At 33.3% G+C, this 144,179-nt stretch overlaps 3 protein-coding genes across 3 annotated transcripts; 1 reads left to right on the forward strand and 2 right to left on the reverse strand.

The window, feature by feature from the left end:
• Positions 1-27,538: 27,538 nt before the first annotated feature.
• On the reverse strand, positions 27,539-29,561 carry LOC149559754 (1-aminocyclopropane-1-carboxylate oxidase-like). Its single transcript, XM_089824269.1, has 3 exons — positions 29,393-29,561; positions 28,646-28,893; positions 27,539-28,406 (listed from the first exon to the last, which is right to left on the reverse strand). The coding sequence occupies exons 1-3, from the start codon at positions 29,492-29,494 to the stop codon at positions 27,782-27,784; spliced, it is 975 nt and encodes a 324-aa protein (XP_089680395.1). The 5' UTR covers positions 29,495-29,561; the 3' UTR covers positions 27,539-27,781.
• Positions 29,562-47,271: 17,710 nt separating this feature from the next.
• LOC149559755 (1-aminocyclopropane-1-carboxylate oxidase 1-like) lies at positions 47,272-48,838 on the reverse strand. The gene is made up of 4 exons (XM_089827479.1): positions 48,794-48,838; positions 48,238-48,285; positions 47,626-47,778; positions 47,272-47,583 (listed from the first exon to the last, which is right to left on the reverse strand). Exons 1-4 carry the CDS (start codon positions 48,836-48,838, stop codon positions 47,272-47,274), a joined length of 558 nt encoding a protein of 185 aa, XP_089683605.1.
• Positions 48,839-56,773: 7,935 nt separating this feature from the next.
• On the forward strand, positions 56,774-58,565 carry LOC149559756 (1-aminocyclopropane-1-carboxylate oxidase-like). Its single transcript, XM_089824270.1, has 3 exons — positions 56,774-56,973; positions 57,295-57,542; positions 57,787-58,565. Exons 1-3 carry the CDS (start codon positions 56,872-56,874, stop codon positions 58,403-58,405), a joined length of 969 nt encoding a protein of 322 aa, XP_089680396.1. The 5' UTR covers positions 56,774-56,871; the 3' UTR covers positions 58,406-58,565.
• The last annotated feature ends 85,614 nt before the right edge of the window (positions 58,566-144,179 follow it).

Consider the following 144,179-nt stretch of genomic DNA (forward strand, 5'->3'; position numbering starts at 1 on the left):
TCTAGCTAGTCTCTTGTGTGAAATATGAAGAGTCACATAGTTTGGAGTACAATGAGAATATGTTCTCAAGTATTGGTTTCACCTTTTCTATCTTCTTGGCTAGCTCTACTTGTGACAGTGCTATCTCACTAGATATCTTCTCATTAACCTTCATTTGAAATTTCTTTTTAGACCATTCTAATAATTTAACATTAGTATCAAGGTCTTCCTTTTGTACCTAGTTCACTATGTTGGACTGTTGCTCCATAATAGGCTTTGTTTCATTAGGTACTAGAAAGCTAAATGCATCAAGGAAGATGTCTTTGGATTCTATAAATGCTTTCTTTTACCTATACTCATTTCTAAGTATCTCTTGCTTCTTTTTCCTTTCTAGTGCCTCTTGCACTTCATTTATCTATGCTAGATTCATTATCTTGTAGTCATAACTTGGTATGACTATTTCTTCATCAATTTCATGGTCTCCATTGTAAAGTACTCTTGCTACCTTGGTGTAGCTCAAGCCTAGTGCTAAAGTTTGTAGTGGTATTGCATCAGTGTTCGATTGCTTAGTAGGAGTTCATGAGGTAGAAAAATTTACCAATGTCTGTATTGCCTCTTTCTCTCTTTCCATGGGGGTTTTCCCCTTTTCCTTATTCTCTTCTCTTCTAGCTTGATCAATTACAATGATTTGAGGAGGTGCACCTTGACTTTAGGCTATAGGATCCTGTTGTCTTGTCTACTCCTTATCTTGCTCCTTGACAGTTACTATAACTATGATATCAACCTTAGCAGTTGTGTCTTGTATTACTTTCTCTTTTGGTTGATCGCTTTTAGCTATAGGAGGTTGTGAAGGTGGTTCTTGTGTGTTCACCTTCTCCTTGGTGATTTTAGCTACAACCTTTTGTAACTCTTCTACACTCACCAAAATAGGATTTGTGCACAACTATGATTGCAAAGTTGTTTGGTGAAGGATCTTTTTGAGATCCTCTGTAGTCAATGGATTGATGTTCTAACATGAGGTGTCAAGAACATCCTTTATAATTATGCTCTATGTAGACATAGGTGGTGCATGTGGAGGACTAGGAAGTGGCAATTAGGTGTCTTGGACATTCTGTTCGTGCTACTACTCCTCAACTGTTGCCTCATCACCTTTATGCATCTTCTCCTCCACTATAACCTCTTCTTTCTCTTTCTCTCATTTTTCATCCTCATTTTCCTCTCCTTCCTCTTCATCATTTCTTCCCTCAAAAGGATCTTCTTGGCCTTCCTTGAAATTCTTTAACACATAAATCAATTTCCACATTTGTGTGGATTTGTTGACAACAATCTCAATCTTATTTTGCAGAATGATGAAGGTTCTATATTTGGGTGCAAATTTTCTCCCATGTTTCTTATTAGCCTTTCTTATTTTACCTTTTGTAACATCTGGCATTACATGAGCCAATGTTGACTCCCTTATTTCCTTCTCTATTTTTAGGTAGTAGTGCCATTTATTTTCAACTATTGAGCTTAACCCATTAGGCATAGAATTGTCCAGTTCAAGTGGGGTAGTCTTGAACTTGGCCATCATAGTGTAGATAGATTCTTCCACTATGTTTTCCTCTTCCCTATTTATCTTATTAAAATCAATTTTCTTTAAACTAGTTAAATTTACATTATCCCTTATTTTGTCACAAACATTTTCAATATCAAATTTGGTGGTGTGACTTACCACTCTGAATTGCTCATTATCAGATTCAGTCTTCTCTTCATCTGATTTTGGGGTGCAACATATTTTCTTCTTTTCTTTTCTGCTAGCCCTCCTTGCTTTGTGGCTTTTTTCTTTTCCTATTCCTTAGCCACTTTTTTTATTTCCTTCGTGTCTACCCTTGTAATTGGCTTTGCTAGGCTCGGCTTAGTTGCTTTCTTCTTTCCTTTAGGCTATGCAATAGGCTATTTTTGTGCTTTTCTCTTCTAAGGTTCAGCCTTGGGTGCTTCCTACTTGGAACCTTCTTCTTATTTTTCATTTTCACCCATGCTTAGGGTTAGTGCTAAAGGTTCTTGACCTTGTTCTTCTTCATCTTCGTCTGCTTCTTCATCTTCTTCCTCTTCAGTAGTACCCTCACCAAATTTTACCTTTAACTCTTTCACAAGTTTTTCCTTTTTCTTTAGTGTGGAGGTAGTTTTTAACTTCATGTCTACCTTTGACCTTATCACATCAAGTACCAAAATGTGATGCATTTTTTTCCACTTCCTCTTCTAATAATGTAGTTATAGCTACAAATGCCTCATCTATGTTTATCTCATATCCAAGAGGTCCTAGCCATCTAACTCTTGGTATGGCTTCTTGTATGTAAGTATAATCAATATCTACAAGAAAACATATATCATTAATATATTGTTCTACTAATGAAACTAGTAAACTTAGTCTCTATTTCATGGATTTCTTGAAATCCTCAAAGTAGCTTGTCATAAGTGTTTCAAAATTAGCTTCCATTTGATCAATATATTCATTTACTTGAGCTACTATAGACATGTTGTTTTTCTAGCTTACTTTTCCAAAGGATGGAAATTCATTTTGTATATACAAAAATATGCAAATCAAAATTGCACCAAACTTGCACTGCACTCCCTTTGTTCTCCTTATTGCTACTAAGTTCTCATTGATCGGTTGCAATTGTAATTCTGCAAGATCATAAGTATGATCCATTTTCACTAGTTTGTAACCAACATCCACTACAATGAAAGGTACACTATTAAGTCTACTGGATTGATAAAATTTGTAAGAAATAACCCTAACAGTAAAGTCAACAAGAGGGTCTTGGATTGTATCTATAGTCATTCCTCTCTTGTTCCATTTGGCACTTGTGTTCTTCTCAATCGCTTCCATGGAATCACTTCTAAGGGTCTTTGGTTGATCTAGGGTTGGATACCCTATTACTCTATGTGCAATCCTTTTTTTTTAATTTTCACTTGGCCATCTTGCAACCGTAAACTTCCATCATGAATCTCGCTAAGTACAATTCTAATCCATTCCATTTTGAAGGTAGTGGGGAATTCTAGGGCATGAGTCAAACCCTTCTTCTCAATGATTTGGTATTATTCCTCTAAGACTCTATTTTCAGACAATATTTCATATTCTTCTCTCATCTCCATGTCTCCTATGGCACCAATTTTGCAGTTGTAACATCTTCTAACATCTTGGACCATAACTACCTTAGGAGGTATAGTAGATAGGGCTCTAGCTAGGTCATTTTTGTATGCCATTTTAGGGATTGGCTTGAAATCAGGTTATTTTACTTTGTTTGACACAAGCTAGACCTCAAATGACTCTTTCTTGTTAGGTTTCCTAGAACTGGAGGCCATTTGTGTGATCTAGGGTTTGAAAACAAAGAAAATGTAAACCTACATAGCTTGGCACTAGTGTAAATACCTTTAAATCAATGAAACTATGCTAAATCACTGTTGAAATTGGCTCAAATGTTGGATTCTCTACTTTGAAGTCATTTTTCTCTCTTCTTCATCTTTTCTCTTTGATCACGATGAAGAAAAATGGATAAAAATGTGATTATATACCCTTAATTTGTAACATTTAATGCTTAGTGCATTTATAGCTATCCACTTAGCTTCTTAAGAATTTCTTCATTACTCGGCTTCCATTTTATTTACACCACTCAACATCCACTAAAGTATCCTTCACTTGGCTTCAACTAAAATCTCTCTTCGTTCGACTTCCACTACCAACTCAGCTGCAACTAATCATTCAACTTCTATTGATTTTGGCAATCAACTCGACATGTGCTAGGATTTTACTTAGTATCTAAATGCAACTTTTTCTAACTTGGCAGTATTGGTGAAAACTTGAAGTTTTAACTATGCATCTATATTGATGCTAAATCTCTTCTTTTCATCACTTACTTGTCTAGGAATTCATGTATGATAAAGATTTGTATATCAGTTCCACATAACTTCTTGTGCTTAGTTGGAAGAAGTGTGACCACTTGACCTTTTAGGAAAAGTGATCCCTTCATTTGATGTGCTACTACCATCTTTCTTCTTCCATGTCTTATTCATTTATCCTCTGATGTGTTCAACATGTAGCTTCTCTTTTCCTTTATTAATCTCTAAGTTGGGTGCCTTTGACCTTGTTGGGAAATTCTGACTGAGATGTCCAATCTTTAAGAAAATGAAGCAAGTGGTTTGGCTGAGCCATCTATTGTAGTTTCCACTAAAATGTGTTCTTATGCAATTCTTAGGGCTATGTCCATATTCTTGATAGTAATGGTAGTTATACCTAGTGTTTTAGTCCCAATTGTAGTGATTTCCATGATTATTTCCCTTTGTTAGTTCATTAGGTGTCCACATAGGCTTTGATCTACACTTAAAAGCTCTATGTCCATACTTCTTGCAATTGTAGCAGTGACCTTCAGATCTTGGTATTTTGATAGTCTTAGTCCTACAATCATGTGCTTGATGTCCTTGCTGGTTGCACTTGTGATAGTCACCCACATTCTTAGGTTTTTCATGCTGAGGGACATTCTTGCTTTTGCATACATTAGAGGTATGTCCCTTTTTACCACAAAAATGACAAGTAGGTCTAGTGTTCTTACCTTTGTCACTTCTTTCTTCTACTATCTTGGATGATTCTCCTTTTTCAATGCTGTTGTATCCTAGTCCTGAAGTATCATTTCTGGCTCTTGGTGATTTTAGTAGCTGTTAAAAGTACTTGATGACCTCATTAGTTTTTTTGAAGATCTCTAAAATTCCCTTCTCTCTTTTTAGGTCATTTAGTAGTTTTTCATTTTGCATCTTCAATGTGGAGATCTTAATATCCTTGACATTTAGTTCATGATGTGCATTCATCATCTAGCTTAGGGTGTCCAACTGCATGTTGAAAATTCTTGCAAGCTCAATTAACCTTTCTTCTAGTATATCGACAAGGTTTCTCTTGTCTTCTTCTAGCATAGCCTTATCTTACAATGGCTCTTTTCTTCTATTCAGTCACTTCACAAAGCATCATGGCTTGTGATTCTTGTTCAATCGTGAGAGTTCTAATTTCTTCTGCTTGAGCTCTATTCTTCTCCATTAGGACTGTTATTTCTGCATCAAACTCTTTGGGATCTCCATTTGCAAACAATTTTGTGGTGTCAATCTCCTTGTATTGTGTATCATTATTACCTATGGCGATGTCCCTTCTTCTCTTTAAGGATTTTGTCAGTTCTTCTTTGGCTTCTTCCAAGGTGTGTAGAGTAAGTTATACATCAATCATGTGATTTTCTATGATCTTCCCAAGTTTTTAGACTTCCATTTCCAAATATTTTCTCCAAGTTGTAAAGCTCATCCTTGTGAGAACTTGGCTCTGATACTAATTGTTGGAATTTACAAGTGAGAAGGTTTACTTCTGAGAGGGGGTGAATCAAAAGTAACTAACCTTAACCTTTAAAACATTTTAGCTAAGATCATTCACATGCATCTCACATATCTACTTAACATGAAATATAAAGAAATGCATGAAAATAGATAACATAAGGTTTTGGTCACCTAGAAACCTTTCAAAAATGAGAAGGTAAAACTAGGGTGGGGATGACACCCACAGATTATCACTACAGCAGTATGTAATTGTTTAAGGTTGCAAAGATCGACCACTTCCAATGGTTTTCCTTGTGAAGGGCCTATCCTATTAAAGACTTTACACTCTATTAAAAGCAACCTGGTTAGAGGATTTACAAACACTCACTTGGAATGTTACCTTGTTAAAAGATTTAGCACCTTGTTGAAAGTCTTACAACATGGCTATTAAACCAACCTATCATCACAAGATTTTTGTTCCTTATACAATGGCTAGAAAGTATTGGAATATGATGACTTGATGACTTACAATTTTTAATTTTTGATTCTAGATCCTTTTTCTGATATGTCTATTATGATCCTTCCTGATCTGATATGTCTCTCATCAAAGTTATGATGCTCTATTCTAACCAACTGGATTTTGCAATGTTTATCTTCCCTCTAAGTCTTTACACCCTTTGTAACTTCACTAGAATTCTCACATACAATACTTCCACACACACACACACACATATGAATAATAGAGTTTTGTCCTCCTTTTAAAGGCTTTGAAGACTTAGGGTTAGGTATGAATCTATGATTAGTATTTATTCTTCATTTCCTGCTCAATTCTTTCACTTTTCTCATTGGTTGTATGCTTTCTCCATTTTTCTTATTAGTTTCATACTAATTACATAGGGAATGTAAAATATTTGATCTTATCTTCAAGATCCATTGAGATTCATCTAGATTTAGCTAAAAAATGGTTTACATCTAAGTTTCTGAGGGCACAAACTCATATGCTAATTTTGTGTTACTCAACACTTACTAATTGTTGATGCTCGACACATATAGGAATTATGTCTCACTCGACTTCCATAGTAATTCTATTTATCTCAACATCTATACTTTTCTCGACACCTATAGTGACTTGGCATCACTTATCACTTGGCACTTGAATCTTGCTTGACACTTGAAGTTCATTCAGCATCTTTTGAATCTTTGGCTTGACACATACTATAGCTCAACATTTGTATTATACTAAGCATCATCTTTGAGAATTGGTTAAGTGTGTTAACACTCAATTATCAAAACCAATTTGAGACCAACAAATGACCTATCATGATAATCAACATATAGAGATAGGGAGGACCCCACCATTATAAAGGTAAAGTGAATGTAGGTCTTGAATCCTCATTCTCTCTCATGTCCTTCCATTATTAGCTAACATAGAAGAAAAGTTGTGAGGTCTACCATATTGTTTATACATGATACAACTAGTTACATCATAGTCATCAATCCTTTCACAACTACTATTAGATTACACATCTATTCTTCTCCAAGAACTCTTATTGAAGGATAGAGAACAAGGTGCCTAATGACTAATTGTTAGGTATTGATCCATCATTCATCTTGAAATTTGTCCTTATTTGTTTTTACATTCATCTTCATATTTTTTCAAAACCATCTTGATATCCAAAGGAATGAATATGAACCCCTATCTACATAGAAATGGTGGAGCCATCCATACTAACATTTGATTCTTTTCTATGTTTGTCATTTAGAGATTCTTGACTAAAAGTTGAGGAATTATCTAATACGGACAACCCCTTGAACTATGGAAAATGAATGATGGTAGGACCAATAGATAAAATTTAGACTAGTGGAAGGCATCCAACTGTCCACTATCTAGATATTTATGTAATTGGTATCTTCCAAGAATGTATAATTCATATAGATATCAATCAAGACCTACTCCCTCTCCCTATTGGTTGAGTTATCTCACCCTACTATGATATATCTAGTAGGTCATCACAATATCTATATAGGATTGATTAAACTCTAATTCTAGAAAGGTGTCCTAACTCTATCTATGCATTTCATTAAGGTCCTCTATTCTAATCTTGTATGCATATAGAGGGGATGGACCATCCATCCAACTACAATGAGTATTGTTGATTATAAACTATATTGAGTCAAATTTAGGGTGGAAAAATCCTATAATTCATCATAGAGAAGAGATGGATAGGTTTCTCCAAGATGAAGGTATAGGAGAAAGATCAAATTGATAGGGCTAGGTACCTAGATCTATATAGATTGTAGATGGTGTCATAGCTCTATTTGTAGTCAAAATAGTATAGGCATAGTAAAATAGGTAAATCCACTTTATAAGGAAAACTAAACATATATCTTAAGTCACTCCTATATTAGCTAGATAGTTTTCTCCTAGATGAAGGTATAGTTTAGAAAAGAAAACATTTTTGCTACATCTTTTGAAGAGGAGAATTAAAACTTTATCCTCTATAACCTAAGATGGGATGGATTTTTTCTCTCAAGGAAGAGTCATAGGTGCATTTCCCTTTTTCCTAGATGCCAAAGGGGGAGACATTTAGATAGAAGTTCACAAGTGTTTTCATCATTAACAACGTGGGAAATTATTGCAAATATGTCACATTAGTTATTATTTATCTTAAAATTACTAGGGGAATTATTGGTGGAAATTATTTTGGGTGGATCATATGTTGATATTATTTATGTGGTTATTTGGTCACATTTGGATAGCAAGAATCATGAAAGTCATTACTTGAAAGACACATCTTATACTCATGCATTGCTTTGATCCAAAACATATACAAGAATTTTTTTAATGTTCTAGATACTAATATTGAGAATTTGGATCCATTAGAGCTACCATCTTTCTATGCTCTAGCCTATATACATTTGAAAACTAAGCTTGGTGTACAATTAGAGTATGTAAAAGTACAAAGTGGTGTCACCTTTCAAGATGACTTATCAGAGTGACTGGATTTGAGTATTTCTATCTAAAAGTCAATTTTATTAAAATATATGATCGAGATAAATTCATTCTAGCTAAGTTACATATGCTCTCAAACTTTTCCAATTGGAAATGTCTCCTAAATGCATGTTTTATACTAGTTTTTATCCACTTACTAAAGAAATATAATTATTTCAAAAAATTGATGTTTCAATAACCTTTAATATTTTTTATGATATATTTTTAATAACATATAAACACCATTTTATAGAGCTCAAATTCAAGAATATTCTCATATAGAGTTAATAGTGTTTAAATTAGATATGGGTGACTGCAAGAAGTTGGGTCGCAATTCTGCGGAAGTCAGATCCGCGGAATTGTACTTCTCAGAAACAGGTACCCATTTTTTTAAAAATGGGGTACCCGTTTCTAAAATTACACTTCAGGCACCTGAGCCGAATTTTAAAAATTAGGTACTCGATATTTAAAACAGATCGGGTGCTCGAGCCGCTTAATGATCGGGCGCCCGCCTTTTTAATAATTGGGTACCCGATTTGTAAAAGTTTTATATAGCACTTTTTTTGCATTTTTGAGGTCATTTTCATGACCTCAAAAATGGAAGCCCGATTAGAGACTCATATCGGAGCCCATTTTTCAGCCCTACCGACTACCCCCTTACTGCTAGTTTTCGATACACAGGTATTTTAATATGTTTTATACTATTTTACTTTTTTTTTTCAATTTTCAATTTAATATGTATGTTAATTTATTGTTTTTTCACTTTTAATATGTACATAAAATTGTAAATTTACATTGTTAATGAACTTAAATGTTTAAATTTTTTTATTTGTTAATTAAAATATAGTTTCGTAAATGTTTATTTAAAATATTATTATTTTAGATGTTTTGAAATGTATTTAATTTATGTATTTATTACAATGTTGAATGATTAGATTAGATGTAAATTTATTGTTTAAACAGGTAATTTTACAAATAAATATAACCTCGACCTAAATTCGTTGTTTAAACTATAATCTCGACCTAACCATATAAATAAAACCCTAAACATATATAAAATACTTAATCACATAACAGTCGGCCAAGGGATCCAAACAAAAAACTTATAGTATTTAAAATGATTTTACTTAAATTGTATTGTACTTTATTTCATGGATCGAAAATGGATGATGTAAACTATTTTATAAATGTATATTCTTTCAGCCTTTCATACCCTGTGACATGTACAGTGGATGATTGTGCATTCTGAATCAATTTGCCAAGTGGCATTCAGAACAAATGTATATAAATTATTTAAATGGATTGAATTGAAGTAGTTAATATGAACTTTCATGTGGATGTGTTATTTATTTTACTTTTAGTAGTTTATAATTATTTAAAAATGAAATGTAAATGTGCTCATTAAGGAATGCAATCTCTTATGTTTTTTATAAATGTAAATTATTGTATGTATGTTATTGCTTGCTTAGTAAAACTTTTGATTAGTTCTTTGGATCCCTTGGCTGTGCATCATTTAGGATTAGTTCTATAATGTCAATTTGTATTGAATTTAACTCTAATCATAACCCTTACTATCAGCTTAACCTAAGTAATATTAATTTGCTAAAACCTACACTAGGTAATATATAAATAATTAAATAACTTTCCTATCTTACCTTGAGCACTAATTTTATAAATTTCAAACCCTAAGATTGAAAGGGAACCCTGGCCCTTAACTAATTAATATTATACTTATAAACCAAATTGAATTAATCCATGATCATAAACCTAATTATATATCCCAACTTAAGAGTAGAAACCTTGAATTTAACCTTAAAAATCCTTTCCCCAACCATTAACCAAATTGAACCATTACCCTAGAAGATTGAACCAAGTTAAATGTTGACCTTAAGACTAAACCAAATCACCCTAAACTAGAACTCAATAATATATTGAACACTTTAAAACAAAATTCAAACCTAACTTTTTTGAATTAATGTTGGTTTTTAATCTAAAAGCTCTAACTATAATTCTATATCTAAAACCAAATTTAGCACTTTAAAAATTAATTCAATTTATTAACTCTTGTCCTAATTGAAACCTAAGCATGTAAACCTAATCAAACAGTACAAACCAAATTGAACCCTAATCCTAAAACTAATTAAACATTTTAATCAATGTCTCAAAATGATACATCATAAAAAAATTAGAAGAGACTTGAACGAATTAGGCATCTAATTAAGTAACCCTCCCTGACCATCAAGAGGTGCAGGTGTCCACATCAGTGTGGGTAGGAGCCTGGACTAGACCCTTGGATGGGTAGCCTAAATTTTTATTACCTTTGCAAAATTGAAGGCCACATAATAGAATATTTCCTTATTCTATAAAAAGAAATACACACCCCCTAGTGATATATATAGTAAGATCTTTTTCCTAATTTTACTATCAATTTTTTTGGTTAGAAGAGGATGATAGTTCAAAATGATTTAGAAGATAGGGATAAAATGAGAACCATCATTCCTAGAATGAAGATGCATTATTCCAAGTAATAAACCCATTTCTATCATAAATCAACTCCTCCATCCAAAAAATTAGTAATGAGAAATCCCTACGTCAAGTAATCAATGGAGGGCTCATAAAATTGATCAAGTGATCAACAGAGGGCTCATAAAATCCCTAGGTCAAGTAATCAATTGATCCCCAAGGGGAGATAACAATCTCATTAAAAATTAGAGACAGGACACTCCTAAATGCGTATCATACAAAATAATTATTGCCAAGGTCTTAGCCTCTAGACTAGAAGATATTCTACCCAAGATCATTAACCCTAGACAAAAGTGTTTTGTTAAGGATACTTATGCATATTGGAGAACTTGATAACCTATTGGAAGACTTTGGATTGAGAAACATTTCTAAAATAGAGTGTAGGCATGCTCAAGTAATTGATTATGAAAATGTCTACAAAAGGGTGGAATGGAGTTTCAGTATGATGATGTTGCAAGCCCTCCATCCAATATTAAATGTCAAATGTTGTCTTCTATTACGATTGGTGTCAAGGTTTTAGTAAAGAAATTAATGGAGTTAGATCATAATTTTTAGGACTCTCTAGATCAATTATGAAAGGGTATCCTCTTGCATCCTCTTTATTTTTTATTGTTGAACATTAACTCATTACATTATCTCCTTAGAGATAACCAGTTGTCTCGAAAAGTTAGAGGATCTACTCTCCAAATAATTAATAAGTATCTAATTTACATAGTTTGTTGATAATATATTTGTATTCTTTTTAAGCTAGAAGAGTGCAACATGAGTCATTTAATGATCAAATTGGACCTCTTTTCTTTGTATCGGGTAGTAAGATTTATGTCTCTACATCTATCTTATTGGGGCTAAATATTGAGTCCCCTACCTTGTATAGCAAATATGGTATTGGATGGAGATTTCATAATTAAGTGGTTAGGTACCTAGGGATTCCATCTGTAGTAAACCCTAACATATAAATGAAATGTGTCTTTATATCAACAAGAAAATATTTGGAAAACTCAACAACTAGAACTCTACTTATGTCACTTTGGTTGGTAGAATTCAAGTATGTTAAAAGATTCTCTCCTTGAATATTGGGTGTAAGTTTTTCTTCTTCCTGCTCATTTTATTTAAATCAATTTGGTCTTCTATATAAATCTATTAGGATCATTTTGTGGATAGCCAAGGGATTACTTTGGCAATAAAATGGATAGCCAAAGCTTCATAAGGTAATGAATTATAGATTATGATTAGAATTAGGATTATTATATGGTTAGGGATAGGGTTCAAATGTAAATTAGTTCATTACCTGACATGATCTACACTTATAGTTTGGAAGAAGGTTTTCAACTTGGTGCCATACTCTATTTTTGAGATCTTCTGAAATTGCTTTTGTAAGAGATGTTTATCTCAATACTTGTATATGTACATAATATGATGGTGCTTCCCGATACATATATACTCAATATACTTTACACATTATATGCAACTTCTTATATTTTCACCTTTACATCTTTTCCCCCTTTCTAATGTAAATGCCAAAGGTGAATTTTACATGGTTATTCCAAAATGTGACAAGAAGTCAGAACATATCTTTAGAATTAGTGACATTGTCTTGTCCCAGTTTTCTTGTAACATCTTGTTTGTGTGCAATGTAATCTAAAATTCTGCTGATAATTCTATCATATGATCAACAATGGAGAAATTTTTAGCATGTGCTCTATGACATAATTATTTTCGACACCTTTCTAGAGAATATTTTTTATTAGCCAACTACTTTTTGTAGAACTTAATATGACCAGGTTTACAAAAATAATGCATGAGTTAAGTTTTAGACTTTGATTCTTTGAAGAATCAAGAAGTTTTTTGTATCCTTTCTATATAGTAGAATTGTCCCCTCATCCCTAGGTGACTTAGTTAATGGGGATGCCTATTTTAAGTGTTGAGATTTGTACTTGTGTCACACAAGGTTTTTCTCTTTGTTCTTCTCCCTATTCTATTATATTTGTAATATGGTCATATGATTGCATAAAAGGTTGACTCCTTTGAATGCTCTGTGACAAGAGCATTTTTGACACCTTTCCAAGAACAATTTTTGATCAGCCAACTGCTTTTTGTAGAATTTCATATGACCTACTTTACAACAATAATGTCATGTGATAGATTTTAGATTCTTTGAAGAATTGTGAAGTTTGTTCTATCCTTTCTATATAGCATAATTTTCTTTGCCTTTGTCCTTGGTATTTAATGTTTTTCCATGTTGGATGTGTCATTGTTGATAGAAAACTACTTATGTTAAAAAATGGATAATAGTTAGGATTCAAACTACAATCATAAATTTTTTTTAATCAATTCATAATTCTATCTCTAAGCTTTCATTAGATAATTGTAACCTTAACTCTTGTCTTAGGACCATAATAAATATCCGATATAGGTAAATATAATTGTTTAACTTTATTTATTTAATTGATATGATTTTAATAAAGATATGTGCATTTATATAGATCTAGTTGATAAATTTTAGATTTAAATTTTATTAAATAGTAATTTTGTCATACATGTGTATTATGTTGTGATGTATTTTTGATGTGTTTTATGTTTTATGTTGTTTAAATATATATGCAGATTATATTTGATGGACCCACTGCCACCCCCTCCCCCTCCCATACCCCCACCTATACCAACTCCATCTCCATCTCCACCTCCACCTCCACCTCCACCCCCACCCACACCTCCACCACCCACTGCGGATGAGCTCTGCGAGACCATGAGGCGTATCCTCAATGACCTCATGAGTGATATAGAGGCTATTCGACGTGAGAGGCACCCCCCCCTCATCTACTACATCTTGCCGATAGCATGCAAGGCATGGTTGACTCCATTCGTCATTTTTATTTAGACATCAATTCATTTAGATCATGGAGGGAAAGCATGCGTGCCTTCTACTCTAATGGCTTATCATACAGAGATGTTTATAACCTACATATAGGTAAAGGAAATTTTCAACATTATTTTGTAAACCCTAAGATGGGTGAACCAATTAGTGAGAAGAAGCCTCGCATTTCCATTAGGTGGTGTACACATCCACGCATAGCAGCACATTTTTGGGAGCGGTGGTGGATGGTATTTGACCATCCACCACACACTAATTAGGAAGTGCCCATGTACTTCCTTAGGAATTTATGGGCTGAGTTTGAGTTGGGTTTGAAACCCAACTATTTTGATATGAAAGCATTTCAGGGGGTTGGTAGAGGGATGCCTCAGGATAGGCCTGGGGCAAAGCTGACTGACAAAATGAGAAATCACAGGCAAGTCGAGCCCCTTATACCTCTTCTTGCAATTTTTGTGCCTACTCCTCACCATCATCATGCAATTTCATCTTCTTTTACCCATTTGAGTGCCCTTTCGGTCAATTTAGTACAGCAGTGGACACAGGCGGTACATGCTCCTCCACTTGGACATGTTTGTACTAGTTGTGGAGGCATATGCATAGGCCCCCAGAGAAATCCTAGTGAACCACACGATGGCCATTATGTTGAGGGTGCAGATTTCGATGATGATGTATATGCTTCCCGTGGTGATGGTAGTGACGAGATAGACGTGTCATCATTTGTTGACCTCATGCAACAGGGAGAGCCTGGAGAGAGTCAAGAGCAGTAGGTAAAATTTTCATTTCAATATATATATATAAAGTGCACATAATTATTTACTTTCTACATATATGTGTAATTGTGTTAACTATATTAATTTGTACTTTTCAAATAACAGAGGATGGATGACATTGTTCCTCCTAAGAGGCAGTATAGTCTTTTTTTGAGACCAGTAAATGTTGGCATCCCTTATATGGTATGCACTTTGAATTATACTGTAAAAATGTACATTCAAATTCAAATTTAATAACATGTGCTCATATGTTGTTTTTATTTGATTTTGTAGGGATTGTCTGCATCTACACATACTGATGTTAGTACAAGTCCTACTCCACTTACTATTGAGGCACAACCTCAAATACATGTGGTATGAACTTTTGACTGAAGACAAATCATTTGTATTATTTTTATGTATGTACATTATTATTAACTTATAATCTGAACAATTTTGACTCACATGTATATATATTTTTTGTGTTTTGATTTTACGAACAGGAGCATGGATATCATGCTCATCCATACAGGCCTCGGTATAGTCTATTTTCGACTCTATCTTATGATTATCATGCTGGCATACCTCTAGACACATCTATGACATTGGCTACCACTCAGGTATGATATATACATTATATATACATGTTTAATTTATAGCGTATAAAAATTTAGTGTACAAATTATGTAATTTGTAATTATATTCATGTATATTTAATTTTGACTAAACATTTATGTATCCATAATTTTAGGACTACATCACCATGAGTGTTTCTGAGAGCACAGGACTTAGCCAGATGGAGGTACCTACATCATCATTTGAGGTCAGTATTGTGATTTATGTACATAATGTATAGTTCATTATGCTCTAAAATCAAATTCAAAAAATGTATGTATTGTAAATTATAGGACCTCACCATTGCTACATTTGGTAGTTTCGACAGAGCGCCTCCTCCCATTACTGAGGGACACCCATTTCATGTGGTATAATTTATTTTATTATGTAGTGAATATTTAATTTATGTGCAAGCTAGATTTTGAGACCCATTTCAATTAAGCAAGTACATGATGAGACGTTCCTCCTATTACATAGGGTGATACATCTAACTCACAGGGTGTCCGACATGACGAGAAGACTCATATTACACATGATGATCCATCTGAGTCCTCTTCACGTAGAGCAAAGAGGACATTTGATCAGATAGATTAGGTCTTGTTGGCACCTATAGATTGCATTTTTCTAATGTGTATATATATATATATATATATATATTATTTATGATGTATGTACACTTTGTGTTAGGATAGTTAAAACTATATGTTAGACCATGCATTTTTTCACTTCATAGATCATGTTATGATGTATGTTAGACCATGTACTATTTTTTTATGATTTCTTATCATGCTTGTGTATGTAGTACATATATTGCTATGTTTCACCATGTTTTAAGTATATTCGAACCATTTTATTTATTCTGACATATTTTATTCATGAACATATGACACATTTTGTAAGTATATATGCAAGATGAACAATAATTTTAACTATCTATAGAGCATTATTGGATAAATATCAAATAAAATTTATGCATTGAGATAATTCATACAAATAAAATTGACCTACTCAATTAAAAATTGTATTGATAACATACCTAACAATGTATCATAAGTGATCTTAATGTGTTGTTTGGTAATGTAAGAATCATTATCACCTAATAAGACCTATTATGTGGTAGTAAACATATGAATACCTATCATAATGTATAATAGACATAATGACTTATTACGACTCCCATGTCCCCTTAAGACACACATGTATGGATAACGTACCTAACAATGTACATCATAAGTGATCTTAATGTGTTGTTTGGTAATGAAAGATATAATCAATACAATGAATACAATGCGTGATGATATTTAAATTATCATGTGCAAGTGACTTGTTTTTAATATTACAATCAATAGTAATTTGAAACTTCAAACAAACATTAATTTAAACATGCTTGAATGTAAAAGTAATAGAACAAAATAGGAGGTCATTACTTAAATTGACAATTAATTTATAATAATTTATCAAGTGCACATAGCTTTAACTTTCAAATAGAAGTAAACTCTCATTTTTGAATTAGTTTGTACAACATATTTCACAACATATGTAAGACAATGTCAATGATATATTTATAGTTCACTGAACTCATTTGAAACATAAAATTGGTTGAATGCATCTCTTCAAATGAGGTCCTGTAAAATAAAAATGTAAAACAAAAACACACATGTTAATAAACACATAAATTAATATTGAAGGTATATGAACTATGTAAATATATATGTGTAATTTGTATGTACTTACTATGTGAAATTGCACAAGATGTTGATGTTCGATCCACTTTAACATTAAAATTTGCATAAATTGTAATTGAGACCTGAATAAGAGGTATATAAGTTCTCTAAATTGGTATTGACAACACAAACATACATGTAATTAAATTATATAAGTACATATATATAAAAATAATACAATAATGAAAAAACTTACATGTGTGTGATTTAAATGTATTCATCCCACTGTACCATCTGCATCCTCTCTCTTTTACAATGCATCTATGACTGTCTCGTGCTTGTTCATTGAAATTGTCCATTATACCTTATTGGCGGGTCTCCCTTTGTATCTTTCTAATTCGATATTTGTTGCCACAACCAAATGAGAATAGTGTAAAATCTTCTTTTCAGTTTGGTAGTCTTCAAATGCTGGGAAACCATTTCTTCTTGTTAGGTATCTACGTAGCCAGGTGCCAGCTACAACAATAGATTCGATTGGATACTCAAAACCATCATCGTCTACTTGATAACATGTCATTTTTTTCTTAGGTTCCACACATCTAGCTAGCCAATACTCAGTTTCTTCATCATTATCACTAGGTGCAATAACAACATAAACATGTCCTACAAGATAAGATAAAGTATAGAAACACTTTAATCACTCGTGTACATATCCAAATTATATAAATTGAAGCATGAGATCGCAAAAAAATCTAATTAAATCATGCATACCAGGTTCTATGAGGTCTAAAATACAATCATAGTCTTCTGATGCAAAAGTAACATTCTGGCCTTCATTTACTATATCATCTTCAAAATGCATGTCAGTAGGTGCTAATGATCTTTGTTGCCAATCTTCAACCCATTCTGTATTCTCACATTCTTCTCATTCACCTGCAAGACAAAATTGACAAAAACAAGCAAGCTCCCAAATCCATATAGTCCAAGTGTTAGAATCTGAACTCCTAAATGAATGCCATTTAGCTAAACCATTAATTGTATAACAATCATATCTTGAAGGGATATTATTTTCTTCAACTAGGTAGAAGAAACGTTTGATTGTAGAGTTTTGACTTTATCTCGTGTATAAATATTTGTTACACCATTCGACAATCTCATGTGCATTTTTGAATTTAGCTCTTTCTTCAAATTTTAATTGCTCTTTACTAAGGGCTCTCTTCACACATGCACCAGCACCATCATGTTCTCCTTTACCATGTCTAGCCTCAGAAAAACTTCACACATGTTGGATGCTAGTTTGCTTATGTGTCCTACTCAACCAATAGAACATTCTAGCATTCTTGAATTGTCCTATACAATTATCTGACCATATCCAATGTTGTGTCATTTGAATTTGTCTCTCTTTTAAATTATCATAAAAGAAATTGAAACAATATTGGACAAACTCAGATGAATGGAGTTTATTATCACTTAAATAAAAATGGTACTCTCTCAATATTTTTTGATCCTCCTCTGTACTATCAAGTGCATGCCTATAAACTATATGAACATAAATTGTTACTTGCGCTGAATTGTAATATTGTGGTTGTACCTCTTCTTGCGGTGCAAGTATGTAGTTCTCTACAAAGTGAACAACTAAAAGTATAGTACCAATTGGAAATGTATTTTTACATATGCGAAATTGTCCATCAAGCCATCTAGAATATTGAGAGTGTTTAACATATTTTGGTATGATCACACTCTTAAACTCATCCATAAATGCATGACAATTAACTTTATCTGTAACTAGATCACACCTTCTTCCAAAATTCCCATCCTTCAAGGGATATTCAATAGTTTTGAATCTCTTTACCTCAACTAATTGTTGTCCAAAAGTACTAAAAGCATTTTCATGCAAACATTCATCTAGCAAAGAAATATTGCCACACATATCACATGTACTAGAAAGACATGCATTGAAAAGAAAGTATTGATCATTAGGTGGCTTACAAAACAAACCTGATATGAAATCTTTTATAGTTTGAGGTGGTATTTTTATACCACATTCTTGCAACATTTCTTTACTGTGCATGGTACCATGTATAGATTGAAATACATCATAATGGTAATGAAATTTAATATGAGTTTTACAACAACATGTGATTCTTTCCTTGTTAATCCTTACATACCATGGTTTACACTTTTCAAAAGATCTTTAACTAATGGTAATATTTAATACCTTACCATCTACAAATTTTTTAAACAATTCAGTTTGAGTCATGTCCAAAAGGTGTTTAGGATGTGGATCACGTATTTTTGACCCAATTCTCAATTTAAGAACATCTCTTGAATTAGGTGATACTCTTGTATTATCATGCCAAAAATTTTCAATCAAACTTTTGATTTCACTAGTAAGTTTCATATCACATCTCGGGAGTCTACCACTAGAAGTCCATAAAATATTTGCTAGATAACATTCAAAGTTAACCCTTCTCTTTACAGCTCTTTCTAAAGTCTTACGATTCACATTAAGATATCCACTTATGTCGGTAATCAATCTTTTGTCAGATGTTGATTTGTTAACTAAAGGTATTGTTATTGCTCGTCATGCTGCATTCTTATCTTTAGACCAACTTCTCTTTCTGATAACATCAAAGGCACTAGCAATAGTGGATACAACTTGTTTTAAAGACTTATTTTTATTCTTGGGTTTTGCATACATTCTCAACCTTCTCATTACTTTTTGCATTTTAGACAGTTTAATTAGTTTCAACATTAGCTAACATTGAAACCCAAATTTCTTATTATAAAAAAAATGCCTATATTAGCACGTGTCCTAATTTTTATCCATGAAACCAATCCCTCAAGATTATCTAACACATCATTAGGAATATGAAAATTATGTTTAGACACTTTACTATCATCCTGACATGTTTGTTTAGTAGTTGGTGTTTCTATGTCTACATTCATGCAATTTTTATTTTCAAACACTTTACTATTTTCACTGTTATTTGGGATTTGAATATCATTTTCAAATTTTCTTGGTATTTCTTTTGGGGCAGCCATTTCAATTGGAGTGTTTTGTGCATGATCATTTGACAATTGCTTCTCATGAAGAAAATCTAAATCGTTTAAATCGTAACCTGCTCCTAAAAAATCTCCAGTTTCATCATGAGAGAAAATTCGAGGGTTTGGAGACACACTTGTATTGAACACATAATTAGAATGTGCACCTGAATTATCTTGTATTGGGTTCTTTTCTTTGACTTCTTCATCCATCGTGGTATCTTCAATGTCTTTCTCCTTTGAAAAATTGTTCAAGTCTCTAATTCTATGTCTTCTCTCGCGTTGATGTTGTGCTTCATTCTCTTTATTTGCTGCAATCTCCTCATCTTTCAGAACTCTTGCTTTCTTCTTTCTTCGTTGTTTTGATCCCATGTTTGCACCGATTTTGAATTTGAATCAGTAGCCTGCAAATTGTATAAGAGGACAAGAAAATAGAATAAGCGTGATGAAATTCGGTGTTGCAGGTAGAAACTGTTGTTCAATCATTTCAATCATTGAAATTGGGTTGGTGGGGAAAATTTTGGGACTCAACGGGTACATCAGAAATGGGTACCCAATTTTTTAAAAATTGGGTACCCGTTTACAAATCGTATAAAAGTCCGTGTAATGGTTTAAAAAAACCAGGCACCTAATTTGTGAATTACAAATCGGGTGCCCGATTCGTGAGACATGAGCGAAAATTTGGCATGGCTCCCAACTTTTGCATGGGGTTTTTCCTTGGGCAAAGGCATGGACTAGGCTTGGTCCCACCAAGCCATGCCTTTGTACTCCTTTTTTGTTTTTTCTAAGGCATTTAATCGACAATTTTTGGTATGGTCGTAATTTTTTTATAGTCATTCCTATTGAATTTTTTGACGAGACAAAAACCCATTATAGGTCTTGCTGTTTTGATTTCAAAAATGTAAATTTTATAGTGTTATAAGTTTATTTTCTATTTTTCCATTATTTATTAATCAAAACTATCTCCTAAACATTAAAAAGTGGCATTCACTAAAACTTTAATAACTTTTTTATTTTATAATTTTTCTTAAATTAATTTATATGTTATCAGTCTACATACAATTCTTTTGATGTTAAAAAACAAAATTGAAAAAAGTGAGATTTTTATCAAATTATGTGGTCCATACACGAGAGGTTTTAAAATTTACCTTTATAGCCAATTAATAATTAATAATAAAAAAATTATTCAATAAAAAATTAAGAAAAAATATTTTCATCAATCTTAGGTTTATTAGGTAACTCCATTTAAAAGAATTTGCAAAAATTCATTTATTTGTGTCAAATTATGGTGTCCGTACACGAGCATGGTATGGTCCTGAAACAAGCATTTTGAAAAAGTGTTTTTTAAAGATCCATATCAAAAAAAAAATCTATCATATGGGTGGACAAATAAATTACATATTCAAAAACTAGATTCCGAACACTAAAAATTTTATTTCTGGAGTTTTTTAATATTGAATCTCTAAATACCTCAAATTTTGACATCAATTGACAAAAAATTTCAAAAACAGGAAAAGAACTTCCACTTCTTGGCCAAAAGTGAGACCCAACTTCTTGCACTGACCCATATAGTATATTGTAATTAAAAAATTCTACAAGCACATATTTTAACACTAAAAAAGATGTCAATTTTGCAAAATAATTTTTTTATAAAAAGTTGTATGACATTCTAGAGGAGAGATTCCTCTTCTAGAATGTATAATTTTTGTTTTGATTATAAAAGAATTGTTTTTAAAAATGCAGCGGGAGATGAGAACTATCGATTTCAAGTGAGTTTAAATTTGAGTCATTAGAAAAAGAAAATATAGGCGTAAAGCTAATTTTTATTTGTGATTGTTCTAGCTAAATATGTTAACTATAACATGGTCTTAAATAAAAGGGAAATAAGTTTATTTTCGTATAGTTATGTGGTGGGAACTAGACCGCTAATTTTTAGTAGATTTCAACAACTAAAAAATTATCTATAAAAAATAGGAAAATATATCAATCCTTATTCCAAATAATGAATAAAACTTAGAATCCTAAACTTCATCCATTTCTTCACATTTCATTAGTTTAATTGATTTCCAAATTCTAAATAATAATACCACTTTTAGGTCATTGAAGGTGAAAAATGATACTTTTGTTAGCCTTTTCCTTTACAAAAGGGTGACACGTGTTTGTTCTTTTACCCAGTAATATCACCACTTATCATAATAATGTTTTAAAATAATCGGTTTTTGTTTCTTAGAAGCTATCTTTATAGTTTTTATTATCTCTTAAAGATTGGCTTTACAACTTATGGTATTAGTAATGTCATTCAATCTTGATGTGGTATTAAAATATTGCAATATGTAGACTATTAATCAATTTGGTATAGCTACCTATAGAATGATGTTTTTTATTGTTTCTACTAATTTTGATAACACATGTATTGCATTGAGTACAAATTTAATTCTTTGATAAGAAGTATTCTTTTTTAGACAAGTCCAAGATATTCTTCATATTCTTTAGATACATTTGGATATAGTGTTCCTAGATAATGTTATTATTCTTTCTCAATTACATAGTATGATTAGGTGATATTTCTGGCTTTTAAGTGATCTTTAATTTTTTATACTCAATATCTCCATTAACAATGTGTTTCTATGTTTCTAAATATTTTACCTTACTTGGCATCATTCTTTTGGTCTTTGTAAATGTCTCATAAGTGAGATTGGGTTGCTATTTTGGGTATTGCCTTAGTGTGTGGAGATCTACATGCTTCATGGGTCATTTGGAAGATGTTCTTTGGTTAACTAGTTTTGCAAACTTTAATTTTTTGGTTTACACATTACGTCATTTTAAAGACAACCTTGATTGATTTGCAAATTTATGGATTTGTCTTAGAAGAGTGGGTTGAGATATATTTGGATCCTCTTTCTCTCTTACGATACACTATTTTGTGTATCTTGAGTTTGTATGAGCTATTTTACATAATAATATTTTATCTTAGTTGGAGATGAGTTGATGCAAAGCTTTTAATTATCTATAGATTATATTTAATGAATGCAATTGAAAATTTTGTGGTGAATGTAGAGTGGAAGAGAAAATCATGTAACAAAGAGAAGAGAAAGAATATGAGTAGATATATAGTAACCTAAGCATCAAAGAGATGCATTCAAAGTCTGTTCTTGCTAACTTATTTTCAAAAGATTCTTATTTCATTTGTAAAGTTCATTGACATTATTTGCGAGCCTTCTAGTGGATCATTTTGAATTTTATTCTAAAGTTGGAAAAAGTTAATGGAAATTTTGAAGTAGTAAGCTCTCTAGAAGTGGACCTAACTATTTATAATTAAATATTTATATATCTATTGTGAGATATCTCTCATCTTGACTTTTCTCAGTCTTTAGATTTTCCACACAAATGTTTTGTTCTTAAGTTGGTAAAATTTATTGGCAAGTCCTAAGTACTAAGCTCTCTAGCAGGGGACCTAACTCTTTGCAATTACATATTTATATACTTGTTGTGAGATATCTCTCATCTTGGTTTTTCCCAAGCTTTAGATTTCTACACAAATATGGTGTCCTCATGTTGATCCTACTTTCGTATTTATTGATTTATAAGAGATGCATTCTAATGGTGATGAAAAGTTCATTAAAATTTGAATTGAAATTCTTAATGTGGTCTAAAATAGTTCACCCCTGCCTCTTAGTCATGTTGTGAGTTCAACAAGTATAACTTAAAGTAGAAGAATAAACATAAAGACTTATAATTTTTCCTTTCTTATGTGTATTATGTTATATGATATGTGTAAATCATAATTAACAAATGATGTAGGAGCATCTTGCATCACAAAATAAAAAGGGGTATGGTATTTTAAAAAAATGTAAAAAAAAAAATTGAGGAGAGAGAAAGTGACAAAAATTAGAGGAACAAAATTTTAAATAGAAAATGGAAAGTGAGGGAGAAAAGGTGTTTCATTTACCAAGGTGCATGGGTCGCATAAAAATAAAATAGGAAAAATGGATGTCATTTCATCGAGGTGTGTAGATGACATCTTAGAAGTTTTTTGAAAGTTCCTTAAATCATGCATTTAATAATTGTTGTGATCCACAAAAGCAATGTAATTTTCTAAGTTGCTAACATGGTGGTGCTGAGTGTTACACACCTATTTAAGCAAGGCATATGAGAATTTGTAATCAAGATTTTGGAGGTGAAAGATCTTAGTGGTAAGATCTTAGTTAGTGGAAGCTCTTGTGATAGAAGCTTTGGAGGTGAAGGATCTTATTGTATAAGATCTTAGTAGGGAAGTTCTTCTTGATGAAGCTTTGAGTTAAAGCTCTTTAGACATAATCTTTATTTTTGGAAGCTCTCTCATATTGTAAGAATTTGGAGTTCTCTTATTTGGAGAATATTGTAAGGATTTTCAAACATTAAAGGATTCTTTATAAAGAATTTTGTCTTCTCTTTGTCTCCATATTATTATATTTTTGGGTTTAAGTTGGTTGCCTTCATTAGTGGTTTCCAAGAATCCTTTTTCATTGGTATCATAGGATACCTTCATCAAGTGGTATCAATGACCCTTCATCAAGTGGTATTAGAGCAGGAGTTCTTGAGTGTGCGGATAGATCACCAAACATGAGGTAGTTTGTGCCAGGACCTTGGGTTGGGTGAAGTTTCTGAAGAAGAAGTTCTTGAGTGTATCACTAACTATGAGGCAGTTTGCAAGAGAATTGTGATTTTATCTAAGTGTGTGGATAGATTACTGATTGTGAGGCACTTTGCGTGATGCTCTTTTGTTGCAAGAAGTTTGTCTTATGAAAACTTGAGGATGGAGAAGAGAAAGATGAAGACGACAGTTTTGATTGGATGGATTCTAATCATTCCTAGAATTGAGATATTGAGAGAGAGAATGCAAGAAGAAATATTACTAGACTTTCAAAAGTGGATGAACGAATTAGAAATGAAGTTATGAAAGAGAAGAGCATGCCACCAAAAAAAAAGATGTTGATAATTGTTAGGTTCTAGAAATAAAGAAGAGAAAGAGGATGAAAATATTTTTGAACCTGAAGTTGGAGAGGAGGAAGAGCATGGAGATGAAAAGATTTGTGAGTCAGATGAAGATGATTTGAAGACTACAATAGTAGAGGAAGAGTACAATGCCTTGGTTAGAGGTGAAGCAAGTGAAGTAGTTATATGCATTTTTGATGACATGAAAGAAGCAAACAAACATGAAGATGTCAAAGAGGTAAATTTCTATGCATCATTGGATGTTGAATTTTAGATGGATTTTAAATATGATGATGGTTTACATGAGGATATTTGTTAGTGATGTGTGGCATGCAAAGGAAGAATGGTATGGTATCATTGAGTTTATTATAGGTGTGTTACATTCAACAATATTGGAGGAGGATGAGGGTTATACTTGGATAGAGTTCATTGCAAGGGATTATTGTCAACACCAAATACTTGTTCTAGCTAGATGTTGGAAAAGAAGAAAGAAGGAAATATATCAGTAATGAATACTTGCTCTAGCTAGGTGCTAGAAGAGAAGAAAAAATATATATCAAAAGTGGCTACTTCATTTTATTAATTCCTATCCACAATATTTTTCTACCATAGATGTTTGATGCAAAAGCATCTTGCCTCACAAAATAAAAGGGGGCATATGATATTTTTTAAAAAAAATTGGAAGAGAGAGAAAGTGACGAAAATTAGAGAAAATAATAAGAATAAATTAGAAAATGGAAAAGGAGGAAAAATGCATCTCATTTACCAAGGTGTATGGGTCGCATAAAAGAAAAATAAGAAAAATGATTGTCATTTCATCGAGGTGTGTAGGTGGCATTTTAGAAGTTTGTAAAAAGTTCCTTAAATCATGCATTTACTATTTGTTATGATCCACAAAAGTATTGTAGTTTTCTAATTGGCACTTAGTTGTATTTGGATGGGAATTTAATATTTGTTGTAAGGTAGTTGTATTTTCCTTTTATCCCAAATTGGTTGTCTTTGTAATATCTTGGGTGGTAAGTACCTATTTAAGCAAGTCATATGAGCATTTTTAATCAAGATTTTGGAGGTGAAAGAACTTAGTAGTAAGATCTTAGTTAGTGGAAGCTCGTGATAGGAGATTTGCAGGTTAAGGGTCTTGGTGTATAAATTCATAGTTAGAAAGTTCTTCTGGGTGAAGCTATTTCAGTTCAAACTCTTTGGATGTAAGCCTTCTTTTTGGAAGCTCTGTGATATTATAAGAAGTTGCAGTTCTCTCATTTGGAGAACATTGTAAGGATTTCCAAGTATTAATAGATGCTTTATAAAGCACTTTTTGTTCTCTTCTTCTCCATATTATTTTGTTTTTGGGTGTGAGTTGGTAAGGGTGGTGCGTACCATCATCAAAAAAATCACATATTTAATCTAGCTTTGACTTAGAAACACATGTAAATGTTTTTTTTTTAAATTTAAAACAATGTATACATGTTATGCTCATTCAAAGAAATGAAGGCATGTGTAAGTGTTTTGTTCTCATTTAAATACATATTCAATTTTAGTTCAAAAAAATATACACACTTTTGAATTCAAATAGCTCACATGTGCGTTTAGGCTTGTTCTTAGACTTCGATGACAAGCCTTTGACTTGGAAGCTTTATTTCACTCCATTTCTCATATTTTTCCCTTCTAATCTAATTTCTTGACTTCTTCATCATTACCCTTATCCATTATCAAGTGAATACTTGTACAATTACCACCATAATTTCAAGCCTCTTAGCTTTTTAACAATATGGTTTTTTTTTTTTTTTTTTCAGATGTAAATAAAATTAACATATAATTAATATTTAGTTTCTTTTAGCACTACTCAAACATATGTGTATCATTTTTAATGATTTTTTACCTATTTTTTCAAACTTGAAAGAAAATCATATCATTACATTCTAAACTTCATTCTTCATATTTTTTAATTTAAAAAATATATATTGATTAGGTTAGTGCAAGTTATTTGAAGTACATAAATAAGTATCTAATTTTCATGACATGGGATACATATTGGTGATGTTAATTCCTTAATACTAAATTTAATATGTTTAAACTTGTTCCTACTAATTAGATTTTAAGGTTTTTATAGAAGAGAAGGGATGATGAGCTGTTCCAAAGAAAAAGAAATCTTATTAAGTTCAATAGACAACTCACTTGTCTTGCTAGAATATCTTAGGTCTACTAGTCTTGGAAATCTCTAAGAACCCATTCATGATCTTTTTGAAAGAGTGCATCATAATAGTTTATTAAATATCAATATATTTTCCTTACTCTTCCTCCACAAAATAAGGAATAGCCTAAACAAGGAAGATCTTAAGTTGCTGAATAAATATTTGTAAAAACTAAGATCACCAAGATCACCAAACCAAAGCTTAATGGAGATAGTAAGAGATAAATTCAAATGCCAATAAATTTGAAAGAAATTGACTTTTATTTGACAATGTATTTATTAGACACTTATGAATGTAATAAGGCAGAATGCAATAGTAATATTATATTATATTATTGTGGGACAAGATGAAACATGATTAATCTTTACTGAATAGCTTTATTACTTTTCAACAGAAATACTTTGTTTTGATGCAGCTAAATAAATGAAATAAATGATCTGCTGCCATATAATGAGGAATAACAGCTCTTTATAAGATCGTTATGTTTGAAAAACTATATTTTATAATAAAAAATTATTTTTATTTAAATATTATTAAAAATTTGACAATTATATCTTCAACTACGTATAGGAATAATAATGGTCAAGTTCTAAACAAAATTAGTGTTAATACAAATTCACAAATTTATTTTTTATATTGAATTATGAAAAATAATACACAGAAGAATAGGAACGATAGATACATAGCTCAACCAGACATAAGAGCATTGCCTTACAACCATATAGAACGTTGAAAGCCAGAAGCAACAATGTTTCAACACTTGAACTGAAACATTCTACTACATTGACCAACATTTTACAGGAAATAAATAGTCTTATTAGGATAAATTTATTGACCATGTTTTGCATTCAGCAAGAATCATGTTCACTCAATCTTTCCATTGATTTAAAGCGAGGCTCCTTTTCTTCATACTTCTGTTGAGAGTAAATCTTCATGTAATCACCAAATGGGTACCTTGGATAAGCAGCTAATTCAAGAGCAGCATTCCCATTCGCTTGACCAAGGAGCTGAGGTGCAGGGCTCACTACTGCATTGTATGAAGGATTATAGAAGGATGCCACTGATAACCGGTTTCCATCCTTTGTTGGGAGAATTCTATGCCATGCACTCTTATACTTCCCATTGCTCACAGCTTCTATCTGATCACCAATGTTCACAACTATTGAGTGTTGCATTGGTTGCACATCAATCCAGCTGCCATTGTTGAGCACTTGAAGGCCAGGAACCTCATCATCTTGGTACAAAAGAATGAGTCCACCTGCATCTGTATGAGCACGGATTCCCTTTATCAGATCTGGCCTTGGGCATGGAGGATAATGGCTCACCTTTGTGCCAAAGAATGGATTCTCCTTCTCTTCCCCTGCAAATACCCTTTTCAGATATTCTCTCTCTAGTCCCAAGCTTTCACTTATTATTTCCAACAATTTCTCTGTCAAATTGAATATTTGACCGCGAAACTCCTCAATTATATCCCTATATAAAATGCAAAAGGTTAATGAGCGAGATGTTTTCAACCAAATTGAATCAAATGAATTACAGAGCTTACTCTGATTATAGGATCCTAGATTATAGGAAAATAATATGTACCAAAGTTCAATTATTTGAATTGATTCTATCGATTATGTTTGCTAATTGCTTAGAGAATTTATAGAGAGATAAAATATAGAAATGTCCAGTAGTATAGATTATTATCTATTGAATATTGTACGCACTTGAAATCTTTGGGTTCTGAAGGCCAAGAATTTGTGTCTTTCATCTCGTGGACTTGAAAAACATCCTCCCAGTCCAAATTATCAATCTTCACAACTTTATTTCCCTTTGATTCAGCTTCAATGACTTTGTTCAGTGCCCTTACTGGTGAAGAATCCTTGAAGTGTTGTTCTCTGTTAATCTTATATTGCTGTGAACATACCTCTTTAACACGGTCCAGAAGACGATAGTCAATGCCATGGTTTGTAATCTGAGAAAATTAAAGCACTTCAGTCAATTTGAGCTTACCAATTACACAAGTTTGTAATGAATAATTTATGGTTTGATTGAGACCTGAACTCAAAAGTAACAACAGTGGTGCTGGGATATGTGAATTTATATTCAACTTTCCAACGAAGTAAACCTCACTTATGACGATTAAATAGATTTTGATGAATGCTTAAAACATCGTTTATGGCATGACTGGTTAATGGCAATCAAATCAATAATAAAGTTATAACGCAACAATGGTAAAATAATTGTAAGAAAGAACTCCCGACACTGACCAAAACTCTTTCAAAACTTTGTTCTTATCTATTTAAGTAAAACATACCCTTCTTATCATTTTTTATCTCTTAACAATCATTTTACTTTGTTGTTTTAATCTTGTTGGATCTTAAATGAGATTGTAGCAAAACAATGATAAAATGATGGTAGAACGGTCCCAACTCCGTTAATGCAGATTCCTTATAAACTTGTTTTACCCATACCTGAAAAAATCCGGGAGACTCACAAGCCTGTGCGATTTGGGCCATAATGGCCTTCCTCTCTCCTCCATCAATCTTCTCTACGTTAATCAATGGAATGCCCATTTCAAATATGCTCGAAGTCCAAAAGACAATCAAATGCTAAACAAACTTTCACAACTGGAAAGATACATGAACGCTTGGTAATGTATGCAACCCTGGGACCCTATTTATATGCCAAAAATAATTCGACGTCACTGACATATTCTTTTCACGTGGAAGAATTCTTATCTAACTAAACCACGTTACTTTGAAATGAATATTGTTGTGCATATCGTTTTTAATTCAAATCACGCAGCTTAATTTTCTACAGCTAAATCTAATTGTTGTTTGATTAGGATTGTTAATTTTCTACAGCGGAATTCGTATATTGACGTACTGGAATTGAAGATCTATTTACATCATGATCTGTCTGTGAATGTGACAGAAGAATTTCTTTCTCTGAGCGGGTTAAACTCTCGTTTCCCACGTGCCATTTTTTCTCAATCGTCTCCCAATTTTAATCTCTCTTCTATGGTGAGAACTTTCGTTTGAATCTCTTTCAAAACACGCTCAAAGTCGCTCAGGAAGCGTTTCCAATATTAAATTGTGAAAGAAAGAATAATTTCTTTTCAGCCTTGTCCTATGCAGAATAACAAGTTGCAACGCCACTAAACGATGGAGAGATAATATTTATATGTTGCACACAATATTTAGATGTCCTAATTTTTTAAGGGCAAGTGTTGTAGTAATTTTTTACGTTTGATTCATTAGATATATTTATGAAAATTAAAATATTTTTCATTTTATTGTATACAATTTTCTTATATTGCTATTTTGATAGTATGGATACACTAGTTTAAGAATATGTTCGATTCATTAGATATATTTCTAAAAATTGAGATATTTTTTATTTTACTGTATATGGAGACAATTTACAGGGTATGATCTATGCTATGAAGTTTTTCAAGTTGTATTTGCTAATTATAAGAATGATAGAAGACCAAGATGGGAACTAAAATATTTCATATTAAACTTTTCTTTTAGAAATCTTAACCTGGATTTCTATAATGAGACGCCAATGCTTCAACTAATCAAACTCAACTCCTTGAACTATATTCAAAATTGTATACAACATAAACCCTATTTATATATTATGAACATTGATTAAATAGTAATGAATGATTAAAACATAAGTTAGATATAATAAAAATAAAATGGTATGTCTATATAATTATTAAATTGTTTATATGTAATGAATATTATATTGACTATCATAAATTTATAAAGCATCATTTATATGTGATGGATAATATAAAAGATACAAGTTTGGTTATACTAAATGAACTATCATGAATATGCAAAATGAATTCTTGTAAACTACTATTTTTTAACTTTAGGTAGATAATAAACTATTTAAAATTAAAATAATTAATGTTATAATATAATGTTTTAAGTTTTTATACTAAAAAATTAACATATTTAAGAAATAAGAGAGAAGTGTTTGAATATTTTAAAGAGTTCAAAACTATGATAGAAAAATGAACAACTCGCAATGTCTTAGATTATATCAATGAGATTTATACACATTACAAAATTTTGTCAAGCAAAGATAATAGATTTTTTAAGAAACATACAATTTTTCATACTGTTGAACAAAATTGTTTAGTTGAAAGAAAGAAAAAGACCAATTCTAGAGTGTGCTAGGAGTGTACTAAAACAAGAGAAACACTTTAACAATTTGTTCTTTGAAGAAGTTAATAAAACTATTTATTTATTAAATAGGAGACTTACCAAGTATATTGAAAATAAAGCTTCTCATGAAGCACAACACTTGCACTAAGCTTGTTCTTAGTCATTTGAGAATCTTTACAAGTAAGAAAATTTGTCATATTCCAAATGAGAATATAATATTTAACTTCATGCAAAGTCAATCATATATATATATATATATATAATCTTACTACCCTTGAGGTATTTATTTAGTAGATATATTATATTTCAGCAAAAGTTTAATAATTTTAGATTTAAAAACTCATGATCAAAGTGCAAATGAAACAAGTCAAGGAAAAGATACTCAATAAAAGATGACAAAGAAAGAAGACCAACAAGGAAAATCAAAGCATCATTAAGTATAATGATTATGGTTCATTGGCCCTAGTAATGAGCATAGATGAACTTCAAAAATTGAAGAAGCTAGGGATCATATAGAATATATATATAAAATAAATGAAGGATATGATTCAACTATGAATAATGAAAATTGATAATTAATTGAACAACTTGCAATTAAAATTCTATAGACACTAAATGGTTGTTCAAATTAAAGTTTGATGATGAGAGTGTTATTTATAAATGCATAGCTAGATTAGTTAATAAGGGTTACTAAACAAAGGAATAGATTGACGATGAAGATACTTTTGCACTGATAGTTATAACCAACATTATTAGAATAATGATTGTACTTCCTATTAAGTTCAACTATGCAACTCAATTGGGATCTTCATCAAATGGATGTTAAGTATTCATTTTTAAATAGCATTTCAAAATAAGAAATTTATATTGTTCAACTTAAAGGATTTGTAGAAGGGGAAAATAAAATTTGATATGTTACTTCAAAAAGGAAATATATAGTCTCAAACAAGCACGAAGACCAAGACATGATAAAATTGATAAATTATTTTTTGTAGTGTTGGTGTTGGAAGGGTGTATCAAGAGTAGAAATAATCCAAATATATTGATAAAGAATGATGAACATCAATCTATATTTTTTTATTTACTTGTCTGTGAATGATTTAATTGTAATAAGATTTTATTAATTTTTTATTGATGAAATGAAACAATATTTATCAAAAGCATTTGAAATGAAGGATTTTGGATAAGATTTTGATCACTCAGACAAGATGATAAGATTTTGATCACTCAAACTAATTATAGAAAGATTTTGATTAAAAGGTTTAATATGCAAGATTGTGAAAAATCATGTACCCCAAAATAAAACAAATGTGGGTCCACTTGTGATAGTCTGATACCACATATAGAATATCCACAAGGACGAATGTCTACTTTGATACCACCTAACATAGAGAGGGATGAGATAACTAGGGCCAAAGGCACACCTAGCTATTCAACCACCTGCAAGAGTTAACACAGTGAAACAAAAACACCAAAATATAGAAAACTTAGGAGATAGAGGAACAAATGCCTTCATATAATCTTCAACTAATCAGATAGATGCCTAGTTGTAAGGCCTTATGGGTTATGATGATATTACAATCATATTCAAACTTCAATGATCAGACTTTGCATCTAGCTCTGTCTTCTCTCCTCCTTCATTTCATCTTAAAACTCTACCAAAGACCTCTTTAACTACATGCATGGCCACAAGTCAGCCTATTGCAATACAACCAACATAAACTCAATATTAAATGCTAGAACAAGGCACAAGTTGGGTCTTAGAAAATACCTATCACAAAATTAATTGCAAAGGTTGGCTCCAATAAGAAACCACACACAGACAACTCAAAAAATTAAGTCAAGGAAAAATACTGCACTTTGGCAAACTCAACAATGCTTAGCAACCAAAGGTACTCAACATCCAGTCAAGCTTAGTAGCTAGATAGACTCGACACCCAAATGAACTAAATGACCAAAGGATAACTTGGTAGTGACTATGAACTCAACAACCACTATGAACTTGATACCAACTAAGAAACTCGGCAATGCAAAAAATTCCAACTCATTAGCAATGAAAAAGAAGGAAAATATGTTGGATCGCAGTGCAACCCAAGATGCTCCTGCATCATCCACACATCTGATGCAAAAGGGCAATGGATGAGAAGGTGTGGGATAGATTATGCATCTTTGTAACATAAAACACAACAATTAGCAAGCTAACACCCTCTCCTTTATAGATTATCAATTGTGATGATAGTCCCATGTAAGGCCATCCACTCGAAATAAATTTATCTTTAACAGGATCCATGAGTGACAGACCTGCCTCCAATCTCCCTAGGCTACATCCTACCTCAAACAATGAAGATAATCTGATTTCATGGTGACATAACCTAAGGAGGCAAGTCTTCAAACCAAAGAGTCATCCATCAAGGTGAAGGGAATTTGATAACACTAAAGAAGATTTCATAGTTCTAGGACAAGGCCTATTAGGCAGTAAACTCCTAATTATAAATTGTTATCCATTAATAGTTTGGGGTGATATAGCTTTGAATCAGAGTATCATTATGCCTAGTACAAGTCTCACACAAGGGTTGGAACCTAGTGTGCATTAGGGGGTCATCTTGGAGCCATTTTTCTTTTGAGAAGTTAATGTTGTTTCCATCTGCCACAATCTAGCAATTACCCATCTTCTAATTTTCCATATGTGCACCACATTTTTCTAAATTTTAGAAACCTAGGGGAGAGCATGGGTCCATAGGAAGTGATGGAACAAGTCCCCTCCAAGATACTTGGCCTTTAAAATGTTCCACAAACTACCCAAAGAGTTCATCAATCTCTTGTTGACTAATTAGGAAGGCCTATATCATATGTCCTATCATCCTTATATTCAACTCTCCAAGGGCTTTAGGTTGGAAGAAATTTCCCCACATCACCAAGCCCATCCTAGAATTCTCTTCAGAACATGACCATCAAAAATTTCTTTAAATTTTTTAAGAATGTCTCTATATCTACTTGGGAGTTTAAAGATGGAGCAAAAATACACTGGATTGCCCTGCAAAGATCTTTCCTTTCCATCTTGATAGCTTTCTCTAAAAGTGTTCAACTAGGCCATTCTAGTACTAATTAATTGTGAGTGGGAGACTAAGATAGGTATCCAGGAGAATTATATCCTAGCATTCTAGTATTTTGGTCACCTTTTCTCTCATACTAGTGTCTATGTTTAAAAAATACACTTTTCTTTTTTGATAGTTTATGCATTGTACCAAAACCATTGCATACTAATTCAAAATAGCTCTCCATTTCCTACCTTCACTGACTGAAGAGGTTTCAAATAAGAAGGTGTCATCAAAAAATTGTTAGATAATTTATGGTGGGCATGGGGATGCAAGTTTTACATCTTTTATTCTGCTAGAGTTATCAATGGCCACTAGATTCTACTTAGCACCTCTGCCATAGTGATGAAAAGAAGAAAAGAATCTAACAGGGGCCCCATTAACAAGAACCAGAAATATGATGGTGTTCATAGCACTCTGGAAAATTATAATAAAATTCTCATTCGAGCCTAAATTATTTAGGATAGGAAAAAGAAATCCCCTCCTAACTTTATCATAATCCTTGGAAATATCAAGTTTAAGTCTCATACGTAGGTTCTTACTCATTTCCATAGAGTGAATTTCCTTATGTGTTCTTATGACCACATCAAGGATTCGTTGCCTCGACACAAAACCATTCTGGTGTGGTCTTATAAACCTATCTAGAAGGGGCTTGATGTGGTTAACCATAATCTTGGCTAGAACTTTAGGGATCATGTTGCAAAGACTAATGGGTCTAAAATTTTCTAGATGTCTAGGGTCATCCATCTTAGGAACTAGAACAATGAATGTTTGGTTAAGTTCCTTCAATAGTTTGCCAATTTTGATGAGGTCATTAGCCATGTGAACCACATCATAGTTAACAATATCCCAAAATTCCTTAAAAAGGCCAGGGGAAACCCATCGGCTCCTCAGGCTTTGTACTAATTTGAATACTAAACACTTCCTTTCTTACCTCCTCCTCCTTGACCTTACCACTCATGGCCTCATTTATCTAGTTATTCACCACCAAATTAAATGACCTTAAAATATTATTTTCCTTCTTACTACTGACCTAAACTACTAGGGCTTTGTAGATTTCTTTGAAATAGTTATTGGCCTTTTTTTCTATCCTTAGCATTATCATCAACTAGCAAGTTTATGGTGTTTCTCTTTTTTCTCCTTGACAATGATCTGTGGAAGAAGCTTATATTTTGGTCACCCTCGCCCAACCACTAGACCCTAGATATTGTTTTTCAAAAGGTTTTCTCTCAATTTAGGAGGGCCTTCCACCTGTCCTGACATTCCTTCTCCTCCTACTATATAGTGTTAGCATTACCCTTGTGCTAGATAATTTTGAAGAGATACCAATTTCTTTTTAGTAGTCTTTGTTTCCTTGGAAATGTTTCCAAATGAATATTTTCTCCATCCACAAACCTCTTTGTGGATTCTTTCAATTTTTCTAGCAATACAAAACATAATCATTCATTCAACCGAATTATTTGACCACCATGCAATACAATCCCTAAACTCTAGGTGTGAGTGCCACATGATTTCATATCTAAAGGGCCTTTTTTTGTTAGGTTGACTCTGTGTCCATGAAAAATATAGCATAGAGTGGTCCAATATGGTCATCGGATCCTTCAATAAGGATATATGTTGGAAAATGTCTCGTTCAACTAAAATAAGGACCCTATCAAACCTAGCCTCAATTAAATTTTACCACAATTTATTGTTTGAACAAGTCAAAGTAGGACCTTGGAGATTAGTATCAATCAAGTCATTCCTCCTAAGGAAACCCTCCAAGTCATGTGTACTTTCAGAAAAGTTCTCCAAGCCCCCCATTTTCTCTAAAGAATAAAGCGGTGTATTAAAATCACCCATGAATAGTATGTTTTATTATCTCATAGCATCAACCACTCTAGTTGTCTCATCCTGAACAACTAGTCTACCATTTCAAGTGTTCAGAACATAGAATTTGAAAAAAATCTAGCTACCAACTTGGGATGTGAAACCCATGACCACAAAATGGGTATTGAGTAGGATCACTAAGCCCACCACCATGTCTAGGTTCCATAGTGTTGCAATGCCACCAGAAGCACCATTAGCATTACTATAAGAAAATTTGGCACCTAGTCAAATGTAAGTAACCATTCTAGAGAAAACATGATTTATCATTTTTACTTCCTATAAAAGAATCATATATGTATTAAGTTCAATGACCTATGGATTAATTTAGTACTACTTGCAAGGACTATTAGTCTCTCTAAAATTTGAGGATATAATCTTCATCTCTTATGTGGTTGGATTTCCTTATGGGTTTTTTGTCTCTCCTATGCTATATCCTTTTATGTTTCCTTATGATGGATGTTCCTAATTGGAGGTCTCCCTACCCTCATTCTTGACCCAACATTAACCCTATATCCCCCTCTAGGCTTTGTCTTCAAGACCATACATTCCACTTCATTACTTAGGTAGTCAAGACTTGGTACTTCATAGGTAGGCGATAGTGTTTCCACAATACCGAGGAGTGAAACCACCAGGGTTCCATGTGTGAATGGCAAGTTATTTCCCTTATTTAGGGAAATGTTGTTGGGGATAATAACTTTAAACTCATCCACCATCCCCCATTTCATTTTTCCTCCTCCAAGATGATCCAGTTGCATGGATTTCACTTCAAAAATCTCCCCATCCTCTTGCTCAGTTGTTTCTTTTTAATTAGTTTTACCACATATGATCTCCTTATCTTATGGGCCTTGAACATCCTCCTTCATAAGGGTTGTCACCTTATCTCTATCCTTACTAAAAAAATTGTTCATATCATGAAGTTCTTCCACACTTTTTTCCATCAATCTTACCAGTTCCATGCTCTCATGACATTTGGTCTGGTTAGCCATTTCAATAGTATTTGAGGTTTCTACCACCATGACACATGATGAGGTACCTATGTTCTTGAGTTTCTAGCCCTACTTGCATTCCATTATCTAATGTCCAGACATGTTGCATCATTGGTAGAAGGGAGCATCATTCTCATAAACTAATGATTTTTACCAAATACCCCATTTAGAGATCAGATCCACCATGGTCAACAATGGTTTATTCATACCAACATTCACACAAAACCTAGAAAATCCTAGCTTGGTTTTGGTGCTATTTGTTATATCCATTTTAACAAACTTTCCAAAGGAGTTTCCAAGTCATCTAAATTCTTCCTCATCCAAACATTCCAAGGTGATTCTGGGTAACCTTATCTAGATTGGTGCAAATATGTAGAGGTCACGCTCAAGGTTAAATTATAGTTTCCATTTTGCAATCATCTAAAGGTGTTTTCCAAAGTTCTAGGATCTTGCCATGATCGAATCACGGTCCATTTTAGTACTGGGAGCTAAAAATTAAAGAAGCCTTCCATCATGGACATGGACATCAAACCTAAGAGATTTCACCTAATAGAGCACCATTTTCTCACCATATCTACCATAGGTCAAAATGAGACCAAATTTCCAACAAGGATCAAGGAAAGACCTAACAAAATCAAATCAACCACAAAGTCTGGAAGTGAGATATGTGGTTCTATTGACCCGACAGAAAAGGTCAGTTTCTCTCCAGAGTCCATAGTAATCTTGGATATAATGACAACCCCTAGCCAATTTGACTTTGGGGTCATATCCTTGTCCATAGCCATCGTAGTGGCCCCTAGAAGTTGGGGACTTAAATAGGCACAAACATTAGGAATGGCATATGGTTCTATGAGGCTAGGATTTACCACCTAATGTAGTACACAAGCATTCTGAAACTTAGCGAACAAAACTAATTCTAGATCCAAACACTCACAAGCCATCTCTAGTGGGGAGCGAACCATCCACTTGAAGACTAGGAAGGCATCAAACTGAGTTTCAGGCCGAGAGTGGGAAATTTGAAAAGCTTTCCACCTTACTAATTTTTTGCTTCTTATTTTTGCTTCTTGATGTATATCAATTTATTTAACTTAATTGTTTTGATTGCACTTTTTTATTATGTGAATAAGTTAGAATCTCTCAATTTTTCTTTTGACACTCATTTTGGTTGTCTAGTCTCCCTATTTAACCTAGAAGGAATATTTGCACCCTAACCTCCAAACCACTATAATAGTAAAGAATAGGTCCCTAAAGATTTGAAGCAGGTTCACAAAGGGGTGCACCCTACCTATATAACTAGGCTTGGGCCCTATTATGACCATATTAATAGCTCAAACATGAAGTTCAACCCACCCCATTGTAATTTCTACAATGGTAATCTAATGAGGTCATGGCATAGAATAGTTTAGTTTGGATTATTCCCCAAACCTAAGAACATGTTTTTTAGCAAAGCTTTCTAAACTAAACTATAATAAGAGATGGTTTTGTGGGAATGGTGGGGAAAGAGTATTACTTAGATCCCCTTATAAACGTGTCTACCTCCTAAAACTAGAATTCTTGGAGTCTATATGGGAGGGGAAATTAGGGGGCCTATAGCTCTTTTATCTATGATCTACATTTTAGGACTCATAGAATAGGAGAATCCTAGAATGAATAGGTGGGATAGGTGGGGAATGAAACTCGGGGTGGGTGGGAGTAGGAGAGAGGTAAACTCCACTCCTCTCCCTTCCTATAAGATGGGGAGTTGATTCAAGTTAACTGTATCTATCTATACATGATATCTCCCTTATCTATATTATTGAGTCTCTACTACAAACTATAGATGTAGGATGGGTGAACAATCTCTATTTTTTGGTTAAATGTATCTATAGATGACCTATTCCTCTTGGTCTATTTATTGGTGGAGAAAATACATGAATGATCTATCAAGATAATCAATATATAGAGATAGGAAGGACCCCACCATTATAAAGGAAAAGTGAATGTAGGTCTTGAAGCATAATTCTCTCTCATGTTCTTCCATTATTAGCTAACATAGAAGAAAAGTTGTGAGATCTATTAGATTGCATATTTATTCTTCTCCAAGAACTATTATTGAAGGATATAGAACAAGCTTCCTAATAACTAATTGTCGGGTATTGATCTATCATTCATCTCTACATTTTTCCTTATTTTTCTCTACATTTTTCTTCATATTTTTTCAAAACCACCTTCATATCTAAAGGAAGGAATATCCATCCATACTCACATTTGATTCTTTTCTATGTTTTTCATTTAGAGATTCTTGACTAAAAGATGAGGAATTATCTAATATGGATGACCCCTTGAACTATGGAAAATTAATGATGGTAGGATCAATAGATAAACTTTGGACTAGTGGAAGGCATCCAACTATCCACTATCTAGATATTTATGTAATCGGTATCTTCCAAGAATGTATAATACATATAGATATCAATCAATCTCTACTCCCTCTCCCTATTGGTTAAGTTATCTCATCCTACTACTATATATCTAGTAGGTCATCACAATATCTATATATTATTGATTAAACTCTAACTCTAGAAAGGGGTCCTCACTCCATCTATGCATTTCATTAAGGTCCTCTATTCTAATCTCATATGCATATAGAGGGGATAGATCATCCATCCAACTACAAAGAGTATTATCGATTATAAACTATATTGAGTCAAATTTGGGGTGGAAAGAACCTATAATTCATCATAGAGAAAAGATGGATAGGTTTCTCTAGGATGAAGGTATAGGAAAAAAATCAAATAGATAGGGCCAAGTACCTAGATCTATATAGATTCTAGATTGTGTCATAGCTCTATTTGTAGTCAACATAGTATAGGCATAGACAAATAGGTAAATCCACTTTATAAGGAAAACTAAACAAATCACTTGAGTTACTTTTATATCAGCTAGATAGTTTTGTCCTAGATGAAGGTATATTTTAGAAAAGAAAGCATTTTTGGTACATCTTTTCAAGAGGAGAATTAAAACTTTATCCTCTATAACCTAAGTTGGGATGGATGCTTTCTCTGAAGGGGGATTCGTAGGTGCATTTACCTTTTTCCTAGATGCTAAAGGAGGAGACATTTTTGTTAGAAATACTTTAGAATAACTAAGAGGGAGGGGGGCTGGTGTGAATCAGTTATTCAAGGTCCAAATGTCCTATTTCAAAATTTCTCACTAAGTATAGTGAGCTCATTCAACCATTCATTCATCCAAGCTTCAAACATTCCTATTCAGCAAGTTATTATAAATCAACATGCAAGTATAATACATAAAAGATCAACACATAAAACAGTGATTTACGTGGAAACCCAATTTGGGAAAAACCACCAGTAACATGCTACTCAATTCTCACTCTTCTGAAGTGATGCCATGTGAAAGGCCTACCCTATTAAAGGCTTACAACATACTATTAAATGTGACCTAGTTAAAGGATTTATCCACCCTGTTAGAAGTGGGTCTGGTTAGAGGACTTTAAAACATTCACTTAGAATGGCACCTTATTAAAAAGGAATTACAAATGGCTATTAAACCAACCTAATTCCATAGAATTTCCATATCTAATACAATTGCTAGAGAGTATTAGAAAATCTTTGATCTGATTACAACATACAACTTAACTTGCAAATCTCAGATCACTTCTTCAACTCTTCACATTGCCTAGCTTTCAGTCTTCTACAATTTTGATAGCTTGCCCTCCTTTCAAGCTTTGTCTCCTCGAGTCTTCATGCTCAATATACTAGTGCAATAATCTCTCTCTAACCACTTTATCAAAGTAGAACCTCTATGCTCTATACTTCCCTCTCCTAGATGCCTTCTCCTTAACATCCTTCTAATCACTTCATAATTTGGCACTCTAGCAGCTTTAACTTTTTGGTCTATGACTCCTTAAATAGAAGTCCTAGAATTTCTTGTCCTACTTGATTCTTCCATCCTTTAATTTTGGTTCGAATGGACTAGGTGGGATTCATTAAATCTAACCCACATTTTTTTTCTTCTAGAGACTTCGTGAAAAATCTTCTTGAATTCACCCAAAAATGGTTTATATAGAATTTTGTTACACCATCTAATCATCCTTATCCTCCAACTAGTTCACAAAATTCAAGGTAACAACTCTGTCAGCTTAGATTTGGCAAATCTTTGACATTTACAATAATGCAGTAGCTCAGCACTATTGAAATACTGGTGTTTAGCATATACTATATTACTCAACATCAACTACATTTTACTAATGCTCAACACCTAAAGTTTACTCGGCACCTACTAATATTTTTTTTGATGCTTGACACGTGTTACTTTTCTAAGATCTTGAACTTCACTCAACACTTGTAGTTCACTCTGCACCTACTAGATTTTCCTTTTGCTTAGCTCCAACTAAGAATTTTCTTGGCTTAAACTAGCTTTCTCAACACCTAGTAATGAACTTAGTTTAAGCTTTGTAGTCAACCTTGTTACAAATTATTCCTCTAGTGCTTCTAAGTGTGGCCAACCTCTGTATTTTTGAGTATGTTGTCAGGTTTCAACAACTCCTAATAGGGTTCGAGTCTCCTAACAGGGATAAAAAGTCTCCTAATAGGGAATCATATGTAATGAATGTATTCATAGACTCCTAACAGGGTCCATCTCTAACAAGGAATATTTGTATAGTACATCATCTTTTGGGTACCATCACATTAGGGTTTTCTTTTTCATCAAGGGATTCCCTAGTTAACATATCTAGTGTTATTGTCTATGAGCATCTTGTTGTGGTTTCAATTTATATTACTCATATGGTTAAATTTTTTTAAGGTTGATAATTGTGATAATAGTTGGATAACTGATTCACCCACCATCCCCCCACCCACCCCCACCCTCTTAGTTATAGTGGTGGACTATATATTCTAACACAACCTATCTTGATGATTATATAAGGATCCAAATGCTTCATTTATACATAATGTTGCTAAATTCTTAGATTCTTTAATTGCAACCACAATATTATACAATTTAGGAGGAAAACTTCTTAAAATCTTCTATACAACCTTTTGATTGAGAATTTTATTACCATTGATCCTTATTTGATTAACCACATTCATAACATGATTTGAAAATCACGCTATAGAATCATAATCCTTCATTTTTAAATTCCTAAATTCTCTTCTAAGTGCTTGCAATTTAACAATGATTACCTTACTTGTACCTTGATATGGATTCTCAAGAATGTCCCAAGCTTGCTTGACTGTAACTGTTGGCTTAATTTTTCCAAAAACTGAGTCATCCAATGCTTGTCCAATAATCTGAAAAGATTTTTTATACTTTTGCCTATTTTCATCAAGTTTTTTTATTTTGATTAGCATCTAAAGTAGACTCATCTACAGGTTTAGTATAAGGTGCATTTAAGATTATATCTAATAACTCCTAGGAATCAAATATAAGCTTCATTCTAAAGGACCAATCATCATAATTCTTTTGAGAAAACATTGGAATTGAAGGCTAAAAACTCCCTAAAGTCATGCCTAAAAAAACTCATTAAAAAAAATACACAAATATACCAAACTCTAAATAGGGCAACAAGAAACCTATAGATCTCATAATGAAATGGTTTATATGACTTTCTATCCCTTTCTTTTCTGCAATCCTCCTTATGCACAATCCTCCACACTCCTCTTTTTAAACTTGCTCTAATACCAATTTGATGGATGACAGAGGTACAAGAAAATGGAAACACAAAACACAATGTGTTCTAGCACAATAAAAATAGTTTATATTTCATTCATCATGATTGTTCAAATGAATTCATAGTGGCTCTTTTATTGGCAAGTGTACAATATTCTACATATATCTAGCATTAGCTGATAAGACAAAATATCCACATATTTCTAGAAAGTATTGCAACTGACACAACCAAAATACCTAAACCTAAAAATCTAGAAACATCTAATGGCGTACATGAGAAAATTAATTCTATGTAGGAATAAATTTCTAATAGTAATTTCTATAATTATTCTTCCTAGACCATCCTTGTAGCTCTCTCTATAACATTTGTTATCCATAGGAATTAGGTTGTACCCTTAATTGGAACTCTCTTGCTCTAAAGTTTGTATAAAGATCACAAAATCTAGAAAGTGACCCATATAATTTTGCATTGTATTATTTTTTTGTCTTTTTTCAATTTGAATGGCCTTCTAATTGGGAAATTTCCCTCCATGTCGGTGTCTTTCAAAACCCTGATAGCTCTTTATAATGCAACTAGAATCACCAATGATCACTGCTCCTACTTCTTTGTAAATAAATAATAAGGTTGTATTATATTTTAAAATTTAAAATAAAATTAATTCTTATCAATTTAGATATAATTGGTAAATAAATAAACAAATTTTTAAAAAACACGTTGTTTAAATATTTTGAGAAAGATAAAATTGTTTTATTGTTGAATGTTGATTATTAATTTTATTGATTAAATAATTAAATAGTATTAAATTTTTTTTTAAAATTACTAACAAATAATTGACATATATTTCAATTAATCCAAAAAAGTTGTCTTGAAAACACAACACTTCTTTCAAATCTATGTAAGAAGAACTCAAATTGATTAACAAATCACTATGATTATTATTATACAATTGGTTGAATAAAGTATTATTAATAACCATTACAAATACCAACAAGTGTCATTTAGTTGTTGTAATGCTTTAGAATTAGTTATCATTTAATTTAAGTTGTAAAATGAATTTGTAATTGTGTAATTTATGAATTATCAGAGCATTTTCTTTATTCAAAAAGGTATTATAATTCTCAAAGTAAAACAAGCAACTACTTGTCCATTTTCAACTAATCTTATATAAATGAATCTATAATAAGTTTTACTTAAATATCATATAATCTCCACCTAAATGAATTAAAAATAATAAAGTTTACAACAAATCTCCATCTAAATTAATTTGGATTATTTTGTTAAAATAATAGAAAATAATCTATATTCTAACCTTTTCCCACTTAATATATGTACAATTAGTATAATTAATATTATATAATTTCCATCCAGGTGAATATAGAACTATATATTAGAGAAATCAATTGTTGAGCTTGTTAATGCTTTAGTAAGTAAATATAAGGGTAATCATATTTTTTCTCCTTGGGATGGCTATGTTTTTCATCGGTGGAAGGATTTACTTTTTCCTCATCTTCCTACTCCATTGTGTCCATCCAAGATTCCTCTTATCCAATCACAAACTGAGTGGATTCCTCCAAGTGAGGGTTATTTCAAACTCAATTTTGATGGGACCTCTAGAGGAAATCTAGGCAACTTTGGCTATGGCATAGTCATTATAAATTTTAAAGGTCATCTAATTGCAGCAAAGTCATATTCTCTCCCTTAGAGTACTAATAAACGAGTTGAGGCCTTGGCCTTACTTTTTGGTTTGGAACTTGTAAAATCACTTTTTTATGTCTGACTTGCATGTTGAAGGGGATTCATCCATTATTATTAATGCTTTTATTAAATGTCATGTATATAATTGTTCCATATAGTATACATTACATCAAGTATGGTCTCTTCTTAATTCAATCTTTGAATGTTACATCATGCATACTTATAGAGAAGACAATCTTTTAGCTAATTGTTTGGATAATTTGAGTATTGATGAGGTTTATATTAACTCTTTATTTTCCCCACTTTACATCCTTGGTCTCCCCAACTTGGCTAATATTGTGACAAAATAATATGTTTAGAATAGGGTTGAGTCTTTCTCATATTTTATTTGATTGTAAATCGCGACTTCTCTATGATTTCATATGTTTTTTATTTTATGGATTTCACTTGTTCTTTTGAGATATTGTATGCATGTTAGGGTCTTAGATTGCATTTTCATCTGATGGCTTTCTAATATCATGGTCTCAGTTGGAGTTTTGGATGAAGATTAGTGATGGTAACTTTTATAACAGTTTTTGGCTAGGCTCTTGGTTTTCTCTTTGGCATCAAACAAAGAATTATATTCATATGAGTTTTGGACTCTTTATAATCACTAGATTCCTAATTTGAGAATCTCTAGGACAAGATTCATTACTGTTGATAGATATTCTATCTTGATGCAACATTTCTTCTTCTACATCTTTTTTGTATAAGGCAATCAACAAAAATTTTCTTTTATGATTCTTTTCTGCAGGAGCTATTTTGAACTAGTTAATATTAATATAAATATAATGTTTTTCCATATGTATGTAGGTATGTATGTATACATATATATATGTATATATATGTATATATATGTGTGTGTGTATATATATATATACATATCTGTATATATATGTATGTATATTTATGTATATATATATATATATATATGTGTGCGTGTGTATATATATATGTATATATATGTACATATATATATCTATGTATGTATATATATATATATATATATATATATATATATGTCTATGTATATATATATTTATGTATATATGTATGTATGTATATATGTACATATATATATCTATATATGTATGTATGTATATATATATGTGTGTGTGTGTATATATGTACACACATATATATATCTATATATATACATATATATGTATATACATATACATATGTATATATACATACATACATACATACATACATACATACATACGTACATACATACATACATACATACATATATATATATATATATATATATATATATATATATATATACACATATATATACATATATATACATATAGATACATATATATACATATATACATATATACATATATGTATATATATATATATATGTATATATATACATATATACATATATATATATGTATATATATATACGTATATATATATATATACATATACATATATATGTATATATATATACGTGTATATATATATATACATATATATGTACATGTATATATATATATATGTATATATAAAGAATGTAATAAATTATATATATCAAGTAGCGTTGTCACCTTTGTAAAAAAAATTAAAAATTGTATATTTAAAAACCAACTTAAAGAAATATGAAAAAATAAAAGTAAAAATAATTAATTTTTAAATCTACAAATTCAAAATGCACTTTAATAAATTATACACCTAACATTTTGTGTCAAAAGGAGCAATATGAGAAGCTTCTGAAGAAGAGATCCTATAAAACTAAATTGAAATAACCTATCATAGTTGAGATAAATTATATACTACATTTAATTATAAATATATGGAGAAATCTTAGGGATAATTTTATTCTAACTAAAAAGTTCAATGATCCAATTAAAAGAAAAGGATATCTACCACTACAACAACCAAATAGTAATTTGAACATTCATAAGATTCAAGCATACAAGCTCAATAACTTACCATTTAAAAATAAAATAGTTGAATGAGGTTTAATATCTTATCCTTTTGTTATGGTCAATGCTTAAATCTTACAATGCAAATATATAAAGTAAAGATCAATCTTCAGTTGAAACTAAAGCTAAAAAGTAAAATTCTCTACATTTATTAGCAAGTTGAAAGGTTTAAATTTAGGAGAAAATATTATTTCTTTAAAGAAATTTAATAGTTCTATAATCTTTAATATTAATTTTTTAATATCTTTTATTTTAATATTTTTTTTTTGTGAATCAAATTGTGTAAATTAAGTAATTCAACCCACACAAATATTATTGTTATTTTTTCTTTAAATTGAATGAGCAAATAAAGTTAACAAGAAATCCACCAAAGGTAGTTGAAAAGAATAGTATTGTTTTGCAATAGGAAGATTCAAATCTATAGTTTTACTTGTAATACATGAGTTGAACGAGTTATGAGCAAGCAATTATATGAAAATGAAATAAATAAAATAGTAAATTACTCTTTCAAAGTCCATAGTATATTTTTATTGATACCAATGTTGAACAATAATATTGTAATATTTTAATTTATTTTTAATAAAAATGCTTCACCCAAATATTTTATTAATTTTAAATCTATTTTACAACTGAACTCACATTATTAAAAAAAAAGAAAAAGTAAAACAACTTTTATTATAATCTTTACATCTATTACATTCAATAGATTGACGATGGTTTACTCCCCATCCAGCTAACTAAGCTAAGAACTAAATTTATTAATTCATTTTATTTCCTAGCATTTTCATTCACCACAAAAATATTTGTTAATTGAGCCTTCCCACTGCTTTGAAACGAAGCTCTTTTTCTTCATATTTCTGTTGAGAGTAAATCTTCATGTAGTCACCAAATGAGTACTTTGGATAAGCAGATAATTCATGGTCAGCGTTTCCATTGGCTTAAGCTCGCACAAAAGCTGAGGTGCACGGCTCACCATTGCATTGTATGAGGGAATATAGAATGATGCCATTGATAACCTATTTCCATTGCTCAATGCTTCTATCTGGTCACCAATGTTCACAACTATTGAGTGTTGCATTGGTTGCACATCAATCCGGCTGCCATTGTTGAGCACTTGAAGGCCAGGAAACTCATCATCTTGGTACAAGAGAATGAGGCCACTCACATCTGTATGAGCATGGATGCCCTTTATCAGATCTGGCCTTGGTCATGAAGGATAATGGCTCACCTTTGTGCCAAAGAATGTCTTCTCCTTCTCCTCTTCGCCTGCAAATACCCTTTTCAGATATTCTCTTTCTAGCCCCAAGCTTTCACTTATTATGTCCAAAAATTTCTCTGTCAGATTGAATATTTGGCTACGGAACTCCTCAATTATATCCCTCTAGAAAATTAGAAAATTCAATGACCTATATGCTTACACTCAATTTAATCAATGAATAACAAAGTTTACTGAACCAAATAAATTACGAAAAATAATATGGACTATAGTTCAATTATTTGAATAGATTCTACTCATTATGTTTGTTAATTGCTTATATATATATATATATATATATATATATATATATATATATATAATAAAGATCAAATATAGAAATGTCCAGTAGTATAGATTATTATCTATTGAATATTGTACGTAGTTGAAATGTGTGGGTTCTGAAGGCCAAGAATTTGTCTCTATCACCTCGTGGACTTGAAAAAAATCTTCCCAGTCCAAATTATCAATCTTCACAACATTATTTCCCTTTGATTCAGCTTAAATGACTTTGTTCAGTGCCCTTACTAGTGAAGAATCCTTGAAGTGTTGTTCTCTGTTAATCTTATATTGCTGTGAACATACCTCTTTAACACGGTCCAAGAGACGATGGTCAATGCCATGGTTTGTAATCTGAAAAAAATAAACCACTACAGTCAATTTGAGCTTACCAATCACACAAGTTTGTAATGAATAATTTATGGTTTGTTTGGGACCTAAACTTAAAAGTTGAATTTATATTCAACTTTCCAATGAAGTAAACCTCACTTGTTAAGATTAAATAGATTTTGATGAATGCTTAAAACATTGTTTATGGCATCACTGGTTAACGATAATCAAATCAATAATAAAGTTATAATGTAACCATAGTGAAATAATTGTAAGAAAGAAATCCCGACACTAACCAAAACTCTTTCAAAACTTTGTTGTTATCTATATAAGTAAAACTTAACCTTTCTATCATTTTTTATCTCTTAATAATCATTTTACTTTGTTGTTTTAATCTTGGTGGCTCTTAAATGAGATTATAACATAACAATGATAAAATGATGGTAAGAGAACTGTCCCAACTCCATTAATGTAGATTTCTTATAAACTTGTTTTACCCATATACATACCTAAAAAAATCAGGGAGACTCACAAGCCTGTGTGAGTTGGGCCATAATGGCCTTCCTTTCTCCTCCATTAATGTTCTTTACATAAATTAGTGGAATGCCCATTTAAAAAAATCCTTGAAATCCAAAAGAAAAACAAATGCTAAACAAACTTTCACAACTGAGAAGATAGATGGTTGTAACACTAATGTTTGGTAATGTTCGTAACCCTCAGACCCTATTTATATGTCGAAAATAATTCAGCCGTCACTGACATATTTTTTTTCACGTGTAAGAATACTTATCTAATTAAGCCACGTAACTTTGAAATGAATTTACTGTTCAAGATATGGTTGAGGATTGAACCAAAGAGCTATATTGTTGTGCATATTGTTTTTAATTCAAATCATGCCGCTTAATTTTCTATAGCTGAATTCTTAATTTTGTTTGATTAGGATTCTTAATTTTGTTTGATTAGGATTCTTAATTTTGTACAACTGAATTGGTATATTGGCGTACTGGAACTAATGATTTATTCGTTTTCCACTTGAGATGGACATCATGATATGTCTGTGACTGTCATGGCAGAAATTCTTTCTCTGAGCAAGTTAAGCTCTCGTTTTTCACGTGCCCATTTTTCTAATTTTTTTTCAATTTAAAAAAAATAAAAAAAAATAAAGTCAATTTTGATTATTTAAAACTTTGGAAGTAGGAATCAAGTCTTAGTGTATGATGTTTAAATAACAAATTCATAATTGCTTGCCAAATATTTTCAATATTAAATTGTAAATATGCAAATTAGCAAGTTGCAACATCACTAAACTATAGAGAGAGAATATTATGTTGCACACACAATATTTAGATGTCCTAATTTCTTAGGGTCAAGTGTTAAAGCAATTTTCTTATATTCATATTTTGATGGTAAGGATACATTAGTTTCAGAATATGTTTTATTGTATATGAAGAGAACTTATAAAGTATGATTTATGCTATGTAGTTTTTCAAGTTGTATTTGTTAATTATCAAATAATGAAAGATCAAACTAAAATATTTAATTTTTAATTTTTTTTTAGAAATTTGAACATAGATTTTTACAATGAGAACGTAATGCTTCGACCAATCAAACTCAACTGCTTGAACTAAATTCATAATTATTGACAACATAAAAATCATTTATATATAATGAACCATGAATAAATAGTAATGAATGTTTTAAACATAAGTTATATATAATAAAAATAAAATGGCATCTTTCTATAATTAATAAATTATTTATATATAATGAGTATTATATTGACTATCATAAATGAATCAAGCATCATTTATATCTAATGGATAATATAAAAGATAAAAATTTGATTATATAAATGTACAATCATGAATATGCAAATAAATTCTTGTAAACTACTAATTATTAACTCTAGGTAGATAGTAAACTATTTAAAATTTAAAATATCTTAAATTATCATATAATTTTTTAAGTATTTATAATATTAAAAATTTAACATATTTACGAAATATACCAAAGCAGAGGTCACTAGAGGAGATGGAGACCATAGGTACAAGTTGTTGGTAGGAGATCATAGTTAATAGGAAGATGCCATGGTGATTAAAAATTAGGAGGTGGAAAGGTTGGAGAGGTTGATTGTCAACCTGATAAAACACAAACTTGGAGGATAAGTTCAACAAGATTGTTAGTTTCTCGGTCTATGTTATGCACTCATTGACCACTACCCTCTATCTCATGTAGACTAACAAGGATGGTGAAACCAATGACAAGGAGGTGGAGACTACTCGCTCACTATATAGCTTCCTGGCTAATGATTGACTTCACCTGCTCTTGGAGATCCTGAGGATCTAGTGACTGGTTACCTTATAATGTCCCCATCTTTTTAGCATCTAAGTGGAGTTCTTAGCCTTGACATTCTCCAAAGGCTAAGTGGAGAAATGAGGAGAAATTATTAAATTAATTTATTATAAAGTCATTAAATTAAAATACAAAAAGGTGACTTTATATTTAATTAATTTAATTTTCTAGAGAGTGCACTAATTATTGGAAAGGGGAAAGCTTCTAGAGAATGCAATTAATTAATATTTTATTTCCTTCTATAAGGGTAAAGGAAAAGAATAAATAGAGGTGAGGGATTCATTGATTATCATCCGATTATTGTGAATTGCATTTGATAAGAACTTGGGAGAAGAAACTAAGATTTCTAATTTCAGTTAGCCATTGGACAACATCAACTCTTTAGTGTTGCAACCATTTGAGGTGGTGAAATATCCACTAAATTTGGTATTCAGGAGAGCCTCATTCTGGAGTTCTATTTATGCTTAAATTGGAGAATAAGTTGGAATAAGTTGGAATTTTCTATAGTAGCTGTTATAGTATGCATGCATGATCTCATACTATAAGTATTTATGTTTGATTCATTTCCATTCTTGGGCATGTCTATTATCAGGTTCCTCTTGCAACTAATAGCAGTTGTCACTATAATTTCTAAGCATATGATTTTGTTGTGATAATTCATAATCAAATTTTGGTATTACTGTAGTCATTATTGTAAGCCCATGAGAATGAATTCAATAAAGGAGATACATGTTGCATACCATTTTTTTGACGAAATGTCCATATAATAGCATATATGATCAGCATAATACTTGTATGTCAATTTTTGGTCAAAATGTTAGTTAGTTGTAGGTATGCACTTCATATCTAGTTGCCATGTATATGCATTGAAAAATACCAAAAGAACTACACTTGCATATTAGTTAATTATAAGAGGCATTGTAATATCATTTGTGAACATTCTAAATTTCTTAGCATTGAAAGCTAGCATAAAACTATTTGACAATATTCCTTGAGCTTAAATCAATCAGTTTGGGCAAGGGATATTACATTGATACCAGAGCTTGGTGTAAAGTGTTTGATGAAATGTCAAACAATTGAAGTATAAAAGATTTTGGTGTTTGAAGAAGTTATAACCTATTGGGGTTATTACATTGGTATCAAAGTGGTTTCCTACCATCCTGTGGTATGGGGAAGTTATTTTATTTTCAAATTTTCTATTGTATTTGGAGTGACCAGCACTCTAGCATTTTGTAGCCATGGACAAACATAAGAGGACTGGCAGTTCTAGAAGTCGCTAGAGTAATGATGAAGTTAGCATGAAGATGAATGCTTTGCAAGAGAGTATAAAGAAACTTAAGCTTCATAAATAGAGATTGGCGAAGAGCTTATTAGATCTAGAGATAATTGAGAGGGAAACAAGGTATATGGTTTCTACCTTTAGAAGGTTGACATCAAGGTTGCAGGGAAGGAAGCTTTTATTTTCCCCAACAAGAATATCTGATACAGATGTACCTATATTTAGTGCAACACATACTAGTCCTATTTGTAGTGTTGACGATGGACTTAGCACCACTAAGCTTCAATAGGAGGTAGTCACTTCCTCAAGTGGGACCGAGAGTCAAGAGTCTAGAATTGAGGCTTTGTCAAGAGATGTCGATGTAGGTAGTATGGACACATCTAATGATCCATTTGATGATGCTATGAGATGTATGGGCTATGACACCCCTTGTCAAAAATTGGGTGATGAATCTAAGGATGTTTTGGATGGGTCAAAGGATCAATGCTTACAAGATCTCACTATTGAGGTGGAAGCTAAGACATGTGAGGAGATTGATACGGCAAGGGCTTCCATTTCTTTAGATGAGGAGTTGGTTCATTTTTTTTGTTGTGGCAGTTAGTGATGTTCCTATGTCCATATATTTTTATGTGGCTACACCTATTGTTGATACAGTTGGCATGAATGCATATGGTTCACCTATAGCTACATATTTTTCAACACAGGGAAGAAGAGGTTTCATAGTTCTTCTATGAAATTTCCTTTTGGTGACATTCTGAATTCTACATCATCAACTCAAGTTTTGGGTGCTAGGTTATAGGACATGTGGTTGGTCTTGATGATGCTAGTTTGGAGTTGGTTTGGTGTCCATAGGGATGTCACATACTGCTTCATTTTGGATCCAGGTGGAGGTTGGAGTTCATTGTGTTGCTGGATTGCTTGAGGACAAGCAATTTTAGGGAGGGTGGATTGTAATGTCCCCATCTTTTTAGCATCTCAGTGGAGTTCTTAGCCTTGACATTCTCTGAAGGCTAAGTGGAGAAATGAGGAGAAATTGATTAAATTGATTTCTTATAAAGTCATTAAATTTAAATTAAAAAGGTGACTTTATAATTAATTAATTTAATTTTCTAGAGAGTGCATTAATTATTGGAAAGGGAGAAGCTTCTAGAGAATGCAATTAATTAATATTTTATTTTCTTCTAGAAGGGTGAAGGAAAAGAATAAATAGAGGTGAGAGCTTCATTGTTTATCATCCAATTATTGTGAATTGCATTTGATAAGAACTTGGGAGAAGAAACTAGGGTTTCTAATTTCAGTCAACCATTGGAGAATGTCAACTCTTCAATGTTGTGCAACCATTTGAGGTGGTGAAATATCTATTAAATTTGGGATTTGGGAGAGCTTCATTCTAGAGTTCTATTTGTGCTTAAACTGGAGAATAAGTTGGAATAAGATTTGCTACAATGGCTGCTACAGTACGCATGCATGATGTCACACTACAATATTTATGTTTGATTCATTTCCATTCTTGTGCATCACTATTATGAGGTTCCTCTTGCAACTATTAGTAGTTATCATTGTAATTTCTAAGCATTTGATTTTGTTGAGATAATTCAGAATCAGATTTTGGTATTATTGTAGTCATTATTGTAAGCCCACGAGAATGAATTCAATAAAGGAGATACACATTGCATACCATTTGTTTGATGAAATGTCCATCTAATAGCATATATGATCAGCATAATAGTCATATGTCAATTATTTGTCAAAATGTTAGTTGGTTGTAAGTATGCATTTCATATCTAGTTTCCACGTATATGCATTGAAAAATACCAAAAGAATTGCACTTGCATATTAGTTCATTGTAAGAGGCATTGTAATATCATTTGTGAACATTTTGAATTTCTTAGCATTCAAAGGCAACATACAAGTGTTTGACAATATTCCTTGAGCTAAAATCAGTCAGTTTAGGCAAGGGATATTATATTGGTATTAGAGCTTGGTTGCAAAGTGTTTGACGAAATGTCAAACAACTAAAGTATAAAATATTTTGGTGTTTAAATAAGTTATAAACTATTGGGGTTATTACATACCTCCTGCTAGTGTGCTACCTATTCACTTTTTTGCTTATGGTAGTTAGTTACTTACTTGGCGTTTGGGCTCTTCGTGGTTTTTTATGCTAGACTATTTAAAATGGCCGACTTGCATGTGATGGCCATGTTTATGTAAAGTATTAATAATTTCATGGTCTTTAGCAATACTTATTTTACTATCATGCTTATTGGTGGGTTTTTTATATTAAGAAATGGGACTGGGTAATCTCAAGGTAATGATTACCTCCAACTGATCTTCTGTCAATTTTTTTCTCTATTATGGGCTAGCCCTCATTTTGCTTGCTTATTAATTTCAAAAATATTTGATATGTTACTTAAAAATGATAAAATATGGTCTCAAACAAGCATGAAGATCATGATTTGATAAAATTGATAAATTCTTTTTTTTTTTATAGTGCTTGTGTTGGAAGGGTGTATCAAGAGTACAAAATATCTAAATCTATTGATAAAGAATGATGAACATGTATCTATATTTTTTTATTTCCTTGTATGTGGATGATTTAATCACAATAAGAAGTTTTATATATTTCATTGATGAAATCAGCAATTTTCATCGAAAGCATTTGAAATGAAGAATCTTGAAAAAATGAATTATTATTTAAGAATTGAAGTTTGAAGAGAAGATGGTAAGACTTTGAACACTCAAACTAATTATAGAAATATTTTGCTCAAACAATCTAATATGCAAGATTGTAAAAAACCATGTACCCCATTAAAAAATATGTAGGTCCTCTTGTGATAGTGATACTTTAGAAGACAACTGAAACCTTTATAGGTAGATGGAGGAAGTTTAACCTACTTGAAAATTAAAAAAACCTGATATTTCATACTCTATCAACATAATTTGCTAGTTCATGGATAACTCTATTGAGGCTCATTGGAAAGTAGCAAAGAGATTTATCGGTTATCTACAATGTACCATTAAAATTTTGGATTGAATAGACTAACTATTTAAATGTCGCTTAGTGTTGGAAACAAAATTCACCATAGTGTAGTAAACTTTTAAAACAAACATGTCATATTGCACACTTAGAAAGATCCACATATTACCATCTGTTGACATAGTGTGCATTTTGACCACTAGCTTCAGTTTGATCTGTCAAAGTCTCCACTTGGACAACATGTTGTTGGCAAAATGTTCAATGCTCCTCTCAAGATTCATGACTAGGGATTAACTACCTCTTATGTCCTATAAGTTGAGCAGTTATATGAGGAACTGGGAGATCAGTCTTTAAGTGCAACAACAAGCCCACTCTAACAAGTGGTATCAACACTTGGTTATAGTTTTGAATCCTCAAACCATTAGGTAATGCTCATGGCGATATTGTTGACAAACTATAGAGCTCCCTTTAGGATTCATGAGAAGGACTTGCTGCCTCTTGTGTCATATAAGTTTAGTGGTTGTATCAGGCACTAACAAAACAATATTTTGGTGCAATGAAAACCTCACTATAACACACATGTCTTATGTTCTAGGTGCTACAATGATAGGACTACGGTAGATGGTAAATGTCTAAGACACTAGATAATCATAAAACAATGTGGTTAATCTTGTGCTCTCAAAATTTGACCTTGATTATCATGAATCTATTTTGACATGTAAAGTTAGATTTTTATGACAGAGACTTAATATATTATAGAATATTGTCTTTAAATTATAAAGTTTGGCATACGACACATCACATGAAATGCATGTGCTAGGGTGACCTAAAATGACTAGTGATGGTGATAGATTTATAATATGTGGGATAGTGCCAAACTAGCTTCTGAAATTGTAATTGACCTCTCCTTTAGGGGCCCCCTTGAATATCAAATACTAATGGGAAAAATAAGTCACCTTTGTCTATTTAATACTTTGACTCTAAGAATTAAGCCTTTGTCCTCTAAAACCATTACTCAAAATAAGACAAAGGGTATAAGATATCTTAGAAATAGACAAGGGTATATCAATGAGGAGAGAATAGTTTTGAGCTTATGTATGGGATATGAATAAGCACACTTTAGTTTAATACCTATAAGACCTATGAGTGTCATCCTTAGACTATAAGTTACCTTTATATAAAGAAAAGTAAGACCTTAACATTGATTAACTATGAGCAACTATGAACTATAGAATTTGTAAAAGAATCTAAAATGAGATTGTATAATTGCCAAATATATAAAATGAATCATATCACATACTATATGTTCCATGAATATTTCATATTACATAGAATGTCCAAAACTATCAAGGCCTTCAAGGAGAAGATGTCTTAAGAGAAATAAATATGAACATATCTTTAGCTAGATGATCAAGGGCTACAATAGTCGAAGTCATCGTTAGTGGCGTTGCAAACTACTATCTAAATATATCATAAGAATAAAGCTCAAATTGAATGTTTAAATTATTGACAATATCTCGTGGGCGGCTTCGTGCCCATTTCTACAGAAATTCAAACGACACATGGAGAAAGGTGGAAAACGAAAGCTTGACTTGGTGAGAAAATGAAATTTTGCCGTGTTAGTCACAGTCGGCAGATCATGATGCTTCTCTCAGACTAAAAAACAAATATATCTTCAATTAAAGTACGTCAACATACAAATTCAATTGGAGTACAGTCCTAAAAATCAAGAATCCTAATCAAACAACAATTAGATTTAGGCGTATGATTGGAAGTATAACTGATATGCACAACAATTTTGACTTCTTGGTCCAATCCTGAATCATATCATGAACAGTGAATTGAATTCTTATAAGTATTCTCACACGTGAATTGAATTCTTTAATGACATATAAATAGGGTCTCAGTGTTGCGAATATTACCAAGTGTTCATCTATCTTCCCAGTTGTGAAAATTTATTTAGTATTTGATTGTCTTAAGATTTTCCAAGAGGAATTCAGAAATGGGTATTCCAGTGATTGATGTGGCGAAGATTGATGGAGGAGAGAGGAAAGCCATTATGGCTCAAATCGCACAGGCTTGTGAATCTCCCGGATTTTTTCAGGTATTTATGCTTGTTTCATATGGTACAAGAAGGGTCAGCTGTTTTTATCTTTTCATTATAGTGGTAAACTAAGTTATAAGGAATCTGGATTGGAGCTGGGACTGTTCTCTTATCATCATTTTGGTATTTTTATGCTATAAAAAGGGTCAATTTTACTTATATAGATAAAACCACAACAGTAAAATGGTTGTGATGATATAGCAAATTGATAAAGAGGGTCAGTTTTACATATATATATATAGATAGATAGATAGAAATCATTCATTACAAAATTATGTCATTGGTGAGCTGGAATTGACTGAATTGGTTTAATTTTTGCAGATTATAAACCATGGCATTGACCACGGTCTTCTGGACAGTGTGAAAGAGGTTTGTTCAGAACAATATAAAATTAACAGAGAACAAGATTTCAAGAATTCCTCCCCAGTAAGGGCACTGAACAAAGCCATTGAAGCTGAAGCAAAGGGAAATAATGCTGAGAAGATTGAGAATTTGGACTGGGAGGACGTTTTTCAAGTCCACGAGATGAAAGAGACAAATTCTTGGCCTTCAGACCCAAAAGAATTCAAGTACGTTTAATATTCAATCAATACTAATCTATACTGGTGCGAGTGCACATTATTATAGTTGATCTTTCTATATAATTCTATTAACAATCAGCAAAGATAATCAATAGAAACAATTCATATAGTTTAACCTTAATGCATCTTATTTTCCTATAATCTGGCATAATAGAATCGGAGTAAACCCTTGTTTTCATTTAATTAAATTTAATGCAAACATCTAGCCCATTACCTTTTGCATTTTGTACAGGGATACAATTGAGGAGTTCCGCAGCCAAATATTCAATCTGACAGAGAAATTGTTGGAAATAATAAGTGAAAGCTTGGGGCTGGAGAAAGGATTTCTGAAAAGGGTATTTGCAGGGGAAGAGAAGAAGGAGAAGCCATTCTTTGGCACAAAGGTGAGCCATTATCCTCCCTGCCCAAGGCCAGATCTGATAAAGGGCATCCGTGCTCATACGGATGCGGGTGGCCTCATTCTTTTGTACCAAGATGATGAGGTTCCTGGCCTTCAAGTGCTCAACAATGGCAGCTGGATTGATGTGCAACCAATGCAACACTCAATAGTTGTGAACATTGGTGATCAGATAGAAGCAGTGAGTAATGGAAAGTATAAGAGTGCATGGCACAGAATTCTCCCAACAAAGGACGGAAACCGGTTATCAGTGGCATCCTTTTATAATCCTTCATACAATGCAGTTGTGAGCCCTGCACCTCAGCCCGTTGCTCAAGCTCAAGGCAATGGGAATGCTGCTCATGAATTATCTGCGTATCCAAAGTACTCATTTGGTGACTACATGAAGATTTACTCTGAACAGAAATATGAAGAAAAAGAGCCTCGTTTCAAAGCAGTGGGAAGGTTGAATTAACATTTTTTAAAGAAAATGTTAGGAAATTATGTTAGACAATAAATAAATTAGTTGTTACTTTAGTTAGGTGGGTGGATAATAAATAATAGTTTTATTAACTCAATTTATTGAATGTAATAGATACCGTGATTATAATAAGATTTTTCACCTTTTCTTATAATATTTTTATTTTTGCTATTATTTGTTATGTAAAATTTCAATATTGTTGGTTTACATTGGTATGAGAAAATATTGGCTTTAGATTAGTTGAGACAATGAAGATGAATTAAAAGTATACCAAGTAAAATATAATAAATATATAGAAATTGTATTCAAAAATCAAATTACAAATTACATTTCATTTATCTAATTTCTACAAATTTAATTCAATATTTATTACTTTTCAGTTTTTAATTTTATTTATTATTTATTATCTATTACTCTATTGGTATCTCCTCCTTCTAATTGGACCATGGAACTCATGAATTTGAATTTCTATGGTCACTGTTAAAAGAGAAGATATCTTTACAAATTCAAGATCAATCTATTAGTCTAAATAATTTGAACTTAAATGAATCCCAAAGTAAATCTAATTTTTAATTTCACAGAAGATATTTATTTTGAATATTTAAAAATAAGAAAATTACATTAATATTAGTAATTTATTTCTATAAATTTACTCTAATGTTATGAAAGAATGTCCAAATTAAAAATGATATTTTCATTAACTTTTTGTTAGTGGAAAATAGAAGAACACACCATTCATGATATTACTATCATGATTCTCACAAATGAACTTGCTTCAAAAATCTCTAACTAGAGGAGAGTCTCCAAGCCATCTATCTTCCCAAAATCTATGAGTAGATGGGGAACCTCCTAAAATAAACTCGTAACCCTTCCTTCCTAGAGAAAGATAATTTTTTTTGGGACAAGAACTCTTGAGGGACTGCAGTGTTAAGTTGGCCTATTTTAGTAATATCGATGAGGGAGGCTTCATGGAAAAAATATATGTTTGGTAGTTTCATCTCCTTCCTAAGATTAATTTCTTTTAGTGATGTGTTATGCACAATAGTATACTCAGGATTGATAATATTTAGAGGAGTGGCTTCTAGATGATTAATCAATGTGTGTTTTGTAATATTGATGAAGAGACTATCCCTCACCTCCTAATTCATTGCTCCTACTCTATTCAAACTTTAAAGAAGTTTTTTATTAGGTGGGGATTTCTTGGGTCTTGAATAGTAATGCTCAATAATTCATTTTGGGTTGGAGTGTCCCTCCCACCACCCCCTAATTAAATTGACATGGAAATATATACCCCCTTATATCTATTAGAATATATGGAAAGAATGTAACAACCATATATTTAGGGATAAATTAACCCCCCTAGAGGTAGTCTTCAAAGCAACTATGGTCCTTATTAGAGAGTGTACTCTGAATTGTAAATAGAGACCTCCCTCCCACACTCTAGCAAATGATGGGTAGGATTGTGGAATATATATCATCTAGTGGAAAGAATAGACAACACGAAGGTCCATATAAGAAAGGGTACTAGATGAAACTCACACCCCCAATTTTGGTGAAAACTCAAATTTTATGAATCAACAAGAAACAATAGAGGGCAGCTAGAGGGATTATACATGATGAAAAAGGGAATCATGTTAGGGGTTACATGAGCAACTGTGCTAAAATTTCTAGCAATGAGGCAGAAGCAATGGAGCTTCCCTAAGGGCTAGAGATTTCTTGCACTATGAGAATTCAAAACCTCTTGGTGGAAGGTGACTCCATAGTGGTCATTGAGGAAATTAAGGGGTTTTGTAAGATGAGATAGCATGTCATGTCAATAATAAGGGATACATAAATACTATTAAATAGGTTTGAAATTAAAATCTAGCATGTGTATCATGAAGGGAACCAAGTGGTGGACAACCTAGTGGGGTACGAACATGGAGTTTTTGGTAAAGAATTTATAGGTTTTGAAGGGCCCTTGAAACTTTGTACAAAATATCTTAGAGATTAAACATTAAGCCCACAAGACAAAATAGAAAAAAAGAGGGACAAAGCCAACAAACAAACAAGACAATAAAAAAAGGATAGCACTGCAACCACAAAAATAGGAAACACAAAATGAATAGTACAAACAAGGAAAGCAAAGGGAGTTAACCCATTTTCTTCATCAGCTTTGTTGTCCACTCCTTAAGCTTTCCAATCTTCTCAATTGCCTCCATGATCTAGCTGATATCAAAAGTGGTAGTCGTATCCATCTTTCTAGTATTAGCCTTGGTCCTTTTCCTAGTCCCCTCTTTATTCTCAGTAGCAACACCTTGGTCCTCCTGAACAACAATAATATCCTTCTCCCCAATAGAGTGTTCAACTTTATTGAAATCTTAGGATCTTGATGTCCTTGTTGGAAGCTTTGAGAATGTTATAGCTCTAATCAATGATATTTTTCAAAGAATTATGAATGTTGTTGACCTTGTTATCTAATTATAGGACATTTGCTTCCATCTTATAGAAATTCATCATGTTCATCACAACACCCATGATGGTGTTATCCTTATCTCTAGCTTCAAAATTTTTATGGCCAACTCCCCTAGCCTCCACACTAGTCATCTATCATTTAGCTTGATTATTTAATAGAAAATATACTTAACTTACCTAAAATTATCTAGAAAACTATTCCTTGGCATTATTAACAACATCAATGACGAGAAGATCTATGGATGAGAAGAGATGGATTAATGAGTTCTTGAAGATCTACTCTACTAAATTTAACTTCCCAAACCATGAGGTCTCCCTAGCAATGCCAAACCTAACCTTATTCATGTTCATGTTCTTCCAGACCATTTTCCTAGACTTGGTAGGGGCACTAGGTTCCTTGACCAGAATGTTAACTTGAGTTGAATGAGAAGTGGCTGCCCCCACATTTAGTTCCTCCACAAGAGAATGCTCTCCATATTGTTCTTTAATAAGGTTCAAAGGGGAATCCAAGCCTTTACTATTCTCTATGTTTCCATTTTCAAATTGTTTCTTCTTCCCAAATGATTTTTTGCTAGAACCTTTATCATCAATTTCTATATCCATATCATCACCCTCATCATCATACTTATCAGAGAAAATTCCAACCTATTTGTTAGGTGCAAAGGACTTCAAATGCTTTCTAGTCTGACTAGTCTTCCTCTTCTTCCTATAACTCCCCTTCCTAGGTTTCTTACTACTAGACCCAATCTCTTCAATATTAGTCTCTATGCCATTTTCATCCTCAATTGAATCATCATCAAACTTTGTAGCCTTCTTGTCTACTTCTTAGGTGAAGAGGGTTTCTTCTTATTAGGGGTTCTCACTTGAGTCTTAGCCACCATGCCCTTCCCCTTACCTTTATTTTTAGGCTCTTCATCATCCTCTTCTAAATGTATGCCCTCACTATTTTTCATGTCAAAGTAATCATGAGATTCCTCTAACCCCTCCTCAGAAGCATCCTATGGCCCTTTCATCTCAAGAGGCTTGACAATAGAGTGAGTTTTAATGTAATCATAAATAAGTAGCATTAAAACATCATGAAGAGGAAGGTTGGAAAAGAAATTATTCCTCAGACCATTAATACTTGCAAATTAATGGAAGAATTAAGATAAAAGGGAATAGAAACCTTAATGTTGTGCTTGAATTGGATCATGAGAAAAAAATTGATGAAAATAAAACCAAAAAATTATACCATCCAATGTAACATAATAAATAATCTCTTGAAGAACAAACCTCCAGAGCTTCTTAATGCACTTACGTTGGTAGTAGGTTTTACTTTCTTGTTTCACCAGCACCTCACTCTTGCCAAGATCCTTAGAAAATTATTCAATGGTCACATCCAAAAATCTATGATATTGAACAAAGAATTATCAATAACCACACTTGGGAAAGGTAGTATGATCTACTAGTAGTGATTTTATTGCTCATTCAAAAAGATAAGTTTTGTAGGTAATGATAAATATTTTAAAATTATGGCTTGTGGGAGTCATTCTAATTATGGTTCCCTATAAGGTGTGGGTTCTTGTGATAATGAATTTAGACTGGCTCACATTTTCATTAATTTCCCTAATTATGACTAGTCATCCTAAGTATAGGTTCATAGCTCTAGGCAAGATTTGCAATAATTTTTTACAATCCCAAGGGGTGCCTCTTTCCAAATAAATTTTATTCCAATTTAAATCACAAAAATACCAAGTGTAATCAATGCATCATATCCCATTTTATTAACAAGTTAGGCTGTCAAAAAATAAAAGGATTTTCTTAGTTTTCTTTGTGCATATTTCTTGAACTTGTTGGGAGTATGGCTATAGAGATGACATAAGTTGTGGATGATTTTGTTGTTAAATTTGAGGATGAAGAACTAATGGAGATCATCTCAATACTCAAATTGAGCCACCCAAAATTAAAGATACCATCAGGAATGATAAGGTTGTGTGGACTTATTTGAAGGAAGGAGGACTAATTCTATGAGAAGGTCTTGTGAAATTTTGTCAACTCTTAGAAGAACTGCTAGGTGAACATTAATGGGGTTTCATCTAAACTTACAGAGGATTTCATACCAAATGCCACTAATCTTTCTTTATAGGGAACAACTTGGAGAAAGTAGTTGAGGTTCATAGACAAGAAGAGCTTGCAAAAATATTTTTGAACTAATGAAGCTCTAATTCTTTTCCATGGTAGTTTTGTTTAGGAGGAGCTTCCCAAACTATGGGGTATGATTTTCTATGTAATAATGAGGTGCATTACCATGGAAGATAGGTATAAAGTGATTTATTATTATCACTTCCCCATTCTTAACCATTTTAGGAATAGGGAATATATCTCTTTTCCTTACCTATTCTTGAAATCAATGGAAGATTGTATTTGGAATATTCAAAAGAAGAGGGAAGAGGGTAAAAGTTTCACTATTTATTACCAAGATTTAATGTTTCACTTCCCATCTCAAAATTTCTAAGATTGCCCAAACTTCATCTCCTTCTAGGAAAACAAAATTGGTAAGGAGCCTTCCACTATTGGTGGGAAGGTTAAAATAGAGAAAATTGGAAACTTTTATATGGAAACTACTAGAGCAACAACTAGAAAGGGTACTAGTAGGTTTAGTAAAAAATTGGGAGAGAAAAAAATCCCAACCTCTCCTAGTAAAGAGAACCCCATTAATTCTAACTCCATGGAAAATTTTGGGAAGAAATTGGCCCTAGGCCCAAAAGGAAATACAGGAAAAATTATGGAGACCTTGATGAGGAAGAGACTACTAGTGAGGATAAGAATGAGGAGGATCTGGGTGGGGGTCACGATAGTCCTTTGCCTTCTCGGGTGTCTGATACTTTTAAAATTGAGACTAATACCCAAATTTCTATGAAAGGTAGTGGCATGGGTGAGAAGGTGATGGTCACCTCCCTTGTTAAGATACCTAATCTAGAAGGACATAAACATGGAGTAGAGAATAAAATAAAGGGTCAGGGAGATACACTGGTGGGGGTTGATATTCATTTGAAAGAGGGGAATATGGAAGGGGGTGATAATTAGAAGGAGGGAAATAATTTTGGGTAGGTTTCCATGGATAAATAACCATCAACCGATTTGGATATTGCCAAACTAGTAGAATCCATCACTAGTCTCATCAAGAAAAAAGAAGACAACAAAAATAAGTCGAAAGGGTGGCTAACTTTTCTATTTTTCTAATACATTTAGCCCTAAACACCCTCCATATATTTTAGGTTGGGAAGGAGGAGAAAAATGATACCAAGGAGGTAAAGACAACCTAATTGCTATATGGCTTTTTGACAAACAATTGGATGTAACTGTTGCTGGAGAAACTAAATAACTAGAAGGAGAGTTATCTCTCGCTATCTTGCTTTTCCTTTTTGTTTATAGTTTCTAGTTACTTCTTACTTGATGGGGCTTTCTTTGTTATTAATCATTGGCCTTATTTTGTGCCCATAGATGTTAATTTGGCTAAGTTTTTTATTTATAATTTTGACTATATGATAGCTGCTAGTTTTTTGTATAATTATGATAGTATGGTAGTTGCTAAATGTAGTAAGTTATCTAGTAGAAGTATGTTACTCTGGGGGTTTTTTATATTGAGGAAGAGGTTTGGTTGATCATATAAGAATGACTTTTGGTTGATCTTCAGACTACTTTACAAAATCAAATCATTAGTTGAGTGTTATTAAATGATGTGGTGATATATTAAGGATACTTTTGAAGCATGGTTTTTAGGGCACACGTGTTACACATTTACAAGGAAGAAGTTAACAACATCAAATTATTCATGTTCAACCACATAAAAGTGACATTTTTGTTTGAAATATTAAGATGATGTAAACTAATGAAGTGTGTAAAAATAGATAAAATTTATGTCTAATATTAATTATAATAGTTTTTTAGAACTAAATTTGATATTTTCTTTTTATTTTAAAGCTGATTTTTTTCATTACTGCAAAAATATTGGAAATCAAAGGATCTAGTTCTCACTAAAAAAATATGTAAAGAGGATTTTTTCTTCTTAGTTCAAAATATGTTGAATGAAAAAAGAAAAATAGTTTTTGATCTATACTTTTCTCCCTTGTTACAATTCCAAATTCAACTTATCAAAAATAGATAATTTTCATATCCAACCATATTTTCCCTATCAAATCTATTCCAATCAAAACACATACGTGCATTTAGAAGGACTATGAATCATATCTTTTAATTTATTTCTTGCATGATTTACTATTTCTTTTTTTTATTTAATGAAAATTTTATTAAATTTTAAAATACCTACATCCAATATTTTGTGATTGAAATATATTATAGCTAATCAAAATGCAATAAAAATTATGTTAGCATATTCTTGACCCTAATCTATAAAAAAGTAGTTTTAGTTCTTTTAATAAAGTTGACTATAGATGGAGATATGAGCTATTAGAGTTAAGAATTTTTTATTTCTAAGTAATTTGATCATGTGGATGCTACCTAGAGGGCACAAGTTGAAACAATTTTGGTCAAAATTGTTACAGCCAAAACTATTTCAACCAAAACCCTATAAGTAAATTGTTAGAAATTTTAAATTCACTAAAAGAATTATATTTTATATACTCGAGGGTTTCTAGTAAGAACTATTTTAGCCAAAGCTATTTCAACCAAATCTCCCTACAACAAGGATGTCATGTAACTTTGAAATGGGTTTAGTCAGAAAATCTTTTCTCTTAATCCCTAATTTATAGGTACAAATATTTTGAAACATCTATGATAGAATAAATGTAAATTATACATCTTAAATATTTTATAGTTGTCTATCATTTTAGAGAAATTACAATGTGATGTTAGATAGATCATTTATCCTTATTTGTGTCATTTTCTTGTTGGTATGTTATTTAACTATGTTTGAATTAAATGCATAAACACTTATTAATTGAATCCATTATTGTTGATTGTTCTAAACTATTTACATACACTATACATAAATATCAATCAGTGAAATAATCAATTATAATTTTACATCTCATAAACTCCTTGATCAAATTTTTTTTTTTAATGTGAAGATATGAAATAAACACTCTTACTAAATTGTACATTCAATAGCCTTGTTTTTCTTTTAACTATTTACTAATATATTTACTCTTATAATATCATTCCATTCAAATAAATATTCAAGGATCCAAATTTTAACCTTCTTGAACTCACAATAAAATTCAACAAATATCCTACTCATGATTCATCAAGTTAGCAACCAGGACCTAAGATGTCCTATATAAATTAAATTTATCACATCATTATACGACTAGGAGTCTAGGAGGTGCTACCAAAAAACATAATTATGTATATTGGTGAAATTATATTTAATTTTGTGTCTTATAGTTATCCAAAGCTTTGTTTTGTACTAGAATCAATTAAAGATTATAGCTTTCATGGTTTCTAAAAGATTATAGCTTTCATGGTTTCTCATTCATTTTCTTTTTTACTAGTTAATCTAGATTTTGGGCACTTGTGCACTGTATATTTGATAGTTTATCTACACTTCTTATGCCCTTTAAATCTTATAGAAACATAAAGTTAACATCAAAGTCTATAGTTCTTGTAGAAATGTTTCTTTATTCTTTTTTATGTTTTTGTCTCTCTAGTCTTCAACAAAGTGTTAAAGTTCAAGTCTTTAATATGAAATAAATATAGATACAATTTGTTTTATAATTTTTCCATATCCTCAATAATTTCACATGTCAAATAGTGAAAAATAGTAACATGCTGAAGAGGAAGAATTTTCACACTATAATTGAATAGATAAAGAGTGAAATTTTACAATACTTGTCTTGATGTACCTTTTAGCAATAACCTCATATTTTTTTGACAATACAACTTTACAGATTTGTTTTATATTACAATTTTTTCCCTTCACTTAATTAAATTATAAAGTCTTATCCTTTTTTTTATTTTAAAACAAAATCAATTATGGAATCTCATCTTTTTACTTTTTTCTTTTAAATAATCAAATAGAGGTAGTTGAATTGGAATTGGACCTTATAATATATGTTTCTATCTAGATTACATTACAACTAGGTAGAGGGTTGAAATCCATGAGAAATAACAATTCAGTACTTGTACCAAAACACTCTTTGACATTGACCAATATTTGTTTTGTCCTAAAACTAAACCTAACTTTTATTGGCCAAAAAATATTCAAATTTGATTTTTTTTTTTTTTTAAAGTGGTTTAAGTATAAATTTATAGACCATGTTTTCTGTTCAATTATAAATAGTTTCCCTCAACCTTCCCACTATTTTGAAGCAAGGTTATTTTCCTTCATATTTCTTCTCAGAATAAATCTTCATGTAGTCACCAAATGTGTACTTTTGATAAGTAGATAATCCATGAGCATCATTTTCATTGGCTTGCACTACTAGCAACTTGGCAGATGAAGGACCAAACCACTTAGTCAACAAAGGATCTACTCGGCAAAGGTAAAAAATGAAGAGTATGTTGAGTAAATGTTAACATGCGTCAAAATAGCATGCTAACTGACGTGAAAATAAAAAACTACTTTCTAGAACAAATGCAAACAAAAAGAATAGAGTGTTGCTCTTCTTTTCTAATGTTTAAACACACAACAACAAAAAAAGGAAGGAGACAACAAAAAAAGCAATCGGTTGGAAATATGCAGGAATGATTGCTTGCGTGTTATTAACTAGAAATGAACTATTGCAAAACTGAAATGTTAAAACTACAACTACAACTATTGTTAATAAAATAAACTTGCAACAAGTATGACTACATGCAAATAAGTCTAGAGCTACTCAAAGCTCTGACAAAATAGACCTAGAGAAATAATTGCTCAAATAATCAAACAGCCAATGATGTTGCTACACAAAATACCAAAAAAAAATATTCTCTGCTACTACTACTACAAAAACTAACTCTATGTAATAGTGATGGAATGAAAAACATTCCCGCTCTTCTTCTTCTTTTCCTACTGTCCAAAAAAGTCTCCCCTTCATTTTTCAAATTCAAACTCACCTACCCACGAAAAATGCATTTGACTATTGGAGCTGCAAATAAGGGATGCTAGGTTTGGTAGGTGTGAAAGGGACAACCAAAAATCATTAAATATTCCAAAACTCCCTCCTTGTCCCAAGCCAACAAAATAAGGATCAATGTTGATCCAAACCAATTACACCAAGATTTATTCTTAGGTGCACAAGGTTCCAATGCCTAAAGGCTTAGTGAATATGTCTGCTAGCTACTACTCATACTTACAGAATTCCATCTTAATATCTCCATTCTCCACCAACTCTCTGATAAAGTGATATTTGATCTCTATGTGCTTGCTTCTCCCATGGAATATTGGATTCTTAGACAATACAATTGGGGATATGTTGTCACAAAAGATTGTGATTCCATCCTCTTGCCTTTCATTCAAATCTATCAAGATCCTCCTTAAAATAGCTTGAAATGCTACTACATTTTCTTCTATGTATTTAGCCTCTATTGTAGATTGAAAAACAATAGGTTGCTTCTTGGATGCCCTTGAAATTGCACCCGATCCCATATGGAACATGCATCTAGAAGTGCTCTTCCTATCATGTAAACTTCTAGCCTAATCACTATCCATATAACCAAGAAACTTAAAATCATTATTTCTAATATACAAAATCCCAAATCCCTTGGTACCATTAACATACCTTAGGATCCTCTTTCACACTTGCTAATGAGAATCATTTGGTGTTTCCATAAATTTGAAATTTAGACTAACTACATGCATCATGTCAAGCCAAGTTATTGTAAAATACATTAAGCTTCCAACCATACTCTTGTACAATTTTGGATTCACACTTTTTCTACAATATTCCTTGCTCAACTTCAGACCTACTGATATTGGTGTGGGGGTTGCCTTATAGTTCTACATTTTGAAACTCTCCAAGATCTACCTTACATACTTTTCTTGAGAGATGAAGATGCCATCATGTATTTTTTTTACTTTTATGCCAAGAAATTACTTCAAGAGACCTATATCTATCATTTCAAATTCATTCTTCATGGCCTCTTTGAACTCACCAATTAGAAAATTGTCATTTCTAGTGAAGATTAAATCATCTTCATACAAGACAACAATCAACACTTTACCATTTTTTGCCTTGATGTAGAGAGTGGGCTCACCATCGCTTTTTCTAAAGCCATTTCTCATCAAATATGAGTCAATCCTATTGTACCATGCCCATGGATCTTGCTTGAAGCCATAAAGAGCTCTCTTCAATCTATACACCTTTTTTTCTTCACTCAAGACTTCATAACTAGGTGGCTACTCCACATTAACCTCTTCTTTCAATACACCATTGAAGAAGGTAGACTTCACACCCATTTGATATACCTTCCATTTGTGTTGGGCTGCAATTGCTATTACAAAACACATGGTTTCCATTCCTACAACTAGGGCATATGTCTCATCATAGTCTCTTCCATACTGCTGCTTGTACCCCTTGACCACTAAACATGCCTTATACCTATCTATTTTTCCTTCAACATTGCACTTGGTCTTGTAAACCCATTTCACTCCAATTACTTGCTTCTTGGAAGGAAAAGTAGTTAACTCCAATGTCTCATTTCTTTCAATAGCATCTATTTCATTATCCATGACATTACACCAATTTTCTTCCTTCATAGCTTCTTCAAAGTAAATTGGATCACTATGAGAAAATAATGCAAAATTAACACTCACATCATAATCTTCCTCATACCTTTCATCTTGGTATGTCTCCCTTATAATCTTAGTCTTTCTTGGAAATAGGGAGGCAAGAGTGGGGTCTGAATTTTTGGTATTGCTGCTACTACTAGTTTGCATACTAGCTCGGGGCTATCTTGAGGTGCTTAGAGCTGTCACTTAGCATTTAAGAGGTTGCTTTCCTTTTTTATTTTTTTTGAAATCATCAATGTTTGCTACTTCATCATCTTTCACATCACCAATTTCTTCCTCTTCCTCATCAATACTTGGTACTTTTCTTGAAGTGCTTGAAGATACACCAACCAAGCCATCCCATGACTGATTTTCAAGAAGCTCCACATTTCTTCAAATGATGATCTTCTTGGTGATTGGATTTTTTAATGCATCAGCCTTTGATTCCGAGCTATAACTCTTGAAGATACACTTCACTCCTTTTTCATCTAGCTTTTTTCTTTGTTTCTTAGGCACATGTGCATGTGCTACACATCTGAACACTCTCAAGTGCTCAATTGTCCATCTATTCCTTGACCAAGTCTCAAGAGGAATCTTGTCATGAAATGAATTTGTAGGTAACTTATTGATCAAATATACTATTGTTGCTATAGCTTTTCCCCAATATTAAGTTGGGATTCCTTTTTCTTTCATCATGTTTCTAGTGATTGCAACAATGGTCTTGTTTTTCCTCTTAGCCACTCCTTTTTGCTATGGAGTATAACTGCTTGTAAACTCTTTCTTTACATCATTCTGCCTATTAAAATTTACAAACAAATTAGAGGTATACTCCCCTCCTCTATCTGACCTAAGGACCTTAACATAGTGTCCATGTTCCTTTTCAGCCAAGGCATTAAATTCAACAAGTTTATCAAATGATCCAGATTTTCTCTTCAAAAAATACACCCATGTCCTACAAATAAAATCATCTATATATGTCATAAAATAAGTAGTCCCCACAATCTATATGTAGTTTGCATAGGGCCTACTAGATCAAAATGGACCAATTCTAATGGTGCTCTAGCCCTTCTAGAATTTTTAAAATTAAAGGGAAGCCTATGTTGCTTACCGAAAATTCAAGCCTTACACTTGTCATATGAATCTACTATGCTTGGAAAACCACCTACCATTCTTTTCTTGGACAAAAAATTTAAATCAGCAAAGCTAAGATATCCATACCTAAGATGTCAAAGCTTGGAGGAGTCTTCAATCATGCTTCTAAGGGCTTATTGTTGATGTACTATTGTGCATGCATGCTTGGGAGGTGCAACACTGACTTGAGAAGAGAAGCATGTCTCTATCCTCAAATGGAACATCTATTTCTTTGTCATTTGGATAGTTGCAAGTTTTCTATTACTCACATCCTTTTCATGAGTGACATACTTGTCATTTTCCATCAACACCTTGTATCCATTTTGAATCAATTTTCCAACACTCATCAAGTTGTGCTTTATACTAGGGGCAAAATATACATTTTATATCTCCTTCTTCTCACCTTGCTTGGTGCAGACCATGATAGATCCTTTGCCTAGTTTGGGAATGATTACATTATTTCACATCTTAATTTTAGATATAAAAGTATTATCAATGAAAGAAAATAAACTTTCATTTCCCCTCATGTGGTTGCTACAACTTCTATATAGGTACCATACCTTAGGTTTTCCTTCTTCACCAATGTTAAACATTATGAAGGCTATGGGATTCTTTGTATTTCCCATGTTTACATCAACCACATTTGCAATTTTCTTTGACTGGTCACTCTACTTCTTCCAACATTCACTAGCATAATAATCATACTTATGACAATAGTAACATTCAAAATTTCTCTTATTGGAGTTTTAATTCTTCTTACCTCCTCTAGAGCTTCTTTGAGAGGTGCTTTCTCCCTCTTGGTTGCTTGATCATCCTAAGCTTTCTATACTAGCATTCCTTCGACCATTCCTTCCATGACCTCTACTTCCTAAGCCTCTATAGGAGCCACTTCTTCATCTCCCCCTACCTCGTGAATTCTCAAGTCTTGAAAGACTTCTCTTGGGAAGTTGTTACTGATCTATTTATCTGGTGCTCATGTGTTTGAAGAGTTCTCATCAACTCATCCATGGTGAGTTTGGTGAGGTTTTTTGATTTCTCAATGATCATCACAAAGTTGTCATATTTCTGAGGTAAACTCCTCAATATCTTTTGCATAATCCTCTACTCTTCATAAACTTTTCCATTTGATTTGAGCTAGTTTATCAAAGTGGATATTCATGAGTTGAACTCTACAATAGGTTCATTATCCTTCATCTTAAGGTTATCAAATTCCCTTATGATAATTTCTAGTCTCACTACCATGACCTTATTAGTCCCCTTGAAGTTCTTCTCAAGGATGTCCCATGCTTCCTTTGAATAATTTGCTACTATAATCTTGGATAAGACTATCTCTATCATAGCTACCTCTATCAGGCTTAATTCTTTCACATCCTTTCTCCTTGACTCCTTCAACTAAATCTTTTGTGGCTTTGTGAGGGAAACATACATTGTTCGGATTATAACTTTATTGGATCCATTCATTATAAATTCCCACTAATCTTTAGCTAGCATTATGATTTTCATCTTCTTTGCCCATGTATCATGATTTTGTCCATTAAAGGAAAGTGGCTACTACCATCTCTTTCTTGCATCTCTTGTCATGTCTCCTACACAAAAATCTTCAACACCTAGAAAAAAAAATGCCCAAATTCACAAGGATGTAGGGTCAATTAGTTCTAATACCATGTCAAATAACCAAAAAATAGGGGGATAAACTGCGTGTGACCCACACAACTCGACAAATGAAGGACCAAATCACTTGGTCAAAAAAGGAGTTACTTGGCAAAGGTACAAAACCAAGAGTATGCCAATAAAATGTTAACACCCATCTAAGTAGCATATTAATCCACACGAAAATTACAAACTACTTTCTAGAACAAATGCAAACAACAAGAATAGAGTGCTACTCTATTTTTCTAGTGACCAAACACACAAAAAAATAAACACGAATCGAGAAACAAAAATGAAATAGTTTGGAAATATATAAGATTGATTGCTTGCTTGCTATTAACCAGAAATGTACTATTACAGAACTAAAATTTAAAAACTATAATCAACTACAACTATTGTCAATAAAATAAACTTGCAATAAGTATGACTACATACAAATAAATTTGGAGCTATTTAGAGATCTCACAAAATAAACCTGGAGCAATCATTGCTCAACAGATTAAACAATGCTACTACAAAAAATATCCAACAAAAAATATTCTCTATTGTTGCTAATCCAAAAACTGACTTTGTATAAGAATGATGGAATGAAAAACATTCCATCTCTTTTATCTTCCTTCTATCCATAAAAGTTTCCCCCTCATTTTCCAAATTTGAACTCACCCACCAACACTAAATGCATTTGACTATTGAAGTTGCAAACAAGGGATTCCGTTGGTAAGTGGGCATAGGACAACAAAAATAATAAAATATTCTAACAGGAATCACTACTATTTTGTTGAGGGATTATAGAAGGATGCCACTAATAACTAGTTTCCATCTTGTGTTGGGAGAATTTTATGCCATGCACTCTTATGCTTTCCATTGCTCACTACTTCTAATTGATCACCATTATTCACAACAATTGAGTATTGTATTGGTTCCATATCATCCTAGCTTTCATTGTTGAGCACTTGAAGGCCCCCCACATCTGCATGAGCAGAGATTCCCTTTATCATATATTAGGCCTCGGTGCCAAAAATGGCTTCTCCCCCCTCTCTCCTACTGCAAATACCCTTTTCAAAAATTATCTCTCTAGTCCCAAGCTTTCACTTATTATTTCCAATAATTTCTCTATCAGATTGAATATTTGGCTGTGGAACTCCTCAACTATATCCTTGTAAAAAATGCAAATATTAATGTTTTAGATGTTTTATATTGAGTTAAATCAAATGTATTGCAAAGTTTACTATGAAACAAGAATTTATTATACACTAAAATCAAACTATAGAATTGATTATACCAATTCCAATTTTTTTTGCCAATAGAAATAATGTAGAAAGATTAAGTAAAATGATGTGCAGTAGTTTAGATTAGTATTGGTTGAATATTATTGTACGTACTTGAAATCATTGGGGTCTGAAGGCCAAGTATTTGTCTATCAACATTATTTCCCTTTTCTTCAGCCTCAATGGCTTTGTTAAGTGCCCTTACCAGTGAAGAACCTTTAAATATTTTTATCTTTGTAATCTTATATTGTTGTGATCATATCTCCTTCACTTTCCATAAGCCCATGGTCAATGGCATGATTTTTAATATAAAATATTATGGACACTTTAAGTTTAGTTTCATTAATTATATTAATACTGATCTTAATAGGAACTTATTTTACCTATAGAAATATAGTAACATTTTAGCATAACAATAGTAACATTATAACACATCAAGACTAACATAACCTACATAAGATAAAATATTTATACCTAGAAAAATCTAGAAGATTCATAATCCTATGTGATTTGAGCCATAATGGTGTTCCTCTCTCCTCCGTCGGTCTTCTTTACATCAATCACTATAGCAACCATATCAAAATTCCTAGGAAATATAAAAGACAATCTAATGTTAGTTACATTGGAACCCATTTTAAATCTCAATAATGAAATCAAATTCATTGGAAGATTCCATTCATTTGTGAGAATTCTTTCCTATCCTATTCCACCTTGTGACTTCGAAAGAAAATTGTTCAAGATGTGGTATGTAATTAGACCACCCCATGATTTTGAAAGAAAATTTTTTAAGATTTGGTAGGTAATTAGACCAAAGAATAATTTCTTTTGATGCCATATAGTCAATGGAGTCATTTCCACAGTGTCTCTCTATCATCTACATCATGTATTTTGACTAAAGATTCTCATAAAGTCTTCAATACAAGAAAATGTTTATTTTTATGTTTAAAAAACTTTTTATAATTTTTCTATAGCTAAACTTAATTATTTTTATTAAACTATAAGTGTGTCCATAATTTGTAGGAATTATCACAACAAACCTAAAATCCAAAAATAGACAAAAATATCATTTCACAAGTGACAACATACCAAAAAGAAAACTTGATATAATTGTTTTTTGACTAGGATTCTTAATTTTCTGGCTTGTTTTTTAGACTGTGCAAACCTTGATGTTTGATTTAAATTTTCACGTTGACAAAAAATTTAGAGAGATATGATATGTATGTGATAGAAGTGTGAGTGTTCTATTTTTTTAATGATGTTATAGTTATGATTGAAAATAATTATGATTGGAAGTGTTGAATCATGTTCTACAAAAAAAGGTTTGATGATTGAGAAGTGTAGAGGATTAGTATCTATTGGAATTTAATGATTTTATCAATTTAGATTTTACCCAGATCCATCACTTGAGAAACTTATCTACTTTATAGTTGTTTGAAGAGCTTGAGAAGCTAATAGATGTTAGTAGGAAAAATTGTGATATTTCTTGAAGTTATAATCTCTTGTTTCACCATAACTTAGTGATTAAGTATTTGAAGTTGCTCTTTAAATAAATTAGTGGTGAAGTCTTCAATTGTATAAATTAATGATATTGTTCACATTTTCAAGGTAAGGTGTATGTAACTAAAATAGAGCTCTGAATAGACATTGTAATAGAAGACAATAAATAGTTGAATATGTAGCAGCAAATGAGTCTTTGTGTACTTTGTTTTAGCAAAGAGGTTTTAGATTAAGTTTGTGATTGTAATTCTTTGTAAAGTGGTGATTTCTCATGGCATATAAACTTTTGACTATAGCCTTGAAATGTTGTATAATTTATTTTTTTTAATAGCATACATTATTTTGTTCTATAGAAGTTTTTTCAGTTGTAATTTCTTGTTTTACTTCTAAATATGAAATGAATGAAGATTGTTACACATATTAACCTTTGAGGTTATTGTCTCCATATTGAATTGATTTTTCTATGTAGTTGGATACAAAGAAACCACCTTTGTGAATTCAATGCACTACCTTGTTTGGATTAAAATATAATATGGTTTTGGAAGCCTTATTTCTAATATTTGTACTTAATTTTTTCCTTCTAAAATCTTTAGATGGTATTGAAGATGATAAGCCTGTAATCCTAATAAATTCATCTATTTGTGGTAATTGGGTATTTTGAAGTTATTGTGTAGGAGACTTGGCTGGAGATGAGAGAAAAAAATTGGCAGCAAGCAATGTTCTTTAATGGATAAAACTATCATGTTTGAGTAAGAAAAATGAGGACCATCATGATATAAAATGACTTATGGGATCATGTGAAGAATGGCTTCACAAATACCATAGGCCTTTCTTAGTACATTGCCATTACAAATGACCAAAAGAATAAACTAAGAGAGACAAGAAGGAATTATGCTAAGGTAATGAGCTTGATTGAAGCAGCCATGAAAGAGGCTTTATAATTTAGAATAGCAATAGCTAGTTATTCCAAAGAATCTTGAGACATTATCAAGACTACATTCAAAGGGAGTGATCAATTCGATGTTGTGAAGTTACAAATGCTTTGAAGAAAGTTTGAATCTCTTCTTATAAATGAGAATGAATCTATTTTAGAGTTCAGGACTAGAGTCTCCACTTTGATAAACCAATTGAAAGATAATGGAGAAGAGATTGAAGAACAAAGAGTTGTGGAGAAAAATCTTGAGGATTTTACCTCAAAAATTTGATACCCTTGTGATTTATATTAAAGAGTCAAAAGATTTGTGCAAGTTGATAGTTGATGAGTTGATGGGATCTTTCCATACTCATGAGAATCATATTAATAGATCAACAAGTTCTTCTTTAGAACTAGCTTTCAAAGATCAAGCCAATACAAGAGGCAAGGGGAGAGAAAGAAACTCTTTTGGACATGGTTCTAGAGGAAGAGGATGTGGTGACTCTAGTCAAAGAAATGGTAGAGGAGAAATCTTAGCAAGTAGCTCTCATAATAGCTCCTAAGGAGGAAGAAGAAATAACAACTCTAATAATAGCAATGTTGAATGATATTATTGCATTACAATATTTGGGGTCAAATTGTGATGGAATTTATAAATAGTAGTGTAATTTGTGGTGATTTTCCTTCTTCTTTTTTGACAATTGTCCCTGACACTATCAAAATACTAACATTGGTGTCATAATTGCGAGGCCCAAGTGTGTAACACAACAAAACAAAAATTTGATATAAATCATTCCCCATTTGTTTTGATTGTGAAGAGTTGTGCATGAAAGAATGTGGAGAGCTCTAATCATTTTTGTGCCCTTCTAGTTGATGCATTTCATTGTTGTGATCTATTTATTTCATTTTTGTTACCTTTCTCTGTGATTGTTTTGTTATGATCTCTACATTTCATTGTCGTGCTCTTGCTCTACAATTTTGTTGTCATTTGATCTCTACATTTTGTTGTTGTGTCCTTGGATTGAAATTTTGTTATTGTGCCCTTTCTCTGTGATTTTTTTTCCATGTCGTGCCCATGTCATGCAAGGAAGGGGTGAATAACTAGGGCCAAGGGCTCACTAGCTATCCAAGCCACCCTACTAGAGTTAACCAACAGAAACAAACAAAAAGAAAAGAAACCAAAGGAGGAAGAAGAGTGAAATAATTTGATTTATTTACAAAAAATCTTCATAGATGCTTAGTTGTAAGGCCTTTTGGGTTACGACCAAATACAAATACATTCACATTCAAAGATCCAATAGCAAATTCACAGTTTTTAGTTCTGCTCTAGAATCCTCCTCTACAAAAAATGCCTAACTCTAAGCCTAAACACTCTATATATACTTGCCAAGATAGCTTACAAATCATTCTAGAACATTACATAAGAGGAAGGCCAACTCAGCAATGGTCTGGATGCATCCCATGAAAATATTTTAACATAAATGTCGTAATCAAAAATAAATCTCATAACTCAGCTCATAGAAATCACGTCCAAATGCTAACAATCGGCATAAGTAGGAAAACTTGACACATGAAGGATCACTCAACATATACTGGGTAACTTGGCACATGTAGAGTCACTTGACATATGTTGGGTAACTTGATACATGAAGAAACACTCAAACAACACTAGATTGCTATAGTAACTCAGCACCAAGTGATATAGTAACTTGACACCAACTATTTGCTATAGTAACTCAGCACCAACTCAGTGCTACAACAACTTGACACCAACTTGTAGAATAAACAAAAATGAGTAGGATACTAAGGAAACCCAGGATGCTCCTACATCAGGCAATCGGGGTTGAAAGAAATGATTCTCTTGAATCATTGAGATGTCACAATTTGAGTTGAATCCAACTCAAATTGAGAAATCCATGAAGCATCTTCAATAGGCCTATTCTTCCACTTCACCAAATATTCATAGTAATCTTGCCAAATCTCTAATCCAATATCTATTCAACTTCTTCAATGTACTACTTATGATAATCTTCAGATGCAACAACTTCATCATTTGACTCATGATGCTTATACAAATCAGCAATATTGAATATAGGAGATATATCCATGTCCTTAGGTAACTCAACTTGATAAGCATTGCCACTGTCAAACTTCTTCAAGATCTTACAAGGTCCAAATTTCTTCATCTTCAGCTTACTGTATGTTCCAACAAGAAATCTTCCTTTCGTTAAATGAACCATGACCTCATCACCAACTTCAAAATCATGATGTCTTCTAGACTTATTAGCATTCTCCTTATACTTTTGATTACTTTGTTCCAACCTCAACTTCACTTCCTTATGCAAAGACTCCATAAAATTAGAAAATTATTTTCTTGCAATGCTTCTCTTTTCTTCACCAACAACATCTCTCAAATTTGATGCTCCTCTAGGCTTCATTCTAGTAACAATCTCAAAAGGTGTCTTCCCTATACTCCTATTCATAGAATTATTATATGCAAATTCAGCTTGTGCTAATACCATCTCCTAATTGCTTGGCTTATTCCTAACTAAACATATCAACAAATCACCAAAGCTTCTATTCACAACCTTTGTTTGTCCATCTATTTGTGGATGGAATGTACAACTAAACTTCAATTCAGTACCCATCTTCTTCCATAAAGTCTTCCAAAAATAACCAACAAACTTACTATCTCTATCAAAAACATACTCCTCTAGGCTTCATTCCACTAACGATCTCAGAAAGTGTCTTCCCTATACTCCTATTCATAGAATTATTATATGCAAATTCAGCTTGTGCCAATACCATCTCTTAATTGCTTGGCTTATTCCCAACTAAACATCTTAGCAAATCACCAGCACTTCTATTCACAACCTTTGTTTGTCCATCTATTTGTGGGTGGAATATACAAATAAACTTCAATTCAGTACCCATCTTCTTCCACAAAGTCTTCCAAAAATAACCAACAAACTTACTATCTCTATCAGAAATAATACTTCTTGGTAACCCATACACTCTCACAATCTCTTTAAAGAAAAGTTTGGCAACATGCTCTGCATCTAATGTCTTATTAGATGGTATAAAATGAGCCATCTTAGAAAATCTATCCAGTACAACAATATGGAATCATACCCCTTCACTGTCTTAGGTAATCCAATAACAAAATCCATACTGATGTCACTCCAAGGTTTCTCAAGAATAGTAATAGGTGTATACAAACCAATATTTTGACTTGCTCCTTTTACAATTTGACAAACTCTACAACTCTTTACAAATTTTTGAACATCCTTATACATTTGTGGCTAATAATACTTCTCTTTTAGCAAACTCGATGTCTTTTCAATTGCAAAATGTTCATCCAATCCACCACTATGCTTCTACTCAATGCATCAACAACTTTGTTAGTAACTCCACTCTTATGCTTAATAAAAAATGTGAAACTCTATAAGTACTCAACCCACTACATATGTCTCTAATTTAATTTATGTTGACTTCTCATGTATTGTAAAGTTTTATGATTAGTATACGACACAAACTCCTTAGGAATCAAATAATGTCTCCACTTCTTCAAGGCTTGAACAATAGCATAAAACCCTTGATCATACACATAATACTTCCTTTTAGTATCATTCAACTTCTCACTAGAGAAAGTAATAGGCTTACCTTCTTGACTTAATACAACTCCTATTGCATTACCACTTGCATCACATTCAACTTGAAATACTTTATTGAAATCGAGCAAAGCCAATATAGGTAATTCAACAACCTTTTGTTTCAAAGTCTCAAAACTCTTATCAACTCCATGTTTCCACTTGAATTCCTTTTTATCTCCCCTCATTGTTTCAATCATAGCATTACAAACAGAACTAAAATTCCTTATAAGCTTTCTATAAAAACTAGCCAAAACATGAAATGATCTTAGCACACCCGCATTCTCAAGTGTAGGCCACTCCAAAATTTATTTAACCATTTTAGGATCCATCTTCAATCCATCAATAGAAATAACACATCCCAAATACACAATCTCCTCTTGCATAAAAGAACACTTTTTCAAATTAATCAACAATTTTTTCTCTTTCAACCTCTGCAATACTTGTCTAATAAATTCAATATGTTCTTCCTTAGTCTTACTAAATATCAAAATATCATCCAAATAAACAATCACAAACTTACCCAAGAATCTTTTTAGAACTTCATTCATCAGTCGCATGAAAGTAGTAGGTGCATTAGTCAAACAAAAAGGCCTAACCAACCATTCATACAAACCATCTTTTGTCTTGAAAGAAGTCTTTCATTCATCACCTTCTCTAATTCTAATATGATGATAGCCACTTTTCAAATCAATTTTTGTAAAATACTTTGCTCCACTCAAACAATCCATAATGTCATACATCCTTGGCATAGGAAGCATATATTTCACTATGATTTTGTTAATAGCTTTGAAATTAGTACACATTCTCCATTCTCCATTCTTTTTAGGTGCTAATATAGTAGGTACAACACATTGACTCAAGATTTCTCTGATCAAAAATTTTTGGAACAACTCATGTACTTGTCTATTAAGTTCTTCATTCTTTGTAGGTGTTAATATATATGGTGCTTTGTTTGGAAAACTAGCTCCAGGAATTAGATCCATACAATGACTTATACTTCTTATTGGAGGATAATCTCTTTATACTCATTCAACAATTCAATAATTTCTTCTAGTACTCAATGAATACTGCTAGTTGTCCCTCCCTCGGTTAACATTGTCTTCTAGCACTTGGGTACTATTGACACAACTTGGTTTATTTGGAATTATAGCAAAACAGACTTGATTCTTTTCCATTTCCCTCTCAAATTGCTTTCCATTAAAAATGCAAACTTTTATTGTAGTACAACTAACCTCATCTGGACTTTCAATCAAAGGCAACAATATTTGTTTCTTCCCATTCACCCAAAGAGTAAATTGATTCAATCTTCCATCATGTACATCATAGCTATCATATTGTCAAGGTCTACCCAACAAAATATGACAAAAATCCATGGGCATAATATCACACAAAAATTCATCAAAGTAATGTCCAATCTTGAACCTTAAAAGACATTACTCACTTACCAATAACCTATGCTAATCTTTGATCCATGAAACATGTAGGGTTTAGGATGCTTTAGCCTCTAAAATTGCAACTTTGTAACTAGCTCTTCTAATTCCAAATTTTTGCTTCCACTATCAATGATCACTTTGTAGCATTTTCCAGCCATCTTACATCTTGTCTTGAAAAGACTTCTCCTTAAAATAGATTCCTCATCACTTCCCTTATTACATAAGGTTCTTCTCACCATTAGATTTTCTCTGGCCTTAGGTCCACTTGGTGAACCCTCATCATCTCCTTGAATCATAGTATTTATACTAGCTTACCCACATTCAAAGGGTCTACATTCAAAAGATCTATGTCACTCTTTACCACATCTGAAACAATTACCATGAAATCCACCTCTAGAATAAGAATTACCTCTTCCTTAGTAAGAATTACCACTTTTCCATTCGGTCTTGCCCATTTCATCATTCATCCATTCAGATTTTCCTTTATCCTACACAAAACTTTTAAATCTACCACCTTCACCATAAGATCTAGCTCTGCCTCTTTGGAATCTACGACCTCTACCTTGTTGTCTTTGCTCACGCTTCTTTGCTAAGATCTCCTCAGCTTTCAAGGCATATTGATATGCTTCTTCAACACTTTCCAACCTCACAAAACTTATTTCATTTTGAATTCTAGATCTCAAGCCATTTATGTACCTTGCAATTTTCTCAACATCATCATCCACATGTCTAAATCTGATGTCCAATCTATAGAATTCCTCAATATACTCTTTCATAGTCATCTCCTTTTGTTTCAAATTTTGCATCTTATCAACAAGCTAACTTGGTAATCAATAGGAAAGAAATTTTTCTTCACCTTGTTCACCATCTTTGGCCAAGTTTTGATCTTCTCCTTTCCTCTCCTTTGTCTATCATTTGCAAGTTCTCCCACCATAGTGATGCATGACCTTTCAACCTAGTGACTACAATCTTCACCTTTGTATTATGAGGAGTGTTTTCATACTCAAAGAACTTCTCCATATCAAAGATCCAATCCAACACAGCATTGGTATCCAATTTTCCATCATAAGGAACAACTTCTACAATAGGCTTTGAATTTTTCCTAGACAACACTAACAACAATATTTCCTTATCTTCATCTTCTTCATGTTCTAGATTATGGTTTGGAACTACTACATCATCATCACTTACATCATCAAGATGCACTCCTCTCCTCTAGGCTATATCCACAAAATCTAATCTAGCTACAATTTTTCTTAACTAATCGAATATGGAATTATCAACATTTCCTCTACCATGAATCATCTTTACAAATTAGGTTACTTCAAGATCATAACCCTCTGCAAGTTATAGGTCAAATCCGCAGATCTCTCACCCTACAACCAAATCCAAATCAAGGTTACATGATCCAATCTCCACAAGGATGAACCTCAAGCTCTAATACTAATTGACACAAGGAAGGGGTGAATAACTAGGGCCAAGGGCTCACCCAGCTACCCAAACCACCCTGCAAGAGCTAACCAATGGAAGCAAACACAAATAACAAGAACCAATTGAGGAAGAAGAGTGAAATACTTTTATTGATTTATCAAAATATTTGCATACACGCCCAATTGTAAGGCCTTCTAGGTTATGACCAAATAAAAATACATTCACATTCAAAGATCCAACAAAAAATTCACATTTTCTAGTTCTATTGTACAATCCTCCTTTAAAAAACAAACTTGCCTAAATCTAAGCTTGAACACTCTATATATTCTTGCCAAAATGGCTTATAGATCATTCTAGAACATTACATAAGAGAAAGGCTGACCCAACAATAGTTTGGACACATCCCAAGAAAATATCTTAACATAAAGGTTACGATCAAAATAAATCTTGTAAGTCAACTCACAGAAATTATGTCCAAATGCTAACACTTTGCATAAGTAGGAAAACTTGGCACATGAAGGGTCACTTGGCATACACTAGGTAACTCAACACATAAAGAGTCACTTAGCATACACTAGGTAATGCAACACATGAAGGAACACTTGGACAACACTAGATTGCTATAGTAACTCGACACCAACTAAGTGCTATAGTAACTCAGCACCAACTAAGTATTATTGTAACTCAACACCAAATAAGTGCTACAGTAACTTGGCACCAACTTCCAGAATAAAAAAAATTGATTAGGATACCAAGGCAACCTAGAATGCTCTTGCATCACCTTGTGATCTTCGTGCCCTTGCACTGCAATTTCATTCTCGTTTCATGCCCTTACTTTGCAATTTTATTTTTGTGCCCTTGCTCTATGATTTTTTTCAAGGGCTATGTAAATGCTCATTTCTTTTCCTTCTAAATAGGTATCTCTTTATATTTCCTTCTAAACATGTATATATTAGAGATCTTTTTTAAGGTGCTTATTACAACTTAGCACAACAAAAAATGATCCAATTGTATATATATTGCAAATTCCAAGTAATAATAAAAGAAAACTCACTCAAATTATGCTAAGTGACTTACCACAAGATCCTGCACAAAAATAACAAAGACCAGGAAAAATGGACAGAGTTCGCAAGAAATTTTACAAAAAACATATCATAGAAGATATTTTTAGAAAGAAACTAGCCATAACCTAGTTAAATAGCTCTAGTTTCTCATTAGTTGGGTTGATTACAAATTCTTATAGAACTACAACCATATTAGGTACAATAAAATGAATAATCAGTTATTCCTAGCTAGTGAGATCAAATACAATTTTTCAAGGTGATAAAATTGCATATGTAGATGCATCACTTGCACATAAAGCATGAAGCACATTCCCCAATTTATAATGAATGGTTGGATATAAAGGCTCCATACATTTTCCTAGCAATGGAAGTCAAGGATGTAAGCATGCATGTATTGGCACACTCTCCCTTCGAGTATCCCAAGTATCTACTATTGCTATTAATTTGGGCATCACTATATGATCTAAAATTTTATGAACTACTGAAACTAGTAGTAAATTATCCCATGTCTCTAGAAAATGTAGCATAGATTCAAGGTCCCTTGGCTCCCATGAATTTGTAACAACTTTTTTCACTGCTAGAAGAATAACTTTAGTGAAGAGTTGAGTGTAAGGAGTTGGATAAGCATGTTCTGCTTCTATGCAAATGTCATAATCATGAGGCTCTTTCCCTTACAGAAGCCTCTACCACAATAACACTACCTCTAAACCATGCAAAGAATGTTGAAGTGGTTCCTTACCTTAAAACACTCTTATAAGAATTTGATAATTGGGATCATTATAGGGAGATTGTGCCAATACTTGAAACACTCTTATAAGAAAATGCGAATGCAATACATGAAAAATTGCACAACTTGTAGTCCTCCTGATATTTCAATTGTAAATTCTCAAATACACTTACAAGTGATTCCAATGTCATAGTACCTACCATAGAACTTTCCTAGATTCTATCCAATGCCTCCCATAATATCCTCTATGTTGTCTAGCTATTATTTCTATCATCTAGTCTCTTTCTAAAGTCTCTCCTTCTCCTTCTCTTTCTAAAACTTTTCATTCTCCTTATCTCTCATGCCCTAAATTTTGATTACCAAATTTCTTAATATTTTCCTCTACCATATATAAAATCAAGCTCACATTGTGTTTTAACTCTAGCACAGGTGTTTGATCATCAATAGCTTTCATTTCAGCATTCAAGTTTTCATGATTATTGGTCAACACCCTCACATGCCGATCTCTCATGTCAAACACTTTTTGTACTATTTCAACACCATGTTCTTTCTTCTAAGATAAGAGTTCTTCAAGTGCATTTTCTTGTTTTTGTACTATTTCAACACCATGCTTGAGACTTTGCTGACAGAGGCAATTTTTGCATTGATTTTCATGTTTTTTTGGTTTTTGTGCTAACTACTAATGGTTTCTAGTTTTTCTGTGTTTTCTAATTTTTTGGAACATCATAATAGCAGTTTGCAAGACAATTGGAAAAGTGTGATAAAGTTGCTAAAAATAGGTAAAACATCTACTAAGCATGTTGCGAGGATTACCATGTAATTTTCTTTGACTGGTAACACTTCATTTGGAGCTAAAACAAACATCTCTTGTGTCAAGCTTGTGTGTATTTCCTTCCATGTTCTCATTTTACAAATACATGCATATTTTGATACTAGGTTGTGATCTCTATTAGTTTCATCTAGCAGGCTTACTTATTACTGATAGATCTAATTAGCTATCTTGGGTTACTGGACTCACTAATCCACCGGCCCCTCATTCCACCCTATGGTTGCAAGATCAGCACCATGTTAAAGGGGAGGGGTCTATAGGACAGAAGCATTAAAGGCTTCACAAGGCAACCTTTTTGTGCTTTCTAGAACTCACTAGTTTGTGAGTTGTGGACTAGTTTTGGCTTGTGTAAGGGGTTAAATGTTCCACATCTTTAGACTCAACTCACATTAGTTTAAGCGTTAAGTGTACCACCTTGTGCTCTTTGACTACTTTTGGATAGATTTGCTTTTGGGAATTAACATTTGTACACACATAGTAATTAAGCCCCCATGAACACTATTCGTGGATCTTGAGGGAGTGGGTTCCTAGTGAAACTCCTCTCTAAGACAGATTCCTTGTAGGTGGGGAGGATACTTTGAGCATCTCACAAATAGATGAATCTTCAACTTGTTGATTAAAGCATCCTTTCTCCAGAGAGGTTGATAGATTACTAGGAGTTGATATCATAGATCTTTAAGAGATACTCCTAGTTTAGCATGTCGGATTAATCTGTCTACTTTGATTGGGCTAAAAGTGAAAAGGTGTCAAAACCTTGAATCTCGAAGCTACGTCCCCTTGTGGTACACTATTGTGAGTTGGTCACCTTTAGAGAGGGTTAACCGTAGCAGACAATCCCTTTATAGGGAAAATTGTGTTGATGGAACCTCGAGCGATAATAGCCATTTTTGACATGGTAGTGACAACCGCTATATAAATGTCCTTGTGGAAGAAATTTCCACGGGTGTGGTTCATTGTGGGTTGTCAGATCTCCCTAGTAGCTCTTGAAGATTAAGTTCTTGGACTGTCTCAAAACCTCGGTGCGCCAGGATTGGAGGTCACCCCTGTGAGTCATAAAATTTGTAGAGTCAAACCATTACTAAAGACCTTAGAGAGGCCAACTTTTATTTTATAGGAATGTAAGCATGATTGAAAAACTCTTTAAAAACATACACAAATAGCTCTCCTAGGAATTAGCACAAACTAAGTCACTTGATTTTTCATGCATAAGGTTTCTTTTGCCCTTGCTCATTGTTTTCAGATGTGCTTGAAATCATCTACTTGTTGTTCTATGTGCCTTTTTAGCTGCCTGGTTATTGAAACGATCAAAAAAATTTGTCAAAATTAGTTGCTATTGTAAAACTGGTCTGCCTTCTTGCACGAAATCATTTTGCTCTCGCACAAAATTATATGCTCCTTGTGCGAAATCATTTTCTTCTCGTGCAAAATTAAATTCTTGTTGTGCATCTTTGCGTGATCCTATGAACTTCTTCATGTGAAATTAAATTGTTGTCACTAACCTTCGTGCTAGATAGGAAATTCTTTACACGGCTTGTAAAATTTCTTAGCGCAACCCGTAAAGGTTTTTTGTGTGAGGCTTTGTATCAGCATTACCAATTTGGGTCTATTTTAGCTATCTGTGGCCTACATGCTCTTTTTTTGCATCTGTTTATCGCTTGCTATTTGCAAATAGTCCTGAAACAGTGACACTTTGCTTAGCTGAAGACTTATGTCTTATACCTTGACTAGTCTCGTCTCATAAGTAATTTTTTTGGTCTTTGTCTTAATGCTTGTCATACTTTGTGTCGTAGTGGTCATAATCTCTGGTTGTTCTAGCCTTTAAATTAGACCATTTGTGCCTTAGTGAACAACATTCTTGCTATTATCTTGTCCTTTTTGAGACTCATTCTTAGTGTAGTCCTTGTCCAAGTTCTAGCTTCTTGTCCTTGTCTATGACTGTCACAACCAGAAGGGGCAATGTGTTTTATCTCGATAACCTTAGACATGGTCATGCTAGGGGTCATAATCATGACAGAGGTCGCTTACCTTTTGTTATGCAATCTGTATCCAATTTGGCTAGTGAGGCATCTTCACGATCTTCCTCACCTACCAAATCATCTCAAGTTCAACGAACATTTTCCAATTTGCAAAAAATTAGGAATCCTTTTTATCAAGAGGATATTGAGACAGGTAAAGGTCCTACATTCCCAAATACAATGTATGATCCTTTCTCCATAGACCCTTTTGAAACACAACATACAAAAACTGAACACATTCCTATAATGACTAATCATGAACCTGAACATGGTAGTCATAGTCGATATCAAGAACCACCTAGGGATGACAAAGAGAAAGAGAAAGAATATGAAACTGATGAAGAATAGGAAGAAGTGGAAATCCTCCCTGAACACATAGCAAAATGTCGAAGAGACAAAAACTTTTAGAAGGTAACGAGAATCCTAATCAATGAAGAGAAAGAAAAATACTTTCTCAAACTTGCCCAAGAGGGAGCGAAGTTACCTTCTCATTTCAATGTAGAAACTATTGTCAAAACTGAGACTTCCAAACTCCAAAAATAATTGAAAATTATGCAAGACCAAATGGCTCAGATGATGCAACAGAAAGAGAAACCCACAAAGACATATGCATTGGATGCTCTTTGTTCATTCCCATTTGACAAAAGTATAAACATGCCACCTTTCCCATGAGGCATAGAACTGCCCAGATATGACAAGTACTTTGGTACTACTAATCCCCAAGATCACTTGTGCGAATTTGGTGCTTTTTCTATGGAGTTTATACACAATCAAACGTACCTCATGCATTTATTCCCTAGAAGCCTAGGTGGTCAGGCTTTGGAGTGGTTCTCACATTTACCTCCTGGTATCAAGACGTTTGACGAAATTGCTAATTCATTTGTTCAGCAATATTCTCATAACATTCAACATCTTGTAAATATTTGAGATCTATCCAACCTTAAATAGAAGGTTGGTGATCCTTTTCTCACTTTCCTCCAATGGTGGAGACAACTATACACTAAGTATTCCTATAAAATCCCAGAAACGGAGAAGCTCAACATTTTCACTGATAACCTCTTACCTGATTTTGGGTATAGAGTCCAACTACAAGGTCCACGTACCTTTGAAGACATGATTACATAGGCTATCTGTATAGAATAATTTATGGTCAAGAAAGGTGAGCTCACTCTTCAGAGAGACACAAAACAAGGTTCCACTTTCAACAGGGATAAAACCAAACATGTCAACAAGAACTGAGAAATTTTACATGATGGGGTTGTTGATAATGTCACACCCAAACCTGCTAAAGTAGCATTTAATCTCAAAAATTTCCTCAAAGTGGCCAAAAATGCTGAGAAGCCTCCTCCTGACAATAAGATGTTTGGAAACAAACCGAGAAACTCATGGGCAACATGACCCAAGCGAGAGTATACGCCTTTGGGAGAATCTTTGGATGTGGTTTACAAAACATTGCTACAACACAAGCTTATCTCACCAATGGATAACCCTCATCCCTATGATCCACAACCACATCTGCCATGGTGGAATGAGACCTCATTTTGTGAGTATCACCAAAACAAGGGACACAAAACTAGCAACTGTATAAACTTGCATCATAAAGTCCAGGGCATGATTGATGCTAGTCATCTTGTGGTAGATGGGCATAACAAAAACTAGGACCACAAGGCATTCAAAGAGCCTTTCCTATCTTATGAAAAAGGAGAGACTTCGAAACCAAAACCCTAAAATAAGGTCAACTATACATATTCCAATGATGACAATGTCATTCACATGGTTGAACTGGTAGATTTTGAATACTACGATGTTATTACCATAAAGGGTAAGCAAGATAATGACAAACCCAAGACACCATTTGTCTTGAGAGGCTGTACTTCGATAATGCATCTTCGCAACACTATGCTAACACTTTTACTCAATGTCATGCAAAGTTGGTGCTCAAAGGCCCTGCACCCCCTACTTCGAATCTTGAACAACACAAAAAAAAAAGCCCTTGTTGGTCCATTCGGTAAAGGTGCAAAACACACAACGAACTTGATTGCAACCAGTTATAGTGTTCTCAATTAGTTGAAACGAACTAATGCTCAAATTTCCATCTTTGAGCTGCTTAAAATCTTGCCTGCTCATAGGCAAATTCTGGACAAAGCCCTCACTGAGGCAAATGTTCCTCAAGATCTTGATCTTGAGTGATTTCAATCCATAGTAGGTCACTTGACCTCACCTCATCTTATGACCTTCTATGACCTTATGATCACCCACACAATCAGCCTCTACACATTGAGGTTATGATCCACCAGACACATGTTCGTCGGGTACTCATTGACAATGGCACTAGCCTAAATATTGTCTCTACCGCTCTGCTTAGACAACTGGATTATTCCGAGGAATCTGTTGATCCTTGATGAAAGATTACTATTAAAGCACACAATGAAGTGGAACAGAAGTCACTAGGTCTTGTGGTTTTACCAATTTGCATTGGCCCTGTTGAAAGGGATGTCACCTATTAGGTGCTTGACATTCTCTTAGCCTACAACATCCTATTGGGGTGGCCATGGGTACATGAGATGCGCATTTTGCCATCCACATACCACCAATGCATTAAATTCCCATTTCATGGTTTTGAAGTTACTATTCCTACCACTACTAGCTACACCTGTAATATGCTCAAAGCTACTGATTCTTTTGTCCCTGCTAATCGTGAATCTACTGATTGTCATGACAATAAGCTGAAACAAATTGAGTAGTCATTTAAACTAAAAGAAACTGGTATGGGAGAGTACCGCATGGAACCAGTGCTATCATTAACATCTCTTCCAGAGTCTTCTCGACATTATGGGAGGCCCTCAGAAGAAAAGAAGCCATTCATTCTGACACCTCAAACCAAGTTTAATGGCTCTTTTGTCAAGGCTATAGTTCCCTTAGAAGATGAAAGTGAAGAAAGAGTCATTTCTGCATGGCTTTACAAAGATGAAGCTCCAATGGACCTAATAGAACAAGCTCGAGAAATCAATCCTAAGAAATATGGACCTAGTCTTAAGCTTATGAAGCATTTTGGTTACAAGGGAACTGGCCCTATTGGGTACAATAACAATGGTCTAATAGATCCTATCAAAGCAATAGCTCAAAGGAATAGTGACACAACTGGCCTAGGGTTTAAGAAGGTCCCTTTCCATTTGGGATCCAATAAATCCATACCCATACCTGAGAGTTCATCTAAAAATGAGTCACATTCTGAGTCAGGTACTTGAGAGGAAGAATCTGATGATGAGGATTCCTACCCTCATCCTATTCCTTATGATTTTGCTAAATTCTTTGCTGATCCAGATGACTTTGTGCCACATGTTAGCACTGTGGATGATACTAGCGATTCTTCTAAGGACAATACTGAGCAACTCAAATATCATTCAGAAAAGATAGAATCTAGTCAGTCATGCCATACTGAGTATTTATGTAAGAATCTAGAGGCTGAAGGAGAGGATGTCCCTATCACTGTTGGGGAGTTCTATAGTCTCTCACCATGTAGCACTATTTCTCATGAATATGAGTTTGACAATCTTTCATAAGCAACTACTGATAAAGACATTGACCAAGTACATGTCTATGGAAATTGAATTGAAGTGGGTGAACCGTATGGGGTTAGGTCATGGGGGTCTGATCCAACTAGTGTCCTAGAGTCGTCAATTACTAATGTTTGTACTCTGAGGTGTTTGAATACACCTATGGATGAGGTCACCATAAGTCTTGAATTTCTGGTCCATGCACTTAATGACTATACTATGAATGCAATTGAACCAGCCACTACTCTCTCACTCGCACATCCTAAGCTTATAGAATGGAACCCCAATGCATCTCATGAAGTCCCCATGTTTTAGAATGACTATTCTCTTGCCTGTTACCTAAATGCTATTGAACCTATAACGTCTTCCACCAATGAGCAGAGTATCAACATGACTGAGGCTGACATCAAATATCTTAGTCACATAATTAAAAAGAAAAAATGCAAGTGATCCAATGGTGAAAACCACATTGTGGCAGTATCGGATCCCAAAAAAGTAAAAACAAAAGATGTATCCAAGGGTGAAAGCCTCTCTGAGGTACCTGCGGATGGGATATTTGATGTCCTTCCCAGTCACTTTCAAGAGAGATCATCAGTGTTAATAGAACCGACGCAGCCAATTAACCTGGTCACAAAAGAACATCCTCATGTGATACATCTAGTGCAGTCACTATCACCTGAAGAGAAGGAACAATTCATTGCCTTTTTCAAGAAAAAGAAAATAAATTTTTCTTGGACATATTCTGACATGTCAGGACTGGATCCTGATCTTATCATGCATCACTTGTCCATAGCACCAGGCATTAAATCGGTTAAATAGAAGCTTCAAAAAATGCACCCTCATGTTGCATTTCTCGTCAAAGCTGAATTGGAGAAACTTCCAAAGGCTGGCTTCATCCATGCAATTGATTATGCTGAATGGATATCCAATATTGTTCCTATTTCCAAGCACAATAAATCTATTAGAGTTTTTACAGACTTCCGTGATCTTAACTTGGCATGTCCTAAAGATGACTTTTTGCTCCCTAATATTGATATGATCGTGGACATGACAGCTAGCTATGAGATGTATTCACTTATGGATGGTTTTTCTGGATACAATTAGATAAAAATTGTGCCAAAAGATCAAGAGAAAATGGCTTTCACATGTGCATGGGGAACCTTTTGTTGGGATGTGATACCATTTGGTTTAAAGAATGCTGCTGCTACATATCAATGGGTTGTTACTACAATTTTCCATGACATAATGCATAGAACCATGGAGGACTACATTGATGATACTTTGGTCAAAATCACTAAATACAATACTCATTTGCAAGATTTAAGACCCATCCTAGATCATATGGAAAAATTCAATCTTTGGCTCAATCCTAAGAAATACACATTTGGTGTCACATCAGGAAAATTGTTAGGATATATTGTTTTTGCAAAGGGAATTGAAGTAGATCTAGAAAAAGTACAAGAAATAATGAGCATGCCACCACCTTGGAACATCAGTTAGATGAGAGGACTATAGGGAAGGCTTCAATCTATTCGTAGGTTTATTTCACAATTGGTGGATAAATCACAACCCTTCACAAAGACCTTACATAAGGGTGTGAAATTCAACTGGAGCCAAGATTGTGAGCAAAGCTTAACACAGATCAAATAATATCTTGTCAATCCATCGATCCTGATGCCTCCTATGCATGGGAAGCCTTTGCTTTTATACATTTCAGCCACTGAAACATCTTTGGGAATCCTGTTGGCTCGGGAAGACAATGACAACAAAGAAAGAGCTATTTATTACTTGAGCCGAACATTGGTCTCTTATGAGAAAAACTACAGCATTATTGAGAAAGCTTTCTTGGTAGTTGTCTTTGCTTCCCAAAAATTGAGACACTACATGCTTGCCCACACTACATGGCTTGTGGCTAAAATAGACCCATTAAAGTACTTGCTCAGTAAGGCAGCTCTCACAGAAAGATTGGCTAAATGGGTCATGATACTAAGTGAGTTTGACATCCAATATGTTGAACACAAATCTATAAAGGGGCAGGCAATTGCAGACTAGCTGGCTGAGGCACCCATACAGAGTCTTCTACCAATAAACATTGATTTCCTAGATGAGTCAATTCTAACACTCATTCACCATACATGGGTTATGTTCTTCGATGGGTCCTTCACACAACAAGGATCAAGTGCTAAATTACTCTTCATTACACAACTGAGATACTCATTGCCCAAAGCATACAAGATTCTGTTTCCTTGTACAAATAACATTGTTGAATATGAAGCTTTGATCAATGGTATGAAAATTGTAGTTGAATGGAGAGTAGATCAGTTGGACATCTTCAGTGACTCTTAGCTTGTTGTCAACCAAGTAAATGATGTGTATCAAACAAAGGATGAGAAACTAATTCCTTACAAATGCATGGTTGATGACTTGACAAAGTATTTTGCACACATCACCTTCCAAAAAATTCCACGAGAAAATAATAAAGTGGCTGATGCCATGGCCACTCTGGCCTCCCTGCTACAAATGCCAGAAAATGATCTCTGACATGAGTTCTTGGTGGAAGAATTACACTATCTAGCCTATGAAACACCTAATTCCAGGATGATCTATTCTATTATAGGACAAGAATCATCCTGATACCATCACATGTATTCCTATCTTTGTAATCAAACCATTCTAAAAGGTTTGACCTGGAATGAGAAAAGTTACCAAATTTGTAATGCTTCACATTATGTCATTATTGCTAATGATCTATATAGGAGAGGTCTCGATGGAACACTCCTTAGGTGTTTATAATCCGACGAGTTCAAATGTGCACTAGTTGATGTTCATAGAGGCATTTGTGGATCTCATTCCAATGGCCTGACACTAGCTCACAAACTCCTTCATGCTGGTTACTACTGGCCCAAAATGGAGCAAGAAGCTATTAAGTATGCTAGGTCCTACAAGCAGTGTCAGCTACACGAGAATCTCATTCATGCTCTAGCCAGAGAGCTGATTCCATCTACTACAACATGGCCATTTCAATAGTGGGCCTTTAGCTTGGTGGGGCAGATTCACCCAACCTCTTCTAATGGACATAAGTTCATTATCATAGCTATAGATTATTTCACGAAATGGGTAGAGGCAGTCCCTCTCACAATTGCTGATGGCAAAAATGTAGCACTTTTTATCACAAACTACATCATCTATAGATATGGTGTACCATCCTCAATCATTACTGACAATGGAGTATAGTTCAAAAATAAAGACCTCAAGGAACTGTGTAAGAAATTCAAGATTACACAACATTGGTCTTCCATTTATTATCCCCAGGGTAATGGCCAAGCTGAGGCATACAATAAGGTGATCCTCAAAATTCTTCATCATACAGTTAGTAAGTCAGGGAGAGACTGGCATCTCCAGATCAACCCAGCCCTATGGGCATATAGGACAAGCATTAGAACTCCAACGGGCACAACTCCTTCTGCATTGGTATATGGGGCAGATGTTGTGCTTCTGATAGAGGTCGAGATTCCTACCTTGAGAATCTCTATGAAATGCCTTATCACTGATGATGACTACCAGATAGCTCAGCTTCAAGAGCTTGTGTTACTGGATAAACAACAACAAGTGGCATGTGATCATTTATGAGCATATCAACAAAGAATGACACGAAGCTACAATTGGAGGATCAGGCCACGTGACTTCTAGCTGGGTGACCTCGTTCTGAGAGAGAACCCTAAGAATCAACAACAATGAATGCAAACGTGAAAATTTGAACCAAACTAGCTAGGTCCTTACATCATTACTGCAGTATATGGATCTGGCGCCTATTAGCTTTTCACAACTGAAGGAGAAGTGCTTAAAGAGCCTATCAACACTCTCCACCTAAAGCAGTTTTATAGTTGATTTAATCTCAGCAAGCTCTCTGTACATATCTAAAAGTCTTGAAAAAAAACCTAAAAATAAGAAAAAGTCCTAAAAATACAAAAAAAATTCAAAAAGAGAAAAATACAAAAAAAATGAAAAACTGAAAAGTTCCATTGGTGAAAACCTGGAATTAGGCATCGTGGTAGCAAAAAAAGGAAAATCCTACCAAGAAGGTGAAAACCTGGTAAATAGGTACCTCTTGTTCCCATGTATCCATGGATTGAGTCTTGTCACAGCTCAAGGGCATTCCCCCTTTATTGTCACTATTTTCGAGATTCTCCTCATAGAATCTCCTTTGCGATAGTCACCAGTGGTTCTCACTGCATATATCTACTGTCACTAGTGTCACTCTTTTTGAGATTCTTCTCATAGAATCCCCTTCACAATAGTCACCAGCGGTCCTCACTGCATCTGCCTACTATCACCAGTGTCACTCTCTTTTCAAGATTCTCCTCATAGAATCTCTTTCGCAATGGTCACTAGTTGTTTCAGCAATGTCTGGCTACCATTTCTTAGGTCATGTCTCCAGGTTCCTTTATGGAAAATCTCTTGTATCAGTCACCAGTCATCTTGGCTATGTTTGTCTACTGTCGCTCAGTCTTTCTTTGGTTCTTCATCATGAAGATTCCTCTTTGACCTCAGTCACCAGTCATTTTGGCTGGGTTTGCCTACTGTCATCGCCCTCCTGAAGAGATTTCTTTCAAACTTGTTCTAGGCATTGACACTTGACATCAATCCCAAAAATTTGAACTCAAAAATGATATACTTGTTTGGATATGTTGAGCTTTTTCTTTGTTTGCTTTATTTTTTCTTTATCATATCTCCTTGAGCAACTTGATGATGTCATCTTCGACTAGAGAAGTAATGACTGGGGGCATGATCTTTTCTTTTTTTTCTATTTGCAATTTAGTTCCATTAAGTTGATCTATTCCTATAAGAGGGATGCCCACTATAAGACCCTCCATCTCGTATTGGATGGCCTTGTGTACCTTGACTCCTTTTATAAGAATATGTCAACAATGTTAGTGCTTCTCCTTGTTTATTGGAGCGAACTCTTCATGCTACAGTAAATACTAATACTCGTCCTGCTAAGTGAATGTACGGGTCACTACGAGTATATCTAGCACACTTCTGTCCCAAGTTATGAACACAAGGGTCATTGCAGATAGAATAAATACTGAATACTTACCATAAGAGGGATCTCCCATGTGTTTGGTGTGCCTATTATGCAAGCAACATTCAGGTCATCCTAGCATTTATGCTCTGATGCTCATGTTAACTTGCTACATTAAAAGGGACAAATGTTCTTGTCACTCTGGCTTCTTGTGCCTCGAATGCTTACATTTAATCCTGAAAAACCAATAACATATGTTATATTCATATTTCCATGATTACAATCTCAGTGGGAATTGTATAATATACCAGCTTTATTTTATATCCAGTGATGATAAATCGTTGAGGCTTGGTAACCAGACCTAGGGTTGCATTTAACATAGTCTTGTATTACATACTTCATTTGCATTACCATGCATTTCAATGATCATTCTATTCATACTCCACAAAAATTAGATTCCTCCATGTCTACACAAGCATTTGGTTCGTCAATTCATGCTCATCAATGGAATACCTGTGACTATCAAACAAAAACACACAACACTACATAAGATGTCAGTCCATACATATGTGTTCTATCTAACTAAAACATACATCTCATATACATCAAAGTAAAACAAAACAGACAATGACATGTACACAAGAATACTCAGCTCAAAATCTCATATATATATATATATATATATCAAACGAATGGGTCAGTACAAAAATGGGCACTACTCAAGCGCAATCGATCAGAAATGATACATGTGGTGCTGGCACACCAATCGATACATAGCCAAAAAATCAAAGATCAAGCATAGAGTGTCTAACTCTATCCTGAACCCTCACCTCTAGGAGGAGTAGGAGGAGTAGGGGCAGTAGGTGGCAAAGGCGATGGTGGCATATCTGGCCTGACAGGAGGTTGTGCACCTCCAGACTCTCGCGTATACTGAGAATATCACTGCACCTGAAGTGTCTCATCAGGCATGGCACTGGTGTATGCAGCATAGCAATATGTTGCCCGAGCTGACTGGAAGCAGATCTCATCCTATGCCAGCTCTAATCTTCGCTCTACTATCTCCATGCGCTCTCTCCAAAGATTAGTGTCTCGGTGTTGCTCTACCAGCTATGCATCCCTAACTACCACTGTAATTTGTAACTCTCCCAACCGTCAGGAGGCCTAACAAACCTGCTCACGATACTACTGTACCATGTCTTGCACCCCACCTGCCAGCTGATCTAGCATATCCTCATCTACCATCTCTAGTGCCTGCTACTGTGGAGGTGCCTACGGCTGTGGTGGCACCTGCTGCTGTGGACCCTCCTGCTACAGGGCCTGCTCCTCTGTCTTCTGCCTCCGCCATCTACTATGTCCTAGCCCACTACCCCCAGCACCTGGATCTGATCCCACCTGACATGGGGGAATAGGCATCTACTGTACCCAATGTTGGACCTATGGAAGAATCTGTGGATGAACTGGTGGCTGTGGCTGTGCCTACCTTGCCATCCCTAGTGGATCTATGAAGCATGGGAATGGATGGCTGATAAAAAATGCCTGATATGCAGGCATCATCCCTACATCTACTACCTTTGGTAGGTAGTCCCACTAAACAATAGTTAGACTATGAATATCTATCATGGATCACCTTGGATCCATCCGTGGAGGCCATCCCCACTCAATATCCCTCTACACCCTGGCATAGGCATAGTACTCATGTGAAATTTCTTGTGGTCGGCCATACTCCCGACACACTCATGAGATAACAAATCTCTCAATCACTGATGTTGTCTTGCCCGCTAGAGTTTGAGAACTAAACATCCATGGAAACTCTTTGGGGGCATCATCCTAGTCCTTTGTCTCTCTCCAGGGTTGCCATACAATGGACACTAGGTCAAGATGCGTCCGCAAGTGCTCAGTCTTACCCAGGTGGGCTTGGGTAATATGGCCTCAATATCTGCATATGTAGGGCTCCATAAGCTCCCTAGTATCCTCAAAAATTGGCCTACATATAGGGAGATGCTCCCTGGCCCAAATTTGTAAAACATAAACCCCCACTGCCATGGTCTTCTTCTTGTGGAAGATGACCTCGTGCATCTCATGGAAAAGGTGGGCCAACATGCACTAACCCCACCAGAAGATCTCTGGTGCCTCCAGCATCCTGCGAAGTATGACACCCCATCTGCACTCCAACCCATGCTGTCCTTTGTCAGGACATAAGAAACAGATCAAGAATATAGCTAGCACAGATGCCAGCCTATGTGTCAGTCCATATGTGTGCATTAGCTCATCCCAACTGATGTCCCTACCCCTCGATAACTCTCTCTCGAACACAACAGATAGAGCCTCTGTCCCTATTTGGGGCACTGTGTCATAGATGACTCGGGCACCATGAAAGGGAATCTGCAAGATCCTCCAGATGTCCTCTAGAGTGATGGTCATCTTTCCCATTGGCAAATGCAATGTGTTCATCTTTGAATGGAAATGCTCTACCAAGGCAGTGAGAAGGCTGTGATTCACCATCACAGCTGGAATTCGACACAAAGAAAACAAACCCAATCGGGCAATGTGAGCCCGATCTACATCATTAAGACTCTGCAATAACTCTCCATATGGCGGATAGTGTGATTTGAATGCAATGTCACCAAAAGACTCTTGCATGCACAAACAGAAAACAACAAATGAAATGATCAGTATCAAGTCGAAACGATGCACCAAAACCAATAAAAATGCAATTTTTGAGTGCGAAAATCATTTTTTTAAGCATAATAGTCATGAAATTTTGCACAAGATTTGTGAAAGCTTGCACGAAGATCTTTAGCTTCATGCAAAATCATTCTTTTTTCATGCGAGAAATGAATCATCTTGCGCCAAGAATCTAAATCTTCATGCGAAACCAAATGCGACCCGCACAAAGATGCTCCAGCCGTGCGCGAAGAAATAGTGCACCCTATTTCTTCGCATGAAGAAAGAAGATCTTCGTGAGAGAAGAGATTGGTCTCATGCAAAGAAAGATTAAACAATCTAAAAAGCATTCTAAAAATGCAATAAATGATCTCAAAATGCATAAACATGAAAGTACGAAGATGGGAAATTGACAACTCACTGGTGGTTCATAGTCTGCTGGCTAGTTGTGTCATTTGGAGTGCTCAAAATGATGATATCTCACGTTCACTGCCATTTCTCTATCAGAGCTCAAAATCACTACAAGACAAAAGCACAAATGAATTGAAAATGACCCTTCGAGCCCTTATATAGCTGTTGACCCAAATTTTTTGAAGTGCTCAAATTTGTGCAAAAATCACACCCCTGGCTAATTGGACCGTTCTCGATCCGTTTTTGGGATCAAATTTGAAATCTAACACACCTAAGAGCCTCAAAAATGCATTTTAAAATTTTGGGGACCGACGCGATCGAATGCTTGTGCAGCCCAAATCTTTCTGGTATTTTGTGATTCTTGGAATCCTTTCAACTTTACATTCTCCATATTTTCAAAATTCATTTTGAAAATAGTCAACTCAAGTCAACTGTGGCTAGATCTTGTCAACATTTGATCAAACTTGGTCTTTGCGACTTCACAATCATTTCAAATCAACCCAAAATCTTCTGTCGATCATTCTAGTCTCTTCTATATTCTGCTAAATCTCAGATTTCTTCTATATCTCATGATATACTGCTTCAACTCATAATTCTGGTGTGTCATCTTTCAATTTTTCTCCCGAGGGGGCAGGATGATTACATCATTGAATACTTTTTGCTCAGGGCATTTGGTTCCCATCTCATGTCCTCATCACTTGGGGCATCTCATCGCTTGGGGCATTTTGTTCCCTTCTATCTGGCATCTTTGCTATCTATCTTATCTTTTCATCAATTGATCAACGTTATAACAACTCTTCTCAAAGTTTGATGGATAGGTATTGGGACAGTCTAAACCCTAACTCTTGAGGATCAAGCCTCATTCTGGGGATGATTCTACGACTCATGATTGGACCTTGTTATCTTTTATCAATCTTAGGTATCTAGGTGTTCTATTTGGATCCTTGAAGGTTAAGCTCTGTTCTAGAGATAGTCTTCTAAATGCTATCAATCTTAGGTATCTAGGTGTTCTATCTTGATCCTTGAAGATTAAACTTCGTTCTGGAGATAATCTTCTAAATGCTTAGTCTTCTAAATGCTATTGATCTTAGGTATCTAGGTGTTCTATCTGGATCCTTGAAGATTAAACTCCATTCTAGAGATAATTTTCTAAATTCTTAGTCTTCTAAATGCTATCGATCTTAGGTATCTAGGTGTTCTATCTAGATCCTTGAAGATTAAACTCCATTCTGGAGATCTAATCTTCTAAATGCTTATCAATTTCAGGTATCTAGACATTCTGTCTAGATCCTTAAAGATTATGCTTCATTCTGGAAGTAGTCTTTACAATGCTATCTATCTTAGGTATTTAGGCACTCTACTTGGATTCCTTGGGATTAAGCTTTGTTCTAGAGATAATCCTTAAAAGCTTATCAGTTGGTCTCGATGTAATCAACTTCGAAACCAATCTCATGCTTGCATCATGCTTTCTGATTATCTTTAAATTAAATGTGTTGCTCGCACATTCATTCAAAGAGGGGAAAAATGTAATACCCCAAAATTGGCTCATTGCCATGATACAAATTCTGGTCTATTTTCTAATCAATTCTAAGTCCTATTCTAATAGGCAATTCTCATTTTTCTATTTGCTACTTGACTTAATTGTCAAATGCAGAAGACCCTAATCTACATTCATCATATTTCTTATTTAATTCCTATAGTACGTACTCATATTAGTCACCTTGAACCTACTTGATTTAATTATAATTTAATTTAAAGTATTTATACTTTATTAAATTAAATTATCTCCTAAGGCTAATGAACTATGGAATTAAATTTATTTAATTTAATAAATACGCCTGTCTTGATTAATTAAATGTAATTATTTAATTAAATAGGAAAGGTATTTCTAATTAATTAAACAAAATTATTTAATTAAATGGAGTACTTACTTCTAATTAATTAAACAAAGTTATTTAATTAAATGGGAAGCCATTCCTAATTAATTAAATGAAGTTATTTAATTAAATAAGAAAAGTGTCTCTAATTAATTAAAAGATTATTTAATTAAATAGAAAAGGTAATTATGAGAGCATATCTCATTTTATTAAATTAAATATCTCACCAAAATCTCTCTTTAGGTCAAAAAGGGAAATTTCCAGTTCACTATTGATCAAAAAGGAATTAAATCAGTTAACTCCTTATTCTACTCAAATTAAATTAGTTAACTCCTTATTCTACTCAAATTAAATCAGTTAACTCCTTATTCTACTCAAATTGAATCAATTAACTCCCTTTAATTTGGGAATCTCCCTTTATGACTGAATGTCACCTTTAATCTTGACCGTTGATTGAAATCGATCTCAACCGTTGATGGATTCTAGGAAAGTCTATTTAAGAGACCCTCATCTCTTCATTTTGGGGGAGGTTGAATGAGAATTTGCATCGAATTGCTACTGGGTTGTGCATTCATTTGAGCTCCCTACTTTCATATTCATTTTCTAGTTTAATTCTCATATAGATTTAATATGCATACATTTAGTATAATTTCTTTTACATGTTCTTAGATTAAACATGCATTTCTTATTCTAGATTAATCTGCATTCTCGTATAGATTAGTCGCATTTTCTTTCAAATCCTTTGTTCTTAGAGGGTTTGGTTTCTTAACACCTCAAATCTGAGGATATCTAACAAGCAATTCCCTTTAGATAGAAGGCACCAGGTTGCTTTGCAGGACAAATTTTAGATGAACAATCCAATGTTCATTCCAGGATGAATCCGCATACAAAGACTGCGTTGAAGTGTGTGTGTTAGCAGAGGCCGCATTTTCACGCATACATGCATATCTGCATGTATGTATGTATATTAGTTCACTATGTGTGCTACTTTACATGCATAGATACACACTTTCATAGTACTTGTGCTAAATTAAATTAATCATTCATGTCTTAAATTCACACAAGCAATTATCCTTGCATTCAATCAAAACTATTTATACCAAACTAAGTATTCAAAAATATGTACTTATAGATTATATTATCTCTTGGTGATTGATTAATTAAACATCTCATGCATAATATGATCTAGGTAATGATCAGATGCATTCACATTCAGTCATAATAGGATCAAGAAGATGATCCATTTATGTTACTTCATACTTGTTTCATTGAACATTTTTTTTAACATAATTAGTAATACTAGAATTATATAGCTATAACTACTACTCTTGTTTATTATACTTAATAATATACATTTAAGACTATATTTTTTCTTAAAATTAGACTATATATTTGTAATAGGCCATATGGAGGACTGTGTAGAATAAAAGACGATATGTAGTTCAAAAAATAATGCCTATGTAATTCATGTCTATATTTGACCATATGCACATTAGAGAACAAGGTTTGCATGCAAATCTAGTCCCTACCTATGGAGGGGTAGAAGGAAAGTGTGTATGGATAGATTTGGGGAATTAAAGATGACAATAATGTCCAAAGGAAGGATATGATAGAGGGTAATATCTAGATATAAATGTAGGAAATTCTAATCAATCATTGTTCATATCTTTGGAAAAAAATACAAATAACTGCAGACTTGAATTTCACTAACATAGAATGTGCTCCATATCCCAAAAAGGTAAAGGGATTTTACATATGGCATAAAGTTTCTCATTCAAGGGAGAATACTTTCTCTAGTGGTAGAAGAAACTTCTGTAAGTTCTGGCAGTTTTTTCATGAAAAGTGTATGATACACATGTGAATGTGTTTGGCCTATGATCATTAGATATAAATCCATATAAGTTATTTGGAAAAAAACATCACAATCATTTTATTCAAATCTTATCTTAGTATTTTATCTTCTAAGTGAGTAGGGATTCTAACTAAGTAGGGATATTATAACTTTTATAATGGAGATATCAGTTGATCTTCAAGAATGACACACAAGCTAGAAGTATATCTCTATCACTCCATTATAGTGTTATCCTACTGGTAAATTAGTATTAATTCCAAATAGTCCACAAGTTTGAATATCTCTCATGGTATGATATTTCTTTATGAGTGTAATATATTATTTGGATAAATCTCTGGAACTGCTGTGCAATTTGATAAAATGATAATGATGGATAGAGTGTGGTAATTGAAAGATCAGATTTGGATTACTCAATTGCTCAATTTCTTGAGTTCATATTTAACATAATTTTGGTTATTTATAAAAGAATTATATTTTTCTTCATTGTTCCCAATATCTATGTTCATTCTAAATATGTACTCTTGCTTGTTTTTAGCACATTCTTTGACAACAATTTACCTTTGGACTATTGTTAAGGCCTAAACTTCAAAATAAATGTAAGTTAATATTCATGGTAGTAGAATTACTTGACTTTATCAACATGGTGCTAAGTGGAATCTTAAAAAAAATTACATTTCAATTCCCTATTGGGTACATAATAATATTTTATTCTTTAAATTTGGAGGGTTTTAGCTCAAGCCATGGGAGAGCATTTGAGTTGTGAACATAAAATTGGGAAGATTTGAGCTAGAAACAACATCTATTCTTCTATAAGTATTTCCCCTCTAAAGACTCAATACACTGAGTCATTATCATCATGAGTAGACTCACTCTCCTTAGATGAATTCAGTAAAAACTATTCATTCCAAAATAAGTATGCAGAAATATGTACTTACAAATTATATTATCTCTTGTTGATTGAGTAAAGATCAAATACAATTTTCCAAAGTGATAAAATTGCATATGCAGATGTATGTATGTATGTATATATGTATGTGTTTATGTATGTATGTATGTATGTATGTATGTATGTGTATGTGTGTGTGTGTGTGTGTGTGTGTGTGTGTGTGTGTGTGTGTGTGTGTGTGTGTGTGTGTGTGTGTGTCTAGGGTATGTGTAGGATCATGGTGTACCAAACTATGGCCTTAAGTGGTAGTGAAAAATTAGCAAATCAGGGTTATGTCAACTTGACACATAATTTTAAAGTGGTTCTAGACTTTATATCAAAAAGTTGTAAGAAAATAATCTGTAGTAAATTGAATATAGTTTCTAAAATACAAGGCCTTATCTGAAGAAAAAATTATTTGATTGGTCAAAAGTTTGGGTTTTAATGCAGAACTACAAAAATTTTAGGGTGAAAATAAAAAGTAGGTGTATGTCTGACCACCTTAATCATAATCAAATGATAATATTTCTAAATATAATTTTATATATAAGAAGTAGACTCATTCCTGAATGTGATGCATATTTTTGGCAATTTTTATTCCAAATAAATAATTAATTATGAATTTTCTACTATACTATTTTCAAAATTAAAAAACTCCCGTGTCTGACCACCTTAACTAGTTCAAAAAAAATCAAAATTAAGTTTTTTTTTTTTTTTCTTACACTAGTTGAAGCATAGAATGTGACACATCTTTTGGATTTCACAAATCTTATATGGTTTGAAAGTTATAGCTATTTTTCAACCAATATGTTAATCAGCACTTTGTAGCTAACTCCATTAGAAAATAAGTAATAATTACTTACTGAACTTGTAATTTGACAAAACTTACATTTATGAAAGGCTAAGAACATTCTTAAGAAACCCTTTTCATTACATCAAATTTTGGTTTTTAAAAAGTCGTCAGCTACATGCTTGAATTAAAAAACACATAGAAACATGCCAAAAACACATTTTCAAGATGTTTTAAAGATGACCATATAAGGTTGGTATTTAAAGATATAGTAGGAATTATAAAGGTATTAATTATTTTCATTTAGTATCAGGATGGGTGGGAAAAAAGTGGGAATAGATTTTGAAATTCTTTGAGGCATTTCAAAACTACATATTTTTCAGATCACCACTTTTTGGCACACCCTGATCCTGCACATACCCTATATACATATATATATATACATACATACACACATGTGTGTATTTATTTATCTATGTATATATACATAGAGATCTTGTGGATTGTGGAGATCTAGGATCTCATTGTTGTTCCCTTGTGATCACTGCATCTTGTTGATGTGTCCTTGTGCTCTTTGTCTCTCATTGTCATGCTCTTGTGTTCTTTGTATATGTATGTATGTATGTATATACATATATTTATATATATATGTATATGTGTGTGTGTGTACATACACACACATATATGTGTTTGTATGAATGTATACATAAACATACATATACATAAAGAGAAGTTTCTCTAATCACCTACTAGGGGAAATATAAAGAGATATATGTTTAGAAGGAAAAAAAAACATTTACATAGATGCCTCTTATCCCCTTGAAGAAAATCATAAAGCAAGGGCACAAAGATCACAAGGGCACGACATGATAGCAAAATCACAGTGCATTTGGGCACAAAGATGACAACGGTAGGACAACAAAATGTAGAGATCGCAAGGGCATGAAAATGAAATGAAATGATCACAATGACGTGGCAACAAAATCCTAGATCTCCACTGATATCCACCAAGGGCACAACAATGAAATGCAAAGATCATAAGGGCATGGCAATGAAATGCATCGATCACAAGGGCATGACAATGAAATATTAACCAACATTCAAATCCAAAAGCTCTCCACCAACATTTAGAGCTCTCCACTCTCATTCAGAGATCTCCACCCTCTTTCACATGCAACTCTCAACAATCAAAACAAATGGGGAATGATTTACATTATCTTTTTTTGTTTCTATCTAAAATCAACTTCACATTATGTTGTAACTTTGGCATAGGTGTTTGATCCTTGATAGCTTTCCTTTTACTTTTTCAACATTTAAATTTTCAAGATTCCTCTTCATTATATGTTTGGTTTACCAATGATTTCCACTAGTTTGATTATAGTGCATCTCAACTAGCTTCTCTAAAGATGCAATCCCCTATCTACCTCTAGATTATACAAGCACTTGAACTATTTTATAGAATCTAGATAGATACTGAGAGTTACAGAGCCATAAACCTAAAGACCATCATGTATGTGTCCCACTTTAGGGAAAATTGGATGTCATGTTCTTGTGCATATATTTCAATCACTTCCTTCCAATTTAATTGAGGTGCACCTATGGAAGTATTCAAGTGAATCCCACTACCCATGGAAGTTGAGGCTTGCAGTTAAGCATATGTTACTATTTCTTGGTGTTGATGAAGTGCCTAAATTGGTGGTTCTTGATCACCCCAAGATATCTTACATTCTCTCTAGCCCCAAGTTGGTCCACAGTCATACCCTCTATAGGTTGATTTATCATTTCAAGAGCTACATTTAGATGACTTCTTATCCTCTCATTGGCAAGAAGCTTAAGGTGAAATAACCATTTCCACTACAAAACCCACTTTTTCAAACAAAGTCAATAATACAACACTTGCTATCACTTTGGAATAAATGTTGCCTCCTACAATGGAACCATATGATAAATGGTAACAACACATGCCTAACCCATAACCCAGTTAGATTGGTCTAGTTTCTGACTGACTGGGTTGATTACAAATTCTTGTCAAACTAGCATCAAATTAGGTATGATAAAATGAACAATCAACTTTTCCTAGCTAGAAGGATCAAATACAATTTTCCAAGGCAATAAAATAGCTTATACAGATGCATCATTTTCATGTCAAGCATGAAGTGCACCCTAATTTATAACAAATAGTAGGATATAAAGGCTCCATACAGTGGCTCGACAATGGAAGCTAAGAATGTAACCATGCATATATTGTCACAATATCATTGTGAGGATGTCATGCCCAAAATAAATGGGCAAAACACACAACAAATTTTATTTTTTTTAGTTAACAATTAAACTACTCTAAGTTGATATGTTTGTGTTCATAGTTAAAGCATAGGTTCTCTACATAACATCTTAAGTTTAAAATCTTGAGGAGGAATAAATCGTTAAATTTATACTTTAGTTATAAAATTGATATTGACATTGTTTCGTTATTACATAATTTTTTTACAATATATATACATTTAAAATTATTGGATAACAATTTTAATGAGTACGAGTCTAATGAAAATAGAATCTTTCTTAATCGAGAACCAACTTTAAGGAATATCACAACTAGACATACACCTAATTATACTTAATTCAAATTGATTTAATTAAAATCTAAATTTAACAATTACTAACAATCTTCTCTACTAAAGCTAACTAAAAGAAACAAGGTCATAGCTACCACTAAGTACACTCTACTTTAATGACCATTTCACCTTACTCTATAGTCTATAAAACATAATGATTTAACTTCATCTATTAATCTAGGATTTTCTACCGCTATCCATTTTTATTAAAAATCTATAATTATAATAGAAATAAAAAAATATATTTTCAAGGATAACATCAACATAAATTAACTAAATACCTTAAACAATAAATAACCAAATTATCGTTATCTTCGATTTCGTTATATACTACACAATTATCATTATAATAATTTAATCTATATTGACAATATCAATAACAACTAAATAAAATAAAAAATTATAAATTAAAATATACTCACATTTGAAATAAATTAACTAAAACACTAATAGCTTTAAGTCGACTAATAAACTACTCTACGAAACAAATCCCAACTAAATATAATTTCACTACAAACAAAAAAGATTCAAAATAAAATACTAACATGACTTAGTTCTAAAACTAACTTGAATCCAACTAAATTGAATCTAAACTAAGTTACATCTTAAACTAAGCTAAATTAAAGAAAATAAAAGCTAATGAATACTAGTTAAACTATTAACATAACCATCCACATAATAATTTAAAACTAATAACATAAAATGAAATACAACTATGACAAAGGATAGCTAAAATTAAAACTAACTTACAATAAATAACATTGACTATACCATTATTCAAGTAAATACTATCATTTTTTTTTAAGAAAAAAAAACATGAAACAACTAAACTAATATCGACACCCTACTAACTTAAATTAAAACTTAAAAGGAACTAACTAACAACACTTCCTACCCTATCCCCTGCCCCTTAACTACCCCTAAGGCCTACCTAGCCACTGACTCCAATCAGCCCTGAAACCATTAACTATCTTCATTTTAAAACATCACAAATTTAAAATGTAACTAAACTTACCTAGGCCTTCCTACCACCTACCTTGCGAAGTTTCTTGGAGCTGAATCATGTGCCCAACATTGCTCCATGCAAGTGGGCAAGGCCCCATTAACCTTGCTTAGGTGGCTGCACATAACTTTACTTGGGTGGCATTAATACTCCACCTTTACCCACTTCTTCACTCCAATTCCAGGTGCACCTAAAGTGGATGGCATGCTGACCAAGCCTTGCGTTGTCAGGACTCTGTCCTCTCACACATGCGTGGATAGTCCAAGGTAAGTGCTAGGTGAATGGAAAAGGAAGAGTGTTTGGCACTCAAGCAAGAACATTGGTTAAAAATCCCCCCCTCACAACCAACTTCCCCACCAATGAATGGTCTAGAAAGCCCTTGTGAAATTTTGGTGGGTACAAGGGTCACTTCCACTATGATTCATAGGTTTTTGGTTCATAAGTGCAAATCTACCCCCTCTGACAAATCTAACACCTAGGAAAAGATTGAGTGGGGATTATAAGTGTTAAAGTTATTGCATAAAGTTAAGTGGTTGATACTATGGAATAAAATTTAGAGGATATTAGTACTTAGAATATAAAATTAATTTTATGTATAAGTTGTTTCCCTTTCTTTTATTATTATCTCTATTTTTTTGTTTGAAATACAAGAGTATTAATAGGGAATATTCTCTATGACTTTGGGGGGGGGGGGGGGGGGGGGGTGGGGTGGGAATTAAAAATTCTCCATACATTTTCCAAAGAGGTTTTTAACTCCTGGAGGTGCACTCTTTTTTTTTGAAGCCAAATTTGTCTAAGTGATGATATATCTTGTTTCTTCCCATGTATTTGTTTCCTTAAGAGTGAACTTTAACCGAATGACAACATAGATTTTCCTATGAACAATATACTAATACAAGGATGTGAATAGGGTTATTTCTTTCTTTTCTCCTACCATATGTTTTATATATCATCTTAAAATAAGGTGTATATTCCTTTAATTTGGAGTTCAAGTGATGCATAATTCTTAATCAATTTTGATTGTGTCAATTATGAAATTTAACAAGGAGAGAGTAAACTTTGTGACCACTTTGAAGGATTTTTATTTCCTCTTGATACATAAACCTTGAATTGGAGACTTCACCATATCAAATTTCTTTTCATTACATAATTGAAAACTTGAGAATTCATAATTTGAAGACATGATCTATTAACCTACTTTCTCACATACATATGCAAAACTTGAAATCACATAAAAGAAATTCAAGGAGATTTTCATAATCCTTTTCTTTCTCTATTATTCATCCTGGTTCAAGGCTCCATCAGGAAAGAACCAGTAAGAAAACCCGATGTCTTTGCCAATACATCAAAATTTAAATACATTTTACATAATATTACAATTCAAATGAAATCTCTTCTAAATCCTTCATAGGTGCTTTCTTCCAATATCTTCAATTCTACCAGGAAAAACAAGGAGAAGACAAGAGTTGGCTCGGGTGAAACATCACAACATCAAGAGCATTTCAAGCATACACCCCAACCTGGTTTTGCACAATAGGTCCAAACAGAGAACCTGACTAGGGCGAGGTGGATTTTTCCAATGGGAGATTTCAGTCACCATACCATAACATAGACCTTTTGGGGCTAAAACTTCAAGAACTTCTAGTCTTCTACAAGGCCCTTTCGAGGTTATTTCCACAAGGATTTTTATTTCTTTCCATATTCAACAATTCACATTATCAAACAAGGTACGTGATGACAAGTAGGGGCCCATACACCCTACCCTCTTTCCCTCCTCTCACCATGAGAGGAGACTCTACACCATTGAGGTCCAACTAAGGCCCTTCCCCTGTACATGGCCACTTCTTCCCTATCCAAGGGTGAGTAATGCCAAAAAAATCCCCATGAAATCCCCTAAAAAAAAACCCTCAAGACAAGCATAAGAATACATCAAGAACAAGATAAAACCCCTCCAAATCAAACCCAACACACAAGCAAGCAATACAAAGAGAAACTCAATGCCTTATGCATGATTCAAGCATGAACAACATGAAGAAAAAATTCAAAAGAGTGAAGAACTCCTACCTTCACAAAATGTTATGGTAAAATGGTAAGTTGAGAAGAGCTTTTCCTTTTTCTTCATTCAATCTTCAAACTTTCCCTAAAACTAGAGATTGGGTGGCAACCCCAAAACTACTCCAAGATGCCTCTAAGTATGATCCTTAACTCAACTAGGCTTCAAGTAACCTCAAGATGGAGTTTTGAATCCAACACAAGTAGAAAATAATCAATTTTCGAAATCAACCAAAACTAGGATTTTTGAGTGACCCTAAAAGTCAAACAAAGAGGCTAAGGGGGGTGGAAAGTACTCCCCACCCATACCCTTGCCCCTAGGGCACTTAAATTTAATGTTTTTAGGCCTTAAAGACTTAAAAGAACCCAAAGAAAGCTAGGAGGGTTTTTTAACTATATAACAACCTTCAAAGAAAGACAACGCAAAGATAGCACAAATTAACAAGGGGTTTTAGTTTTGTCTTTCCATTAGGTTTCCCAGCAACATATCCTACACACTCATTGCACACATTAGTAGTTTCAAGAAATCACATGCATTATGTAATTTACGTATCAAAAAAATCATATAAATTAAAACATCCATTTTTCTAATAATCAATTTTTTATCTAATTCTACTCATATTTTTTACTATTAAATTGCATAATCAAAGTGTTAGTTTTGCATTCATTTAATTCATCATCGTACATGTTCATAAAGCATTAAATGATGAAAACAAATATCTAAAAGTAAAGCATCACACATCATAAATAGCATAATAATGTTCAATGCATCAAATAATGTTCTGACATATCGAGTCATGAGTATCAAAATAATAATGTACCATTGATGCTAGGATGAGTCAGGGCAAGGCCTCACAAATGATCCCAAATATCTACTATTATTGTTAATTTGGGCATCGCTATATGGTCCATAATATTATGAAGTAATGAAGCTAGTGGTATTTTCTCCCATGTTTCTAGAAAATATAGCATAAGTTCAGGGTCCCTTGGCTCCCAAGAATTTGTAGTAGTTATTCTCAATGCTGGAAGAATAACTTTAGTGAAGAGTTGAGTGTACGGAGTTGAAGAAGCAAGTTCTACTTCTATGTAAATGTCATAATCACAAGGTTCATTCTCTTGTAGAAGCCTTTGCCACAATGAGATTACCTCTAAACCATGCAAAGGATGTAGAGATATGTATGTATGTATGTGTGTGTGTGTGTGTGTGTGTGTGTGTGTGTGTGTGTGTGTGTGTGTGTGTGTGTGTGTGTGGGAATGTATGTATGTATATACATATATATACATAATAGGAAAAATGGGAATTTAGTTAATGCCATTGATAATGGGCATAATATTTTCCCTACATACATACACACACACACACACACACACACACACACACACACACACACATTTCCCTTTTAATTAATTGCATTATTTGTGTGTGAGATATTGAGGTAAGTCACTTATTACAAGTTGAGTGATTTTTATTGATATGCATACATATATACATGCATACATACATACATACATATTTCCCATTAACTCTACATTATTTGTGTGCGAGATATTGAGGTAAGTCACTTAAAACAAGTTGAACAAGTTTTATTGTTTTATTATTTGAATTTTGGAATATGTATGCAGTTGGATCAATTCTTCTATTTTGCTAAGATGTAATAAGAACCTTTAAAAAGATCTCTCTGTATACATACATACATACATACATGTATATGTATGTATATACTTTTCCATTGTAAAAACCACTTTGTTACTTCATTAAAATTAAAACTTGAACAAAATCAATAATACAAAACCTGTTGTCACTTTGGAATAAATGTTGCCTCCAACATTGCAACCATATGATAAATGGAAATAGCACATGCCTGAGCAATAATCTAGTTAGATTGGTCTAGTTGCTGATTAATTGGGTCAATTACAAATTCCTATCAAATTTTCATTAGATTAGTTACGATAAATTGAATAATCAACTGTTCCCAGCTAGAAGGATCAAATATAGTTTTCCAAGGCAATAAAATAGCATGTAAAAATACAACATTTGCATGCCAAGCATGAAGCACATTCCCCAATCTATAACAAATGGTAGGATATAAAGGATCCATACATTGGCCCAAATATGTTAGCCAAGGATGTCACCATGCATATATTAGCACAATCTCACTGCGAGCGTCCCAAGTATCTACTACTATTTTTAATTTGGGCATCACTATATGGTCTAGAATATTATAAAGTAATGAAGCTAGTAGTAAATTCTCCCATATCTCTAGAAAATATAGCATAGGTTCAAGGTCACTTGGCTCATAGGAATTTGTAGCAACTATTCTCACTAAAGGAAGAACAAATTTATTGAAGAGTTGAGTCTAAGGAGTTGAAGAAGCAAGTTTTGCCTCTATGTAAATGCCATAATCACAAGGCTCATTCCCTTGTAGAAGCCTTTTCCACAATGACATTACCTCTAAACCATGCAAAGGATGCAGAGACATGTATATATGTATGTATGTATATGTATCTGTTTGTATGTGTGTGTGAATGTATGTATAAGTGTATGTATATATATGTATGTATGCATGTATATACATATATATACATACTAGAAGAAATGGGAATCTAGTTAATGTCACTTATAATGGGAATTATATTTTCCCTACACACAGACACACATATTTTCTATTAACTCTGCATTATTTGTGTGCAAGAGTTTGAGGTAAGTCACTTAGCACAGGTTGAGTGAGTTTTATTGATTTATTATTTAGATTCTGGAATATGTATGCAGCTCGATCAATTTTTCCATTGTGCTAAGATGTAATAAGCACCTTAAAAATGATATGTACATATACATTCATACATACATGTATATATGTATGTATGTGTGTGTGTGTGTGTGGTGTGTGTGTGTGTGTATGTATATGTTTATTTATATGTATATGTATATATGTGTGTATATACATACATAGACACATGTGTGTGTGTCTATGTATGTATGTATATATACATCTAGAGATCTTAAGGATCATGGAGATCAAGGATTTCATTTTTGTGCCCTTGTGATCTTCATATATGTGTGTATGTATGTGTATGTATATGTATATGTATATGTATATGTATATGTATATGTATATATACATGCACACACATATGTTTTCCTGTGTATATATGTATGTATGTATATGAATAAAGAGATCTTGGCATAATAGAAAAATAATAAAATTCACTCAACAAATAGGATGGCCATAGATGTGATCGAAACACCTATTGGTAAGTAGATTCTTGAATATGTATGTAGCAAGATCAACTATATTTGGTCATGCTAGCTGGGAACAACTGATTGTTCATTTTATTGTACCTAATTTGATGATAATTCTATAGGAGTTTGTAATCAACCCAACTAATCAACAACTAGACCCATTTAACTGGGTTATGGCTTGTTTCTTTATAAAAATATCTGCTATGATATGTTTTTGTAAAAATTCTTATAAACTCCACACATTTTTCCTAGTTTGCATTATTTGTATGGAGGATTTTGAGGTAAGTCACTTAGTACCTTAAAAAAGATTTATTTGTATTGATATATACATACATACATGTATATATGTATGTATGCATGTATGTGTGTGTGTGTACGTATATATATATATATATATATATATATATATATATATATATATATATATATATATATATATATATATATATATATATATATATATATATATATATGTATGAATGTATCTATATGTGTATGCATGTATGTATGTGCCCTTGTAATCTCTACATCTTTTTATCATGCCCTTGTGATCTCCATGTATGTATGTATGTATTCAGAGGGTGATCCCACAATAGCAGGTGCCACTTTTTGACCAATTTTGACACTAAAATCAATATTTTTGAAACAAACCTCACATTTGAGTGACTATATCTCAAAAACTATGAATAATTTAAAGATGAGGTAAACTAGTTATTTCTAGTACTTTGTTCCTATTTTGTAACAATGTTTTTTTTTTTTTTTTTTTTTTAAAGTATTTAAGTCAATTTTTTCTTCTCCCCCGAAAAGTGGTAGATATGAAAAATTAATATTTTTAACGAGTGACATTCATTTTTACAAGCATAACTTTTTTTCTAGAAATGATAATGAGGTAATTCTTTTAATGTTGAATTTGTAACATCAATATCTAGAGGATGCATTTGGTTTGATTCAATTTTGTTGAATATTGTATAGTTTATGAAGTTTTGAAGTGACATCAATCATAATTCAGAAATATGTTCATTTTGACATGAATAACTTGATCTCAATTCATAAATTAAATTTTCTTTTTTTTAATAGAAATCTATCTCAACAATCTATTTCCTATATATTTTTTTAAAACAATTGACCTAATTTACAAATTTTCTTGAAGTGTCAAAGTCAGTTGATGTTCAATCGTTAATGAACCTATAGTGAGTTAAACTCATATTGAAAGTCATAATGAATACAACATGTATTACAATTATAGTCAATGGAAAGCTTTATCTGAGAAGCACAAATTGGAATTTTTAAATTTTATATTAGGAGATCATTTAATCTCAATTTTTGGGTTAAAAACAACTAATTTTAATTATTCAAAAAAAAATAGCCCCAAAATTTTGTAAATTCACGTGTTCACATGAACACACATGGTAAAACATTTTGGAAATCAAAAATTCAATTTGATGGTTTTGCACGAACATTTAAAAAATATTATGTTCATGTGAACATGTCAAAAAACAAATGTTGATGTCACCTAGGCAATGAGGACAAAAGTTTGAAAGTGAAGCCAAATTTTATAAAGTTACTATAAAATTTTTAAGGCAATGACAAATTTTTGATTTTTATGATTTTTTGATGGGAAACAATAAAGGAAGAAAAAAGAAGTGCAAGGAAGAGATCTCGTGAAGCAAAACAAATAAATCTTCAGAAAAATTTGGCACATTATATCATCAAATTAAACAAGGTCTATATATATACATATATACATATATAAAAATTTATTTATTTTGATGGTCTTGAATTTAATTATGTATCAATCTTATTTTGTATCTAATTTTATTCATTTATAAACTTGTTTAGACAATCAACAAGGTGAAGGTGAAGAAAATGTTGAAGGAGGCTCAACATAAGTAGAAGAAGTGCATATGGGAGAAGGGCCATGATCACTCCCTACAGAATCTCAAACAATGCATGTTGTAGAAGGTTCAAGATCACTCCCTATAGAAGTTCAAGTACTAGAAGTTGGAGAAGGGTCAAAATATTTCCCTGCAGAATCTCAAATAATGAATGTTGGAGAAGGCTCAAGATCGCTCCCTATAGAAATTCTAGAAACAAAATTCAGAAAAGGGTCAAGATCAGGTGTACGAATTGGTATGGATGAACTCATAAATATTGCCCAATATTTAAAGAATGGAATTTTTCATAAAAGTTTAGATAATTTATTTAAAATGGATGTGGATAAATTGAGAACACTTGTAGCTACTATTCAACCCTTAAGTTTGTCTAAGAAAAGGTCAATGAATAAGAAGATAAGAGATATAATGACTAAATTTGATAATATTGAAACACTTGAACAAGCTTAGTTGCTTTCACTTTTTCTTTCACAAAAGAATTTGCAAGAGGTATTGAAATTGTTAGGTGTAGACACAGCATCAAAGAAGAGAAGATTTTCTAACATGCAAATTAAGGTGATTGAAAGTATTAAACAAGTTTTAAGAAACATAGGAAAGTAGTCTTGAACTAAAGATAAGTCCATGGCAAGAAAAGTGATGTTGATGTTTGTTGTAAATAAGAATATGGCCCAAAATAGACAAATATCTTCAATTTCATCTGAAATTGGTTTTAGTAGGAAAACAATGAGAGAATATGTTAAGAGAAGATTAATTACGGATGACAGTACCATGGAAGACAATTGAAAAATCATGTGTAGAGCACCTTGTTCTGATAGGATTGATGAAGGATTCAAAAATTTAGTCATATCATTTTGGATTGATAACATTTATCCTTCATCAAATAGTAGAGATGTTATCAGTCATAGGGTTGCGTTTGGTCAATATGAACATCATAAAAAACATTGATTGGACACAACACAGCATGAGTTATATATGTCACTTTGTAGTGAACATCCTCATGTAAAAATTGAGTAAATGTTGTTTGAAAAATTGAAGCCATACTTTGTGATATCAAACAAAGTGTTTGAAACATGTTGTTGTTATCATATTGAGTTTGATCTCCATTATCAAGTATTTCAAAAGTTTGTAGAAACACATATGGTTTTCATGTTGCTCCTCCTAGTAGGAGAAGTGAGTTTATATCATCCATTATATGTGACAAAATGGATGATCCAACTGGTCAAAAATCACATCAAGGGATTATGTGAAACATGTGGTGAATTGGCTTTATTTCCTTTGAAAATTGAAAATATTGATTTAACAAAAAAAAGTGAATTGCAAAAGTTACAAGTATATGAAGAATGAAACAAAGTTGGGGAAAGAGCCAAAAAGGTTGGAATATGTTGAAAAGGAGCTACCTATTGTAGCATTTATGGATAGATTTAAGAATTTGATTCAACCTAATATTTGTCATGCATTTTTTGCGAAGTGGCAAGCACAATGGTTTCAAACTTTAGAGATAATTTTCCCCTTGGAATGATTGCATCAGTCATTGATTTTGTAGAGAACTATTCCTTTGTTCATTAGAAAGAAATTTAATTAGATTATTTATTTTCTAAGAAGTTCACTATTATGTTACATGTTTGTTATCAAAATGTGCAATTAGATTTGGATGGTGTTCAAAGTACACTTGAAGCACAAGTCATTAAAAAGGAATATCACTTTTATATAAGTGATGATAAAGAACATGACATTCATTATGTAGAACATTGTTTCAAATTTTTATTTTCTTATTTGAATGAAAGAGACATAAATCTTGATAAAAATTATGTTTGCTCTGATGGATGTGCCACACAATTCAAAACATCTAGACCATTTTATGCATTATGTAGATATCATCGTAATGAGAATATAAAACACATGAAATTTCTTCAAGAGTGGGCATGGAAAAGGTGAACATGATGGTATTGGAGCTTGCACCAAACATGCTCTATGAAAGTATCGAATAAATTATCAAGGAGTTTGTATAAATGATGCACACGATGTTTTTGAATGGTGTAAGACACATTTTGCATTAGACAAGGTCGGGACATCATAAAGAATGAGTCGACAGGTACCATATAGAGTCTTTTGGGAGATAACAGGTATGTATGTGTAAATTTGTTTAAATTTTATGCATTTAAGTTTTATCTTGATTCTTTAAAGTTTAAATTTAATTTGTCCATATTTTCAATGTAATGAACTTTTAGGTGTTAATAGAAAAACCATGCACATGGTTGCAAGAGGATAGAAAAGAGATGTTCCTTACATTCAGTCATGAGTATAGAAAATCACAATTGGACATTGAAGACAAGAGAATACTCATGTTTTTGTGATAGTTGCATTGATAAAAACTATCAAGAAAGCATCAATCAAACACATGGATATATAGGTGCATGGATTTTGGTACCACTTGATGTTACCAATACATTGGATAAAGAAGATGAAAATTTTGATGATCTTCCATTGATTTTTGATGATTATAATCATATCTCTAGATTGGTAAAAGTGGGTAAGTATCATAAAAATTTAATCTCAACTTACCAATTAATCTAAACTTTTTATTTAATTATCAATGAACTGTGTTATATATTATACATGTATGTATATTTGTTCTGCTGGAGATATATTTGTAGTGATTACTAAGCTTGGAAATCATGAAGAGGTTAGTTATTATTTATTGCAATGTACATCAGAGAGGACAAAGTTATATGATCCTTAAGAAAGTGATGAAATGTTGTTTCGATAGGTATTATACATACATGTGTGCATACATATATGAATTTATATATATCTAGGTAACTTTATATCTATCAAAATTTAAAATATTTAAATTTGTAGTGCAGATTCTAATGTGATACAGGGAACATATTTCAAGCAAGACAAAATAGTCCTACATGGAATACGCTTTTGATTATCAACCTGACAACAAGGTTGTACAATATAGCCACCTGGTTGTTGCTACCAAGCTTTGTTTACATCTAGTCAAATTTAAATGTATATGTTGCAAGTGGAGACTAGATAGTGAAGATCATGAGAATATATTACATGTTATAAGTTTGCATCATGGTTGAACTAACTTTTGAGATGGTAGATAATTTAATTTAAATCAAATTTTAAGACCTTTAAATGTAGACAATTACAAGGATTAATGTTATATTAATTTAATAATATTATCTTAACTAGCTATTAGTTCTTCTTAAGATTTATTTTATAATAATTTAAATTAATTTAAAGTTGTTTTCCTTGATATATCAAAATTTTAGGACCTTTAAATGTATACATTTTAATAATATTAATTACCATGGATGAAGGTTGTTAAGAATATTATATTTTGTGAAAGTTTTTAAAAATAATGTATTGGCTTATCTACTAGCATATTTTTATCCACATAAAACAAATATGTATCTTTAGTCCTACTAATTGATTTAACAATTAGAAGGGATGAATGTTATACTAATTTAATAACAATATCTTAAATAGATATTAGTTCTTCATAAGATTTATTTTATAATAATTTGAATTAATTTAATGTTGCTAAGAATATTACATTTTGTAAAAAAAAAGTTAAAATAATGTATTGGCTTACCTAGTTAGCATATTTTTTTCCACATAAAACAAATATTTATCTTTAGTCCTACTAATTGATTATTATATAATGATTACAAATAAATGTAATGTTTTAAATTTGTAATCTAAATCATTTGGGTTAATTTAGTATTTTTAAGCACCTATATTAATATAATTGGCATGAAAATTAACAATTGCTTACATAAAATGGGCACACATTTTGAACATAAACTAGTGATGATAGCAATACAACATTAATTAGATGCCAAATTATGTTAAAACTAACAAGTAATGAATTCAATTCAATACCCTATATTATTACTATTTTTCAAAATTATAAATAAATTTCATAGATCAATTTGGAACTTCTTCATATTTAACTATTGAAGTAGGTAAAGTTAATTTGATTATTTTATAATGATCACAAGAAAATATAATGTTTAAAATCTATAATCTAATTCATGAAGAATGTTCTACTAAAATACAAAAATATACACATACATACATCTCAAGAATGAACATCTACATCTAGTATCTCTATTGAAATGCATGTATGCAAACTAAAAGTCTTGAATAAACATGTACATAGTAAAACATTAATAGTCAAATACATGTTGTCCAACTACTGAGGTACTAAATAGGCAATTAAATACTGAAATGTACATTTCATTGAGGTACTAAAATACACATGTATGTAATTCTCCAATATATAAATGCATCAAAATATATATAAATCTACTACTACTGGAAGGACCCCTCAAGACACATACAAACAGAATGACCCTCTGATTGAGTCTCTTATACATCATGTGGTCAAGGAGCAACAACTGAGCCCTACAAATATATACATTAGAACTATCTAAACATATATATACATGTGTACTTGAATATGAGTGCATATAGTTTGAAACATAAATAACGTTACAAACTATTTAAAACTTGTACTTGAGCACTACTGGGTGTCTCAATAGAATCCTCTCTCTAATGTACATGCTCTGACCCAACACTAGATGTAATCATGTGATCGGTGACCTATGCCTACACAATTTATTATAACTTTTAAATATCTATTTAAACTAGTTTTAAATTTCATATATTTAAGTTTATAAATATTATATATATGTACTTGGTTCTCAAGAGCTAGAGGATGGTCATCAGACTCCATCATATGATCTATCGATGCACCTCTAGTGTCAACAGCTCATCCTAATACAACATCATCATCTCCTGAAACTCTAACGCCTATTGAACCACCCTTAGTTCCATAATCTCCTAAAGCACCCTCAACACAACAATATCCAATTGCTAGTAATGATAAGTGAAGTGTCATGTGTAACTAGTTGGGTAATGGTGTAGAATCAATGCCGGGTTGGAATAACATGCCCATGTACAATGAAAATCCCATGCTCTAACTAGTATCAATCTTAGATAGCCCTCATAACTACTTACAAAAACCATCAAGGCCCTCAACTATGATCCTGACATCTCCAACTCATATGCTCGAGCCATCTATAGAGTACCATGAGCCTAGTCAGAATGCTAAGAGCTATGTTGTATGGCAACTGTCAGTAGTGTGGTCTATGCCTATGGAACTATGGGGCTCTAATGTTGTCTAATGGCCTCCATTACTAAATGAACTAATATCCCCTGTGTATCAGAAATATAACTGATACCCTGCAACAGATCCGCCAAAAAATACAGTGGTAGATCCATATGTGTGTGTTGTCTAGAAAGATCATGAACAACACTAGGTACTAGTAGTCCAATAGCTCTATATGCATCATTAGGGGAGTTTCTTGAAGTGCTACTCAATGCCTCTTAAGATGGTCGACCTAGATGACTCCATCAAGTGTGAATATAGAAACCAAGAGAGTCATATGTGATACTAGTAGCCACATATGCAATGTGTCCAATACTATCAATTACTCCCCTCTAGGAAGTAATGACAACTCTATTTGCAATAGGAGCTAGTGCTAGAGTCATTGGAGGAAGTCTTTGTCCAATGAACTATTTGACATCTAGAGGTGGTAGACATTGTGCACTATTATACTAGTTATGATCTATGATCCAACCACGCCCCTATCCATAATAATATGGAATATCTAAGTAGTTGACATTGAGCCCCATGTGAAACTCAACAAATAACTACTATGAAAAATAAAGAAGTATCTGATCATTATTAGGATAATGACCATGTGCATCTAAGAAATGGGGATAGATCATGCTGGTGACAATAGGATCTCTGCAATGTGTCACTTGAGACCCTCTTACCTTGCCCTGTGTACCTTCATGTGATATAAACAAATCTCATTTGATGATGTCTTTATAGGCCACCCTCTTCACATCATCAAAAGATGCATCTCTTGAAATCTCAGCTCTAAGCTCGCTAGATATGGTAGTTAATACATCAGGGGTAAATTAATGATGACCTCTAAATCTAGTAGTGAGATCTTGTAAACTCCAAACATATGGTCGCACATATGTCTCTATATAAACCATCATCAGAGGACAATATAGACTACTCTAATCTAATAACTTCCTATTCTATAAATTAAAATAATACATCAATGTCAATGCATAGAGGTGTCATAGTAGGACCTCCAGTACGAGTTGCACTAGGAGCCACACCAAGACCTGCACCAAGAGTCGTACTAGGAGCCACACTAGGAGTTATAGTAGGAGCCACATAAGGAGCCTCCACATGAGCCCCACCATGAGCCCCACCATGAGTGACACCATGAGCAGCACCACAAACTGTACCACAAGCCACAATAAGAGCTACAACTAGAGCCACAATAGGAGGAGTCACAAAAGGAGCCTCATCACCCTTAGGCTGATGACCAAGGTGATCATGTAAAGTCATATCTACAATGATGGAGCTAATATATATTGTAAATACACAGACATACATGTAGTCTAGAACACAAATTTTTATTTAAAAAATATGTAATCGTACATCATCTAATCTAAACATCAATATATCATACATGAGAGTTAGAGTTAGAGTTAGGTTAGGGTTTGGTCAGGGTTCGAGTTTTCAGTTAGGATTAGATTAGGGTATGAGTTTAAGTTAGGATTAGATTAGAGTTTGAGTTACCTAGTTAGGGTTAGATTTTTCAAGTTAGGGTTAGAAATTAGGGTTTGAGTTTGAGTTTGAGTTTGAGTTAGGGTTATGGTTTGAGTTTTAGGGTTACAATTAGATTAGGGTTTGTGTTATGGTTACTTGCTTAGAATAGGGTTACAAATTAGGGTTTGAGTTAGAGTTAGGGTTAGATTAAGGTCTGAGTTAGGGTTAGTGTCAAATTTTTCAAGTTAGGGTTAGAAATTAGGGTTAGGATTAGATTTTCCAAGTTACGATTAGGGTTAGATTTTTCAAGTTAGGGTTACCTAGTTTAGATTTTTCAAGATAGGGTTAGATTAGGGTTATGATTCTAGGGTTAGATTAAGGTTTTTGTTATAGTTACTTAGTTAGATTAGGATTAGATTTTTCAAGTTAGGGTTAGAAATTAGGGTTTGAGTTTGAGTTAGGGTTTGATTTCTAGGGTTACAGTTAGATTAGGGTTAGTGTTAGATTAGGGTTTGAGTTACAATTACTTCCTTAGATTAGCTTTAAAATTAGGGTTTGAGTTAGAGTTAGGGTTAGATTAGGGTTTGAGCCAGGGTTAGGGTAAGATTTTTAAAGTTAGGGTTCAAATTTTCAAGTTAGGGTTAGATTAGGGTTACGGTTCTAGGGTTAGATTAGGGTTTCAGTTATGGTTACCTAGTTAGATTAGGGTTAGAGTTTTCAAGATAAGGTTATATTAGGGCTATAGTTCTAGGGTTAGATTAGGGTTTGGTTTGGGTTAGATTAGGGTTTGATTTCTAAGTTTATAATTAGATTAAGATTATGATTCTAGTGTTAGATTAGGGTTTCAGTTAAGGTTAAAAATCAGGGGTTGAGTTTGAGATAGAGTCAGATTAGGGTTTGAGCTAAGGTTAGGGCTAGATTTTTCAAGATAGGGTTAGAAATTAGGGTTTGATTTTGAGTCAAGGTTAGGATTAGGGTTTGAGTTCTATGGTTACAATTAGATTAGGGTTAGTGTTAGATTAGGATTTGAGTTACAGTTACCTCCTTAGATTAGGGTTAAAAATTAGGGCTTGAGTTTGAGTTAGGGTTAGATTAATGTTTGAGTTAGGGTTAGGGTTAGATTATTCAAGTTAGGGTTAGAAATTAGAGTTTTAGTTAGGCTAAGATTGGGTTTAGGGTTAGACTAGGATTAGAGTTTTCAAGTTAGGCTTAGATTACAATTATGTTTCTAGGGTTAGATTAGGGTTTCAATTAGGGTTAGTGTTAAATTAGGGTTTAAGTTTGATTTAGGGTTATATTAGGGTTTGAGTTATAGGGTTAGATTAGGGTTGAAGTAATAGGGATAAATTAGGGTTTCATTTAGGGTTAGTGTTAGATTAGAGTTTGAGTTCTAAGGTTATGGTTAGATTAGGTTTATGATTAAAGGGTTAGATTAGGGTCTCAATTATAGTTAGTGTTAAATTAGGGTTTGAGTTTGAGTTGGGGTTAGATTAGGGTTTGAGTTCTGGGGTTAGATTAAGGATTGAGTTTCAAGGTTAGATTAGTGTTTCAATTAGGGTTAGTTTTAGATTAGGGTTTGAGTTCTAGGGTTACAATTAGATTAGGGTTTCAATTACAGTTAGGGTTTTAGTTATAGTTAGGGTTAGAGTTAGATTAGAGTTATAGTTCTATGGTTAGATTAGGGTTCTAGTTAGGGTTGGTGTTAGATTACGTGGTTTGAGTTTGAGTCAAGGTTAGATTAGGGTTAGAGTTTGAGTTAGGGTTTGAGTTAGGGTTAGATTAGAGTTTGAGTTAGGGTTAGGGTTAAATATTAAGGTTTGAATTCTAGGGTTATGGTTAGATTAGGGTTACAGTTCTAGGGTTATGTTAGGGTTTCAATTAAGGTTTCAATTATGATTAGGGAACTAGATTAGGGTTAAAGAGTTTTCAAGTTAGATTAGGGTTATGGTTCTACGGTTATATTAGGGTTTCAATTAGGGTTAGTGTTAGATTAAGGTTTGAGTTAAGGTTAAAAATTAGGGTTTGAGTTTGAGTTTGAGTTAGGGTTAGGGTTAGATTTTTCAAGATAGGGTTATAAATTAGGGTTTTATTTTGAGTTAGGGTTTCAGTTCTATGGTTACAATTAGATTATGGTTAGTGTTAGATTAGGGTTTGAGTTACGGTTGCCTACTTAGATTAGGGTTAAAAATTAGGGTTTGAATTTGAGTTAGGGTTAGATTAAACTTTGATTTAGGGTTAGGGTTAGATTATTCAAGTAAGTGTTAGAAATTAGGGTTTTAGTTAAGGTTAGATTAGGTTTAGGGTTAGTTTAGGGTTAGATTATAGTTATGGTTCTAGGGTTATATTAGGGTTGGAGTTATACGGTTAAATTAGGTTTTTGTTTAGGGTTAGTGTTAGATTAGGGTTTGAGTTCTAAGGTTATGGTTAGATTAGGTTTATATTTTAGGGTTAGATTAGGGTTTCAGTTAGGGTTAGTATTAAATTAGGGTTTGAGTTTGAGTTAGGGTTCGATTAGGTTTTGAGTTCTAGGGTTAGATTAAGGTTTGAGTTTTAGGGTTAGATTAGAGTTTTAATTAGGGTTAGTGTTAGATTAGGGTCTAAGTTCTAGGGATTACAATTAGATTAGGGTTACAGTTCTAGGGTTAGATTAGGGTTTCAATTATAGTTAGGGTTTTAGTTATAGTTAGGGTTAGAGTTAGATTGGAGTTATAGTTCTAGGATTAGATTAGGGTTCTAGTTAGGGTTTGTGTTAGATTACCTTGTTTGAGTTTGAGTTAGGGTTAGATTAGGGTTAGAGTTTGAGTTAGGGTTATAAATTAGGGTTTGAGTTTGACTTAGGGTTATATTAGTGTTTGAGTTAGGGTTAGAGTTTGATTTCTAGGGTTATGGTTAGATTAGGGTTACAATTGTAAGGTTGTGTTAGGGTTTTAATTAAGATTTCAATTATGGTTAGGGAATTAGATTAGGGTTAAAGTGTTTTCAAGTTAGGGTTAGATTAGGGTTACAGTTCTAGGGTTAGATTAGGGTTTTAGTTAGGATTAGTGTTACATTAGGGTTTGAGTTCTAGCCTTATAGTTAGATTAGGGTTATAGTTCTAGGGTTAGATTAGGGTTTTGGTTATAGTTTTCAAGTTAGGGTTAGATTAGCACTACAATTCTAGGGTTATATTGAGATTTTTGTTAAGGTAATGGCTAGAATAGGGTTAAAGTTTTCAAGTTAGGATTAGATTAGAGTTTGAGTTAGGGTTATGGTTATGGTTAGGGTTAGGGATAGAGTTTTAATATTTTCTTATTTTCTAGACTGATGTTTTGTTTTGTTTTTACTAATTTTTTTCTAATATTTTGTAATTTTTTTTCTAATATTTTGCAAAAAAATTTCAAATATTTTTCTAAATTCATTTCTAGAGTAATATTTTGTAACATTATACTAATGTTATACTAATATTAGTATAATGTTATACTAATATTTTCTAATGTTATACTAATTTATTTTTCTAATATTGTAGATTAACATTTTTTTAATATTTCAAATAATATTTTTGAAATAAAAAGAGACCAAAACAAGGGGGTCAGCCCTTACAACCAAAAAGCTGACAACCAAGACACTACTAGTAGAAACAAGCAAAGAGCAACCACTACTATAGAGAACAACAACTAGTAACCAAAAAACAACACACGATCATTCACAACTACTAGAGTAGCATCTATACTAATTCTAAAAAGTATAGTACTAAACATACTATGATTGTTTAGAACATAATAATTGTTGGCATAAACAAGCCAACCCAATTCTAAAAACAAGTTGTAAACCAATAAACAAAACAACTACAAAAACATATAAACAAACTAGGGCTAAAAACCCCTAGAGACCTCCACATTATTTTTCATCCTTGTCTTTTCCTTACCCAGCATGAATTACCCTAGCCCAATCCTCAACAAGAAACTTATACAAGAATTTTGTGTCCTCCGTGTCCAACCCCACCTCGTCCTTCTCCTATGCCAATATTGGAGGGTAGTTACAACAGCATGGGTAACCTTCAAGGAAAATTTAGAGGATTAAAACCCATCCTCTAAAAATTTGACCCTTTTCTCCATCTGTGTATTCTTCTTGTTGTGCTCCTCCTTCTCCTTGTTTCTTTTTTCCACATTCTTAGACATCTCCTTAATCTTTGTCAATGGCTGGTTCTCATCTCACAAAACTTGGGGGTTAGTAAAAACATTGATTATTTCCTTAGCCAAAAAGGAGATGGTGATAGGGGAGGTATCCACTTTATTGTTGTCCTCATAGAATGTGATAGGATGCAAGGTAAAACAAGCCAACACATGAGTAGTCTCAGTGGTTTTGATAGTACCAGAAGAAACTTTTTACTTCTGATAGTAACATAGAATGTTATCAATAGAGTTTTCACTTTTTTCTTTCTCGTCATTCACTTTTTCTCTCTTGGAGTCATAATGTTTCTCCTCCTCCAGCTCTCTCCCATTGTTCTTAGAATTCTCCCCCTCTACCTAATTGACCCTAAATCTATTGGCTTTTTGTTTTTACCTTGTTTTTGACTTGGTTAACCTTCCTGATCTTCTCCTACTCCCTCCTCCTCCTCCATATCTCCAAGATCCATCTCCACTAATTTTTTAATTTTGATTTTCTTACTACCATTCTATTCAAGTACTCGGTTTGGGTTTTTCTTTTTCTTGTTATCCTTATTGGGGGAAGGGTGTGATGTGTAGATTCTACTTTCAATGCTGGTACCCATAGGAGAATTCTATTCGTGGCATTGAGTATCAACAAAAATGACCTTAGGGGGATAGAGGGCAAGATAGAACTGGTAAATTCTAAAAATTAGACCTTGGTGAATGATAGTGAAATTATTACCCTTACTTCTCTTCTCCCTAACATTTCTAATAATGTCCTGAAGGGAATGTAATAGAAAGAAAGGACTAGAAATAAAGTCTCTATTTCTAAAATGGTTCAGGAGAGGAAAGTGATAATAATAATAGACTCCAAACCTACCTTCGAGTGTGAGGTACTTCATGATCACTAGATAGACATCATCCCAAGGAGCTGTCAGCTTATCCCTCCAAAAGAATCCCCTATAGCAAATAGGTTCTTCATTATCAACAAAAAGGAAATTCATGCTAGCCTTGTCCATCGTTTTCGTAACTTTCTTGCATTTTTCCCCTTCAGGGACAAACCAGTGGCCATCGTGATAACCTCCTCATTTACTCAAAACAAGATACCATTTATGGTAACTCTTCGATCATTCCACCCATTCACAAACTGAAGAGCACAATTTTCATCATATCCTACAATTGCCTGCATATAAGGAAAAAGCCCCCTTCTTTTAACATGAACTAGGTTGTCATCCTCTCCTTAAAATATTCTACTTTTGTTGGCTCTAATCAATTCAAATCACCACTCGTTTCTACTCCACTAATCCCTGACCCCCCAAATCTCAATAATTTGCATTTGAGCCTTCTTTCCCTCAAGCTTGTTGACAATAAGGATAGTGTTAAACAATAATAGCACTACAGGGTTTAAAATAACATCTCTAGGATCTTTAATCATCCTACAAGCATGGTTTGAAGGTGCTTCAAAATCCCATACCTTTTCATTATGGGATCCATGTGTACTTTTCATCATAACTCTAACATCCCTAAAACCCCTGATAGTATCCATAATGATTTTTTTTGTAAGCTTAAAAAGAAAGTGTTTAAAATTCCGCATTATGTTACCGTAATTGTGAAACAACTCTTGCCTCAAATTGCATCTATTTATCATCAAACACATTTGAAGGTGTCTCCTCGTCTTTCCTTTATACTTCTTCTTAATTTTAGCAATCTTTGCCTTCCTAGAGATGATACTCCCAAATGTGGCACTAATCCTTATTTGTTTAGCCATGCTCAATTTTCGATAACCCCCTTTCCCTGCAAATCAAAGCCTTAATTTCCTCCTTTAGGATATCCATACTTCTCCAACATGTCATTTATTTTCACTCAAACCCCATGGCAGCAAAAAAATCTATCACCATATTACCTTCCTTGTATATGTGTTCTAACTGGACATTTTCCATCGCACTTAAGATATGTCTAATATCCATGATAATGTTTTGGATATTCCAACCTATCTGAGAGACTCCCTTCACCATATCAATTATTAATTTAGAATCACCTTCTATAGTTATTTAATTTATTTCCATATCATCAATCAATTGTAGACCCCAGAGTAGAGCCATCACTTCAACCATATTATTACTTTCTCCACCTATTTTCCCATAATAGACTAGCAATGCTTCACCATTTACATTCCTTAGCACTCTATACACTGCCCTGACACCCTCTCTTGTAGAACCATCAAAGTTTAATTTAAGTTGACCTATTTTTTCTGGTTTCCATCTTGTCTATTATCTCTTTATTTCCTTGGAGTTATCAAAGTGATTAAAGTTCTAGTGGATACCCCTGTAGACACCTAAATCTGATTACACCACTTCGGTAATATTATTTAGCTATCTCTAAAGGCATCATTAATTAAATTCCTATTTAATTAATCCTTTGGCCATCCCCTAGCTGATTAATTTAATTAATCATCTATAGTCCTAATTGATAAATCAAATAACCCATTATTTATCAATTAATCCTATTTTCCTATCTAATTCCAAAACCCTCATTTATTAAATAAATCTATTTGATAAATAAAGCCCTCAAATCTAATAGCCTCTAACTTATCCCTAATCCTCCATTTAGCCTAATCCACCCCATTCACCCATACTAACCAAGCTTAGCCACTAACTCACCCACCCTCATGAATGCCATCCACTTGCATATCTCTAACAAGCCTAAGCCACCTCCTAATGTTTTCACATTCCCTAAGAAAGCTTAAGACTTTCCTAACCCAAGCAAAGTCAACAATCTCAACTCCCTCCAAAATATCCCAACCACCAAGCCTTCATTGCTCTTACAAAGCCATAAAGACTCTTACAAGCCCATTCATTGCTCTTACAAGCCATTTATGAGGGTCTTTAAGGCCTTGAGCCTCCTTTGTTGACTCATCCATCCCCTTGCCTCCATCCACTTACCCTATAACATGTGTCACTCCCCGGTTGGTGCTAAACAAGCACAATCAATGTGCTCCGCTTTGAGTGCATCCTAGCCCTCCTTAAGCTTTCATCTCTCCTTGCATCTTAACCCTCCATCCCTCAAGCCCTTAGCCTATAAATTGGATCCCCTCCCAAGCCATTTCATCCACCTTCCAAGTAAAGTTATAATGCCATTTTGAGAAGCAAAAAGCCATCCATCATACCCTTATAATGCCAAATTGAGAGCTCACAAAGCTACTAATTTGCCATTATCCATCTCCAACATTGAAGTAATCGAGCATTTGAGGATACATCCACATCAAAGGACACATCTAGAAAATCAAGGAAGCATGGAGCGTTTCCTCCTTTTGATTTTCATTCCTTAAATTGTTTTCTTTGTCTTATCATAAGTGTAGCTTAATTTTATGTGTTTGAATGCTTTTCTTTCTAACATTGTGTTCCTTAAGCATATAAATTATAGCTCTACATTTTGGCATGCCCGATGGGACCCCACATTTGGGTCAATCTAATCATTTTTTTAATTTTGTTTGATAAACTAATCAAACTAACATTGTTTGCTTGCAAATTTTTGTGTTAGGTTTGCTAATATTTTTGCAGGTACGCGGGTTCCTCTTTCAAAATCGCACCCCTGACCATATAATCGGTTTCCATTTTTTAGGCTTGAAAAATTGCTATTTTTGTGATCCCGTGACCCTGAAATCATGATCCCACGACCACGGGAATGCGGCTATACTCCAGCGGGATTGCGAACTTGTGACCCCGAGAATGTGAATTTCTCTTGCAGGAATGCAACTTTTGACCAATCAAAACTTTGAAACCCATTCTCACATCTAACCTCTCGAACCCACTGACGAATTCTCCTGCGGGAACGCTGATAAATTTGCCTGCGAGATCACTTTTTCGTGAGATCGCACTATAATTTTTAACCTGCGGCCTAAATTTTTATTCCCTAATTTTCTGTCCCACATCCCCGCTGACAATTTCCGCATTCCCGCAACCGCGGGATCGCTGTATTAACCTGTGGGATCACTGCATTAACCCTTGAGATTGCCTTGCCTTTCAAACCAAAACCTAGCTTCTCATTTGCCACATTCCTGCTAACAGTTCTCACATTCTCGCACCTGCGGGAACGTGTTATTAACCCGCAGGTTTGCTGTGAGATTTGTTTTTCTCAAAATTCTTATAATTTTTCATTGTATGTTTTCTTCTAACTAGTTTTTTGCAAGTTTTATCATCATATTTTTTTGGTCATTATCACATCATAATCATAATCATAATTATAATCATATTAAAAAAGAGAATAAATAAAAATTTGACTTTTAGTGGTTTCGTAGGAAATGGACCATTCTAAGAATTTTTATGCATATAAAAAATAACAAAAAAAATTTTAAAAAAATTTCCCCATAGTTAAGCTTCAATTTTGGGTGACTAATCAAATTGCTTTTTTGTAGCATTGTAGGTTGGAGCATCTTACTAACCTAATCATGTTTGTTGCAAGAATAAACTTGCATGTTTAAACACATCTTTCCTTAAATGAATGTCGCTCAAATCACTCTCGAATGTCATGGATTAAAATCAACCTTTTATTGGAATGCATGCTTAAAACAACGAACACAATCTTGAATGCCAAAAATCAATTAACCATTGCAATATCTCACACTTCCAACTTGGGCTTAAAACACTCTAACACAATCTTTAATGCCTGACAATCAATGAACATTGCATGGTTTTGATGCATTTCAATGATGCTCGCATTTTTTATGTTACGAATTCTCAACTTCCATTATGTTGACGATGCTGTCAAGTTGGAATTGAACATCTATATCTTATTCACTTGTGTTTTCAATAGATCAGACAATCTAATAATCAATTGGTGAAAGAACTTTTCTTTTTAGCCCAAGGTTATTTGAATCTTCTCTCCCCTTTTTGCCTTTGCGGGCCATCTTGGGTACATAAGACTAGGATCAAAAACCTTATTTTTAGTTTTAGGAGGCTTGCTTGGGTATTTCATCACCCCTTGGGACGACCTCCACTCCAGCATTCTAGCGGAGTATAAAGATCGGGAGGTGAATCCAAAGACACCTCTCTTGGGATCAAGATTTTGTCACTTAGGCTAAGCCTCAAGGAACTTTATACCCTTGAGAAGTGAAAGAGGAGAAGTGGGTTACCGCTCCTCTCGGCTGTGTGACATCTTTTTGGTTTCATCTACAGATTTGGGTCTCACGTACCTTGCGTATATCGAGGACTCCCTAGCTAAACCAAATTTCATCCTTGTAGAAAGCTTCCTAGGATGTTGGTGTGTTTGACGTGCTTGCTCCAAATTCTTGCCTGCTTTCTTGTTCATAACTTTTGAATGAATGTTTGCCAACTTTGGTCAAAATCTCAGAAAAGAAAAAATCTCCCAGCTCAAGGCATACTTAGCGTAGTCACTACCTCATCAGAAGATCATCCAAGCTCCCTTAGTTCTTTGCTTTAGAACAATCCCAAATCCAAAGTCCATCCAAATCATCCCCCCAACCAACTAGAAACCCAATCCAAAATCACACCCAAGCCTTTAAAGATTTTTTGTCATTCTGCCAAAATTTGCTATCCAATCAATCCTACCAATCAACCAATCTCACCAAGGTTGTCCCTCTGACAGAGCATTGTCTAGGGTAATCCAGCTTTGTCACTTGTATTCCTCATCACCTTGAGCTAAAGATTGGGATCCACAAGTGGTCAATCACGTGTCATGCCCATAGGATCATTAGTCTATCCTTAAGTTGACACAATCACCACCAAGCTTGCACATAGGAAAGCAAACCTTTCATGCTTTGGCAACATATCTTTGAAGTTAGAATCTCTAGCCAATCTTCCTTAGGTTTTTCATATAGCTTTGACTCTCCCTAGGAAATCTTTCATCAGCCAATCCAAAATCTGCTCTTAATCCAAATCCAACCATGAGCTTCCATGTTCATCCATATGCAAGACCCCTTCCCCATCCAACTCATCATCAAAACATGAAATCCCAAACCTATCATGATGTGTTTGGTCGTATTGTCCTTTCTCCCGCTACATCCTATTCCAATGATGATGAAAATTTTGTTGACTATGATGAGTATCTTGAGAGTCTTAGAGGCCTTCTGCCAACCATCCCCCAAAATCCAAGAGTTATTCCAAACTATCTAGTCATGCCATCTGATATCCCAGCTTCTCCTCCATCACCCAATCAACCAAGCTTCCAATCTTCCACCCCCATCACACTAGCTCTTCCTATCAATCCACCTCCACCTCTGACACACGAGTCTCCAAGGAGTCTCCTAGAGGAAATACCATAAAAGATGCCTCCAGCAGTCGATAAGCCATGCCATCTAATCCAACCATGTGAAGTAGTCAGTGATGAAGCTTCCCCATCTATAATATCACCTCCATCTCCCATAGCTATCATCCCCATACCATCCATCAAGCTTCTCAAAATCCTTCCACTTACCACAAGCCTTAACATCCTACCACCTATCAAATCCCTCCAAAACCCATCCACATCCTCATCCCCTCCAAGCCTTTCCCAAATCTCCCATGATGACCTTTATGCATCCATCTTCTACTCACCCATCTCCACTACCGAATCTCCCATCTATCCATCTGCTGCCTTTGAAGAATCCATCCCTTCACCTCCTATCGCACCATCCACTCCAATCCAACCCTATCAAGATCTTTCCCAAAAGCATGTTGACATCCCCCAAAGCATAAAGGACGATACCATCATGCCATGTCTTCCATCGAGAGCATCGTTTCCATCTCCTCCATCTCCAAACTCCCAAGCCATACCTCCTCCATTACAGGACATCTTTTCATCCCACCAGCTAAATCAAGATCCTATCCTTCCATTCCCTCTACTTCATGCTTATACCTCTCACATAATCCATGATGATAGATCAATAGAAGAAGAACTAACTATCATATTTGGACTCACATCTTGTGTTCCACATAATGAACATCATATTGAAGAAAGAAATAAAAACGTCTCTCTACATGTTGCTATCTCCACTATTCCTGCATGGTCGCAAGGCCTTCCATCTTCACCCCAATGTTCCCATCCATCTTATCCTATATCTATTTTGGGCCCTTATCCTACTCGTTATCTTCAACCCTCCATTTTGGGTCCATATACGCCTTATCCACATCCCCCACCCTTTCCATCCATTTTAGGTCCTTATATACCTAATATGAATTCTTTATTCGCTCCATCTATCTTGGGACCTACTCCCTCATTCTCTCCATCAATTTTGGGCAGTTATATCCATCCATATCCTATGTTCCCATCTATCCTTCCATCCCCTCAAATCCACTAGCTAGATCATCAAAGGCACTCACCCTTGAATCCCTTCCAACCTTTAAACCCTATCACTCCATCTATTACCCCTCCATCTCCTCCATGTTGTTGTTCCCATACCATGGCTAATAAAAGCATATTTGATGCCAAAATAAAAAAGCATAAATCCAAAAATCCACAAAAATTTGAGTCTCGACATGTCCCTTCTAAAATACATGTTCCAGGAGAGAAGCATTTGATCCAAATCAAAGAAAAAGTCAAGAGGCCATAGAAGCCCAAGCTGAAAAAGTCAAAAATCATGTGGATCCCTAAGATGCTCATAAAAGAGTTGCATCTCAAAGAAAAATCTCAATTGGCATCCATTCATGCTACTCAAAAAGCCTCATCCATCCATCCTTTATCCAAATCCCCATATATGCCTCCTTTATCCCTCCAATCCACTCTTAGTCCATATGCTTCTTATCGTAAAAATCCCATCCTCCGTGTTCCAACTTTACTTATAGTCCTTATCTTTCTCTTCCTTCATTTTCTCCTCAACTTTGCTCAATACCATCTTTCCCACTATTTCATCACCTTTCAAGGTCTGTGCCAATGATGACCTTTCCATTTTCCTCATCCATTTGCCCACAAGCCTTATGTCTTTGCATCCATTATCTGCCAAACTCCCTGCCACCATTCCACTTGTTCAATCCAATCCTTTTCCATCCATCCTACCAACATCTATGAGTAAAAATGCATCACAAAAGTCAAAAAAAAAATTAAAATTAAAAAAAAAAAAAAAACAAAAAAATTGTCCAATGGTGAAAACTTGGCAATTCAAGCACCTTGGACAAGTACCATGATGAAAACTTGGCAAAAAAGCATTATGCATAATCCCACCATCCCCAGCTTAGCCTATCACCCTCATGCTTTTGGTCATCTCTTGACATCCAACTCCATCTTCTAATCTATCCACCTATCCTCCACCCTCCATCTTCCAATATATCCACCTATCCTCCACCCTCCAGCTTCCATCTCACACCATCTACTTATCTCCTACAGCTTCAGCCAACCATCATAACTATCATCCATCTCCCTAGCCCCTTTAGCTTTTTCCATCCTGGCTTCAATCCTATCATATCCTTCATACGACCTCCTCATGCATGTTATCTTCTGATTGGGGGCACTATATTCCTTGGAGATCTTGTCTTGTCCATCTTTCCATCATTTACCTCCTCCCTTGTCATTGGAATCTAGCTCTAGGCTATCCTAATGCAAACCCAATGTCATCTCTTTATATCCATCATAATCCTAGCTATCTACCATCCTATTCAGCCATCACATTCTGCTCCTCTAGCTATCCTTGGTCACAACATCTCTCATCATCATTGGGATGCATCCTCCCCAAATCCATGTCTTCTACTATCACCCCATCCTTAGCTTTTGCATCTTGCACAACATCGAACCATCCCGCTATCCTATCATCCTGAGCTTTTGCCTGCTTGTAACTATCTTGGTCAGCTTCAGCTTGTAAATATCTTGGTCAACTTTAGCTTGTAAATATCTTGGTTAGCTTCAGCTTGTAAATATCTTGGTCAACTTCAACTTGTAAATATCTTGGTCAGCTTCAGCTTGTAAACATCTTGGTCAGCTTCAGCTTGTAAATATCTTGGTCAGCTTCAGCTTGTAAATATCTTGGTCAGTCAACTTGTACATCCTCTTTAGCTTAGTACCATTGTATCTATCATGCTTTCATGTCAATTCCTCCTTGATCAGAATCTTGCACACATCGCAAATTTTGGTTAGCTATTCCAATGCATCCTTTAGCTAGATCTCCTATCACCAAAGTGTTATCCTCTTAGTTTAGCTTGCTAGATGCATCACTCATCTAGATCCATCAGCTTAGGTGCTCTCCAATAGATCCTTGTAGGATATAGCTTTCCTCATGTTTGATCTTGGTCTGTTAGTACCTTGTCCCACCCATCTCATTGGCAAATAGTTCTCTTTTGGATTTTCTCTTTTTTTTTATTTGGAATCTTCCCTTTTGGGTCTTGAGTATCTTTTCAAAGAAATCTCCTTGTTCCCTCCTCAAGGTTGCCACGATCTTCCATATCATGGTATACTGCGAATGGGGCAATCTGAGCGTAAGGTCTTGATCGTGTCTTTTTCTTGTTTTCTTTTTTGCTTGTGGGTTACCCAGTGTCGTTTCCACATTGCTTTCTCTGGGATTCATGTGTGATGCTGGGGCAATCCTTGTGTGTCTATTTTGAGTTAGTTCTTCAGTCCTCTAGAAAGTTGGTGAAAAGGCCTTGATGTTCATGGTAACCTTGGCAATTAAAAAATAGTCCTATAACAAATCTAGTGCTCAACTACATGGTGGTACTTCTCTTTGACGTATCCCCCCGCTCAAACACTTCAATGGATTCCCTTCATCTCCATTATCCCCCATCTATGTCTAGCATCTGTCTCTCCTAACCTAGCTTATGCATCAGTATCTCTTTGAATCAATCTTCACTTTTAGCTTTAGGAATCCACAATCCTAGTCTTAGGGATCCATCAATCCGACCAATCCACCAAACCTCATCTTTTGAGATCCACAATCCTAGTCCTAGGGATCTTTGAAACCCATCTTCCACCAAGCTGACTCTTTGAAATCTTGTTGCATCAGCTTTATAATCCCCTCATCCATCTCCCTATCCTAGATCCCTTTTTATAGTGCTCTACTCCTTCATCATCCCCCCACTCCTGGAAATTCTTAAGCTTGCTTCCCTTTTAGCATATGATCCTCCCTCTTTCATTCTCCCTTAGTGAGAGTTTGAGCTAATTTTGCCCCTTCTCTTTGCCACTCTGAGTCTCCTTTCTTATTCTAGATTCTTGTATTTTTCAAGAAGCCGTCGAGCCTCATTTTCTCTCCTTGCCACCATCTTGAGGGGGCATCTCTAAGTCTAGGCTCTCCTCTTCTTATTCGAGACTGGGGCAACCTTGTTGCTAAAACATCTTCGTCGTGTCATCTCCATTCGAACTTCTTTGAAATAGTGTTATCTCAACACTATGTCAAAGAGGGGCAAAATGTAGGCACCTAAATCTGATTACACCACTTCCATAATCTTATTTAGCTATCTCTAAAGGCATCATTAATTAAATTCCTATTTAATTAATCTTTTGGCCATCCCCTAGCTGATTAATTTAATTAATCATCTATAGTCCTAATTGATAAATCAAATAACCCATTATTTATCAATTAATCCTATTCTCCTATCTAATTCCAAAACCCTCATTTATTAAATAAATCTATTTGATAAATAAAGCCCTCAAATCTAATAGCCCCTAACTTATCCCTAATCCTCCATTTAGCCTAATCCACCCCATCCACCCATACTAACCAAGCTTAGCCACTAACTCACCCACCCTCATGAATGCCATCCACTTGCATATCTCTAACAAGCCTAATCTAATCCTATACCCAAGCCTAATCCAAGCCCTAATGTTGCCACATTCCCTAAGCAAGCTTAAGACTTTCCTAACCCAGGCAAAGTCAACAATCTCAACTCCCTCCGAAATATCCCAACTACCAAGCCTTCATTGCTCTTACAAAGCCATAAAGACTCTTACAAGCCCATTCATTGCTCTTACAATCCATTTATGAGGGTCTTTAAGGCCTTGAGCCTCCTTTGTTGACTCATCCATCCCCTTGCCTCCATCCACTTACTTTGTGACATGTGTTACTCTCTGGTTGGTGCTAAACAAGCACAATCCATGTGCTCCCCTTTGAGTGCATCCTAGCCCTCCTTAAGCTTTCATCTCTCCTTACATCTTAACCCTCCATCCCTCAAGCCCTTAGCCTATAAATTGGATCCCCTCCCAAGCCATTTCATTCACCTTCCAAGTAAAGTTATAATGCCATTTTGAGAAGTAAAAAGCCATCCATCATACCCTTATAATGCCAAATTGAGAGCTCACAAAGCTACCAATTTGCCATTATCCATCTCCAACATTGAAGTAATTGAGCATTTGAGCATACATCCACATCAAAGGACACATCTACAAAATCAAGGAAGCATGGAATGTTTCCTCCTTTTGGTTTGCATTCCTTAAATTGTTTTCTTTGTCTTATCATAAGGGTAGCTTAATTTTATGTGTTTGAATGCTTTTCTTTCTAACATTGTGTTCCTTAAGCATATAAATTATAGCTCTACATTTTGGTATGCCCAATGGGACCCTGCATTTGGGTCAATCTAATCATTTTTTAAAAAAATTTTGATAAACTAACAAAACTAACATTGTTTGCTTGCAATTTTTTGTGTTAGGTTTGCTAATATTTTTGCAAGTACACAGGTTCCTTTTTCAAAATTGCTGCCCCAGCCATATAATCAGTTTCTATTTTTGAGGCTTGAAAAATTACTATTTTTGCAATCCTGTGACCCCAAAATTGCGATCCCGCGACCCTGGGAACGTGAATTTCTCTTGCAAGAATGCAACTTTTGACTAGTCAAAACTTTGAAACCCATTCTCACATCTGACCTCTTGAACTCGCTGGCGAATTCCCCTGCAGGAATTCTGATAAATTTGCCTGCTGGATCACTTTTTTGTGGGATCGCACTGTAATTTTTAACCTGCAGCAAAAAATTTTATTTACCAATTTTCTATCTCGCGTCCCCGCTGACTATTTCCACATTCCTACAATTGCGGGATCGTTGTATTAACCTGCGAGATCGCTGCATTAACCCACGGGATCGCCTTGCCTTTCAAACCAAAACTCAGCTTCTCATTTGCCGCGTTCCCACTAACAGTTCTCGCATTCCCGCGCCTACGGGAATGTGTTATTAACCCGCGGGTTCATTGTGGGATTTGTTTTTCTCAAAATTCTTATAGTTTTTCATTGCAGGTTTTCTTCTAACTAGTTTTTTGCAATTTTTATCATCATATTTTTGTACTCATTATCACATCATAATCATAATCATAATCATATTAAAAAAATAAAAATAAAAAAGAGTATAAAAGAGTATAAATCATAACCAATTTGCCATTATCCATCTCCAACATTGAAGTAATCAAGCATTTGACCATACATCCACATCAAAGGACACATCTACAAAATCAAGGAAGCATGGAGTGTTTCCTCCTTTTGGTTTGCATTCCTTAAATTGTTTTCTTTGTCTTATCATAAGTGTAGCTTAATTTTATGTGTTTGAATGCTTTTCTTTCTAACATTGTGTTCCTTAAGCATATAAATTATAGCTCTACAACCCCATCTTTCCACTATTTGGTATTCTTTCCTTCTTGGTTCTTCCTTTGGTGTCTTAAATTTGGTAATCATTATATTTTCGTTTCATAGTTTCTCCATATTTCCCATAACTATGTCCACATGCCTTTCCTCTTCTCTAAAGATCATATTGTTTCTTTCCTTCCATATGTGCCAACAAATGTGTGGTGGAATGATTCTCCATAGAAATATTAGCTTGGGTTGATAAAAGGGACAATCAACACAATCCAAATTTCTCCCACACCATTGACTAGATGTATAGGCTATACGGGCATTCAAGGAATAGGTGAGAGATACTCTCCTCTTTTACTTTACAAAGATAACATTTGTTTGTGATAAAGAAACCCCTATTTTTTAGATTGTCCAATGATAATAATTTACCATGTTGAATAGTCCACCAGAAGAAGTTGATTTTGGGCAAAAGATCTCAAATAATGTTTTTATAATATTCTACACTATTCTTTTTTTAATATTTTGTAATGTTTTCCTAATATTTCCTAATTTTCTAAACTACTATTTTTCTAATATTTTCTAAATTTTTAAAATATTTTTCTAATAAAACTAATATTTTCTAAATTTGTTTCGTTATATGTTATACTAATATTTTTCTAATATTCTAGATTAAATTTTTTTTAATATTTTGTAATGTTTTTCTAATATTTTCTAGACTAATATTTTTTCCTAATGTTATACTTATATTTTTCTAATATTCTAGATTAACCTTTTTTTAATATTTTGTAATGTTCTTCTAATATTTTATAATATTTTTATAATATTTTCTTATATTTTTCTAATATTTTCTAATATTTTTCTAAAACAGATGTAATGTTTTTTCTAATGTTTTTCTAATAAAACTAATATTTTTCTAAATTTTTTTCCTAATGTTATACTATTGTTTTTCTAATATTCTAGATTAACATTTTTTAATGTTTTGTAATGCTTTCCTAATATTCTATACTATCTTTTTCGAATATTTTTTAATATTTATCTAATTTAACACTATTTTTTTTTTCTAAATTTGTTTCCTAATGCTAAATTAATATATTTCTAATATTCTATACTAATTTTTTTAATAATTTCTAATGTATTTTCTAATAACACTCATATATAACTAAAAAATACAAAAAGAATTATAAATGATAAATTCATAAAATTAACACAAATAAACATTAAAAATATTAAATTAACATGAAAATATTCTTTGAAAACATAGAAAACATTCAAATAATAGCATATAAACATACCCGAAATAACACAATGACCAAAATCTAAAGAAGAATGATGCAAAGTGATGCAACTCACTCAGCAATCCAATATGTTCACCCCAATGTCCAAAGAAAATTCACCTCTCCATAAAAATGAACAGGAAAAATGCAAAAGGGGATTTTAATCTCAAAATTGTCGTTATTTTATGTCCACATGAACATATTTATTGGTCATGTTCATGTAAACATACCTTATTTTGACCATATATGTTCGCATGAACATATGATTCTATTATGTTCATGCGAACATATTTACTATGTTTGTGTGAACATAGGTAAAAATTTTGAAATTTTCTATTGTTTCGCAATTTTCTTTGTGCCACAAAAGTGGTACCTAGTATTGTGGGATCACCCATTATGTATGTGTGTGTGTGTGTGTGTGTGTGTGTGTGTGTGTGTGTGTGTGTGTGTGTGTCTATATATATCTATATATATATATATATACATATATATGTACATATATATGTATATATGTATATACATGTATGTATATGTATGTGTGTGTGTGTATATATATATATATATATATATATATGTATATGTATGTATGTATTATATAGATATATATGTATGTATACATACATATATATACATACATACATATATATATGTATATGTATATGTATATGTATATGTATATTTATATGTATATTTATATGTTTATGTACATGTATATGTATGTATGTTTGTATATATGTATATATAAATATATATATGCCTATATGTGTATATATACAAACATACACACACATATGTGTGTATTTATTTATGTATATAAACAAAGAGATCTTGGCACAATAGAAAAATAATAAAACTCACTCAATGCATAGCATGGCTACAAATGCGATGGCAACACCTATTGGTAAGTAGATTCCTTCTTTTCTCTCATGTTTTTCATGTGTTTATTTCACTTGAAGTATTATTTCTTAGGGGGAATTTTGTGATATTGGAGTCATTTTATTCGGGACACAATAAGGGCATTCCTAGATGTATAGTTTGTGTTAGATGTATAGGAATCACTAAAGAATTGTGATGAATTGCTCATGAGAAAAGAAGATGTACTTCCGCTCAAAGTATTAGGAGCCAATGTGAACATTCCTAGTACTTTAATTATTCATCTTTTCTTAGATATTTTAGATGTTAATGGGGAATTTAGGTGTTTTTGGGCGGGGTAGAGAATATTAAACTATTCTCAAAACCAAGTAAAGCTCAGCATTAATCTATGATTGTGTGACAACTAACTATGTGAATCTCTTGGTTTTAGGCAATGTAGAAGGGTGTCATAGTTCAAAATGAAACTTAATTCATATGCATATAACATCAGGTGGAGCTAAAAAAACCCAACAAGTTTGCATTTTAGTTAGAGGTTTCCATAGACCTATTAAAAGAATGTAAACATGGTGGGTTTTTCAACACCACATATTGTCCATGCATATAGAATGCAACTACACATATATTCTCAATTCAAAGTGGCATTCACAAGTTTATCAAATCAATGGTATGATATTAATTGATAATTTATTAATTGAATGAATAAGTTTTAGATGTTAATGGAGAATTTAGATCTTAGGGGGTGGGTGGGGCCAAATGAACTTCCACCTTTATTTGGTTGCCCCAAATTAGTAGAGAATATTAAACTATTCTCGAAACCAACCGAAGCTCAACATTAACCTATGATTGCATGAAAACTAATAGTGTGAATCTCTTGATTTTAGGCAATAGAAAAGGACACCATAGTTCAATATACAATCTCAATTCATATGCATAAGACATCAGGTGGAGCTGAAAAAATCCAACAAGTTTGCATTTTTGTTATCTATGTTTGCATATAACTATTAAATGAATGTAGATGTGGTGGGTTTTTTCAACTCCACCTATTTTCCATGCATATAGAATCCAACTACACATGCATTCTTGGTTCAGAGTGTCAACAAGTTTATCAAATCAATGCTATGATGATAATAGGGAATTTATTAATGGAATGAATGGACTTTAGATCTTAACAAGGAATTTAAATCTTGTGGTAGCGGGGGGGGGGGGGGGGGGGGGGAGAAAATGAGATTCCACCTTCATGTGGTTGGCCCTGATTAGTAGAGAATATTAAACTATTCTTGAAACTAAGTGAAGCTCAACATTAACCTATGATTGCATGAAAAATGTGTGAATCTATTATTATTCCTTGGACTCGTATTGCTTCCTAAATTATCAAAGTAAAAATAAGAAATATTTTATAGCTCATTATAACTAGAGAAGCTGGGTACCCTATCCATGATTATTAAAGTCATTAAGAGAAGGCATTGACTTCATGTATTAAGGAGGAATATCTCAAGACCAAAGATGAAACTATGCCATTACTAATAAATCCAAATAAGAAGGTATTGACTTCACCTCGATAACCTACTTTGCAGAATGTAGGTGGTATGGCAGTAGTCCATTTGCAATGTCCTTCCCAATGTCCCTCAAGATTGTACATTCTTATCTGATCATCTTTGTCCTACTCAACAAGACATCTATTGAAAAGAGTTCCCCAACCATGCATTCTATAAAACTTAGCCTTCCATACTATAATGGTTGTACTTCCTCTTTCCTTAATGAAGAAACATGTTGCATCCAAGAACATCTCCTTCTCTTGTGCTTCCCTAAAGCATCATACCTAACCCTAAGCCTCTTTGTGATGTCCTCATGGGAAATCTTGGAATAGTTATTCAACATTTTCCACCAATTTTTTTTTTAATAATTCAGCATATCATCACAATTTTGATGGCTTGTTCTGAAAGGTAGTTGTCACTCTTATAGCATTATTGTCACATACCCATCATAATTGAGATAGACTATTTTGATGGATAGCTATTGCTCCCACACCACCCTTTTTGCACATCCATTATAGTTAGGATGACAAGCTAAAAGCCTAAGCCATCATATTTGGAATGGTTTACTATCACATTATGACGGCATGAAGATAAACTCTTTCTCTTTCCTTCTTCCAAGTTATGATAGCTTTATTTTTCACAATTATGATGCACAACCTTGTTGTCGCAATTTGCAATAGCAAAATACAACATTGTCCAATGGGAGCTAATTCATGGTACTTTCTCTTGGGTAACGAGTAGTCATCACAAGATGTCACAATTATAGCCCAAAGGTAGTAGTGTTCCCACAAGTTTGGGCATTATGAAAATGAATGCTAGAAGAAACAAAGTGGCCAGCCACATTATGTTAATATTTCTAATGTAAATGTTGGAGAAAGAAATAATAATACAACCTTCATCCAGTGCAACATTAGTCAAGAAGATAGCCAATGGATGTAGTAACCATAAGTAGCAATGAAAGTTTGTTTTGTTTCATTGATAAAAATTATAAGTCTAAAATCAAGATAGGGAATAATGGAAGTGTTTATGTTGTGGGTAAGGGATATGTTATGATCTATACCAAGGAAGAAGAGAAGAATAATTTTGAATGTTTATTTTTTTCCTAGTGCTAAGAACAATCTAATGAGTGTTGGAAAACTCATTTAGAATGGATATAAAGTTCTACTATAAAATGACACACTTGACATTCATGAGAAAGATTGGAGAAAGAAATTTGTTGTAGTAGTCCAAATGACAAAGAATTAGATGTTTTCATAAAATATTGAGACATGTTTTATCTCTCAATCCTTTTCTACACCTCCCAAGAAAGTATGTATACCCATACAAAAGAAACCAGCTTTTAAAAGCATGATTGAACACCCCTCCAAGTTATGACATTTAAGTTATGGACATTTTGGTTATGCTAGTTTGAATTTATTAACCAAGAAAAGAATGGTGGACAATTTTCCAAGAGTTGTAGAGTATAGTAGGAAATATGAGGCTTACATTGTGGGTAACCAACATAGGATTCCTTTTTAGTTTGGTAATTCCACAAGGGCTAGAGCACCATTAGAACTGGTGCATACTAATTTTCTAGGCCCTATGCAAGTTTCTTCCATAGGAGAGAGTTATGGCCTTTATTGATAATTTTACTTGGAGAACATAGTTATATTTTCTAAAATATAAATCTAAATATTTTTTAAAAATTTTAGAGTTTAAAGTCTAGGCTGAAAAAGAAAGTGGACATTGCATAAAAGTCCTAAGGTTAGATTGAGGGGGAGAATAAACCTCCAATATTTTTGTGAAAGTTTGTAGGCTAAATGGTATAAGAAAGGAGCTAACAACCAATTATACTCCACAACAAAATGGAGTGGCTAAAAGAAAGAATAGAACTATCATTGACATAGCAAGAAGTATGTTGAAAGAAAAAGATCTCCCAATTGAATATCAGGGAGACGCTATAGAAATAACAGTAAACTTGATTAATAGAAGTTCTACAAAGGTAGTTCATGATAAGAAAATTCTTGAGGCATGGGCAAAGCATAGATGGATAGTTAATGCTTTAAAGTGCCTGGGTGTGTAGCATATGCACATGTACCAAAGGAGAAAAGACAAAAGTTTGGTTATAAAGGTGAGAAGTCATGGGTTATAGTTCAAAATATAGCACATATAGTTTGTATAACCCCATCACTAAGAAGATCTT

This window comes from Cupressus sempervirens, chromosome 4, assembly GCF_028749045.1.
Source record: "Cupressus sempervirens isolate cs-2001-9-10 chromosome 4, ASM2874904v1, whole genome shotgun sequence".
Taxonomy (NCBI): Eukaryota; Viridiplantae; Streptophyta; class Pinopsida; order Cupressales; family Cupressaceae; genus Cupressus; species Cupressus sempervirens.

Excerpts from the sequence above, each read along its gene's own strand:
- LOC149559754 (XM_089824269.1), bottom strand. The coding sequence starts at position 29,494 with ATGGGCATTCCATTGATTAACGTAGAGAAGATTGATGGAGGAGAGAGG. Across the intron at positions 28,894-29,392 it reads AGTCTCCCGGATTTTTTCAG|ATTACAAACCATGGCATTGA; the intron begins GTATGGGTAAAA and ends TAATTTTCTCAG. Across the intron at positions 28,407-28,645 it reads TCAGAACCCAAAGATTTCAA|GGATATAATTGAGGAGTTTC; the intron begins GTGCGTACAATA and ends CATTTTATATAG.
- LOC149559755 (XM_089827479.1), bottom strand. The coding sequence starts at position 48,838 with ATGGAGGAGAAAGGAAGGCCATTATGGCCCAACTCACACAGGCTT. Across the intron at positions 47,779-48,237 it reads TCTTGGACCGTGTTAAAGAG|AGGGATATAATTGAGGAGTT; the intron begins GTATGTTCACAG and ends CTAATTTTCTAG. Across the intron at positions 47,584-47,625 it reads AGACATTCTTTGGCACAAAG|GGCATCCATGCTCATACAGA; the intron begins GTGAGCCATTAT and ends GATCTGATAAAG.
- LOC149559756 (XM_089824270.1), top strand. The coding sequence starts at position 56,872 with ATGGGTATTCCAGTGATTGATGTGGCGAAGATTGATGGAGGAGAGAGG. Across the intron at positions 56,974-57,294 it reads AATCTCCCGGATTTTTTCAG|ATTATAAACCATGGCATTGA; the intron begins GTATTTATGCTT and ends TAATTTTTGCAG. Across the intron at positions 57,543-57,786 it reads TCAGACCCAAAAGAATTCAA|GGATACAATTGAGGAGTTCC; the intron begins GTACGTTTAATA and ends CATTTTGTACAG.